General features: G+C 55.2%; 5 protein-coding genes and 1 long non-coding RNA gene across 13 annotated transcripts in view; 4 read left to right on the forward strand and 2 right to left on the reverse strand.

The window, feature by feature from the left end:
• Positions 1–14,181: 14,181 nt before the first annotated feature.
• LOC133340296 (uncharacterized) lies at positions 14,182–23,814 on the reverse strand. The gene is made up of 5 exons (XR_009754866.1): positions 23,648–23,814; positions 17,559–17,728; positions 16,650–17,314; positions 15,594–15,682; positions 14,182–14,250 (listed from the first exon to the last, which is right to left on the reverse strand). It is a non-coding gene; the product is annotated as an uncharacterized LOC133340296 (long non-coding RNA).
• Positions 23,284–29,268, forward strand: LOC133340271 (uncharacterized). 3 transcript variants are annotated; one of them, XM_061548363.1, is made up of 3 exons: positions 23,284–24,139; positions 24,173–24,449; positions 26,774–29,268. In XM_061548363.1, exons 2-3 carry the CDS (start codon positions 24,264–24,266, stop codon positions 27,893–27,895), a joined length of 1,308 nt encoding a protein of 435 aa, XP_061404347.1. In that variant the 5' UTR covers positions 23,284–24,139; positions 24,173–24,263; the 3' UTR covers positions 27,896–29,268. The 3 variants fall into 3 exon arrangements, with proteins under 3 accessions (XP_061404347.1, XP_061404348.1, XP_061404346.1); XM_061548364.1 differs by having other exon boundaries at positions 24,185–24,449; XM_061548362.1 differs by having other exon boundaries at positions 23,284–24,449.
• Positions 29,269–30,883: 1,615 nt separating this feature from the next.
• Positions 30,884–45,078, reverse strand: LOC133340248 (ATM interactor-like). 2 transcript variants are annotated; one of them, XM_061548294.1, is made up of 5 exons: positions 44,619–45,078; positions 44,046–44,243; positions 42,540–42,668; positions 41,097–41,296; positions 30,884–33,566 (listed from the first exon to the last, which is right to left on the reverse strand). In XM_061548294.1, exons 2-5 carry the CDS (start codon positions 44,232–44,234, stop codon positions 31,235–31,237), a joined length of 2,850 nt encoding a protein of 949 aa, XP_061404278.1. In that variant the 5' UTR covers positions 44,235–44,243; positions 44,619–45,078; the 3' UTR covers positions 30,884–31,234. The 2 variants fall into 2 exon arrangements, with proteins under 2 accessions (XP_061404278.1, XP_061404277.1); XM_061548293.1 differs by having other exon boundaries at positions 44,046–44,262.
• A 1,867-nt stretch (positions 45,079–46,945) lies between these two features.
• LOC133340258 (uncharacterized aarF domain-containing protein kinase 5-like) lies at positions 46,946–67,007 on the forward strand. Of its 4 annotated transcripts, none has more exons than XM_061548316.1 (16): positions 46,946–47,292; positions 48,558–48,664; positions 49,211–49,360; positions 51,347–51,422; positions 51,786–51,986; positions 53,377–53,517; positions 53,949–54,062; positions 55,415–55,546; positions 56,305–56,388; positions 57,471–57,552; positions 58,239–58,317; positions 59,891–59,982; positions 61,611–61,753; positions 63,172–63,287; positions 64,003–64,119; positions 64,452–67,007. In XM_061548316.1, exons 1-16 carry the CDS (start codon positions 47,278–47,280, stop codon positions 64,555–64,557), a joined length of 1,755 nt encoding a protein of 584 aa, XP_061404300.1. In that variant the 5' UTR covers positions 46,946–47,277; the 3' UTR covers positions 64,558–67,007. The 4 variants fall into 4 exon arrangements, with proteins under 4 accessions (XP_061404300.1, XP_061404299.1, XP_061404302.1 ...); XM_061548315.1 differs by having other exon boundaries at positions 46,950–47,298; XM_061548318.1 differs by lacking the exon at positions 46,946–47,292 and adding an exon at positions 47,951–47,999.
• Positions 67,008–69,375: 2,368 nt separating this feature from the next.
• LOC133340284 (tubulin polymerization-promoting protein family member 3-like) lies at positions 69,376–78,100 on the forward strand. Of its 2 annotated transcripts, none has more exons than XM_061548387.1 (4): positions 69,376–69,507; positions 74,406–74,608; positions 77,197–77,350; positions 77,584–78,100. In XM_061548387.1, exons 2-4 carry the CDS (start codon positions 74,421–74,423, stop codon positions 77,770–77,772), a joined length of 531 nt encoding a protein of 176 aa, XP_061404371.1. In that variant the 5' UTR covers positions 69,376–69,507; positions 74,406–74,420; the 3' UTR covers positions 77,773–78,100. The 2 variants fall into 2 exon arrangements, with proteins under 2 accessions (XP_061404371.1, XP_061404370.1); XM_061548386.1 differs by lacking the exon at positions 69,376–69,507 and adding an exon at positions 72,539–72,700 and having other exon boundaries at positions 77,584–78,096.
• Positions 78,101–101,325: 23,225 nt separating this feature from the next.
• Positions 101,326–141,490, forward strand: part of CDH15 (cadherin 15) — a 44,769-nt gene continuing 4,604 nt past the window's right edge. Inside the window, exons 1-12 of the mRNA XM_061548296.1 lie at positions 101,326–101,598; positions 125,087–125,287; positions 126,174–126,329; positions 129,492–129,636; positions 131,324–131,496; positions 132,254–132,388; positions 133,976–134,158; positions 135,550–135,833; positions 137,376–137,518; positions 138,220–138,456; positions 140,324–140,566; positions 141,102–141,244. Coding sequence (XP_061404280.1) covers positions 101,554–101,598; positions 125,087–125,287; positions 126,174–126,329; positions 129,492–129,636; positions 131,324–131,496; positions 132,254–132,388; positions 133,976–134,158; positions 135,550–135,833; positions 137,376–137,518; positions 138,220–138,456; positions 140,324–140,566; positions 141,102–141,244 — 2,088 coding nt within the window. The 5' untranslated portion in view covers positions 101,326–101,553. The remainder of the gene's footprint in view (positions 101,599–125,086; positions 125,288–126,173; positions 126,330–129,491; positions 129,637–131,323; positions 131,497–132,253; positions 132,389–133,975; positions 134,159–135,549; positions 135,834–137,375; positions 137,519–138,219; positions 138,457–140,323; positions 140,567–141,101; positions 141,245–141,490) is intronic.

The raw sequence follows: 141,490 nt of genomic DNA on the forward strand, positions 1-141,490 counted from the left end.
GCGCGGATGGGTTCGCAAAACTCGGGAGCCGTTCAGGCACTTGATAGACAGCCGTGGGGATCAGGCGGAAATGTCATAATTCACGCATACACACACAATCACACACACACGCACGTTTATACACGTGTACACACACGCTCACACACGCTCACACTAATTAACACACACCACCTCTCACACATTCACTACCGCTCTAACACACACACACTCACACACACTCTCACACACTCGCTCACACTCTCTCACACTCACACACTCTCTCACACACACACACTCTCTCACCCTCTCACACGCTCGCTCACACTCTCTCACCCTCTCACACGCTCGCTCACACTCTCTCACCCTCTCACACGCTCGCTCACACTCTCTCATAAACCCGATCGTGTCCCGGCCTCGCATCACAACGCACACGGCAGGGACGCCTTGATCCGAACCTCTTCAGGTTACTCTAAGGTCCCCTGTAAGGTTCCTCGGAGGTTCGGAACCAGTGCGCGAGGCCACGCCCCCGCTCCCCGCTGGAGACGTGACCCCACGCAGCCTCACGTGACCCCGCCGAGATCTCACCGTGACCTCGCGACCTCGAGGCCGGGAGAGAGCCCCCTGCCCTATCCCCCCAGCCCCCACAACCCCTCCCCCGTGGCCTGCCCCCCCTCCCACCCTTCCCCCAGGTCTCTGTATGTCGGCAGCGGCCACGGGGTTCGGCCAAAGGAAGGCCCGAGTCCTTCACCTCCTCATCTTCCTGACCTCCTGCCGCCGCCTCGGGCGCACGACCTCTCGCCCGCGAGCAGCATCGGCCGCCGCCACCTCCTCCTCCTCCTCCTCGCCCTCCTTGTCGCTTTAAAGAATAAAAACCAACTCCAGGCACTTCTCAGATGAAACCAGTTGGCTTTAACAGATGTATACACGGTAGACACACACACACACACAAAAATGAACAAACAAACGAAAGAATAACGTCGGCGACAATTTTGACGCCGTCGATGACAGATGATCAAAGTGAGAAGAGAAGAAGCGTGTACAGTGTTTATGTCGCGAGTTCGCGCGCGACTCAAGCTTGTCGACTCTCTCCCAAAGACACTCGAAGACTCCTCATAAGACGCCCAAAGGTTCTCTCGCCGCCGCGTCTCGCGCCGCCGCGTTCTCCTCGGAGCGGTGCACAGAGCGTGGCACGCGGGTGGTGGTTGTGTTTGGTGGTGGTGGTTGTGTTTGGTGGTGGTGGTCGTGGTGGCGGTGGTCGTGGTGGAGCGCACACACAGCACAAAGATGGCAACTCACGCTGCCAAACAGCCACCCACCCCACCGACCGACCACTGAAATACAAAAAAAAACCTAAAAAATATATATATGTGTGTGAGTATATAACTTCAAAGAAACAAAAAAAAACATGAGAAATCAAAGCCACGTGCCCCGGGCTCCCGCGCCGCGGCTGGGAAGCTGGAGGGGCGTGTGCATCGTGACTCTAGAATCTGGCTTCACGGGGTAAATAGATACATAATACAAGGATGACCTCAACAGCTGCTGCGTGAGCGACGAGCATTGTGTGATGGAGACGGGGAACAAGGGCAGAGGCGGGGCTCCTCTGACGCCTCTTCTACTCAAAGCTACATTCAGGGAAACGGAAGAAGCGACCGGCAGCTCATTCTGACGACCCGCGGAGGTCGTGAGCTCGAACCCCACCAGCGACCTCTTAGGAGCCCCTCAAGACCGAACTTGACTCTTCCCCCACTACGCCCCCCCCCCTCCAGGACCCCTATGCGGCGGTCCCGGAGAAGAAGACCGCGTGGTAGCGACTCGGCTGGGCACGGGGGGGGGGGGGGACAGGGGGCACGACGACTTCGTAAGGGGCGCGAGGCGGGAGATGCGTCCTCCCGCCGGATCTTCTTGCTACTCTTCACATTCCTCCCCCCCCCTCCTCCTCCTCCTCGCGTCTTCTGCGATGTCGTCTTCTCCTCGTCGGCGATGGAAGCAGCAGCCGCGGCACAATGCGGGGCGCGTGCGCGCGTGGCTCCACGCGGTGACGCTGACCTCGTGACCCCACGGTGACCTCTGCGAGATGTTGACCTCACGTGTACAGCCTCGCGGGGAGAGGGGGGGGGGCAGGAGGAGGGAGGATAAAGAGGTAGGTGGTGGGGTTGGGTGCTTCGGGTTACTTTTGCAACTTTTGGGATAAGGTGTTCCTCCCTCTTCAAACGCTCACCTCCGTTAGGCGACCCTGCGCCAGAGGTGGAAATTCCACATTACTTAGTCGGTGGCCAGTCCGGTTTGCATATGAAACGACCGCTATTGACTTCCCAAAAAGTGGTCCACGACTTATCGACCCAGGAGGGAGGGAGGGGTGGTCGGTCGGCGGAATCTAACTCTGGTGAGGCAGAGTGGGAGTTGTGATCTCCAATATTCCCATTGTTAAGTCGAACGCTTTAGCCACCGCGCGGCCCGCCGGAGTGGTGGCGTAGGTGGCTGACGCCTCGCACGGAGCGTGACACAGAATCGTCACGAACTTCGGCGGCCACGTGGGCCCAGGGGTCGGCGGACCGAACCAGCATCGCTGGCAGCCTGGGCTCGAATCCAGGAAAGTGGAACATCGCTGAATGTGCGCAATAGCAGAGCTCGCTTCAAGGGATGTCACGGACGCAGTTCTGTGACATCCCCTTCCGCGGACCGTTCAGTAATAGGTGGTGGAGCGCTGCTCGATGACAGTTCCGAATGAGAACCGCGTCTCGTGGCAACGCGACACCGATAGCACAATCGGTGAGAAATGAGCAGAATCGGTTCAGTTGATTTCGGCTGAACACCACCTTGATATTACGCCTCCTCCTGCACCCCTCTTCCTGCTTCTGCTCCCCTCCTCCTGCACCCCTCCTGCTCCCCTCCTCCTGCACCCCTCTTCCTGCTTCTGCTCCCCTCCTCCTGCACCCCTGCCCCCTTCCTGCACGCCTCCCCCTGCTCCCCTCCCGCACTGCTCACCCACTGCGGGGCGCCGTGCCCTGCCCCGCCGCCTCCCCACGTCCTCTCCCGGACCCTGGGAACCAACTGCGACCGCGGGGGGTTCGGAGAGGAGTCGCGCAAGCTCGGACCTCCGCAGGGTCCTGCTGCAGGGGGTCGGGGTGGAGGCTGCGGGACACCTGATTGAGAGCCCTCCCTTGCCACACGCGTTCACTCAGGGGCTCGCAGGATCGGTCCGCGCGATTGCTTCTTCCTCGCAGCAGCAGCAGCACCCGAGTTTGGGTTCCGCGTTTCCGCCGCCAAAACCTCGTGGACTCGACGCGCGCGCCGCTCGCGCAGTGACTCGAGACCCCCGCGGGGAGACCCCCGTGGGGAGTCGGGGGGGGGGGGGGGGACCCCGTGTGGGGCACCGCGCTCCTCCCAGGCCCCGCGGAGAGACACTGGCGGGAAGAGCGCCCGCGGGAGAGTGCGACTCAAGAGGAACGGCTTTCAAAGTCTCGAGAACGGAGCTCTGAGCGCAGCGACCGGGTGACGTGCAAGCGGCGAAACTTTTTGGTGAACTCGTCCGGAGCGGTCGTAATTGACACGGTTATTTATTTATTTATTTCGCGCATTTGTGTCTTTATTTATTTATGTATTTGCTCGGTGCGGAGTGTTGGGGGCGGGGAGGCGGGGTCTGGACTCGCCCCCTTCACCACTTCCTCTGATTGTCGTCCCCTTTGCTGGAGGCGACCACCGTGCGCCAAAGTGAGCGTCGCTCGCAGACCTTCAACAACAACAACACAACAACAACACAACAACAACAACAACAAAAACACAAAACTCAACGCGTTCCCCTTCCTCTTCGGGAACAAATTCCAAATGTCTGAAGAACCTCCAAATCAAAGCGTGGGGTTGTGGGTGGGGGGGTTCAAGGGGTCACCGCGTGCGCGTGTTGTGACGGACGCGCGCGCTGAGCACGCCGCAATGCATGCCGGGCCCCGTGGCCGTGTCCGTCCCTAGCAGAGGTCCTTGCCGTAGAGTCAGTAGCCGCCGTCGTCGCTGTTCGCAGCCCGTCGTGTCGTCGTCGTCGATGTTAGTCGATGTTTGTGGTCGATGTGGTCGCGTCTACTGCCGCGTCCGGTGCTCACGACGGAGAGGGGGGGGGGTTATATGGGGGGGGGGGGTTACTCATCCCCCTACCCCGCCGTGTCCTCCCCACCCCCCCCTCTAAAATCCCTTGACGCTTCCCCCACAGCCCCTCCCCCACAGCCCCTCCCCTCAAGTAGGGATAAACAAACCTCAATGTAGTCGCGAAGGGCGATGGGGGGGGGGCTAGAAACCCCCCCCCTCCTTCAACCCCTCCCCTCGTTTGGAGTCGCGAGGGCGATGGAGCGTTCGGGCCTCTGCCGAGCTCCGAGACACGGGGGGGGGGGCAGCTCGGCTGCGTCAACCCGCGTCACTCGAGTGGTGATGGTGGTGGTGATGGTGGTGATGATGGTGGTGATGGTGGTGATGGTGGTTATCGTTCTTGTTTCTGTTGTTCTCTCGTGTGAGCGTCCCGCCCGGGCTGTCCCACACCGCGAGCTTCGAGCTCAGCCAACAAGAAACGATCGTCACGTGACCGCAATTTGGATGCCGCCGGTACCTATACACGTAATTATAATTTGCGTACGCGTGTTTAACTTCTTTCGCACCGTACGTAGCCGACCGTGATAATCTAATGTCCGGGGGAAGACAACAAACTTAACGCAAAAAGCAGATCAGAAGAAATTAGTGTGTCAATCTAGATTATTTCAAAGTGGATATCTCCAGTGGCTTCCTAATATTGGAAGAGCGTTCCAGACGGCCGCAGAAGCGCATCTGAAAGCGCGCGATGCAGTCACGCGGTCCCCTTGCCAATCCATGAGGCGGGGGTGGGGGGGGGGCGGTGTTCACCCAAACTTCACTGCGCTGGTCAGTGCGACATTTGTGAAGGGTTGGTGGAGGGTCGGTGGGCAATGGCTGAGGACCAGTTCAGCTATCGCCATTCGCTGCTGCTGCTGATGATGATGATGTTAACCGTGGTCGGGAATCGAACTCAGGTGGTCCGCTAACCACAGCCCCCCCCCCCCCCCCGTGACTTGGTGTAACACTTCACTGCAATGGCATCGCTAGCGGGTGCGGCGCCCTACTGCTGAGAAGCCACTTTAAAGCAGTCGCCGTTTTGTTTTTAATCCAATTAGCAAACGTTCAGGCTCGCGTGGAACAGACAGCCCCGGGGGCACACGGCTTAGCTCGGTATATCGGTGTGTAGCTACAAGATAAGAGCTGTCTGTGTTACCTACTGGGGTCGCGTGCCCGTCGGAGCGTTGGAAGTCGCCACGTGGTGATGGCGGCGGCCGCGCGCGTGCTCGTGTGCGTGCGTGGTCGAGTCTTCGTCGCCGTAAGCGGTCGTGTCGCGTCGGGAATTATCGTAGTGCGTCTCATGTCTGTGTGGACTACCTCCGGAGGCTAACCAATTAACCAATTAACAAGTTTAAAATAAAATAAAAATATCTCTAATTAAAGAAAAAAAACCGGAACCGCTTCACCTTGGACCTCGGAGCTTTAATAACCAAAACCTCTCACAGAAAGCAAAGAAACCAAATCTTCGCCTCTGCTATAGCTGCTGCGCGTGTCTGAGTTTCAATGGGACCTCCTCTTCCTCCTACTCCCCCCCCCCCCTTAATTCGTTTTGTAAAATCTTCGTCGACCGATAAAGAAACCTCGATAAAATAATATAATAATAGGGAACTCGGGTCATTGAAGTCTCATCTGTGGTCCGCTGCTTTCGTGGACACACCTCAAGCGCGCTCATCACTTGTATCGTGATGACGACCAGCTCTGCTACGTAGACTTACATGCGTACAACAATAGCGGTGTTCGCTATCGAATAGGATGACGCAAGGTCAAATACCGAGAGCTTTATGATTTAGAGATTTGGTCAAATCGGCGAGCTGTGTGGTCGGATGTTGATGGTTGTCTCGTCACGTTTCGCCGTGGAATCTTCCTCCTCACCCTCTCCCGCCTCGCTTCCTCCCCCCTTCTCTCCCCTCGCCAAAAATACCCCCCAACAAACCACAAAGTTACGGGGGGTGGGGGGGGGGTAAAGGTTTGAGTCCGGTAACCGGTCTTATTATTCTTCGTGTCGCCGTGATTCTCGCTAAATCAGAAAAACGTCACCAGTGAGTAGTCCATGACCTGAGACCAAGATGCTTGCTTGTCTCCTGCCCGTACCGCACAAGGTGCCCATCTCCTCCCATCTCCTCCTGGCGTGGCCAATAACGGTGCATTTTGTGTGGCAGCCGCGTTCGCGACGAGCGGAGTCGTCATCGGATCATTCACCCAATTCCGCTTGGCCATAGACAAGCAACGGATACCACTCAAGAGTGTTAGGACGCTCCACTTAGTGCCCTGGCCCAAGGGACTATTGCTGCGCTACGAGAGAGGCCCCCCTCTCGCCCTCTGCAGAATGCATCAAGGCACTGCACAGAGACGCAGAGCGTTCCCGACGGTGGAGGAGAGATTCGTGCCGTGTCCTGCGAGACGGCGGCAGCAGCAGCAGCAGGAGTTGGCGCCGTGTGGTCGAAATTCCGTCGAAAGTCCCAACAAATATTTGTTTTAAGAGCAACTGAAACTTACGAATGATCGGCTGATGTTACTACAGATGCCTTCTGGCAGTGGTGCAAAGGCACAGCCGACGACAACCACGACAAGTGGAACACGCTCATCAGTGGCATCGCCTTAGAAGGGCGACATTAAAAGAGGCGACATTCGTGGCAATGACCTTCCTTCGTCATCCCAAACGTGATAGGCACGTCAAGATCATGGCCATGATCTTGAGTGAGCATCAATAGTATTACTGTCAGCATTCATACACTGCTGCACGAGGCCTCCCGAAGCCGCCGCCGCCGCCTCTCTCGCGATTTCTGCGATGTCAGAATCAAAATCAGAATCTGTATTCATCCTAGAGGAATCCGATAAGCTGTAAAGCTTTTTTCACAGATGTCCACTAGGGGGCGGGTAAGAACGTTACAACAACAAACGATTTAAAAACACGATACTTGTGCAAAGTACAAGAAAGGTAAACAAATCACCCGAAAACAGAGGAACTAAACTATCCCCATCCCACCAGGCAAAGCCCACTGAGGTATTCATTCATTGTTCAGAAGCGACCTGGCCACAAATGAACAAGGTGGCTCGTCATGTCACGAGCCCGCCCTGCACACGAGGAGCTCATCCTGTGGCTCCGCGTGGAGCACCTTGACAGACGGTCATGGAGTTCTGCTGCTCCTGCTGCTGCTGCAACTCCTGCTGTGTTGGCAGTGGTGCACGAACGCAAACAACAACAAACTCAACGCACGCTCGTCACCATCAACACTGTGTGTGGCCTGAAAAGACACGGGTACAATTGGCGACGTTTCGGGGCAATGCCTCTTCCTCAGAGCACCGACAGAGGCGTTACCTACGTCACCACGCAATATAAGAGAGAACCGCAGAGCTTGCGGGCGAATTTAGCGGCGGCTTCTCACCACCGCGTGGCTGCAGCTGCCTTCCCGCTCCTCGTCCCCTCTCTTTCTCTCGTTCTCTGAGTCGTCCTCTCTATTTTGAGTCGTCCCCTCTCTCTGAGTCTCTCTCTCTACGAGACCAAATGAACCCCGTGCAGGGGCGGTGCTGAGTTACAAAGTTGAATTTATTGCAATCATTATTGCGCAATGAAGGGGCATTGCCCGAAACGTCGCCTATTATATTGTTTTCCTACTCAATGCCCCACAGTGTTATTTACGAATGGTGTTGAGTTGTTTTATAGGCAAGTTTAATTCACTTTATCGATTATTTTGGACTGAAGGCACATGCTTAATGACTGGCTGTCACACGGAAACCAAGATACGTTCTAAAGGTGATGCGAACGAGGCGTCTGACTTGAGGATCATCTTGAAGCGAGCCTCTCTGTTGCTGTATAACTGATCTTAACATGACGTGAATTATCGTATTTAAGAGAAAAGAGCAATTCCGTACTGTGAGTGTGCGTACGTTTAATTTAATAAGCAATTCGTCTGTAAATATTCACACCGGCTCGTCTCATCAAAGTCAAAACCCACCCCCCCCCAAAAAAATAATGAAAAATATCAATAAAAAAAATCGATTGTCTCATTTCGCGATCGCGTTGCGTCGTCAGCGGCGTCTGACCCGTGAGGAAGCGCGCGCGACATCACGCGCCCACTGCCACAATTATCTTAGATCACCGACATTGGAAGGAAGAAAAAGAAAACGCTTCAAAGGCCCTTCAAACTGTGCGTGTGGTTTCATTTTTTTGTCAACGGTCAAATCTGCATAATGTTGGTGGTGGCGGGAGGTGGCGGGGGGTTGGGTGGCGGGGGACCACGTGGACCCGGGTGGTCGTAGCAACACGATGAGAGCTGCCGGCGTCTTACATTCCAATCGTCACAAACACTCGCCACGACCCGTTCATCCACTGCTGGATGGATAAGATCCCGGGTTGCGAGTTTTGAAGTTGGGGGGAGCAAAGAAGGCATGGGGGTGCACGTCGAATAAGCCAATTGGGGGGGGGGGGGGCACAGCGCACGGTGCCACAGTAGCGAATTTATATCGGGTGGTACTAAGGGGGGTCCATGCCCCCCCTAATAAACAACAATAGTCACCTGGACCCCCCCCCTTCCCTCCACCAACCCGCTCGGGTTGGTAGAGAGACGCTCCAAGCTGCATCGCGGCCAAGGCGCTTGACGACACCGCCATGACCACCGCACCTCGCCATCGCGTCCTTCCCCCTGCCAGGTCTCTCGCTGGTCGCGCAGTCGCGACGCTTCGTGCCCCAGCACGATTCCGCTCAAAGTCTCGACTGCCGTGTTTACTTGGGGCCTAGAGTCAGACGCCTCACCCCTCCCCCCCCACCCCCCGAAAGAAACGAACAACTCTCATCGTGTAGCTCCACACGAGTTTGACTCGAGGCTTTCCTGCTGAGCGAGGAAGACGAATGTTTGAATCGGAATCAGAAAATGTATTTAGACTGGAGGAGGAATCCGATGAGCTGTAAAGCTCTTTTCCCAGACGTCCAGTAAATTGGACTTCTCCCCAACGAGTGCTCCAGTCACGTGGCTGCCGCGTTGTCTTAAAGTGCACGGGGAATCGTAAGGCTACGGCTTTAGTGACATCAACAACTCTTGTTGTTGTTGTTAAATCGGTTTCTAATTCTATGAGGAAGCCGCTAAGGGTATCGAAGTGACGGCGCTTCGCTGCCCCGTCGACCCGGTTCAACGGGACGTCGGTGCGGTGACGTCACTGGAGTGCAATAGGGTTGCGGATTTAAACAGTCTCGTTCAATATCCCATGGACCTGTTATGTTTGCCACTATCAAAATTTATTTTTAAAAAGAATAGGCTTTATACTTTGGGGCAATAAACCAGGAAGTGTGAAGATGTCCCAAACACCAAATCGATACATTTGGCAAGGCATCAAGTCTGCGTTCACCACACACGCGACTTGTGGCAAAAGTGTTTCAGTTTCCGACCTTTAGTTGGACAGCCCAGGGACTCGAGCGTGGTCGGCATGGACCCTCGTGAAGGGAATTAAATGCCCCCCGCCCCCTCCAACCCCTCACGCCCCCACCAGGCTCCCTCCTCTCCTATACCCCTGTCCCCCCCCCGCGGACGCCTAGGTCCCCCCACTTTGGCACGTGGGCTCCCAGTGCAGTTGCACCGCCTGCGCACTCGATCGTAGAGCTGCCACTCCACTTCGCGGCGACAAGATACGAGCCGATGTTGCCGGTTTAGGATCGCGTCGGGAATGATTTAACGAACCAGACCGCTGTGTTCTCTCTAGCCCAGCCAGCTGGGTTACCCTGCCCCTAACAGTAATGCGACTTGAATCATGATCGTTGAGTTCAATTGCCCAGGGTGAGTGCTGCGTAATACGCCAAGCAACAGCATCAGCCACACGCGCGTCTTCATCGTCAACTTTGCGGGGGTTGCGCTCGTGTGCTGCTGATGATGTGCAACTCTCCCGCTTGGTGTCGGGTTCAGCCGCAGAGGCTTGTCCAGCGCGATGTCCGACGTTTCGCTCCACGTTGGCAGGAGCTTCTTCGGTTGCTGGTTGAAGAGCGAACGCCAGGCGATGAACACCGTGGAGGTGTGTGGGGGTGAGGGGTGTTCGTGTTCGGGACGGACGTGTTCGTGTTAGGATCGGGGTTAGGGACTGGTTACTGGCAGATTCTTCGGGTTCGTACGTGCACGAAGGAGCTGCCCGTACCTGGAGCGAAACGTCGGACATCGTGGCGAACAACCCGAATCCAAGTCGGAAAGCTCGGACGACAACAGCAACCACCCGCGGAGTTCGGAAGCGCTGCGTTAAAACTGGAGTGAGACTTTGTTGTTGTTATTTATTTTCTAAATGACGATTGTTGTTGTCAACAACGACGATGGGCGTCTTGCGGGGTGTCTCGAGCCCCGTGCAAGGTGCGGCTACTCGCGGGCACCCAAGTCCACTCCACGTCAACGTCCGCAGGGCCCCCTAGGCGTGGCGTCACTGTCTGTGTTGAAAGCCGAATAAATGAACCATCAGCCGTGCGCGTGAGTCTGTTTCCACGATCACCACCACAACCAAAGATAAAGATGCCTCCTATAGCCTTAACAGCAAGTGCTGTTATCGAGCACGTATGAAGGCCAGAACGGCACACGAGGGGGTGGGTGGCCAGCACCACGCCAAGCTGCCTTTGTCTCTCTAGTGGCGACGTTTTCACGCACCGCACCAGGTGCCCATTTAAGGCTGAGTCGACCTAGGGGTGGCCCAGAACGAAAACAAACTCCACCTTCATCACGACCACCGCAACCTCCACCTTCATCACGACCACCACCACAACCAACACAAATACCCGCCATTCGCCACCAAGTGACAGTGACATCACCACGGCGCCTGTGCCAGGCTAGGTGCACTTTGAGGCCACGTGAAGTGTCGAAGGCTCGCTGACAGGTCCCGGGACAGACCCGGGTGCCATGAGCTGGCTGACTGAGATGACTGGGAACCAGCTGTACCCACCACTGTGCCAACTTGCTGAATGTTATCCGCCCGGCGCTCCGCTCGTTGTTGTGAGCGTCGCTCCTCTGCCCTCAGTTGTTGTTGGAGGGCGACTGCCTCCGACTGCCCAGTAGCATCCTTCACAAGCCTCCTCCACCTTCACCGCCAATACCACCACCACATCCACCATCATCACCACCCTCCGCTCCCATGCACCACTCCATCCAATCCCCCCCCTCCCAAACCCCCGACCCCCACCACCTCCACCTCTCCACCCCGGGCCCCCGGTCCCTAATCTTCTGCGCGCAGGTGCGCTCTGGGTAATGGAACGGGGCGCTTGGTCCGGGCCGTGATAATCGGGCCTCGGCAGAAGCTTCGAACCGGGGTGGGGGGGGAGCTGTGGGGGCGGGGTGCCGAGGGGGGAGCTGGAGGGCCTTTCTGAGGCTGCAAGATAAAGTCACGGGGACTTAGCGCAGCCGAACGAGACGGCCCAACCCGCGTGTTTATTTGCGATGCGGAGTGCCTGTGTGTCTGTGTGTGTGTCTGTGTGTGTGTCTGTGTGTGCATGCCTGTGTGTGTGTCGGTGTGTGAGTGTCTGTGTCTGTATCTGTGTGTGTGTCTGTGTGTGTGTGTGTCGGTGTGTGTGTCTGTCTGTGTGTCGGTGTGTGTCTGTGTGTGTGTGTCTGTATCTGTGTGTGTGCCGGTGTGTGTGTATTTCTGGGGAGCGGTGGTGCAGCGGTTAGCGCGCTGCTGCGCTACGAATCTGGAGACCAGAGTTCGATTCCCGCTCACGGCCAACACCAGTGACGAATATCTGAACCGGTTTTGGGCCTCACCTAGGTCGACTCAGCCTCAAATGAGTACCTGGTGCGATGTGTAAAGATCACCACTGTGGAGACAAAGCCGGTCGGACGTGCGCCGTGGCAGCCTTCATAGGTGCTGCTCGCTAACAGCACTTGGCAAAACAATATATGAAACCTATACGGGGGACCTTTATATTTGTCTTGTGTGTTTCTGTGTGTGTGTGTCTTCGTGCGTGTGTGTGTCTGTCTAAGGATACAAAGGCGACATGGTACTGGCCACACCACCTGTCCCCCCTGTCCCGTACCGGCCTTAATAGGTGCTCGCTAAAAGCATTTGCCCCAACAGTCACTTAATACAACACGGGGGATTTTCCTCCTTGTATATGTGGGGAGCGGTGGTGCAGCGTTTAGCGCGCTGCGAATCGAACCCGGCCACCAGAGTTTGATCAGCGAATACGGCTAACATCGGTGGCGAATTTCTGAATCGGTCCCGGTCTTCGTCCTAAAGGGAGCAATCGAGCGTGCGGTGTGTTAAAACATCATCGCTGGGAAGACAAAGACGGCCAGGCGTGGTGCTGGCCACCCACCCCCTCGTGTGCCGTGCCGCCTGACATAGGCGCTCGCGAACAGCACTTGTCAGAACAGTCTATTAAGGCTATACGGGTGATCATTATCTTTGTGAATGCGTGTGCGCGCGATGTGTGTGTGTGTATTGTCGCGTTTGGGTGAGCCTGTGCGTGTAGTGTGTGTACCTGTGTGTGTATGCGTGTGGGTCTACGAGTATGTGCGTGAGTGCGTGTGTGTGTGTATCTGGTTCTGGGCCTCCCCTAGGTCGACTCAGCCTAAGGTGAGCATCCAGCGTACGGTGTATTTAGACATCAGCACTGGGAGAGACAAAGGCGGCCGGGCGTGGTGCTGGCCACCCAATCCTTCGTGCGCCGTGCCGGCCTTCATAGGTGCTACTCGCTAACAACACTTGCCCCAACAGTCTGGCGAAGGCTATACGGGGAATCTTTGTTTCTGTGTGTGTGAGATTGAGAATGTGTGTGTGAGTGACTGTGTGTGTGAGAGTGTGTGAGATTGAGAATGTGTGTGTGTGAGAGTGTGTGAGTGTGTGTGTGAGAGTGTGTGAGTGTGTGTGTGAGAGTGTGTGAGAGTGTGTGAGTGTGTGTGTGTGAGAGTGTGTGAGTGTGTGTGTGAGAGTGTGTGAGAGTGTGTGTGAGTGTGTGTGAGTGTGTGTGACTGTGAGAGTGTGTGAGAGTGTGTGTGTGAGAGTGTGTGAGTGTGTGTGAGAGTTTGTGTGTGTGAGAGTGTGTGTGAGTGTGTGTGAGAGTGTGTGTGAGAGTGTGTGAGTGTGTGTGTGAGAGTTTGTGTGTGTGAGAGTGTGTGTGTGTGTGAGAGTGTGTGTGAGAGTGTGTGTGAGAGTGCGTGTGTGAGAGAGTGTGTTTGAGAGTGTGTGTGCGTGAGTGTGCGTGTGTGTGTGTAAGTGTGTGAGAGTGTGTGTGAGTGAGAATGTGTGAGAGTGTTTGTGTGAGTGTGTGTGTGAGAGTGTGTTTGAGAGTGTGTGTGTGTGAGAGTGTGTGAGAGTGTGTGTGTGAGTGTGTGTGTGAGAGTGTGTGTGAGAGTGCGTGTGTGTGTGAGAGAGTGTGTGAGAGAGTGTGTGTGTGAGAGTGCGTGTGTGTGAGAGATTGTGTGTGTGTGTGTGTGAGGGTGTGTGTGTGTGTGAGAGTGTGTGAGAGTGTTCGTGTGTGAGAGTGTGTGAGAGAGTGTGAGAGTGTGTGTGAGAGTGCGTGTGTGTGTGAGAGAGTGTGTTTGAGAGTGTGTGTGTGTGAGAGTGTGAGAGAGTGAGTGTGAGAGTGTGCGTGTGTGTGAGTGTGTGTGTGTGAGTGTGTGTGAGAGTGCGTGTGTGTGTGTGAGAGAGTGTGTTTGAGAGTGTGTGTTTGAGAGAGTGTGTTTGAGAGTGTGCGTGTGTGTGTGAGAGAGTGTGTGAGAGAGTGCGTGTGTGTGCGTGTGTGTGAGTGCGTGTGTCTCTGCGTGTTATTAATTGTTCTCTTTGATCGCCATTGAGGCGCGTGACAGTGAGTGGTGTGCGGGAAGGCGGGGATAGTGGAGGCGAAGCTGCGTGCAGCTGATAAACTCTGGAGACGGGGGGCGGCGGGGGGGGGTCTGGTGGGTTGTGGGGGGGGGCTCGGAGGGGGCGACTGGGGGAGTGGGGGAGGCAGGGAGAAGTCGCCGGTGCGGACATTCACGCGGCGTAGCGCACGCAGATACACGGCGCGTACAGACGCGGTGTGCGGTGGTCGGTGTCCACACGACGCAACAACGACTGTCGCTCGACACTCGGTGGTGGTGACGTCACCACGACGCTTGTGCCAGGCTGGGTGCACGTGCCTGACTGAGATGATTGGCAGATGCGCCGCCGGTGCCACCTCGCTGCGTCTTCGCCCGCCCGGCGTTTTCGAGCGTCGCTCCTCTGCATATAAACAAAAGATCCCCCCGGATAACCTCAACGGACTGTTGGGTCAAGAGCTGTTTAGGAACACTTATGAAGGCCGGCACTGCACACGAGGGGGTGGGTGGCCAACACCACGCCCGGCCGCCTTTGTCTCCGCAGTGCTCATGATTAAGGCTGGATTAAGGCAATGCGAACATACATATACAATTTAACACGGGCACACACTCACACAATACACCAGCATAACAACACGCGCACACTCTACGCACGTACATACACACACGCTCTAACACACGCACACACGTACACAGGCACACGCGAACACACGCACACACGTGCATACACACACGCACAGTCTAACCCACGCACACTCCAACACACGCATACTGCAACACACACACGCTAACACACGCACACACTAAGACACGCACACACTAACACACGCACACACTAACACACGCACACGCGTAGCACCAAGGGGGCTCAAGAGCTCACACCGCTAATGAATTTGGAGGAGACGATAACGAGGAATCTCACCCCATTATTCGCCTCCAGCCCTCACCCCCACATTGTCAACCACCAGCCCAGCCTCCACAGCCCCCGCTACCACCACCACCACCACCGCCCCTCCAGACTCACACACTCTCACATTCTCTCACACACTCACACATACTCACGCAGGCTCACACAACACAACGATACCACGAAAAGCATTAGCAGGGGCAAGCGCTGTTAGCACCCATGAAGGCCGGCACGGCACACGCGGGCATGGGGTGACCAGAACCACGCCCGGCCGCCTTTGTCTCCCAAAGTGCTGACGTTTACACGCCGAGCCAGAAACACATTTTTAAGGCTGAGTCGAACTAGGGCAGGACCAGCACCGGCTCAAATAAATACATATTCGCCACTTGCAATTGGTTGTGGGAATCTAATTCGGCTCGCTGCGTTCGTAGCGCAGTGCGCTAACCACTGCACGACTGCTCTCCACTATAAACCACATCTATAAACAGTATACGGTGCAGTATAAACAGTATACAGTATACACACTAACACACATACATCAAATGCCATTTGCCACAAAGTGGCGGTGACATCGCCACGGCGCCTGTGCCAGGCAAGGTGCACTTTGAGGACACGTGAAGTGTCGAAGGCGCCCCGACAGGTCGCGGGACAGACCCAAAGTGCCATGGGGTTGACTGACCTAACTGGCAGATGCACCACCTGTGCCCCCTACTGTGTCAACTTGCTGCGTTTTAAAGGCGCACACATACCGTCATATATGGTCACACGTTGTTACGCATACTCATTCACCCACACAAGATCTCCCATGCACGCAACAAAGATCCACCGTATAGCCTTACCAGACTGTTGGGGCAAGTTCTGTTTGCAAGCACCTATGAAGGTCGGCACGGCACACGAGGGAGCACCACGCCCGGACGCATTTGTCTCCCTAGTGGCGATACAGTATTTACACATCGCATCAGATACTAATTTAGGCTGAGTCGACCTAGGGGAGGCCCAGCGTGCGATGTTTACACAACGCTTCCCCACACACACAAAACCCCCCGTATAGCCTTAATAGACTGCTTGGGCAATTGCTGATAGCGAGTAGCACCTATTCAGGCCGGAACGGCACACGAGGGGGTGGGTGGCCGGCACCACGCCCGACCGCCTTTGTCTCCCCAGTGGCGATGTTTACACACCGCAGCATTTGAGGCTGAGTCGACCTAGGGGAGTACTAGGACCGGTTCAGATCATCGTCACTGGTGTTGGCCGTGAGCGAGATTCGAACTCGGGACCCAGGTTCGTAGCGCAGCGCGCTAACCGCTACACTACCGCTCCCCACACACTCACCCATAAATAGACACAACATCTCTCACATGCACCTACTCACACTCTCAACAATCACCAACAGAGCCACCACCGCGTCGATCGTCACCACCAGGGCTGGACTGTACATGTACAAATTGCGCTGCTAATATTGAGTCTTCTCTTCCAAGAGGTTTGGGCAGCGTGAAAGAATAGGCCAAAGTATACTTTAGAGGGAGTCTCTATCGTGCAGGATATTCCGGCAGCAATGGCATGAGCGAGCAATTGCAGCGCTGCGTCTTTACCTTGGATTGTCGGTATGACAATTGGCGGCTTGGGAGTTAAAAACTAAACTAAACTAGAGCTGTTATAATTATTATTATACCAGATAAGATTCACTGTGCTGTATAGATTTTTTTCAGAAAAAACCTGGCCACAAATGACAGCTGGGCTTATCGCGCAAGTTGTTTCTAAATGTGGCGAGAAAACCCGGAGGTCCACACGACCACGGGACGAGTAGCATGCACACTCCAAATATACAGAAGGGGTCAGGGATCGGATCGAACCCACGACCTCTTGGATAGCAGGCGAGAGAGTTCACATCTCACCAGCGTGGCGCCTCTGTCACCCGTGTCATGGATCCAGCAATCCCTCTGGATGTGGCCGTCACGGATGCAATCCCTCAAATTTGGCACGGGACTCCTCTGAGTTCGCGGTTCGACTCGTGTTGCGGGTGAATATTTCATGAGAGCTGAATAATGGATGGGATGGATGTTGCTTGCTTGTCAGTTTCGTGGCCACGGCCACTCGGGCGAGCGTCTTGGCACAATTCACCGTGGGGCGATGCCGCCACCTGGCGGGGGCATTTCATATGAGGCCGATGATCGTGATCGGAATATTTACTTATTCTGCCAATTAAAACGGATGAAAAAAATACCCCGTTAAAAACTGAGTCATAAAATCATACAAAAATCCGTTCAAAACGAACTTTTTAAAATACAAAAACTAAAAAAAAATTAGGATCTTTAAAAAAATAAAAAAATCGTAAAAAAGGTAGGATCTTAACACATACAACCGTTAAGTGTTAGACTAAAGACAATACGTTAAATAACAAACATGTTTACACAAACCCACGCAAACAGTAACATTTTAACTTAAGAAGGGAGTATATGTTGTAAAATTATAGCAAATGTATAACAAATACGAACTAAAGAACTTAGCTTGGAGGCCGATCTTGACACTGCTGGTACCGGTCTTCAGCAAGTCCACTCAGCTGTGTTTGTTGTTGTTGTTGATGATGAGTCGCACCATGAAACGAAAGGATCATAGAAAGGAGACTGAGGAAGCTGATGGATATTGGCGAGAGTCAGTTTGGATTCAGACGGGGAAGGGAAACAATGGATTCGATCTTTGCACTGAGAGTATTGATGGAGAAGTTCAGAGAGAAGACACGGGGCCTGCGTGTGGTGTTCATTGATCTCGAGAAAGCGTAACCACAGGGTGTCTAGCGAGCTCACCTGGTGGTGCATGAGAAGAAGAGGAATCCCTGAGGTGTACGTCCGGCTGATCCAGGATCAGCGTGAACGAGGGAGAGTGCACGTGTGAAGCGGCTATGGGGTGTCGGGGGGCTTTCAAGTGAAATCCGGAGCGAGGTTCCGTCCTGAGCCCCTTCCTGTTCATCCTGGTGCTGGACACATTCACGAGAGAGACATGCAGAGGGAGCCCCACTGGTGGATGCTGTTTGCAGACGACATTGTGGCGATGCCGGTGGAAGCAGAGGGGGTAGTGGAAGAGGATTTGAAGATCTGGGTGCAAAAGATTGAAGGGAATGGGTTGAGGAGCAGTCGAGCGAAGACGGAGTACACGGTGGCAAGTTTCAGTGGAAATAATGCAGGAGATTGCTAATTGGAATTGACCAGTTCATGAAGACAAACGAGTTTAAGTTTACCGGGGTGCCACAACGTGTTGCTGTTGGGTCACTATGATGGATGAGAACAATAACAAGGGCTGGATGGCTGAAATGGAAAGAGATGACTGGTGTGGTGTGCGATAAGAGGGTCCCAGTTTGGTTGAAGGGAAAAGTGTATAGTGTATAGTGTAGTGTACAATGTAGTGTATAGTGTAGTGTATAGTGTAGTGTATAGTGTAGTGTACAATGTAGTGTGTAGTGTAGTGTATAGTGTAGTGTACAGTGTAGTGTATAGTGTAGTGTATAGTGTAGTGTACAATGTAGTGTATAGTGTAGTGTATAGTACAAGACGGTGGTGAAGCCGGTGCTGTTGTATGGGGCCGAGTGATGGGGTACAAGAAAGAGGGAAGGCAATCTACGTCAGTCACAGAGATGAGGATGTTGGGTTTAACAAGGAAGAACAGGGTGAGAAATGAAGACGTGACAGGAAGGCTCAAGGTGGTAAAATTCACGGAGAAAATGAGCGAGAAAAGGCTGGTGTCGTGCGGTCACGTGGAGAGACAACAGGAAAATTACGTGGGTCAGAAGGTGCAAGTGACGCAAGTGGAAAGTGATGAAGAGGAAGGCAGAAGAAGAGGTGGAGGGGGGCGATGTGGTGCGATCGGACACGGTGGCCCGAGGAGCGGAAAGAGAGATGGCGCAGGACGTGGCAGCGTGGAGAATGTTGGCAAGGGCAGCGGACACCCCCACGTGAGTGGGACAAACGCGTGGAAGAAGAAGTTGTTGCTGGTGGTCATAGTGTTGTTGGTATTGGTGTGGTGTTGTTTTGAAGGCGCTGCCACGGTCTTTGTAGAGTCATCAGCAGTCATATTTGCTTCAACCAATACTATTGCCCTGCCAGGTGTTCAAAGGCAAGGGCCCTCTCGATTGCTGAAATTGTGCACTCCCAGAAAGCAGGCCGGTGTGGCTGACGAGATGTGTAAAATCATTGTATTTTCAAATTGGCGGGACAGATTGCCTCGTTGTTTCCTCGACTATTGTTGTATTTTCTCCATCAGTCTCCATGGTTTATACCCGTATGTCAAAGAAGAAGAAGAAGCTGTTACAGCACCACCGCGAAAGCCGTCCGCTCAGTGCGGTCGATGCATCTCGTTGTTTTCACGGGTTTCTTTTCCGAATCCCAGTTTTGGCCAGAAACACCGCGAAAACAATTGTGGCAAATTTACGAACCCAGTGTTTTTTGTCCCGAATCACCGAGTGATACCGGTGATACTGCTGCTGCGTTGGCAAGTAGTGCACAAGAAACAACACCAACACTCTCAACACAATGGGCTTAAAGTGAAAAAATATATATTAAATAGGCGACGTTTCGGGAAATGGCCTTTCTTCATAGCACACGTGCTATTACGGCCACACAGTGGTATTGGCTCATGTGTTAGACTTCTATACAGAATGGATCCCCGTGTTGTCCTAAATCTAAACTAATAACAAGGATCCGTATTGTCCTTGATTGGGTTTCCAAATCTCTCGTTTTTTTGTATAGTTTGTTGTGGTAACGATCTGACGCGGCCCTACTGGACATCTGTTAAAATAGCTTAATAGCTCATCGGATTCCTCCAGTGTAAGTAAACAGTCTGATTCTGATAATTGCTAGAATACGCGCTGTGCTAATTCGAGTGAAAAGCTTGGAGATTCGTATGATGGATGGAGGAATAAAGAACATGCTTTAATATTGTGAACGTCCGTAATATTTTGTTCACATTGAATGGATTTCGGACGCAGTGATTGGGAATACGTTATAGTATTGTATTACACTTTGTGGCCAGCAGACGGCAGTCCCGCACATATACTGGACTATAATTGTTGTACGGCACTGCTGTGCTTCCCACCTTCACGAACCCCAGTGTGGTGTCAAATAACCCCCACGACTCAGCACGGCGTGGCAGGGGGAGGGCGTGCATCCAGCAGTGGATTTACAAATCACTGTTTTGTCTCACCCATCACAACTGTGTTCAACAACCACACGTGTGCAGATCACAACAAGCACACTAACAAACTCACTCACCCACCCACTCACCACACTGCAGATCACAACACACTAACAAACTCACTCACCCACCCACTCACCACACTACAAGTCACAACAAGCACACTCACCCACTCACTCACCCACCCACTCACCACACTGCAGGTCACAACAAGCACACTAACAAACTCACCCACCCACTCACCACACTGCAGGTCACAACAAGCACACTAACAAACTCACCCACCCACCCACTCACCACACTGCAGGTCACAACAAGCACACTAACAAACTCACTCACCCACCCACTCACCACACTACAGATCACAACACACTAACAAACTCACTCACCCACCCACTCACCACACTACAGGTCACAACAAGCACACTAACAAACTCACTCACCCACCCACTCACCACACTACAGGTCACAACAAGCACACTAACAAACTCACTCACCCACCCACTCACCACACTACAGGTCACAACAAGCACACTAACAAACTCACTCACCCACCCACTCACCACACTGCAGGTCACAACAAGCACACTAACAAACTCACTCACCCACCCACTCACCACACTACAGGTCACAACAAGCACACTAACAAACTCACTCACCCACCCACTCACCACACTGCAGGTCACAACAAGCACACTAACAAACTCACTCACCCACCCACTCACCACACTGCAGATCACAACACACTAACAAACTCAATCACCCACCCACTCACCACACTGCAAGTCACAACAAGCACACTCACCCACTCACTCACCCACCCACTCACCACACTACAGATCACAACACACTAACAAACTCAATCACCCACCCACTCACCACACTGCAAGTCACAACAAGCACACTCACCCACTCACTCACCCACCCACTCACCACACTACAGATCAACTGTCTTCTCTTGTTGCTTCCTCCCTACGTCTCTCGTCTACACAAGCTCTTGTGATAAATAACCTTGCTGAATCCAGGAAGTGCGTGCCACTCTTATCTATTGCAACTTCGTTAGTGCCGCATGTTGCTGGCTGCTAGATGTTTTTGGTATTTTGCTCAGCAACTGTGTACAAAAAAACCGTTCCACCCCAGGTACTACTGCTTTCTGCAGTGACCCATGGCTCCTACCATCTGGGAATTGCCCAGTGAGATTGGAACGTTGGGAAAAGGTTGGGCCAACATCGGTCCAACCAAAATGCCAACGTTGACCCAACATTGCATGTTCACCGAGAGAGGACTTGTGTTTAGTGTTTGCCCCAGGGTCTGTTGTATATATAAGAGCCTTCTGATCTCAATGTCTCTCACCTCAGGAGGATTCAGGTTAATGATGCGGAGCTCTCGGGCATACAGGCGGTGCAACTCTGCGAGGACTTCAACAGCCAGATGAGGCCCGGGCTCGGGGCGACTAAAGAATCGGGTACATTGGAGATAGGAATCCCAATTAAAATGCCTTGCACCAGGGCCCGTGCCAAAACTTTCTCGCTGCAGAATAGATAATATAAAAACACCTAAAGTATTTCTTGCACATTCCATCAGCTCCACAGCCTTCTGGGAGCGCACACTCTCAGCAGCATGGGCTCAGTCCAAGCAAACCTCTCGACCAGTTTCGGTATTCAGTATCTCGCCAGCACGGTCAGCCTCGCTTGAATCGATGCTGGCGAATTGGGGAAACGTTATAGGGACCGTCTCCTGAAGACATGGGTCCCAGTTCGATGCAACATTGTAAAATAATCAACTCAACATATCACGCTGCCGAGGTCTCCATCGACACACAAATCAGCCCTCGGAGACAGGGTTGACGGGGGGACACGTGGGGAATGGAGGAGTGAGGATGGAGTGGATTATCGGGAAATTGTGGATAAGACGTGATTTGGAGGATGGGAGAGAGATGGTGGAGGAGGAGGGTGATGACAGAGAGCCGTGGTGAATGGGAATGACGGAGTGGGTGACGATGGAAGATAAAACATAAATACAACGTCAGGCCCACTGATCAAGGTAGTGCTTTTTTAGAAGCGACCTGGCCACAAATGATATCTCAGCGAAGCAAGTTATCGTGTGGCAATTTATAGCAGCCAGACACTCTAAACGCGTGATGTTGATTCTAAATGTGGTAGGAAAACCCGGAGGACCCGGAAAAAATCCCATGCGACCACGGGGAGAGATACAATCAAATTCCAAACATACAAACAGGCGTCAGGGTCGGGATGGAGCCCACGACCTCCTGCGCACCAGGCGAGGTAGTTAACGTCTCGCCACCGCGGCACCGCAGGCAAGCGATGGAGGCGGTGTGATCATGCTGCCGATGAGGGCATCTGACAGAGGGAGACTGTGGAGGGGAACTTGAAGGACAACAGCGAGAGAGAGCTGGCAAGTGTTTAATATCTCCCCTGGTATACAGGAGGTCGTAGGTTTGATCCTGATCCTGACCCTGACGCCTGTGTGGTTTGGAGTTTGCGTGTCTCTCTCCCCTTGGTCGCGTGGATTTGTCTCCGAGTCCACATTGAGAATCAACATCACGAGTTCAGAGTGTCTGGCCGCTATAAATGTCCACGTGATAAGTCCCCAACTTCGTTGAGCTCTCATTTGTGATGGCCAAGTCACTTCACCAAAAAACGATCTCTTAAGTTCAGTGGGGCCTCACGTGGTCAAACTAAAACAAAGTTGACGTCGTGAGTTTGTCCTGTCATGCCGCGTGGGTCGTGAGCGTTGTTTGACCACTCGTCGAGTTGATACACCAGTGGGGCTTTGCCTGGTAGGATGGGAATGGTTCAGTTGTATTTGTTTGTGTTTGTGAGATTTGTTTACCTTTCTTGTAACTTTGCACTACTCTCGTGTTTGTGTAATGTTTGCTGTTGTGACGTTCTTACCCCCGTATAAATATTGTGATTCTGAGGAGTGCGGGTTGTTGAACGTGTGGAGCACAGACGCGGCAGCGTAGAAGTGCATTACAACAACGGGGTTTTGTGGGCCAGTTGTTCAGGAGTATTTGGCTGCTGTACATGTCCACACGATAAGCAGTTGTTGAGCTTTCATTCGCGATGCCCAGGTCGCTTCTGATAAAGAGCTGCGTAGCTCAGTTGGGGCCTTACCTGGTAAGCTTTAAAGCTATATCTATAGTTCATAGTTTATTATTTATAGTTCACAGGATGTTGCAGGATGATGATGGAGGAGGAGGAGGAGGATGGAGGAGGGGGACGTAGCGAGGTCGTTGGGGCGGAGGAGTCTCCCCCCCCGCGCCCGTCGCCATGGAGATTCGCGTGACGCGCCCCGCAGATCCGGGCTCGGGGCTCCCAGCCCCGGGAGGTTGGGGGAGACACGGAGACATCGCGGGGAGACACGGGGACACCTCAGGGAGACACCGCGGGGAGACATCAGGGAGACACCGCGGGGAGACACGGGGAGACAGGGAGACACCGCGGGGAGACACGGGGAGACACGGAGACACGGGGAGAGACCGCAGGGAGACACGGGGAGACACGGAGACACCGCAGGGAGACACGGAGACACGGGGAGACACAAGGAGACACGGGGAGACACGGAGACACCGCAGGGAGACACAGGGGGACACCGCAGGGAGACGCGGGGTTTGTGGGCTGGGCGTGTTACGGAGCGAGACGGGGAGACGGGTAATCGTCCACGCCGGAGACGCGGGTTCACTCACGGGACACGGGGTGGAGCAGGAGGTGACTTGGCGCTCCTGGCATCACCCTAAACTCCTCCTCCTCATCCTCCTCCACCACCACCTCCACCTGCACCTGCAGGGATCTCCCACTCGTGAGGAGCTCGCGGGTGGGAGAAGGCAGCCCGCTGAGACGAGGCTGAGGAGGGCTGAGGTTGAGCAAGCTGCAGGAGCCGTGCGACAGGGAGGTGGAGGAGGTGGAGGAGGAGTTGGAGTGAGTTGAGGAGGAGGAGGTAGCGAGGAGGGGGTGCTTGAGGAGGTTGCGAACGCGAAACGTTGAGCGAGCTCAGGAGGAGGTCGCGGGAGAAGGAGGGAGATTGACGAGGGGAGTGGGGGGGGGGATTGAGGAGCAGCCCCGGGGGGGTTGTTGAGGAGGGTTGAGACGACGGCAAGAGGCTGATGTAGCCGAGAAGCTGGAGTCAACGTCTTGAGGCGTTGGAGGTTGAGGAAGCTGGGGGAGGAGAGGCCGACGAGGTTGAGGAGGAGGTTGAGGAGGAGGCTGACGAGGTTGAGGAGGAGGTTGAGGAGGAGGCTGACGAGGCCGACGAGGTTGAGGAGGAGGCCGACGAGGTTGAGGAGGAGGAGGAGGCCGCCGGGCATGGAGGGCCGTGCGGGCTGGTGTGGCCGTGCCCGTGGCTGCTGCTCCGCGAGCCCCGAGGCGGCCGAGAGGCGCATCGTGGAGGCCCTCCTCGCCTGCAGCGGGGGGGCCGCGGGCGACGAGGAGCAGGAGGAGGACGAGGAGGAGGAGGCGGCGGCGAGGGCGAGGGGAGCCTGGGCTGAAGAGGTGGGAGAGCTGCTTGTGCCGTCAACGCACCGCGCGCCGACTGAGCGTGAGCCAAGATGACGGCGTGGAGCGGTGCCGGATTATCCTCGTAGCAAAAGTAGCTACACGTGTAGTAGTAGTAGCTGCTACACGTGTAGTAGCTGCTACACGTGTAGCAGCTACTACACAAGTTGCTACTACACGTGTCGCTACTACATGTTGCTACTACACAAGTAGCTGCTACACGTGTAGCAGCTACTACACAAGTTGCTACTACACGTGTAGCTACTACATGTTTCTACTACACAAGTAGCTGCTACACGTGTAGTAGCTACTACACGTGTAGTAGTAGCTGCTGCTACACATGTTGCTACTACACAAGTAGCTGCTACATATGTAGTATCTACTACACACGTAGCTACTACACATGTAGCTACTACACAAGTATCTACTACATATGTAGTAGATACTTGTGTAGCTACTACACAAGTAGCTACTACATGTGTAGTTGCTACGGGCCCCGCGCTAAATGCTTTCAAGCTATCAATTCCGGTTCAGTGATTCTGCACTTGCTCTATTACTATAGTACTATAATGCCTTCGACTACGAACGACTGGGTGTTTAAGGTTAGCGATTTGTCGTATTATCTGGCTGTGTAGCAAATGAAAACATACAATTACTTTACTGTGCAAGTAAAAAAATGCGTGTTTTAATATTCGTGTTTTTAGGGCCCCTTTATGACACATGCGACCAGCACCGCGTAGGGGTTGGCCACCCATCCAGCCAGATCGTGGACTGGCTGCCGGTATGGAGTGCGCGACCGTGTGCACGAGTTTATTGAGCGGTAACTGTGGAGAGATTCGGGGGTTGTTGGATGTGGGTGCCCCTAGTGATTTGTAACCGGAGATCTGGGTCATCGTGCATGGGCACCCAGAAGGGATGGAATTTGAATGATGGTGCCATCACTGTCATTGCTGTTCCGTGTGTGTGTTGATCGAGGCGGGGGAGCATAGACGTGGGGGCATAGTGTAGTACAATGGAGTTCGCTGCACTGCCCACAAGTTATGCCGCACAAGGCAATTAGCCAGCCAGATTTTCGTGCCTTAGAAGCAGCGCACTCAGAGCAATTGTTTGAGTCCATCATCCATGCGTCCTGTGATATTTGCGGCCGTTCGTCAGCATTGATTTAACCAAGCCTGACTGCTCCGTCGAAACCGCTCCAGTGTCGCTTGTCTTGAGATCAGTGCTGCTGAAATGACGCACTTTCAGCAGAACGCGTGCCGTGCCTGATGGGTTGTATAAGAAATTATTTTACAGCAAGTCGTCATGCAGAGAGGTGGACCGGTGAAGGAAACGTTTGTGGTGCTTATTTAAATCATCATCAAACGTGGGTCGACAGAATAGGTATCACTTTGTGGGAGGCCAAACAGCGATTAAAACTAATCAAATGTTTGTTATTTTACTAATACATTTTTTAAAAGAGCTATATAACTCAATGGACCTTACTTGGTATAATAAAAAGAAATAGTTTAAATAGTTTAATTTTCCCTCTTCCATGCCGTGTGGGTCGTGGGTGTTGTTTGACCAATCGTCGAGTTGATCATTGCGAGTTGTTGATCGTGTGGGAGCACAGACGCAGTCTGCGTCACACGACGTAGCCCTGCAACCTATAACACCTGTTGTGCATGGAGTATACTGTATTTGGGAGAAAATACAACGTAAATATTTCTACCAATCGCAGAACAATTGCGTAGGATGTCCCCGGTTGCGCTGCGTGACTCTCCGATGCGTTACCAGGTCGTGCCGCGCGCGTTGTTCGCCGTCATTGGCTACGTACGGTGCGAAAGAAGGTCAACATACGCACATTATGTCCGACGTTTTGCTCCACACGCTGGGAGTTTCTTCAGGAAGTGAAAACACAATGCACGCAGTCCAACCCGAAAACAAAACACATCCGAGAAGCAGACTCGGACTTTATTATTTTAGCTGCCCAAGGCCCCATTGAGCCACGCAGCTCCATTTACTCCACCGACAGCCACAGCCCAAGACCCATCGGCTGTGGCCGCAGCTACAGCACCTTGCAGGGTGGACGGAATGTGTAACCAAGAGCAAAAACAACAAGTTATTATTGACACAAAACCCATGCCAAAACTTACTGCAAACCAGATAAACAACACAAAGTGCTTACATTAAAGCAAGCCTAGGACTCGTGCGTCATTGTTTTTGTTGTGATTGTCGTGGTTGTTCCTGTGATTGTTGTGGTTATGATTGTTGTGGTGGTTGTTGTTGCTGTGATTGTTGTGGTTGTCGTTTCTGTGATTGTTATTATTGTCATCATACTGCAGGTTCACGGCTGGCGCCGCTCCGCTCCCTACTCCCTGCCGACTCCGAACTCCGCGCGTCGCCGCGGCGCCACCGGCCCGTCCACTGCGCCCGCCCGTGGGTCCGCCGCGACCTTCCGACATGGCACTCCGGGCCGGCCAGCGGCCGCTCGGCGAGCGGCCCGGGAGAGTGGCGGCCCGGGAGCGGCGCGGGAGACCTGGGACTTGGCCGCAGAGCCGGGGGCCCGGCTCGCGACGCTTCAGCAGACCGCGTGGGGCAGATGGACGGGGGATAAGTGGACAACACGGATGGTCCACAGCGAGGGTTCGTCTCCACGGGGCTGCTACCCTGATCCCAATGAGCAGGATGAGGAGGAGAAGGATGGTGAGCAGGATGAGGAGGAGGAGCATGAGGAGGTGGAGGCACGAGGGGAGGTGGAGGAGCTCTGCTCGGCCGCGTCTCGGCTGCACGTGGCCCCGCGCGCTCTCGTCAGGGACGAGGACTGCGCCACGTCGACCGATGAGCGGAATGAGGATGGGCGAGGTGCGCACCACGGCCCCGTGCCGGAATCCGGCTCCAAAGCTGGCACAGCCCATGACAGCGACCAGGGGCCCGACTTGCCACCGTCGTTCAGCCTCTACTCCGTCTTGCCGCCGGTGAGGAGCGAGGCTCGCGGCTCTCTGGCCAATCCGGCGTCGGGGCTCTCCGACCCATGGCGGCACCTGGACGCGGACGTGCTCAAGATTGACAATTGCCGGCGTGTCGAGTCGGCACCGGCCGGGAGGGGGAGCGGCGGATTGAACTACGAGCCGCGCGGCCGCCGACGCTGGTGGAGCTCCAGGCAGCCCGCGGCAGGGAGGGCGGCCAGGAGGGCGACGGGATCGCGCGCTCACGAGCGAGCGGCCAGGGTGCGATGCGGGGTCGGGACTGCCGGCAGGAGGGGCGGACGAACGGGAAAGGATGTGGCGCAAAGGTCGGGTTCCGGCGGCGGGAGCGGTGGCGACGGTGGCGACGCGGAGAGCGTGGGGAACGTGCGGCGAGAGGGTTTTGAAACTCGGGATGAGCACAGGGCCGGGGGGCGCCTGCCGCTAGTGCAGGGATGCAAGGTCCGTATCCCCATGGTACCACACACACTGCTCTTGTGACTAAGACCAACAGAGTGAAAAAACAGCCGCTGTATCATCATCGTCACCGCCACCATCGTCATCATCTCATCATAAAATGCTCCCTGGGACCTGGATGCGTCTGAGCCATGGTATGGATCCCCACGTGGGACTTTCAACTAAAACCACGGTTGAGAGATGTTTATCGGACGGTGTTAAAGTGCACCGAGTGCAATCGAGGGACACGTGTTTACAGCGAGCCACTGCTCGACGCTTACCGAAAAAAATACCCGCGGGCACACTCAGCTTACACGCGGGCGGGTGCGACGACCTCACTGCCACGCCGACTCGCCTTTCATCGCTCCGGACTCATTAGCGCGTGCGGCTCCATTGACTGGGGTCATTAATCACGGCGGCGAGAGATCACGGGTCGCGGGATGTGGGTGTTGGCTTACGGTGGGCGTCGAGGTGAAGGGAGGGGGGGGGGGCATTACGATGTTCGCAGCTTGTAAGACGCAAAACACACCGCTGAGATGCGTAACGCTACGTGAGGTTCACCCAACTGACCACCGCGGGCCCCCTCCCACTCTCACGCAAAGTTTGTGGTATTCGTACCACAGCACCATTGTGTAACCCCCCCCCCCCTACCAAGGAATATTGGAATATTCGCTCCCGCCAGCGGACGTTTGTTGCCTTCAAAGAGGGCCGAGTGTTAAGGTCAGCTTAAGCGATATAAGCTGAGAAAAAAAACCCAGCTACATTGGCGAGGGCACAGTTAGGGCCAGATCGTATGAAAATGTTAAATGCTACTGAAAAAGTGCTAACTTTATAGAAATGCTGTAAAAAACGTGGCCTTAAAAAACAAGGTTTTACTTTGAAATACACGCGATTCCTTGTCTACAAAACCAAATAAGGGGGATAAAAATATTGGGAAGCGGAAATAATACTTTGTCCGCAACTTGTAATGCTGGATGGTCCTGGAGTGTCGATGCGGCGGTTCACGCATTGCACTGAACCCCGCGACCTCGAGTCAATTCCCAGCCACGGTGGCGAGTGACATCTGAACAGGTCCTGGGTTTCCTCCTCCTTCACCAACCTGCTCTTTCCATCGTGGTGAAGTATGGTCAAATTACCGCCATTACCGAGAAGGCGTGGGAAGGCATTCAGCAATGGATTGAATAGGGCTGTGCAATGACCTACTCCTTTCTACAGAACACAGAGCGGCAGAGCGATGGTGCAGTGGTCACACTTGTGTCAAAGCAATAAGGGCCTGGGTTCGATTCCCGCCTCGACAGCCTTTCATTGCGAAGTTCAATTTATTTTCCTCCTGTTCTGCGTGGATTTCCTCCAGGTTCCCCAGTTTCCTCCCATAGTTTAAAAACAAAACATCAAAACCCCATACAATGCAATCTTAATTTTAGAACTTTCGTGACTGCAGTAAATGATTATTTGGTTCTTTCGGTTAAGTCACGTCTAAAGATAAAATAATAAATTAAATTAAATAATAGCATACGACGTTTCGATTGCAACACAAGCAATCATCATCAGGTATAATGAAATAGCGACATAAAATCTAACCAGAAAACTATACAGACATATTAGCAGACAGATATCACCAAGATACATAGAGGGAGCAACACAGGAACCAGAGAGGGGTGATCATCTCTGTGGGGTGGCCTTACAATATACAATGCAACCGGTGTTGATGAAAACTTAAATGCTGCAAAATTACCAGACAATGATTCAATCGAGATGACACGCACACATCTGGTCGGCGTTGGGTGCTTGCAAGTCGTTGGCGCTAAAGCACCCGGCAGGGGCCGCTTGTCATTATTCATGGCCACGGGCGATTAATCTCAACTGCCGGCACTCGGCGACGATGTGTAATGTCCCCCCCCCCCCCCCACCTGTAAGGTGACATGCGTCTTTAAAATATACAGACGCCACGGGAGTGGTCGCGCTGGGGTCGAGCAGAGGAACGGGGGATGGGTTAAAGATTACGTACCAGGCCAGTATGTATGTTGAACTTCTTTCACACTGTACGTAGCTAACCGTGCTAACCGGAGGTGCAGGGGAAGGACAGGAAACTAGTGTTCTTATTCGTAATGTTTTCCTCTTAGTGCAAAGCGATTTACGTGATTTTTTTCGTAGGATTGTTAAGCGTTAATTGGAGGTAAATATGCGCTTGTGTCAAGGTGGCTATTCGGGTCTCGCCATCACAAACCACCAGTCCCGTTAAACGGATGTTGAAATCGTGTGCGAGATGTATTCATCCACAATAGGCCGGATAAACTACAGTTAATCCCCATCTGCAGATTCAGGCCAAATTAATTGGCCAAGATCACCTTGGCCACTTTTATTCGAAAGGGCGCCGCGGTGGCGAGATGTTAACTACCTCACCTGGTATACAGGAGTTCAATCCCGACCCCGACGCCTGTATATTTGGAGTTTGCGTGTTCTCCCCGTGGTCGCATGGATTCTTCTCCGGGTTATCTGGTTTTCCCTCCACATTTCGATTCAACATGCGTTTATAGTATTTGGCTGTGATAAATTTCCACATAAGCCACTTCATTGAGCTGTCATTTGTGGACCGGTCGCTTCTGAAAAAAAGCTAAATAGCTGAGTTGGCCTTACCTGGTAAAAGAAAAAGTTTAGTTTTAGTTTAGAAAATACGGCTTTCAAGCCATGTTCCTGTTGCTGCCCCTCCACTGTCAGGCCATTTGACGCGTCGTGAATAATTAAAATGGAGAGGTTATTATTCGTTAGAGCGGACTTGTTTTATTCACACTCAACTCTCGCGAACAGCAGTTTTTGTTGACGAAAATGAATAGGGTTCACCCTTCCCGGCAAGACATCAAGGCTGCACTAACCACACGCATGCTTGTGGTAACACAGTGCAGTTTCGCTGCAAAATTGTAGTTATCTGCGAACGACGGTCAAAAACTAAATTTTAAATAAAGGATTCGGCAACACGTTGCTGGCACAATCGCTTGCGTCAACAGTTTTATTGTGCATTCCGTAGAAAACTTTCCCAAAGTGCAAATAAATTAACTTCACATGGAACACCGATTCGACTTTATCGGGGATCCGCAACATCCCTGCAGCAGCAGCATCGTCGTCGTCTGGGAATCCGAGGATCAGGCGGAGGTGTCGTAGCGTGGCGCCACTGTAACACAAACCAGGTCCCCACTGCCCTGAGGGTGGCATTCACTATTAATGATTTCACCACGGCATCTCAGACACGGATCGTTTACATTGCTCGACAGCTGCCATGGTGGGAGGAGGGGGGAGGGGGGCTGGAGTGGGCACCATTGACCAGACACGAGTAACGCACTAGTGACGTTGCGCGCGGGGTGGCTGAACCAGCGCCATCGGCCGGCATTAAAAGTGGAAGTGCTGGAAAATGGAGGGCACATCGGCCTTGGCGCCTGCCCTGGACCCCGCGTGCGACTCCTCGCTCTCGGCCGAGGAGCCGTATCCTGGCGAGGTCTGTGCGTCGATGGACCCGAAGGGCGTCTCCATGCCTCCGAAGTCCAGATCCGAGAGCAGGAAGTCGTCCTCCATGGTCTGCGTCTCGATGCTGGTGAAAAAGAAATCGTCGAGGTCGTTGCGGGGCGTCTGGGTCTCGGCCGAGCTCAGAGGAGCGCGGGAGCTGCCTCCCGCCCGTGTCTCTCCGGAAAGCGAGCCGGACTCGGCCGAGAAGTTCATCACGGGAGTGTCGAGCTCGGGAATTGACGCGACTTGTTCCTGCGGCGCACCGGGCTCCGTCTGGGTTTGAATGTGCAGAGGCACACAGCTCGACGTGAAGTCCAGCCTCAGTGCGTTGTCTCCTGCCGAGTCGTCGGTGGAGAACGAGGAATCTCTGCGCACATCCGCCCGCATCATGGAGGGGTGTGCAAGCATCTCGCCCTTGAGGTCGATAGAATCAGGGCACGCCATGGAGGACCCTCGCTGCAAAAACAAGTCGGTCTGTGTCTCCGTGTTGAGGGCACTGTTGCACGCAAAAGTCATTTGGCTCTCAGGCAGCCTAGAGGCGTACTCTAGAAAGTTTCCAAGGTCAGTTTGGGTCTGAGTATCCAGCAGTTCAGCACAGTTTCCAGAAAACCCAGCTCGGACTGCAGGGAATTCCAGGGAGGAGTCCTGTAAGAGAACCTCCAGGTCGGTCTGGGTGTAACTGTCAAACATTTCCATGTTGAAGTCGTCTACGAGCATCATCGACGTCTGGGTAGCCCCGTCCACCCTCGTGCTATCGGGGGCTACGGAGTTCGGCGCCACCAGCGACGTGTCTGTCTGGGCGGACGTGTCCAGCGTGCCGGGCGCGATGCAGTGGTCACCCCGGTCTCGCGAGTGGGATGGGAGCGCCGCCCCCGACAGCAGCTGCTCCAGGTACAACTCAAAGTCGTGGGTGTGCGTCTCCGTGTCCACGCCGCTGGCACAGCCAGCGCGCATCTGGCTCGGATCTGTGTTCGTATTTTCAGGCGCAGTCGCCCTGTCGCAAACAACCGATTCGAGGGTGCTCAACTGATTCAGCTTGAGACCCTGGCCGAGCATAGCCATGGCGTGTAAAGTGTTGTACATGGAAGGATCCTTGAGTAGGCCGAGCACCGTTGAGTTATTGTCACCAACAAATATGCCAGCGTTACACGGTGTTGAAATGTCATACGTACCACCACTAAGCTTTGGACCCAAGGAAATATTTCTGCTATTCGGATCCCACGATGCAACGTTGGGAATTAATTGCTTCTCTGTCACCTTAGTGATTTGTATTTGGTCTTGCCCTGAATCCGTCTGTACCGCAAAGCTGGACGTCGTTCTTTGAGGATTGTGCTGAGTTTGCGTGCAAACGCTATTCGACGCGGAACCCACGGCGGTGAAGCTAACATCGGTTTGCGCATTTGCACTGACCAAGAAATTCAGCGGATGTGAGTACGTGTTCGTGGCTGAAGAATATGGGTTAGAGGCACCATAGATATCATTGATGCACACCTCGGTCTGAGCTTCGCACGTAATCGCTTTCGGTGACGCATTAGATACGGTGGAGACTGGCTGCAAACAATGCTTGCCATCGAGGTCCAAAACAGCGCCAACTCCCTTGGAGCCCTTGGCGTTGGCGCCGCCGAACGCGCCAGGGACGAGCGCCAGCGTGCTCACGATAGTGCCCGCCTCATCCACGGCGACCACCACGGGCTTGATGGAGCTGCCCTCTCTGTGGCCGAGCAGGGCCGCCGCCCCCCGCTGAGTCACCGAGAGCTTCAGCAGCACCGCACTCGGCTTGGGCAGTAGCAACCGTTTGGACGGTGTTCTCAACGGAGCAGACGGCGCTAGTGGCGGTGGCGGCGTGGGCAGCGGGTCGCTCTCGCACTTCGGTTTCGAGGAGGCGACCTTTGCACGCACAGCATGCTGCTCCACGCACCTCCCTCTCGCCCTCGGCGCGACCGCCGCCCGCACCTGATCTGCGGCGATGGACGGGCCTTGCTGAGCGGCGCGCGCAGGAGAGGGGATCGGCGCCGGCGGACAGGCGTCCGGCGTCTTCGGGGAAGATTTGTCGATCGCCGGGGCGGGCTTCTGCTGTGGTAGTACCGCCGCCATGTCTTGCGCCGTGGGGGTGGAGTCACCGGCGTAAACATCGGGCTGCTGCGTGACCGACACCACCCTCATGGGGGTTTGCACGCTGGACTGGCTCTCCAGCTTTCGTTTGCGCCCGGGCGGCACTCTTGAAACAAACAAAAAAAGAAATGTAGATGAATTGTTAAAAGTCAATAATGGTTTGTCATTACAGTAAGAGCTGTTATAGATACAAATCTCTGGACTGTGTTCCAGGCTATCTTGATATGCTTTTCAAGTAAAAACAAAACGACTTTGAAGTTATGGTCAGGCTGTAGTACTCTCGTGCCATAGTGATGGGCGCTGCACGTTTGTACCAAAAGGTATGGAAATGATGTTACAGTAATGGCTTTGCAGAGTTATTATGGAAATAAATGCAGAAGCCATGAAATATTCAAATAGTCCATATCGGGCAGCCTGGTAGAGCTCCAGCATGTATCTACACGATTAAAATATGTATGTTTCAATTACAGCTTCCTTTAAAACAATAAGGTGCTGGCACCGGTGATCTCAGCTCCCTCATGTTGGCACCAGCAAGCCCTGCTCCTCCATACCGGTGTAATAAAGGACTCGACCACGATGTCTGGCTTGGTGTCCTTTATTCGGTTCTTCTCTCTTAACCCGCACGGCTGTCCTTCTATAAGACTCTATACTGACACTGATACTGCTCTCCTGCAGTTTCTCCCCTCGTCGTTCTCTCAGCCTCTCTCTCCTCTCGTCGCTCTCGTAGCCTCTCCCTCACACACAGCCTCGCCGGCTGTGTTCCCCGCAGCTCCTCGTCCGCCTTCTCTCCAGCCGCCCCACCGCTGTCTTCTCTCGCAGCTCCGCTGGCTGCTCCCTTAGCTGGCCACCGCTGGCCGCCGCTGCCACCCCTTGGCTTTGCCCACGTGGCCTTACTCTGGTCCAGTCCCACTCGTTCTGCCTTCCTCTTCCGGTCTCCTCCCTTAAGAACCTTAACCTTTCCTCCCACGTCACCTAACTCCACCTCTCCGTGACGTCACATCCGGGAGGTCGCCCGCGCCCGCATTACACCACCCTCCCCCGTGGAGAAAAACCCAGCCGACCTCGGCTGAACAACACCAACAGTAATGCGGGCGAACCCGAGCGTAACACACCAAAGGACACCAAGCATGCAATATAACAGTAAGAACAATCAACACAACTCAACAATCAATAACGTAGCAGAAGCAGGCAATAAATACACAGTAAGAACAATACAACATAACAATCAACGAAACACAAGGGATTTAGAGCGTGTGCGGGTCGCCGGCCCGTCCCGGACGGTCGGCGGCCCATCCGCGGAACGGGAACGTGATTGAGTTTGAGGAGCGACAGGGTGAAATCCCCCTGTCGCTGTTGGAAGTCCACCAACGTCCCGTGTCCTTGAAGGATCAGTCTTGGGCTTGTCCCGCGGATGCGTCTGCAGCGGGGTCGGAAGGGCTGCAGGGCTCGAAGGACCCGCAGATCTGGCAGGCACCCTCCGAGCAGAGCGCCTCGTCCCCTCCGGTGTCAAGGCCGGCCTGCCTGGAACAGGTACGACAGGCGCTCTAGCAAGATCAATGGACGCAGGCGGGGGAGAGTCGGCAGCAACAGACCCCGGCAAGGCAACATTGGGAGATGATGCATCATGTAGGGGAGCAACATACGGTTTCAAGCGCGACGTGTGAACAAACCAGCGGCGAGAACCAATTTGAACACGCGCCGACTGAGGATTAGGAACCTCAATGAGGCGGACAGGCCCTCGCCAAGGTTTGTGAAATTTGGGAGAGGTACCCGGCCGCACCTGCGGGCAATGGAGCCAGGCCAGGTCCCCAACCTTCCAGGGGCACTCCCCTTTGGAACGCCGTGCGTACCTCTCATTTCGGGCCTGAGCTTTGGCCGTAGCCACACGGGCACTCTCCCGCGCCTCCGAGACCCGGCGAACAGTGTCCCGAATGTAGTCAGGAAGCGGTTTACAAGGTCCCCTCACACCGGTTCCCATCTGCACATCCATTGGCGGCACGTTTTCCCGACCATACATAAGGTAAAATGGCGAATAACCCGTAGCCGCATGAGGAGTCATCCTGTACGCCGAAAGCACCCCCGGGATGTGCAGGTCCCAATCCGATTGTTGCTCACTCACCGTGTGGCACAGCATGGCAGACAATGTCCGGTTTAGCCGCTCAACCATACCATCCGTTTGCGGATGGTATGGGGATGTCCGGACCTTCTTAGTCCCTAGGCCCGCGCATACTTCCGCCAATAATTTCGAAGAAAAATTTCGGCCCTGATCCGTAAGGAGTCTCTCCGGCGCACCCTTGTCCATAACATATCCGAACAAAAAGGCGTCGGTAATGGCCGCGGCCGATTGATCGGGCAACGGCCAGGCCATCGGCCAACGGGAGAGGTACTCAACCCCGACCAGCAAATATTTATTACCCCTCGCCGAAGGTGGGAAAGGTCCCAAAATGTCCAGTGCCACCAATTCATTGACCCGAGACACCCGAATTGACTGTAAGGGTGGCACATAAGGATGTTTAGGAGGCTTACGCCGGGCGCAGTCAGGGCACGCGCGGACGTGCCCCACGACATCCGTCGACATGCCGTGCCAAAAATAATGACGTTGCAACGTCAACAAGGTCTTCTGCACACCCAGATGTAATAGCGTGTCACAATGGAGAGTTCTAATCAACTCGTATCGGAGGGACGCAGGCACCACTAGACGCCAGTGTTCCTGGAGACTTTCCCTCCACATAAGCAGACCATCTCGGACCGCGGTTTCCGGCGCACCCTCCGTAACCGGACCCCCAACCTCCACTTTGGATCGCTTCCGCAAGGACACTAACGACTCATCCATCATTTGCTCCCTTATCCAAACAGACCGTGGCAGATTCAAAACCCCATCAGTCGGCCCCGGTTCCACAGTAGCATCCGACTTCTCCACAGCCAATACCACCGGCTGAGGGGGGGGTAGGCTGGGCGCACATCTCTGCGTCCCCGACGCACATTTGCAAGGGGAGCGCTGCGGCAACCTAGAAAGTGCGTCTGCGTTCGCATGGCGCACCCCTTTACGATGGTGAATTTGAAATGAAAATTCTTGCAGCGTGTCCAACCAACGCGACAGCTGGCCGGAAGGTTGATCCATTTTAAGGGCATATTGCAAGGCCGCATGATCCGTACGTACGATAAAGGAACGGCCGTACAGGTACGGTCGAAACTGACGTAGGAAAAAAACAACGGCTAAGAGTTCCCTGCGAGTGACACAGTAGCGTGTTTCCGCGGGCGACAGGACCCGGCTACCATACGCAACGACGCGCTCTACGCCCCCTTTAGACTGAGACAACACCGCGCCAATACCTGTGTCGCTCGCATCCGTATCAAGAATGAACGGTTGATTGAAATCCGGATAATCCAATGTTGGGGCGGTAGCCAACAGATTACGCAGACTCTGAAAGGCCGCCTCTTCCGGCGGTCCCCACGCAAACTTACGTCCCTTACCCGTAAGGAGGTGCAAGGGCCTCGCGATGGTCGCAAAATTCGGTACAAATCTTCGATAATACGAGGCAAATCCCAGAAAGCGACGTACATCCCCCACGGTGACCGGAGTCGGCCAATCTCGGACGCACGCCGTTTTTTCCGGGTCCGTAGACACCCCCTCAGCACTCACGATGTGCCCCAAATAACGGACGGACCGTTGCAGTAGGTGACATTTCTTTGGTTTAAATTTCAAGTTCGCGGAGCGCATCCTCGCGAACACCGTCTCCAGCCGCCTTAAATGTTCATCAAATGTGCGGCTGAAGACGATGATATCGTCCAAATATATGAGACATGTCTCCCACTGCAACCCCGTCAAAACGAGTTCCATGAGCCTTTGAAATGTGGCAGGGGCCGCATTCAGCCCCATCGGAAGGCAGTTAAATTGAAACAACCCCTGCGGCGTACGGAATGCGGTCTTCTCCCGTGAGGGCTCGTCAAGGGGAAGCTGCCAAAATCCCGAAGAGAGGTCCAGTGTAGAGAAATACTTAGCCCCCGACAATGCGTCGAGGGAGTCGTCCATACGCGGCAGGGGATACGCATCTGCCACCGATATCTTATTCAATTTTCGAAAGTCAACACAGAATCGCAATTTGCCATCCTTTTTCTTAACCAAAACCACAGGCGCGCCCCATGGGCTGTTCGACGGCGATATAATATCCGCAGCCAACATATCCTCCACTGCCCCCCGAACGTGTTCCCGCTCGGCCGGACTCATTCGGTGCGAATTCAACCGAATAGGGGCAGCGTCGCCTGTAGCAATGTGATGGTGAAGCAATGAGGTGCGTCCCAAATCCAAATCATTGGAGCTAAACACATCGGAATACGTCAATAACAATTTATGAAGCGCACCCCGTTGATCCACAGACAGGGAAGAATTTCCGTCACATAAGCTAGCAATCCAGCGGTCATCCGAAGCCACAGGCTCGGAAACACCAGCAACCACTCCCTGGCTATGCGAACAATCGTGAGCCGTAAATGCCGTGGTGGCATGTGCCACAACCGTGCCGGCTGGGACACAGACATTTTCCGTACCCGCATTGAGCACCTGCAAAAACGGTAATTGGTCTGGCCGGACGATGGTCTGCGCTCCGACCAGCGCCGATCCGGCCGTTATCGAGGCTGAAGGTGACAACAAGATCCCAACCGCTCCCAGCCGACCAGGCAGGGGCTTCCGATACCGCAGGGGAATAAGCATCTGTGAACCAGGTGGAATATCAACAGATGCCACGGATAGCGCCTGCACTTGTACGGCCGAAGCAGGTCGCCCCCAGGGCGACGGCAGAACGAAATTTGACGGCCACCCGGCAGTTCAATACAATTCTCATTAATTTTGATCAAAATAGGCATCTTAGCCAGAAAATCAGTGCCCAATAAACAGGGAACTGCCAAGGATCTTGAAATCAACACAACGCCCGAGGCCGACACATCCCCAATAGATATTTTAGCGTCCACCTGGCCCACGATGCCCATACTACCCCCGTTCGCAGCGACGCACGACCCGTAAACCGGACGCACGGCCCCGGGTGGGATGCCTAACAGATGAAAAATGACATCCGAAATAATAGTCGCGGACGCCCCGGAATCGACCAAAATGCGCACGTCCACCCCTTGTATAGACCCCGGCACGGTGGACGAACCCGTAGCGGCCGCAACAACCCTCCGTGCCAATTTGCGCCACTGCGTCACAGAGCGACAAGGCCCCGTCGAAGGTCCCTCTTTAACAACAACACTATGACCGCACAACGAAGGTGATGGGTGAGGTGTAAAGCCTTGCCGGGTGTCTGGTGCGTGCCGACTTGCCTGTTTCGGTGGATCCTTGGGCGGCTTGGCCGGTAATGAGGCCTCCTGTTGTGGCGGACCCGGGATGCGGGCCCAGCAGTCCTTCGCGTAGTGGCCCTTCCGTCCGCAGCGGAAGCAATCGGCGTCGTTGCGCCGAAGCGCAGGCCTTGCATCGCGCCGCCCGCGTATCGGCGGTGCAGCACGAGAGGCCGGTCCACCGCGGCCTGACCATGGCACCGAGGCGGCCGTCAGCTCCTGAGGGCCCCGCTCATCCGGCACGTATACCGACTTCGTAGGGTCCCAACCCAGAGCGCCACCCTCCGCGACGGGCCCCCCTGTCCACGCCGTGACCTGTTTCCATCGTCGTAGGTTGAATTGTGCATCCAGACATTTCGCCGCCGCCCGGGAGGTGAGCTTCTCATGCCCGCACACCGGCATGGGAATCCCAAGATCCCGCGACAGCTCGAGCATCTTGCCCAAGATGAGAGGCTCGAGCAGGTCAGGTGTTGTATCTGGATACGCGGCCATAGCCAAATCAAGCACTGCACCCCTGTACGCCACAGGCGACTCCTCGGGCGCTCGTTGTCGTTGAGCGAATCGCCGATGCGCGTCGTCAGGTGGCTCGTAGGCGTCGGCCATTTCTTGAAAAACTCCATATAATGTCCTCTTCTTCTCGGCCTTAATGGAGCGAAAAAAACGAACAGATTCGTCGTCCAGAAGAGTCGGCAACACTTCCAAGGCCTCAGCATCGGTCCATCTCGCAGAACGGACCGCCGCTAAAAATCTGCAGGCGAAAGCGCTCCAGTCGCCCCCAATGGCGAATTCCTTGACCGTGGTGAGATGGCGACTCCGACTTCGCTTCACTCCGCCCTCCGCCGATGGTTCCTCCGGAGGCAAATTCAAAATGGCGTCGAATCGCGGCGTGGTCAAGATGGCGGATTCCCGCCGCGGCACGCGCAAGATGGCGGCCTCCTGCCGCGTGGCCCATGGCGCCGGGAGTGAAGAACCCGTGGCGGCCTGTGGAGCACTCTCCGCTCTCTCCGTCGCCGTGCTTGGGGTGACGAGATGACACAATTGGCCCAGGGCGTCCTTGAGAGTCTCCAGTTGCTCAGCCACCTGCAGCCATCGCCGATCAGCGTCTGATGGTGTCGGCGGCCCTGACACTGTGGCTACATCTTCCACTCCCGTCCCCGCACTCGTTTCAGCAGGGCTCTCCTCCACCACCCTGGCAGGATCCATGTTTGGAGGGAAGTCTTCGTCTTCGGACGAAGAAGCCGATGCCGGCGCTGGAACATTTTTCTTTCTCACTTGTTTCGACATGCCGTTGCACTTCCGACACCAATGTAATAAAGGACTCGACCACGATGTCTGGCTTGGTGTCCTTTATTCGGTTCTTCTCTCTTAACCCGCACGGCTGTCCTTCTATAAGACTCTATACTGACACTGATACTGCTCTCCTGCAGTTTCTCCCCTCGTCGTTCTCTCAGCCTCTCTCTCCTCTCGTCGCTCTCGTAGCCTCTCCCTCACACACAGCCTCGCCGGCTGTGTTCCCCGCAGCTCCTCGTCCGCCTTCTCTCCAGCCGCCCCACCGCTGTCTTCTCTCGCAGCTCCGCTGGCTGCTCCCTTAGCTGGCCACCGCTGGCCGCCGCTGCCACCCCTTGGCTTTGCCCACGTGGCCTTACTCTGGTCCAGTCCCACTCGTTCTGCCTTCCTCTTCCGGTCTCCTCCCTTAAGAACCTTAACCTTTCCTCCCACGTCACCTAACTCCACCTCTCCGTGACGTCACATCCGGGAGGTCGCCCGCGCCCGCATTACACCGGTACCAGCAATCCCCTCTCCCTGTGCTGCCACTAGCATTCACATCTCCCCATGCTGGCACCACCATAGCTCAGCTCCCTTATGCTGGGACCAGCAATCCCAGCTCTATAAAAAATAACTTTATTTCACCAGGCAATGCCTACTGAGCTATATAGCACTTTTTCAGAAGTGACCTGGCCACAAATGATAGCTCAACGAAGTGGTTTATAATGTATACTTTAAGTGCATGTTTCTAAATGTGGAGGGAAAACCGGAGGACCCAGGGAGAAATTCATGCGACCACGGGAAGAACATGCAAACTCCAAATATACAGGCATCAGGGTCGGAATCGGATCCACGACATCTTGTATACCAGGTGAGGTAGTTAACATCTTGCCACCGCGGCACCCCTCTCTCCCATACTGGCACCAGCAATTCCAATTCCCCACGTGGCACCAGTATTCCCATGTCCCTTATGCTAGCACCAGCGATCCCAGCTGCGGCCCTGCGCTTGCACCACAATTCCCGTCTCCCCACGCTGGCGTGCCTGTGCTCCTCCGGCAACACGTGGCCGGTGCGGTAGGCGTGGGAGAGCAGTGCGGTGCGGCTGGCGTAGGGGCAGCCACAGGAGCAGCTGAACACTCGGCCACAGTCGCCCTGGTGCCGCCGCAGGTCGGCGCGCGTGCTGTACCGGCGCTCGCACACCCCGCACTCGTGCGTCCGCTCCGCGTGCATCTTCAGGTAGTGCTGTGGGGAGCGAGCGTTGGCAGTGTGGATCACTGATGTTATATACAAACTTTGAACCCGTGGCACCACACCACGAGAAGGCAAATAGAGTCGGTTATGTAATAGGGGTAGACGGGGTAAGATGACGTGGAAAGGGAAGGGATGCCGGGATGGAAGTCCCCAAAGATGGACAGAGTGCACAGATCAAGATAAGTAGCAGGAAGATATCAGCGCTGGGCAGGAAACGGAGGGGGAGAAGGAATGAAAAGGTGATGACAGCGGAGGGAAGAGAGGCAGATAAAACGAAGGAGCGAGCAGGAGTGAGCTGCACGGAGCAGCGTCTGTTTTCGAAGGGGGCGGAGAGAGAGAGGGGGGTATTCGGAGTGAGATGGCCACGCACCAGTCACGTGATTTACGGGAGGTTTGAGCTGATTTATTTTTTATAGATATCGCGTCTGACTGGCATCGTGCATAACCTAATGTAGGGCTGTGAACCTTTTCATCACAAAGGGCCGAATGGGGACACCTCGGCCATTTCTGTCACTGATCGGTTCTTGCTTTCAGTTGATCAAGTGTGAAAATGTGAGAAGACACTGCTTATTTAGCTTTTGCGTAGGATTAGGGGTTAGGAAACCTAGGGTTCAGGTTTAGGGATTAAGCGTATGGTTAGCAGTTAGGGTTTATGGTTAGTGTTTATGGTTGGCTTTAGGTGTTAGGGTTTATATTATGGTTAGTTACAATGGTACCCAAGACCTCTATCTCCTTACTCAGCATCTGCAGAAACAATAGTCTCAGCTATAGCTTAAATTCTCACTGAATATATTCTTAGCCGATGGTAGACCGGAGTAGGTGGCACGTGACCAGAAACGACAGTCCACAGAGAGAGGAACACTGGATGTTGTGTGCTGGGTGCAGAATTATTGTCCGGTTCGCCAACCCAAACAGTCCCCGCAAACTCCGGTCATCCTCACAGCATCGGTTTTAGGCAAACCATCGAACGAAGACGGTCACCGCATCGCACGCTTTCAGATGCGCTTCTGCGGCAGTCTGGAACACTCTTCCTTCCGATATCGGGAAGCCACCAGAGCTATACACTTTTAAATCTATATTGAAAACTAATTTCTTTAGAACTGCTTTTTGTGTTTATTTTGTTGTCGTCCCCCCGCACCTCCGATTAGCACGGTTGGCCACGTACGGTGCGAAACAAGTTCAACATACGTACAATGATTTCTTGGCCTCGCCCCTGCCTGAAACGGCGACTCACCTGCCGCACGAGGGAGAACTGGGGGAATGGCCTCCCTGGCCCTCTGGGACAGCCTTGCACAGGGCAGCAGTATAGCTTGGGTCGGCCATCTGACGAGCGGGACGGTCTGTCGGACGGCTGTGGGCCCTCCTAAACGACGCGGAGTAGTCCCAGGTGAGTATCCGAGCTCGCGTGAAGCACACAAGAGGGGGTTTGGTATCTTGTAGTGGATTGGTAACTACAGGACAGTACTCGATTGAGATTACGCTGGGCAATTATCGCCCGCCCCTCCTGCGACAACTTGGCAGGACACTCCTGCATGAGGGTCATGAGACTCGGCGAGACTTTCCGGGGTAAAACAAACCTTAGAAAGGACTCAAAATAATTAGCTTCGTTGCGGAGAATGTGAACAACAACGCCGCACCTCCAATTAGCTACGTACGGCGCAAAAGAAGTTCTACATACATAAGCAGCCGTGTCATCCTCACACATCCGTCTCGGCACGCAAAAATAAAGTTATTTTACAATCCTTCAGTCGCACGGTCCTCCTCGGAGAGCGCACAACTTCAGCAGCATTACCTGTGGACCAGCGTTGACACACATTCATGCCGTACATAATATACATTGATATAGTTGTTGGTGTCAGGTCTCTGGTGTGGAGATAATGAGGAGCGTGCGTGCGTGTTGATAACGCTTGCGCTGTCGGGATCTCTTGTACATCATTGCTGGCGGCAGGAATGGACCTGTCGTGTTCCCTCGTGCAGGTAATGTGTCACTGCTCTAGTCGACACTGTTCTGAGGGCCGTGTAGTGTCATTCTGCGGCTAAGCTGTGTCCCGTGTGGGTTTTCTATCCGTGACAACTGTGTACTCTGCGGTTATGCTGATGTCACGTGTGCAGTGGGTGGTGTGTCCCATGTGGTGTGATGTGTGCAGTGTGGCGTGTCCCATGTGATATGGTCTTGTGTGGTGAGTGCAGTGTGGTGAGTGCAGTGTGATGTGTGCAGTGTGATGTGTGCAGTGTGATGTGTGCAGTGTGATGTGTGCAGTGTGGTGAGTGCAGTGTGATGTGTGCAGTGTGATGTGTGCAGTGTGGTGAGTGCAGTGTGATGTGTGCAGTGTGGTGAGTGCAGTGTGATGTGTGCAGTGTGATGTGTGCAGTGTGATGTGTGCAGTGTGGTGTGTGCAGTGTGATGTGTGCAGTGTGATGTGTGCAGTGTGATGTGTGCAGTGTGATGTGTGCAGTGTGGCGTGTCCCGTGTGATATGGTCTTGTGTGGTGAGTGCAGTGTCATGTGTGCAGTGTGGTGTGTGCAGTGTGATGTGTGCAGTGCAGTGTGGTTTGACCCCGTGTGGCGTGTCCCGTGTGATGTGGTCTTGTGTGGTGTGTGCAGTGTCATGTGTGCAGTGTGGTTTGACCCCGTGTGGCGTGCCCCGTGTGGGGTGGTGTGGTGTACCCCGTGTGGTCTACCCCTGGCGGTGTGCCCTGCCTTGGCGTGGCTCCACGTTGTGATGGAGCGCGACCCTCACCCTCACGCCGTGCGCCTTGTCCAGGTGCATGCGAAGCGCGGGTTCGTTGGGCAGGGCGCGGCCGCACCGCGGCACGGGGCACGCGATGTCGGTGCGGACCGCGCGGCCCAACTCCTGCGCCGAGGGCACCACCAGCACCGAGACCTGCCCCGCGGCCTCACCAGGCACAGGGCCCCTTGCGGCCGTCATGCCAGCGGCCTCCAGCACACACACGATCCTATGGGCCCACACACACGATCCTATGGGCCCACACATATGATCCTATATGGGCCCACACCCGATCCTATGTGGCCCAACCCCGACCGGATTATCGTCGCCACCCTTGGCACCGCGGACCAAGCCCGCGCATGTTTCTCAGTCTGCCGAGGTCGATTACCAAAACAATATACACCACCCTCATCAACCTGTGCACGAGATCGATACAATCAACACAAGACGCCAATTCCCGTAACGGTGGCAACCCCAGCCGAGACCAGCTCCCGTGGTGCCCCGACTCGGCCTAGTTGCCCCGCCAGGCTTAACCCGCCCGAGTCGACAAGGCCCGAGGGCTTGGTGCCGACTCGCGGTGCTCACCTCGGGACGATCTTCAACCCGGGGCCGAACCGAACCGGCCGACCCCGAAGACTGATTCCGATGTTCTGACCCCGAAGACTGATTCCGATGTTCTGACCCCGAAGACTGAATCCGATGTTCTGACCCCGAAGACTGAATCCGATGTTCTGACCCCGAAGACTGATTCCGATGTTCTGACCCCGAAGACTGATTCCGATGTTCTGACCCCGAAGACTGATTCCGATGTTCTGACCCCGAAGACTGAATCCGGGCCCACTGGAGTCCGTGTAGCGGTGTGTCTCGCTCCCTGACGTGTCTGTGTGTCTCTCTCAGTGAAGTGTCTGCCAGTGTCTCTACGTGTCTGTAGGTTGTATCTCTCCCACGTGTTGTCTCCGTGCGCCTGTCTCTCGGTGTCGAACTCGTCGTGTCGATGGACAATGTCGGGTTGTCCGCGCCGTCGTTGCTGTGCTACGCGCGCGCGAGAGCGCGAGGTGACGTCACACACACACAGAGCAAAGACAAAGATCCCCCGTGTAGCCTACACACGCTGTTGGGGCAAGTGCTGTTATGTTCGCGAGTTGCTCGCCTCTTTAAGGACTGTACTGCGGCTCTTAAATTGTTGAGGATTACCATGGGAGTCCAGTTTATCGTGGAAGTTTAGTTTACCATGGAAGTCCAGTTTACAACAGGAGCCCAGTCCACCCCGTGGAAGTCCAGTTTACCATGGGAGTCTAGTTTACCATGGGCAGGAGTCGGCAACCTGCTGCTGATAGGAACCGCCAGGTTACACCAGCCCACAGGGGATTATTGTGTCCCTCCGTCGTGCAGGGAGGGGCTGGGTGGGGAGGGAGGGGCTGGGTGGGGAGTGGCTGGGTGGGGGGGCTGGGAGGGGAGGGGCTGGGTGGGGAGGGGCTGGGTGGGGGGCTGAGATGGGAGGGGTGGGGCTGGGTGGGGAGGGGCTGGTCACCTCGTGGTGCCCTTATAAAACTCAACGTTTAACCTACTCACGCCGGCTTGTGCCCGCCCTCACAGTCGGGCATATTTGCGGAATACACCACGCCGCCGTTGACCCTGCAGGCCATTGAGCGAGCAACCCAACGTTCCTACCAGCTCCCTCCGCAGGAATTTGTTATTATGTGATACGTTGTATATCCTAATTATGTTATCAAAGAAAAGGAAGGTCGATAAGAAGTGCAGAGTCGTCCAAGAAAAGTGGAGGAATTCATCATTTCTTTGCGGAGGTCAATGGAAATCCAACAACGCAAATCAAGGTAGCAAACAGCCTCGTCGTCCACGTGTTTACGAACGTCGACGCCAGTGGCCCAAACAGGCTTCAGGAAGCCAGCAGCAGCAGCAGCACTGAGCGAGACGCTGCACAGCACACATCGCCGTACTCATTCGTGTGCGTCTTGACATTATGTGGGTTGTTGACGTGAATTTACCTCCCGTTTTTATATTGTGCTTTTCATAGGCCCGATTGTGTGGCCCGCGGGAGATGCATTTGAATCCAAACCGGTCCGCTGTCCAATAAAGTTTGACAACCCTGATTTAAACCACCTTCTAGTCAAATCGTCTGTGTCAATGTCCATGTTACAGATACATGCGCGTACCGTGCAAGGCCTTCATAGGTGCTCGCTAACAGCACTCCTCCCCCCCCCCAACAGTCTGGTAAAGGTAATAAGGGGGTGATTGCTAAAGACAATAATGCCTGTGTGCTGTCCATGCGAGCCTGCACGGCGTCTCTTCACCAACCACGAAGCGGCGAGGCCGAAGGGCGCGACGCCTGCCTCCGGCTCTGCGACAGCCGGAATCTTCAACAGCGTGCGGTACAAACGTGGACGTACGTCTGGAAGGAAATCTCTTACAATTCCACTCAGTTCGCGTTGAAGCAACGCTCGAAAATCAACATGCCGCTGTCGGGCTCACGCAAGCACGCGTATTGGTTGCTTGCTCCCAGACGTTGGGTGGCATATTACGCTGCACAGACGTGGTACGAATATTGCGGCGGATGTCATCCAGCGGCAGATCGACCACAAGCACCGCGATTGAATTGACCGAATTCTAGATTTGAAGCTTTCGTGACTGCAAGGATTCATATTCTTAGTTTTTTTCGGTAAAGTCACGTAGGTAAAACATCAAAATTAATGAAAATAAAATAAAACAAAATTAGCTGATCAGCTAATTCGGCTGTGACGGTCCCACCTGATGACGGAGACTTCTGTTGCCTCCGAAACGTCGTGATTTTTGTTTTATTTTATTTTCATTAATTTTGATGTTTTACCTACGTGACTTTACCGAAAAAACCTAAGAATATGAATTGACCGATTTCGATGCGAGCGTCGCTCACGGCTTTTAAAGCCGGCGCGTGGCCGTGACGTCCTGGGCCATACCACTGCGCGACGGGGGCTGGGGGGGAGGGGGTTGCAGGGCCATCGCGATGCGCGCGGGGATGCAGTCCCGACCTCCCCCAACCCCCCTCCCCGGAATGAGTGAGTTGGTATGCGCCACGAGAGACACGCTGGGTCGTACAGTGCGCGAGGTGGCCTTGAGTTCGCGTTGTGTTCGTGCAGCCATTGTTGCTGCTGCTGCTGTTGCTGCTGCTGTTGTTGTGAGAGGGGAGAAGCCTGGACCACCCTGCGAGGAGCCGTGACACGACGGGACGAGGCGGCGCGGCGCAACGATGCTACCCGCGCGGGTGCGGGTAAGCCGCTGTCACCGTCTGAGAGCAACAATGCTGCTCATGGTCTCTTGTCGATGCCGTGTCAGCGTGGTCTCGAGAGAGCGAGGCAAGGCACAGCCACTGTTCTAGGGGAAAAGTCAGGGGGTTGTTTCCCTGCCCTGTGGTTTCAAATGTCCGAGTTGGAAAGGACATCGATGATCTTGACGTCATCCTGGCCAACGCGCTCTTCCTTCCGCCATGTCCCCGCCGCTGCTGCTACTGCTACTGCCGCTGCTGCAGTCTACACACAGCGACGGGCTCGTCAGTCCTCCTGACAGCCTCCCACCAGATGAGCTCTGAGGTCTTAGTCTCCCCCCCCCCTCACCGTCCTCTACACACGTCCCACCGACCGAGGCCGTTCTCCCCTCGTCGCTACATGTGCCGTGTTCTGCCGCGGAGCTTCGGCGTTGCTGTGCTCCCCTCCTCGCCTCGACGGTTCTAGAGGCCGTCCCCGACACGTGTTCGTGTTGAGACGCCGAGAACATCGCTGGTACAGTCACTCGGTCACTCCCCAATGAGACGGCGTTGAGGCAAGCAGCGAGGCACCGCCGCTTGCCATCTCCGCTTGCCATCTCCGCTTGGCCACCCACTGCGCTCTTACACGCGCAAGCCATCATCATCATCCTCACCACCACCTCGGGTAGAGCCGTCAATGGCCACGCTGCACGGAGACCCCTGAGTAGGTAATCCACGTGGGTGGCGATGTGACCGCTTGGAATCGGACGATTGTTTTGAAGTCGGTTTTGTTTACTGCCGTATGTATGCACTGTATGTCGAACTTCTTTCGCACCGTACGTAGCCGATCGTGCTCATCGGAGGTGTTGCCATCGCATTGATTCTAGGCCAGAATGCATGGTGTGATTTGACGGCGTTCCTTGGCTCTGGCGTTTTAAGACACGTGCCTTTGTGTGCATGCCTGTATATCCATAATCAACGTTTTTGGTTTAGATCGCGTTATTTATAAATGTGTCAACACTCCACCACCCGACACGGCCAATCAGCAAAAAAGTGTCACGTTGACAAAAATACAAATAGTTCACTGCTTTAGCCCACCGGTGTGTTGAAGCGTGAAACCACAACATGTACAATTTTTGAGTATAAATAACCCAAAAACGTTTATTATGAATAATATTGGTCGCGAAAGCCTACGTGTTAAAATGCCTGTATATCTTCCACTCTCTCAGACTGCGTGTGTGTTAATAAGCAACTGCGTTAAAATGAGAGCACGATATCGTCCCCAGGTGTGCGTGTTGCGTGCCGCCTGTCTCCGCCTCTACTCTGGCACTCGCGCAACCACCGCCACCGCCACGCGCGTCAACAGGCACCTGCTGACAGATCGGGCCGGCCGGTGAGCAAAGGAACGAACCGCGTTGTTCATGTCCTCGTTGACAGACGGCGAGAGGTGGGGGAAATTGACACTTCTTAAAGCTCTCGCCGACTTGGATTATTCACGGTTGGACATCCACACGAACTACATTTTGACTTTTGAAACATCCTGAGTTATTGAGAGCAGTTCACGAACTTCATGAGAGGTGCACTGGGAGACTGGCTGTTAATGCACGTGAACGAGACCCCCTCGTCACTGCTGCGCATGTGTTCAGTCCGAAAATCTGTATTTGAGAGGTAAAACTTCAATTTGTAGGATTACCATATTACGTGGGGTGTTCCTTGCTTAAATTTGTAATATCGTATAAATACATACTATATAAGTTAATATATTAAACCTGTTTTTTTTCCGCACTTTTTGCATAATTGTTATGCACGTGCCAATACACGCCCAGGACACCCTTGGAATGGAGAGACGTTCCATCCCCCGAGGGTGAAATGTGTTAATTTTGTAAGAAAATACAAGCAATCTAATGTCACAGCTGCGTATGAATGTGTGCTTCTCAAGCGTTGTGAAGGAGCGTTCTCTGATGAGGAAGCTCGCGCTGGGCTCGCTGGTGGGGCTGCCCTTGCTTGGAGGCACGTGCTACGCCCTGTTAGACGCACAGACCAAACGCAAGACAAGAATACTCGTCCAAGGAATCCAGCGCTTCTGCAGGTTAGCCACGCGCCGTCACTTGCTCAATGAATGCGATCTAAAATCATGGTCGAGGGTTGCCAAGAAGTATCTGACATTTTTTTAAACGTCGCACACGTTGTCGAAGCCTTTCATGAGAAAAGGTGCCTTGCTCAGCCGTAGAGAGTGGGCGGCTCGCAATCGGAAAGTTGCACATTCACAATCCCTCGTTGGGGGTTGACTTGGCCCATCATCCATCCGCAGTCAATAAATTTGGTACCACTTTGTATGTATGTGTAGTGGTGTTTATTCACGCGAACAACTTCTTTTTCTCCTGTGTCACTTTATTCGAAGCATCCCACACGGGATGCTCCTCACGTACTCCTCTCTCGAGCTCACTCTCTCTAGCTCCGCTAGCCTGCTACTCCGAGCTCACTCTCTCTGGTTCCGCTCGCCTGCTACTCCGAGCTCTCTCTCTCTAGCTCCGCTAGCCTGCTACTCCGAGCTCTCTCTCTCTCTAGCTCCGCTAGCCTGCTACTCCGAGCTCTCTCTAGCTCCGCTAGCCTGCTACTCCGAGCTCACTCTCTCTTGCTCCGCTAGCCTGCTACTCCGAGCTCACTCTCTCTAGCTCCGCTAGCCTGCTACTCCGAGCTCACTCTCTCTAGCTCCACTAGCCTGCTACTCCGAGCTCGCTCTCTCTTGCTCCGCTAGCCTGCTACTCCGAGCTCACTCTCTCTAGCTCCGCTAGCCTGCTACTCCGAGCTCTCTCTCTCTAGCTCCGCTAGCCTGCTACTCCGAGCTCACTCTCTCTAGCTCCGCTAGCCTGCTACTCCGAGCTCACTCTCTCTAGCTCCGCTAGCCTGCTACTCCGAGCTCACTCTCTCTAGCTCCGCTAGCCTGCTACTCCGAGCTCACTCTCTCTTGCTCCGCTTGCCTGCTACTCCACACTCTGCTCGCCTGTCACGGACGCTGTCTCTCTCTCTGGTTCCGCTAGCCTGTTCTCCGCTAGCCTCTTACTGTATACTCCGCTAGCTTCTCACCTCGCTAACCTCTCACTGAATCTGCTGCTAGCCTATTCTCCGCTAGGCTAACACACTCACACTTAAGGATTCCGCTAGCCTCTCCCCCGCTAGCCTGTTACTACTATACCCACACCTCAACGTCGCCCGTGGCCCCAGCAAGGGTTAAGCCAACACTGCTGGGGAGGACGAGGTGTGGAGGGCGAGGTCCTGGACTTCTCTTGCTTTGACTTCTTCACTTCTTCATCTCCAACCAACTCAACTCCGTTGCGTCACATGTTCCCCTTCTACCCCCCTCCTCATTAAGTGTCCTCAGGTGGCCCTCGGGCGTCCTTCCGGCATCTCTTGCACGTTCCCCCCCCCCATCGCCTCTAACTCTAGTCTTCTTGGTGCCTACTCCGTGTTTGCAATTGCAGTCAGTTGATCACTGCCTCTTTCCCTAATTGCTGGCGTCTCTCTGTTTGCTGTCTCCCAGGCCACACGCTTGCACCAGCTCGACTTGACCTCACTTTTTGCAACCCCGTAAATGAATGCAACTGTTGTTTGCAAACCCTGCGCGCGTTACGCCACTACAAATGTATATTGAATATCCATCCCACCGTACATAGCCAACTGTGCGAATCGGAGGAGCGGGGAAAGGACAACAACATAAACACAAAAAGCATTTCTAAAAAAAAGAGTTTTCAATCTAGATTCCACACTGGTTGCTCTGCTATAGGAATGTGAGATTTCCACCACTGGCTCAGAGCTGTAAACAGGAGAGAGAGCACTGCCCCCATGCTCGTTTGAGCAACAAATCACTGTCTATTATTTTGACCTTGCAACAAACTTCTATTTTTAACTTGGTACATCCTCAAACATGAGCGCGTGTAATAATAAAAAATAAAAACATCAATTGCCTGAATTATTTTTTTGTTAAATGTACCGGATTAAATTCCCATTGTTTCATGGAACTTCGTTGATGCAACTTCGTGAAACAGTGCGAAGTTATTGATGTGTCTCTTTCTAGGTCTGTGCATGTGGGAATGCGCATATCCGGCGATTACTGGTGGACCATGAACATTGGTCTCAAAGGACTAGAGGAGGTAAGTTTATGGACAAGCAATGTGCATGATGTGACAAGGTAGGATGTGATCTCATATTGTGCACTAACCTCGACATTTAAACTCTGATTTTCACACTCACTCCTGCCGTACGCCAAAATAAACACTTGCAGCTCATGACCACGTGGCGTTGGAGATTTTGTGATTTGCAATCTTATACAATGTGGTTTACATAGTGACTACATGTGACCACATTTCAAGATGCTGGATATAAACAGTGGGCATATTTATAATTACAGTATCGATATGTTTAGTTTTAACATTTATCAATGAAGGGCTTGTTTTTAAAAGTATACGATGAATAGTTAGAACCAACACGTGAAAACACATGTCTCTTGTGTTAAGAGCAGTACAGAATACAAGCAGGTGTTGTCGGATTGCCACCAGCGGGCAGCCGACAGCATCGTGAACGCGGCCATACTCAACGGAGGTGTTTACATTAAGCTGGGCCAGGGCCTGTGTGCCTTCAACCACCTGCTACCTCGCGAGTTCACCAAGACGCTGCGTGTGTTGGAGGACCAAGCGCTCGACCGCAGATACCAGGAGGTGACCAGCGGAAGAGAACACTGCGCTGCACGCAGCTTGCAACTGACTGCAATCAACGTCCTGCGTATTGCCTATATACACACCACTGCACGTTATATGTGAACATAAGCTAAACAATTTTTTTTTATATTACTGATCAAGGTTCACTGAGCGATGTAGCTCTTTTTCAGAAGCGACCTGGCTCAACGAAGGGACTTATCGCGTGGAAATTTATTGCAGCCAAATACTTTAAACGCACGTTTCTAAATGTGGAGGGAAAAACTGGAGGACTCGGAGAAAAATTTACGCGACCACAGGGAGAACATTCCAACTCCAAATATGCAGGCATCAGGGCCAGGATCGAAACTACGACCTTCTGCATACCAGGCGAGGGAGTAAACATCTCGCCACCATGGCAGTGGTGGCTATGCTGGACGTGGCTTGCATTCCAGCACTGTGGAGGCAGCGAGTGTTGGTGGATGACAGTGTTGTGAAACTACCTTCCCGTGGGCGTCGATGAGGTGTCATAACCCTGGCTCGCCAGGAGAAGGCAGTACAGTAAGAGGAATAATCACCATCTGTTTCCATCTGTACGGGGATAGTGTTGCCTTCTTGCGTGCATGGGTTTTCTCTGAGTGCCCTGGTTTTCTCCCACATGTATAAACACTCATCACTAATTGGCTGCAAACATCTTAAAATAAAAACCCTGTTTAACAGGACTCTTCTGAAAAAGAGTCCGACCACTCACTAGTGTGGCTCGCCTGAATAAATTGGTATTCAAATACATATTGTAATAATTGTTTACACCTGCTATAGTTAATCAAAGTCGGACGCAATTCTGTCCTGCAGGTTTTTTATTGTGCATGTGAATGGGTGTGGGAGGGTGACATTATTAATCACTGGGTGATTGAGACACCTCCAGTTGTCGTTCACGTTCTGAGGATGGCGCCACGATCCTCAGGGCCGGCAGCGATGGTCCTGCATCGAAGAATGATCGCCCTTAATCCAAGTTTACATTTTTATAGCTTAATTTTGCTACTCAAGCCAACTTTTGTTTCAGGATTTTTGTTGTTGAATTTCGATTTTTTCACTGTTTTTTTACGTCTTCTAGAATGTGGTTGTTTTTGCTCCGATTTCTATTTGCTTCTTAGATATGCTTGTTTTTTTACGTTTTATTCAATTAAATTGTGGTAATCCGGGTCACTTGCAAAAAATCTCCACCCCTATTCCTTTTGACTTCTCACTCAACAAAACAAGCGCAACGCTTCGTGCCGAGAAGGACCCCGCTTGAGTTGGCACGCGCGGAGGAACGACGCCGTACCGAATGCGACGCGGGGGTCGGACATGCCAGCCTCGTTCGGTGACGTTGCCAAACCAAAGTTGTTGTTGTTGCCGCGTACGCTGTATGCAGGTGGACGCGCTGTTCCAGGAGGATTTTGGCACAACGCCCTTGCAGCTGTTCTCCGAGTTCGACTACGAGCCGGTGGCAGCTGCCAGCCTGGCTCAGGTGCACAAAGCACGGCTGCATGACGGAACGCCTGTCGCCATCAAGGTTCGTGGCGGGACACTCGCTGACAAGCACACTGCGTTCAGCCACAATACTGCTCCCTCTCTCCGATTCTTCTCTCGCACAGCTTCACTTTGGAATTCCCTCCCCCCATTGACTCTTTTTTTTTTCGCCCAACTCTGGTAACCTCGTTCACTTCGACAAATGCGCTAACTCTCACCGATAGCATCTGCGATGGTGCTGTTCATTGCTGCTCGCCTAATATTTTTGGGCCTGTGCCAGGCAACTGTGATAAAAGTACAAAAGCTGTGGGATGCACTCGTGACGGATGGTTTGTTATATTGCGTCGCGAGTGTTACATTTGCAGAGACGAGGGATGTCAAACTATACTCTTAATGATGGAACCGGAATACGTGTGTGTCTTGTGTGCTGTGGGCTCCCGTTGAGTCCTGGTTTGACTCTCTTGTCTGGGCTAGGTGCAGTACATCGACCTGCGCGACCGCTTTGATGGAGACGTGCGCACGCTGGAGATACTTCTCGACCTCGTGGCGCTCATGCACCCCACCTTTGGCTTTCGCTGGGTACTCAAGGTAACGTTTACGTACCCAACGGGTACACTTGGAAACGGGCAGCAATGTATCGCATCGCTCGGCGGCATTTCCCTTCAAGATCTCGTCATGGCCAAAGCCGTTGTTGCCACCGCCCCTCACTGCCAATGCGTGCCACCCTCTGGCAGATCCTACAGCTGCTGCACTGCAGAGACACGCAGCAACCTCCAACATCTGGCCTGACAGTCTCCTCCTACCTTCTGTTTTTAGATAGACTCACACAGAGAATCACAGACTCACATAGAGAGCCACAGACCCGCAAAGAGAACCACAGACTCACACAGAGAACCAGACTCACACAGAGAACCAGAGACTTACACAGAGAACCAGATACTCACACAGAGAATCACAGACTCACATAGAGAGCCACATACTCACAAAGAGAGCCACAGACTCACACAGAGAACCACAGACTCGCACAGAGAACCACAGACCCGCAAAGAGAGCCACAGACTCACACAGAGAACCACAGACTCACACAGAGAACCACAGACTCGCACAGAGAACCACAGACCCGCAAAGAGAACCACAGACTCACACAGAGAACCAGAGACTCACACAGAGAACCACAGACTCACACAGAGAACCAGAGACTCACACAGAGAACCAGAGACTCACACAGAGAACCAGAGACTCACACAGAGAACCACAGACTCACAGAGAACCACAGACCCACAAAGAGAACCAGAGACTCACACAGAGAACCAGAGACTCGCACAGAGAACCAGAGACTCACACAGATAACCACAGACTCACACAGAGAACCACAAATCCGCAAAGAGAACCAGAGACTCACACAGAGAACCAGAGACTCACAAAGAGAACCAGAGACTCACACAGAGAACCACAGACTCACACAGAGAACCAGAGACTCACACAGAGAACCACAGACTCACACAGAGAACCAGAGACTCACACAGAGAACCACAGACTCACACAGAGAACCACAGACTCACACAGAGAGCCACAGACTCACAGAGAGAGCCACAGACTCGCATAGAGAGCCACAGACTCACACAGAGATACCCATAGATCTGCCCTGACGGTATTGGTCGTCCCCGTGGTAGCTGGACTCGTGAAGACCACTCCAATGGCCGTCTCTGCAATGAAGGGGTGGGGGTATCCCGAGTCTCCTCCTATCCTGCGCCAGCTTCTTGTACTTACACCTTGTGACCTGTTAGCAGCGGGCTTTCCTCGCGCGCTCGTTTGTGTTTGCCCACTGAATGAGAACGATGGCTGCGAGATGAAATCGTTGCTCACAATACTCGCTGCGTTGTTACGGAGCCCGAGGGCGTTCGTGCGATGAGTACGACTGCACGTTCGTTTCCGTTCAGGACCTCAAGAGCACGCTCGCGCAGGAGCTGGACTTTGAGAACGAGGGACGCAACTCGGAGCGCTGTGCCCGCGAGCTGGCGCACCTGGAGTACGTCACAGTGCCCAAGGTCTACTGGGCCTTCACCAGCAAGGTGAAGGCGCGCTCTTGCGCTCAGCTTGGAAGGGTGTGTGTGTGTGTGCGTGCGTGCGTGCGGTGTGTGTGTGTGTTGTGTGTGTGTGTGTCTGTGTGGTGGCCTTCATCGGTGCTTGCCGCAAGTCTGTTGAGGCTTAAACGGGGATCTTTGTCTTGGTAGCGATTAGCGCGCTGCACTACAAACCTGGCGGGCCAAGTTCGATTCCAGCTCGTGGCCAACACCCGTGATGATTATCTGAACGGGTCTTGGGCCTCCCCGAGGTCGACTGAGCCTGAAATGATTACCTGGTGCGGTATGGAAACATCGCAGCGGCGGAAACAAAGGCAGCCTGGCAAGGTGTTGGCCACCCACCCCCTCGTATGCCGTGCCGGCCTTCATAGGTGGTCGCTAACAGCACTTGCCCCAACAGTCCCGTAAGGCTATATGGGGGATCTTTATCTTTGTACCTTTGGTCGTGTAGCGGTTAGCGCACTGCGCTATAAATCCGACGACTTGAGTTTGATGCACGCTCACGGCCAACACCTGTGACAATTATCTGAACCGGTCCTGGACCTTCCCTAGGTCGACTCAGCCTTAAATGAGTACCTGGTGCGGTGTGTAAACATTGCCGCTGGGGAGACAAAGGCGGTCGGGCGTGGTGCTGACCACCCACCCCCTTGTGTGCCGTGCTAGCCTTCACAGGTGCTACTTATTAACAGCACTTGCCCCAACAGTCTGTTAAGGCTACACTGTGTATCTTTATCTTCGTGAAACAGCGTGTCCTGACAGCCGACTTCTGCTTGGGCTGCAAAGTAAATGACGTGGATTCCATCCTGCAGCAAGGCCTCAGCTTACAAGATGTGAGTGGCGGCGATCTGCCGGGGGGACTTGAGGGCCAGAGTTTACTGCGGTCTCACCGTCCTGTCCCGTCCCCACCCCCCCTCCTATCTGTCGCGCTGAGCTGGTTGCGTTGTTACTCCACTCCATGCCGTTATCCGCAGGTGGTGGCGCACGTGTCACATCGTGTTTTCACCATTCCGTTTGGGTCAAGGTATAGGACTGAAACATCGTCGAGGACCGGTTTGTGAGAGAGTTTACATCTTGCGGTGGCTAGGAGATGTTAACTTCCTTGCCTGGTTTACAGGAGGTCGTGGGTTCGATCCCGACCCTGACGCCTGCTGCTGTATATTAGGAGTTTGCATGTCTCTTTCCCCTGTGGTGTCTGGATTTTTCCCTAGTTTAGTTTTATCTTTGAATGTTGATCTTGATAAGTATTGCATCCCAAATATGGAGCATGCCTACCCGGGCATTTGTCGATGTTGCTTAAAAAAATTATTGCAGATGTTCATATTTAATCAGGAGATCAGATAAACCCATGGAGACAAGTGCTACAGCGTTGAGTCCTTCGTGAGGATAACCTGGGGTTCATCATGACAATGGAAGTAGCTATGTATGGATGTATGTTGAACTTCTTTTACACCGTGCGTAGCCAACCATGCTTATCGGAGGCGCTGGTGCAAGGACAGCAAACCGCACACAAAAAGCACTTTTACAGAAATTAGTTTTAAATCTCGATTTACGCAAGATTTTCAATGCACGTAAACATTTGCAAGCCTAGACCAGTAATGTAGCCAACACGTGAATAAGCCTAAGTAAGAAGTTGAATTTCACTTCAATCAAATAAATGTGCGAGAAGGATGTTGACGAGACTAGGCAAGTAGAGGCATTGGAGAAACATTGACATTAGTATGGTTGGCTACGTACGGTGTGAAAAAGTTCATCATGCGTGCATACATACAATACATTGCAAAACGAGAAAAATGTGCAAATCAACGCGATTAACCCAAATATACGCTCACGGATGTCTCCCTGCGTTCCACGAAGTCTCTCATTGGTGACGGTGTTAATGTTCGTCCCGTCGTGTGGCTCGCTTTTTCCCCAGGTGGCAGGAAAGCTGATCGCAGTGTTCGCAGAACAGATCTTTTCCACTGGCTTCATCCATGCCGACCCACACCCGGGCAACGGTGAGAATGGCAGCGCAGGGGCGCGGCGCCCACCACAGTTTGGGGTTAGTTCACGACAACCAAGTCAACTTAAGGGTCTCGGGGGACTTGCGCAAGCCAGTCGAATCGCCGTGTGCCCTCTTGTAATGGAAAACTGGCTCCCTTGTTTTTCCTGACGGACGGCACGTGAATCCTGGCGCGATTCTTCGGCCGGTCGATCCACGATTTGTAACGGGGGCGGCCAGGTGCACGGAGAGACACGGAGAAAAATGTAATGTCACGCACGCAATGTCGGTGATCATTTTGGAATTGCATTCACGCAAAGAGTGCGAGCTCAGCCACGTGCCGTCGACACCTTAACGTTCTACCTCGATGCCGTTGTGTAAACGGGACCGTGCCGACACAAACAAAAAATGCGCAAGGCATATATCGCACGTGTTGTGGGCCCCACAACTCTATCTGTCGCTCGGCTGGGCCAAAGTGGTTTTGCTGACCCCGTCCGTCGGAATACTTTGAAAATCACAAAGCCATCAGAGCTCCGTCCGCACATCCAAGGTAGAGAACCACTGCTTCGGCAAAGCAGTGTTTACCCATGTTTACCGCCTTGAGTGCGGTGGTGGTGGTTGCCCGCAGTGCGGTGACGGTGTTGGCTGGCGGGGCCTGCGTTGCCTCGCTGACTGCGGTGGTTGTGGCCGTGTTGCCCGCAGTGCTGGTGAGAAAAGAGAAGAACGGCAAGGCAGGCCTGGTTCTTCTTGATCACGGCCTCTACGAGCATCTCAGTGAGCGGTAAAAAAAGCACTTTGGTGGTGTCCGAATAACATCAGATAAATGAAAAATATTTTTTTTATGCAGCGTCATTTATTCATATTGCATCACAACACTCTTTAGACTTTGTAACGTCCACAGTTTTGTGAGATGCGGGAAAACCAAAGAGACGGGAGCCAAAATTGTTGTCCCCCATCACTGCGGCCCTCGTCACCATGACTCTCCATCACCACGGCCCCATCTTCACAGCCCCCGTCACCAGGGCCCCCGTCACCACGGCCCCTCCGTCACCACGGCCCCCCGTTACCACGACTCCCGTCACCATGACTCCCCATCACCACGGCCCCATCATCACAGCCCTCGTCACCACGGACCCCCGTTACCACGGCCCCCCGTTACCACGACTCCCGTCACCCTGACTCCCCATCACCACGGCCCCATCATCACAGCCCTCGTCACCACGGACCCCCGTTACCACGGCCCCCCGTTACCACGACTCCCGTCACCATGACTCCCCATCACCACGGCCCCATCATCACAGCCCTCGTCACCACGGACCCCCGTTACCACGGCCCCCCCGTCACCAAGGCCGTTGCGATGAAGGGGGGGGGAGGGTATCCCGCCCACCGTCGTGGGATCCTTGGACAGTGAGAACTAAATTCCGGATCCCTTCTCCCTGCAGACCACAGGAGTTTGAGAGAAGCCTCGGACTCTGGAGCAGAGCTCATGTGTGGGGGGGGTAGAGCGAGATGAGAGGGGAGAAGGTATGTGGGTGGAGAGACCAAGGAGGGGAAGGGACTGTGAAGATGGTGTCATACCTGAGACGCTCATTAAATGAAATCTACATATTCATCCAAGAGAGCCATGCTGAGTCATATGACTCTTTTTCAAGCAGGTCCTGATTTGATCTCATCCCGGAACTCAATATTTAATTACATATTGTTTAAAAATGTATTATGGTTCAACAATAAAAGGAAGCCACCACTGTCGTCATGCATCACACAGGATTCTGGGACTCGGTAGATCTCCCGGAGGATCGCTCCGCCGAATAGAATAGTTCCGCGGTTCGGAAGTTGGATGGTTAAAAAATAATAACGTCTTCTCGTGCTTCCTTCGTATGTGTGGATGTTTGCAAGTCGGGCGTTCGTGTCTCGGGCACTGCCTGTAATATATTAGGGTACCGGGATGGCGAGATGTTAACTCACATGCCTGGTATGCAAGAGGTCATGGGTTAGATCCTGACCCCGACGCCGATATATTTGGAGTTTGCGTGTCTCTCTCCCTGTGGTCGCTTAGATTTTTTTACGGGTCCTCCGGTTTTTCCCTCCACATTTATAATCAACATGCTTTTTAGAGTATTTGGCTGCTATACATTTCCAGATGATAAGTCACTTCGTTGAGCTGTCATTTGTGGCAAAGCCGCTTCTGAAAAAGAGCTACACATCTCAGTGGGTCTTACCTGGTTAAGGAAACATTGTTTGGCTTAATTGCTATTTTACTTAAACTGACGTGTATACGTGGCTTCACGATAAATTAAACAAACAAATAAACAAAAGTGTCGCCCCTCCCGTGTGCGTGTTTGTGTTGAGCTCAGGGACCGGCTGGCGCTGTGCCAGCTGTGGCGAGCGATCGTGCTGCGGAGGGACGCCGACATGAGGCGCTTCTCGGCAGACCTCGGCGTGGGAGGTACGAGGCACCGCCGCAAGGCCACGCTCGGGCACACGGCGCGGCCCTGAGCGCCACGCTGATCTACGGCGGGAGCGCTTGATTTATCGCCCCGGTCGGAGCTCGTGATTTATCGCCCCAGTTATGAATCTTCCCAGCGTCACAAGGGCGTGCCGCGCACGCCACGGTAGCCGGGTTGAGACCTCGCAGTCGCCACCCACGTGGGGAGGCTGCAGTTCGATCCCCGCCTCCTAGCAGGCCCGTATATTTTGGGGTTTGCAAGTTCTCCCCGCGGTCACGTGGGGTTTTTCTCCGGGCACTCCGGTTCACCCCCCCACCGCGCCGCGCCCCTCCCCACCGCGCTGTGCCCCTCCCCACACTGAGAAACGTGCACTCTGATTGGCTACTCTTAAGTCCACACGAGATGAGCGGTGACCCGCTGCGTTCACTCCTGATCAGCGGGGAGTGTGGCCATGTCGCCTCTGAATTAGAACTAAACAGTTCCGTAGACATCACCCGGTAAAACAAGTTTAGTTTAGATCAGTGTTCTTCACCGCAAGGCCCGCGGGCCACTGGCGTCCCGTGGTGGCCCTTTAGTGTGGCCCCTGACGTGCGGCCCACCAACAATACACAAACCGTGAAAACACCCCATTGTCATTGTGCTGTCAAACCCAACAATAGCTGCAAATGTGTGGCAGCCCTCACACTGATTGTATTAACGGCAAAAGTGAAAAAGAACACTGGTTTAGCATATCGAGAATCACTTTAGACCAGATTTCCTCAACGAGAAATAATTCATGCATTACACATGCGTGTGTGCGTGTGTATGTGTGTGCGCGCGTGTGTGTGTGTGCGCGTGTGTGTGTGTGTGCGCGTGCGCGCGTGTGTGTGCGCGCGTGCGTGTGTGTGCGCGCGTGTGTGTGCGCGTGTGCGTGTGCGTGCGTGTGTGCGTGTGCGTGCGTGTGTGCGTGTGCGTGTGCGCGCGTGTGTGTGTACGCGTGTGCGTGTGTGTGCGCGTGTGTGTGCGCGTGTGTGTGCGTGTGTGTGCGCGTGTGCGTGCGCGTGTGTGTGCGTGTGTGTGCGCGTGTGCGTGCGTGTGTGTGCGTGCGTGTGTGTGCATGTGTGTGCGCGTGTGTGCACGTGTGTGTGTGTGCGCGTGTGCGCGCGTGTGTGTGTGTGTGCGCGTGCGCGCGTGTGTGTGTGTGCGCGCGTGTGTGTGCGTGTGTGTGTGCGTGTGTGTGCGTGTGTGTGTGTACGCACGTGCGTGTGTGTGCGCGTGTGTGTGCGCGTGTGTGTGCGCGTGTGTGCGTGCGCGTGTGTGCGTGCGTGTGTGTGCGTGCGTGTGTGTGTGCGCATGTGTGTGCGCGTGTGTGCACGTGTGTGTGTGTGCGCGTGCGCGCGTGTGTGTGTGTGCGCGCGTGTGTGTGCGTGTGTGTGTGCGTGTGTGTGCGTGTGTGTGTGTACGCACGTGCGTGTGTGTGCGCGTGTGTGTGCGCGTGTGTGTGCGCGTGTGTGCGTGCGCGTGTGTGCGTGCGTGTGTGTGCGTGCGTGTGTGTGTGCGCATGTGTGTGCGCGTGTGTGCACGTGTGTGTGTGTGTGTGTGCGCGCGTGTGTGCGCAAGTGTGCGTGCGTGTGTGCGTGCGGCACAGACCACTTCCTGTTCTGTGAGATCCTGATGCAGCGACCGATCGACATGAGCTCGCGGAGTTTCCGGCTGGCGCATGCCCTGACGGCACCGGAGCAGCGCTACATGCAGGAGATGGCGAGGGAGCGCTTCGACCGCATCATGGAGGTGAGCAGCGGCCTCCGTTTAGTTGCTGGTCCTCCAGCATTCGAGACCCTAAAGCATCGTCGCACGCCCTTCTGGCTTTGACGTTCCTCCTCTCTGAAGACGACGGTGGTGGAACCATCACCAGCATCAGAACATCAGTTAGCACGGTTGCCTACGAACGGTGTGAAAGAAGTTCCACATTAGTACATGCAGCACTAAACAAAATCTACGTACAACAGCAGGCCGATGCGCACTACATCTCCTTGCACGGACAGAAAATTAGAGACACGGGCCACGGTAGTGCAGTTGTGGCCATGCAACCCAAACTATGGACCACGGAGTAAATGCAGCCTTGAACATATACTTAGAGATACACAGGAGACCGGGAGAGAAAGGTAAACATATAATTAAAAACACGAGCAAAATTAGTGTGATATTGTTGCCATGCAACCCAAACTATGGACTGTATAATGAACCAATCGAGACCCATAGAGATACACAGACACATAGAAATACGTAAAAAACAAGCCATGCACAGAAGTGTGACTCTAGTCACGTAAACCGAACTGTGAGCTACATCGTACACCACTGCGGTCTGTGCGCCTTCAACGGAGGAGGAGGAACAGCGACACGACACAAACTCTCTCTGCTAAGGCCCTCTCAGCGTGGCCAGAAGCAGCAGCAGCAGCAGACCTCGACATTGGCATCGAGCTCATGAACTTACTGCTGCTGCCATCAACATGATGCGCAAGAATGGCATTTGTTAACTTTTTGGACTGAATGGAATGTTTGTTTCGGAAGAAAAACTGAAGGTGCCTCGAGTATCGGAGTGCTGGAAGTCTTAGTATCGGGAACAGTGCCATGGAGTCTTTACTGCTGCTCAGGGTTGCAGTACGAAAGAAGTTCACATACATGCACAGCAAAAACTCTCTTATCCGGCACTTTAGCACCCGAAATGCTTGTTACGTGAGTATTATACCCGGGACGGTGGAGACACTCGCCAGGTGGCTCTGCGGGAGGGTGAGCGGCTCGCAGTCGGAAGGTCGCGGGGTTCAAATCCTGGTTGGGGGTTGACTCGGCCCACCATCCCTTCCGGGGTCGACAAAATAAAGCACCACTTTGTGTGGAAGTTAAACAAGTGGTTGTCCAATGGATAGACCCATCGCTTGCCATAGACACGAGGAGATTGCACCGCTGGCTCTTGCAGGGCTATAACAGAGGTCGCAATCGGGTACCCGATACCCGTAGCCTACCCGATACCCGGCCGGGTACGGGTAGCGGGGTATCGGGTAGGTTACGGGTACCCGATTGCGACCCTGGTGCGGCCGGGTCCGGGTAAGGAATCAAAACCCGTTTGCGACCTCTGGGCTATAATCACGACATGAGCACCAATGGCGCGGTTGAACGAGCGTCGCTCGGGACGTGTTGGCTCTGCGCAGGTGCTGAAGCAGTTGCCGCGGCCGATGCTGCTCGTGTTCCGAAACATAAACACGATCCGCTCCATCAACATCACGCTCGGCTCTCCCGTCGACCGCTACACCCTCATGGCTCGCAGGTGAGGCCGCGGGCGACCGTGGATCCCCCGTGACGAGCGCGGTTTGGCTACGTACGGTGCGAATGAAATTGGGCGCACACACACACATACAGTGGACGCCGCGTCTCCCGTCGCCGTTCTCCGCTTCGCTCGTCCCCCCGCCGCTCGGCCCGCGCGTCGTCTCCCGCTGTCTCCCGCTGCTCTCCCCGCGGGAGGAGTACAGAGTGAGCCAGACGGGAGATGCCGTAGCAGGGAGATGCATGGAGCGAGGGAAACGGACTCAGCAGCAGCAGCAGCACGATAGAGGCGTCAAGTTAAGAGACACGGTATCGGAGAGGGGGAGGGAGAGAGGAGGAGGATGGAAGATATGGATGACAGGAAGCACGTGTTTTTTTTATTGGCATGAAATGTGTTCCTTGATGCAACATTTTCCGAGCTCAGATTTTCCAACGAGATCTATTAGCTCTCTCTCTTTTGCCACGCAAGGTGCCACCGTACCCTACAGCAGTGAATCATTACTCGTCCGATCGTGCACACTACTCGCATGGCATATCCGCAGTGGGCTTCAATATCGGCGTGGCCTAGCAAGTTGAGGCAAATGAAAAACTGAGAATGGTGACTGCCACTTTTACCGGACATCTGTGAAAAAGAGCTGTGTAGCCCATCGGATTCCTCCAGTCTAAATGAGAGATTCTGATTTCGACGCTGAAAACACGTGCACGCGTTTGTGTCGCAGTGCGGTGCGCGGAGAGGTGGCGCTACAGAACCGGCACAAGGGGGGCCACAGAAGGGTGCCGATGGTGGCCTGCGCCCTGAGCCTCTGGGAGAAGATCAAGTTTGAATTCGCCCTCAGGTAAGGGCTCGGTCAACGTTAGACGTTGCACTCTCTTGCGGCGCATACTCAGCCCCCACTGGGTTGTGGCCGAAACGTCGTGAGAATTGTATTTTATTATGTTTTATTATTTCCCTTCTACGTGACTTTACCGAAAGAACCAAGAAGATTGGAGCCCTTGTTTTCTCAGTGGTGCCAGCAACTTGAGCTCGATGCCAAGTTTCCTCCCACTTTCAAATGAAGAGACACCCCCCCCGCGACGCCAATATGCAGCGACGTTTCCCCTGAGCACGTGGCTGCAGTTTTTTTTTCTGCAGCGGAATTGCGACCGTCGCCGTGTGCGTTGTGCGCAGGTCACAGACGTGGCGGATGAAGGCCGCCGCACGGATGCTCCGGCTGTTCGCCTGGCTGGGCCTCATGAGCTACGAGGGAGAAATCGTGGAGTACCTCGAAGCCTGATGCTGCAGCTGCGGAGAAAAGAACATCTTGGGCAGAGGCCAGGGCCTGTTCCAAGAGATGATGTGCTATAAAGGTGTGCCATGAAGAAGGACCCTTACCTGAAACGTTGCTGAATTTATATATCTTTATTTTCACTTTGAGGCCATACGATGTTGTTGACGAATGTGTTTAGTTTTTCACTTGTGGTTGTACACCGCAGCCAACGCAGCCACTATCACAGCTGCAGCAGATGATTCGTTTAATTCTCCCGGACGTGAAGGCCAAGGAGAAGCAACTTGGGTCACTCACGAGAACAAAGAAGCCTACTGTTTTGTGAGGAGCACGGGCAACTTGGGCAACTTTTGTGCGTGCGTGCGTACTTGTGTGTGCGTGGGTGCGTGCGTGTGCGTGCGTGTGTGGGTGCGTGCGTGGCTGGGTCATGTAGCCCGCATGCCCAGCCTCCGCATGCCTAAACAGCTTTTGTTCGGCCGGATCGAGGGGGCTAAACGGGCGCGGCAGGGGCTAGAGAAGAGATGGAGTGATGTGGTACAGGAGGACGTGGAGCTGAGTGGACTTGCCGATGACTGGTACCAGCGGTGTCAAGATCGGCCTCAGTGGAGGAGGCTCGTGAAGGACGCTACTGGGCAGTTGGAGGCAGTCGCCCTCCAACAACAACGGAGGGCGGAGGAGCGATGCTCACAACAACGAACGGAGCGCCGGGTGGCTAAAGCACAGCAAGTTGGTACAGTAGGGGGCACAGGTGGTGCATCAGCCAGTCATCTCAGTCATCTCAGTCAGTCGACCCGTGGCACCTGGGTCTGCCCCGTGACCTCCTGCCAGCGGGCGTTCGACACTTCACGTGGCCTCAAGGTGCACATGGCCTGGCACAAGCGTCGTGGTGACGTCACCGCCACTTAGTGGCGAATGACGGTTGTTGTTGTGTGGGTGCGTGTGGGTGCGTGCGTGTGCGTGCGTGTGTGGGTGCGTGCGTGCGTGTGTGCGTGCGTGCGTGCGTGCGAGCGATGTGGCCACTGCGGGAGGACTGCTTCGTGCTCACAGCGTCTCTCCGTGGCCGCTCTGCGAGTGGCGCGCAACTCGCTCCCCGGTGCGGCGAGCCGAGCACGACTCGTCGCAGCGACGTGCCGTCTGCGGACGCTCGCGAGCGCGCCGCTGCGCCATCGCAACCTTTCCGCGCGGCGTCGGCGAGACAAATAAAACGTCGCTGAAACTAAAATGCAGTCGTCGGGGAAAACTCGACGAGCGTAGCCGGAAAATAAACCTTGACGGCGGCGGCCGGCAGTGCGAGGAGTGAGGATTGTTTTTAACGCACGGGGAAAAAAATCGAGCAAGTGTCCGCACCGGCCTTTGAACATGGCCAAGTGTCGCGAGGCACGGAAGTAAGAGAGGCCTCCCCTCCCTCGGAGTTGACGTACGTACCATAGGTTGAACTTCTTTCGCACTGCACGTAGCCAACCATGCTTATCGGCTACGTGAGGAGGTCGGCACTGGAACGGAGAGGTGGAGGAGGGGTGGTGGACGGGGTCCGTGAGCAGCACTACGTTGATGACTAACTTGCCAACATGAGCACGCCGATCTTACAGTTGGGCTCCTTCCACGGAGCTCGGGGTACAAGTCGCGCGGCGCCGGGTTCTCGTCACAAGTCTGGCGGGGATTCTGAACCAATCCCAAATTTTAGCGGAGCAGTCGGAAGCCCGGAAAAATAGCAGTTTCGTAATCGTCCGACGGGGATGTGTTATGACGCGTAAACTGGGGATCTCGGGCGGCAAGAGGGGCGGCGTCTCGCGGCCGTGCGGAAGACACGCGGCTGGCGCCGGACACGCGGAGCGTGGGAGAATGTCCGGTGGTGTACAGAACGCTCCATGCTGTGCTGCACGGCGGGAGTGTCCGGTGGTTGTCGAGTGACGGCGTGACGGTGACGGTAGCGAGATTTTGAGGACCTTGCCTGGTATGCAGGAACTCGGGGATGTTCTCTCCCTGTGGTTGCGCGGATTTTTCTCGGGGTCCTCCGGTTTCTCGCCTCCACGTGTAGAATCAACGTGCGCTTTAGAGTATTTGGCTGCTATAAATGTCCACGTGCTGATGATAGGCCATCATCGGCACGTCGCCTAAAAAGGAGATCTATCGCACAGTGGGCCTTCTTGCCTGGGTGCCGTGGCGGTAGCGTCGCGGCCGAGTGGACGGGCCTCGTGCTGCCCCCAGTACGCATCGCCACGCGCCGAGTGAACTCCGCTGATATTCAAAACGATTCCTTTGCTCGTCACCGCCGCTTTCGTGTCTAGTTGCAGTTTACGAGATTCCGCTTGTGACCAAGGGTGAACGATTGTCGGTTGTATTGCACAAACGTAACGGTGTTTTCCTCTTATGCTTCGAGAGTATTTTTTTTGCTTCGCGAAAATCGTAAAACAAATCCAATGCGAAATAAAATTGGTGGCTTATGAGCACCGCACACTACACGGGTTGATGCGTCGCATTGCAAAAACGTGTGAACTGATGGAACGCTTTCTAGCAGCGTCCCCCGCTCAAGTGGTTCTCGTTAAACTTTCTCACACACGGGTCGATTCCACCAACGCGGAACACACGGCTATTGAAATGTCCTCTTACGTTACAATAAACTGGTGAGAATGAAACGCGGGGCTCGGTACGGACGATGGAAAGCCACGCGGTGGCGCAGAGCGGAGAGGCATTGCCACAAGCAGATCCGCCTCTGTGAACAAGGCCAACATTGGTGTCTTATTCAGAGGCCGAATTGAATGTTGTGCTACGCTGGGCCACTCCTATCTGATGTCAAGATGTAAAACTTTTTTTATTTGACCACGTAACATAGACATAAAGCACCCTGGACCACAAATGATAGCTCAACAAAGTGGCGTATCGCGTGGAAATGTAAAGCAGGCAAATACTCGTGACGTTCATTCTAAATGTGGAGGGGAAAACCGGAGTGTCCCGGAGACAAATCCACGCGACGACGGGGGAGAGAGAAACATGCCAACTCCAAATACACAGCGGGCGTCAGGGTCTGGCTCGAAGCCTTGACCTCCTGCATACCAGGCGAGGTCTTTAACATCTGACCTTTGGCCACTAATCTCAAAGCGTGCATCTACAGAGGCGCACGGAGCTGGTGGCTCCGCTGCACGTGGCTGCCTGTGGAGCAGCAGCGAGGGTTGGTGGGCGTCGTGGTGGTGCCATGCCGCGTCTCGCCAGCAGACGGCGGTACCGCATTAATGTGGACTCCACGTGTTGGCTGTATGCTGATAAGATCAGTGTTCTTCATTGCCAACCCCGCAGGCCACTGGCGGCTCCTGATGGCCTTTAGTGCGGCTCCCTGACGTGCGGCCCCCGACAATACATAACGTGTGAAAACAACACCCCTCAATCATTGTGCTGCTGTCAAAACCCCAACAATGGTTTCAAATGTGTGCCCCCCCCTCTCACTGATAACGTCTTATCGGCCACTGGGATCGAGTGTTGCCCCCTCCTTGCACGCGTGGGTTTTGTTCCTTCTGAGTGCTTCGGTGTCCGCCAGCATATAAACCGCAGAACACGGAGGTGCCAGGGGGGGGGGGGGGTAATTTGGATCCGGCTCACCGCCTGAATCTGCCTTTCCCGTGGTTCCTCCTCTCTCTCTCTGCACGAGAACGAGTGAACTGTGGCAGCGCGTGACACATTGAACATTGCATCATCGTTGTAGCGGTGGGGGTTGTGTTGGGAGGGACTCCCACTCACTGCGAGTGCCAATGGAATTTGGCCTGGCCGAAAGCGGATTTCATGTCACGGCGAGTGCCAAACTCGGCACTCACTCCAGACTCGTATTCGCAGCCCGTAAATAGCTGGAGCAGTCAGCGGGCAAGATGGCCCTGGGCCACCAATCGAAAACAGAAGGGGGTCCCCTCCTTCCCTCCCTGGGTCCGGTGTCTCGCTCCCGACACGGGCTCCTGTTCGTCGACAAAGCCGCTGCACTGCCACGCTCCGCACGTGACCTCTCTGGCCCCGTTCTGATTGGCTGCGAGGGAGTCGGGGGGGGGGTGATCCCTTGCCCTGGCAATGACCGTGAACACCGCATTCTGATGGACCCGTGCATCATTCACACGCCTCCTTCCACATCATCATCAGCATCCTCGCCATCACCCTTGCTACTGATCGTCTCGATCATCATCTTCCTTTCGACCCCTTTTGCACGCCCTTCGGTTACAACACAGGGGACGTATCGTTTGCCAGAGTGTGCAGGGTGACCCATGGAGAGAGGTTGGTTCGGTGTCAATCGGCTCCTCTTGTACGACGGGAGACGCTTTTGTGTGACAGGGACGTCCGGTTTGGGGGGAGCCGCTCGATAGCGTCGAGTGGAGAAATGACATCCCCGATCCTAGCAGTTGACAACGAAGGGTGACACCTTAGGGATGAAGACGTAGACATCTAAGCTTGGCACGAATCAAGTGAAGATGTCCATACGGCGTCGAGATGTCTGCGAGCGAGTTTGTGGAGAGCGGGCGGCGAGGAGGCTTCCCGTAAAGGCAACGAAGATTGTATCGGGGCAGAGAAGCTCGCCTGGTGGAGTGAGGCTGTCGGAGAAACTGGTTGCGGCTTGACTGCTGCTCGGGACTGGTAGCTGTTGGTCAGTCGCAGCTGGGCGAACAGAGACAGGGGGGGCAGGCGACAGGACGACGGATGGTGGAGGCTCCTGCGGCTGCTGATGCCATCCCAGCTGGGGGCGGGGGGGGGGCCGTGTCAGTCGCCTGGTGGGTGACCTGGTGACGCGTGACGGCACGAGGTTGTCACTTGTTTGCCGCGTGCGAATGTTGTGACCATAAACCTGCTCTCGGCGCCTGTGTTGGTCGCCCCGTTGCTAGGGAAGCGAGAGTTTTAGTGCGGACGGGCACCGCGGGAGGCGGCGGCGGTCTCATCAGAGGGGAAGACGCTTCGCGTTCAAGGGTTCGGGCTGTGCACGGTGCCAGGGTAGGTGCGTCTAGCCGAGGGCAGTGCGCGTGTGTGAACACGGTCGTTGCATGGGGGGCGGTGGCGTTGTGGTTAGCGCACTGCGCCACGAAGCAAACCCGTCGACCACAGTTCGATTTCCCACTCTCAGCCAGCTTTTGTGACTAATATCTAAACCCCATCCTGGGCCTCCCCTAGGTCGACTCAGTCTGAAATGAATACCTGGTGCGGTGTAAGAAAGCTGTCTCTGGTGTGGACCAATCCGTTTCAAAGTCAATGCATATATTATCAGATGATTATTTTTGTTTGCATTCTAACCACAAGCATTGTGGTTATAATGTAGACATGATTCCTTGTAAAAGGTTTCAGTTTCGTTTTTTAACATCTTAACACCTGTTGTGTTGCCAGATGAAAGGGGAAACCCCTATTATCATCGGTGTATAAACATCAGCATTGGGGAGACAAAGGCGGCCGGGCGTGGTGTTGGCCACCCATCCCCTCGTGTGCCCGTGTCGGCCTTGACAGGCGCTAATCGCTAAAAACACTTGCCCCGACAGTCTGTTAGGGCTACCCGGGGGATCTTTGTGTTTACAAAAACGGGCAGAATCAGGGTCTTTATTTATCCTGGACGAATCCGATGAGCTATGAAGCTCTTTATCACAACGAGCGATACGCGAGTGCAGATGATAGGAATTGCGTGCAAGTGACTAAAAATAAAGTGCATGAGTACAAGTTGATAAAGTACACCAAATCCTGCCGATTTTTCCCCCGATTCGCACGGTTGGCTTACGGATGTGCGAAACAAGTTCGACATACAGTGCACACACAAGCTTGGGCAAGGCAGTAATGTCGTCTGAAGGGCAGACTCGGCAGACCTGTGCGATCTCGTCAGCTGGCACCAGAACCGTCCTTAGCGGGGGGTGCGGGGCCCGGGGCAAACCCCCACAGCGTGGGCCCCCCGACGCCTTCATACCTACACCGTGACGTCGAGGCGCGCCACCCCCCCCCCCCCCCCCCCCCCACAAAAAATCGCGGGGCCCGGGGCTGCCGCCCAGATTCACCGTTACTATAAGGACGGTTCTGCCTGTTACCGACATGAACATAAACATGGGCGCGTGGCGCGCATTGAACATGGGGCCTTGTTAATACCTGGACTGCAACTCAACTGAAATATCGTCTGCATTGCCGCGGAAGTCCGCTGCTGCTGCTGCCGCTGCTGCCGCTGCTCCTGCTGCCGCTGCTCCTACTCCTGCTGCTGCTCCTGCTGGTGCTGCTGCTCCTGCTGCTGCTGCTGCTCCTGCTGCTGCTCCTGCTGCTGTTGCTCCTGCTCCTGCTGCTGCTGCTGCTCCTGCTCCTGCTGCTGCTGCTGCTCCTGCTGCTCCTGCTGCTGCTGCTCCTGCTGCTGCTGCTCCTGCTGCTGCTCCTGCTGCTGCTGCTCCTGCTGCTCCTGCTGCTCCTGCTCCTGCTCCTGCTGCTGCTGCTGCTCCTGCTCCTGCTGCTGCTGCTGCTGCTGCTGCTCCTGCTGCTCCTGCTGCTGCTGCTCCTGCTGCTGCTGCTCCTGCTGCTGCTCCTGCTGCTGCTCCTGCTGCTGCTGCGGTGGTGAGGATGGCGGTGTAAATCTCATTGACTCTTGGCGCTGCCGAGCGAGCGCCTTGAGGCCCCTGTGGGCTCTGCGTGGGGGGCACGGCCTGCCAGGGCGACGCGTGCGGCGGCCTGGCCTCAGCAAGCTGCAGAGAGACTCGCGGTCGTGGGGGGGGGGGGGGGGGGCACTTGGCACTGGTGTTGGAGAGCGAGCAAGTCAAAGGTAGTTTTGTTTACCAAGGAGAGACCGAGACGAGTCTCCATGGGGCATTTATTGCCGTAATCAAAATGATGCTAAAACGATGAGAGACTTTCACCCTGCCCTTTCTGGCAATATTGCACAGGAGGTGTTAAGATGTTTACAGCAAGGCCGTAGCCATGGAGTCAACATTGGGGGGGGACCAAATCTTCCAGGGGGTCTGGGGGTCCCAACCCAGAAAAATATCTAAATTTGAAAACTCATTTCCTGCCTTAAATATAAAAAATTCACTTACACATGAGATGGACTTTTCATTTATGTTTTACAATAATGTTTAATAGTGTATTGTATTACATTGCTCTGTTTTTACTTTTTACCATTGTATGCAATGGCAGAGATTAGGTATTAATAAAGTATAACCACAATCATATGAACATAAATCTATGCATTGATTTATATGAAGACACGTCCAGATATTGTGGCCAAGGTTTAGCAACATTTCTTTTTTTACATAGCATAGTAATTATTTTTATAGCAATATATTGGGGGGGACATTTTGATCATATTTGAATATGGGGGGGATGCGTCCCCCCCCCAATATATATTATAATTACGGCCTTGGTTTACACCAAGTAGACACCCCCATCGCAAGGCATCGTCAAGTCTGCATGAACCACACATCATGCTTGTGGGTAGAACCATGCAAACACACAAACATGCTTTCGAATAATGCATGCGTTGTCTTTGTGACTGACCGATCTGCACCGGAGCCAGCCTCCTCCACGGCCTTGTCCCCTGCACCGCACTTGGAGCAGCAACAAAGGCATCGCAAATATCCAAGCGTCGATAGCTCGGGTCGAGGGGCCCGTAGAGATTCGTCTCATTCGCGAGAGTAACCCGGGTCACCAACAAGACACGCGCAGCAGCGGCGACAAACAACAGACGATTCCACAACGCAGCGAATAGAGATGGGAGAAAATTGTTTTTGTACTTTTAAATACTTTGGGAAAATCAAGGAACATATTAATAAATGTCGGTGTGTGGGGGGTGGAGGGGGGGGCTAGGTTCGGGTGATTATAATTGAACGAGCGGCGACCCGCAGGGGCGCGCCTCCGCCCTTGACTTGACGCAGAGCGGCGTCGCTCGGAGCGGGCGGTGATAGGGGGTAGGAATACAACTACATAGGGGAGGCTGAGAGGCACAGCGGTGGGGATGAGTGAGGGGGGGTGCGAGCCTGTGGTTCGCGGGGGGGTAGTTGGTTACCTTGGAGGCGCCCAGCAACAGCGGGAGGGGCCGCGCGCTGCACCTGGGCGCGAGGCGCTGCGCATTTAAAGGCCCGCTCAGGTGTGGGCGCCTGGAGACTGCTGCTACTGCTGCTACTGCTGCTGCGACTGCTGCGAACACGCGGGTACCTCTCCACTGCTGCTGCTGCACGTGAGTTCGTGGATGTATGCGTGCCCGCTCCCCCAGCGAGACGTGCGAATGGAGACGTCCTGTGGTGGATGAGGACGACATTCCCAGTCACGCGCTGCAGGCGACGGGAAACAGACGGAGACGTGTGGATGAAGCCGTGGGCGTGTGTGGTGTGTGCGTGGTGTGTGTGTTGTGTGTATGTTGTGTGTGGGTTGTGTGTGTTGTGTGTGTGTGGTGTGTGTTGTGTGTGTTGGGGAGCGGTGGTGTAGCGGTTAGCGCACTGCGCTATAAACCTGGCAGTTCCGGGTTCGATTCTCGCGCACGGAACCGGTCCTGGGCCTCCTCCCCTATGTCGACTCAGCCTCAAATGAGTACCTGGTGCGGTGTGTAAACATCGCCACTAGGGAGACAAAGGCGGTCGGGCGAGTTGCTGGTCACCCACCCCTCGTGTACCGTTCCGGCCTTCGAAGGTGCTCGCTTACAACACTTGCCCCAACAGTCTGGTTAAGGATATATTGGGGGATCTTTGTCTTTTGAGTGTTTTATGGCGGGGTACTGTAAAAGTTCATTTACAGGACTGTATTTACAAGTGGTGGTGCTGCTGCTGCTGTTGCGTTGACAGTGGTGCACGATTAATAACAATAACGCAAACAACCTCAACATATTCCTCAATGATAGCTCTGTGTGTGGCCTTAAGAGAAAATTGTATATCTGTTCAAAAATAAGGGTTTGATTTTTCAAAGGATGGCGATTCAATAATGAAGGAGATGTCGCTAAGGGGGCGGCGACCGCACACAAAGACAAAGGGGTCCCCTATAGCCTTCCGCGGACTGTGGGAGGCTATAGGGGAGGCCCACGACCGGTTTCGGGAATTGGTCACCGATGTTGGCTGTGCGCGGGAAGTCGAACTCAGGTGGCTGAGGTTCGTGGCGCAGTGCCCTAACCACTACGCCACCGCTCCCCACCACGGCACACACACAAAAATTCCCCGTATAGCCGTGCCCGACTTTTAGGGCAAGTGCTGCTCGCAAGTACCTATGAAGGCCGGCATGGCACGCGAGTGGGTGGGTGGCCAGAACCATGCCCGGCCGCCTTTGTCTCCCTAGTGGCGATGTTTACACACCACACTTGGGAGACAATATCGGTCGATGCTTACACATCGCCACTCCTCATTTGAGGCTGAGTCAACCTAGGGGAGGCCGGTTTAGATAATCGTCACTGGCGTTGTCCGTGAGCGCGAATTGAACTCGGGTCGCCGGGTTCGTATCGCAACGCGCTAACCGCTACGCCACCGCTCCCCCACCGCTCCCCCACCTCCCGCACACACACACACACCCGCGCGTACACACACACAGACAAAGATTTCCCGTATAGCCTTACCAGACTGTTGGGGCAAGTGCTGTTAGCGAGCACCTATGAAGGCCGGCATGGCACGCGAGGTACTCATTTGAGGCTGAGTCGACCTAGGGGAAGCCCAGGACCGGTTTAGATAATCGCCACTGGTGTTGGCCGTGAGCGGGAATCGAACCCAGGTTGCCGGGTTCGTAGCGCAGCGCGCTAACCGCGACACTACCGCTCCCCCACGCACACAGACACGCACCCAGACACACACACACACGGACGTTATTTACGACGGGAGGGGGGGTGGGATGAGGGCGAAAGTCCAGCGAGAAGTCCGCTCGTCGCGAGGGAGACGCGGAGACTCAATGGCGCTCTTCCCTCGCAGATCGCTCGCGCGGAGATGGCCGACGGGGTGGACATGGCGTCCGTCGAGGAGACGTTCAGGAGGTTTGCCGTGCACGGCGACACGAAGGCGAGCGGCAAGGAGATGAACAACAAGAATTGGGCGAAGCTGTGCAAGGACTGCAAGGTGATCGACGGCAAGGGCGTGACGGGCACGGACGTGGACATCGTCTTCTCCAAAGTCAAGTTGTGTGACTCGCGCTCGCATCGTTTCCATCCCACTCGTCCCCCTCGTCCCGGTAGCCGGCAAGTGCCGTCGGCGAGACAGCTACGACACTCGCACGAGAGGGTCGGGGTAGGTGGCCAGCAGCATCAGGTCCGGCCGCCTTTGTCTCCCCAAAATGATTGTGTTTTACACACCGCACCGGGTGCTCGTGAAAGGCCGAGTCAGTTCAGTTCATGTATTAGGTATAGCCATGTGAGCCATGCGGCTCTTGACTCGGGTGCAACCGCAACAAACAACAACATGAACAAGGAACATCTTGAGAAAAATCCAGGAAAAAACAGCAACGTCTTCCAGAAAGAACACCGCATATTAACGCTGTGTGCAAAATTCCCAGTGGGATGCAAGTCAAACAATAACAACCATAAGACAATTTAGATTAAAGTTGTCAGGCTAACTCTGTACTTCAACAAACAAACTTGGCTAAACCTAAACGTTTTCGAAATCACCAAAATAAAGCTCTAAAAACAATGTAACAGTGATCATAGGAACTGTGATTCAAATTTTACAATAAACAATATACATAACATGTTCGACCCATCTTTGCAGCCATAGCTGGCAGCACGAGTCACTCCATAACAGCAGGAGTATCAGCAGGAGTATCAATATTTTTCAATACATCTTTAAAGATCAGCACACTATAATCAAAACTCAAGATCATACTTTGCAGCGGTCATCCGGAGCGATGCATTTGATTTCAGGCCACTCTGCATAGCAGTGGCAGCTCGGGGTGTACAGCTCCTGAAGAGAAGTTTTGAGTGAAGATCTCACAGGTAGTGATCCAATTTGCAGTTTATTGGCGAAGGCATTCCCAGACCCTGGGGGCATCAACAGCAAAGGCCCTTCATCCAGTATTTGTACGGCAATAAGGAATGTGAAGCTGGTAAATGAGCGAAGACCCGAGGAGATCCAGCAAGTAGTCTGCTGATTTTTTTTGTAAGTACATCGTGAATAAATAAGATCTGTTGCACAAGCCGTCGATCATTAAGAGATGTTACGTTTGACCCAATGTAAAGATCGCAGTGGTGGGTTCTATATGGGCAGTTCAATGCAAATCTTAAGGCCGAGTGATTAATTGAGTCAAGCTTCTTCAGTACAGTACTGGGGGCTGATTTATATATGATGTCAAAGTAATCAAGTAGAGGAAGTATGGTAGCTTTTATCAATTCCAAACGGAACATAGGGGGCGAGCAATGCTTGTGTCGAAACATATTTTTTTTGTCTTTTTACCAATATAACCAATGTGATCTTGAAAATTCAGTTTTGAATCAAAAATGACCCCAAGATACTTATAGATCTTGACTTGCTCTATTTGATAATTATTTAAGGAATGTAATTGGGGAAAATAACTTCCTGCTTTAGTCCTGGTGAGAAGCATAGGCAATTGGTTTTGGAGATATTCAGGACTAGTTTAAGAGCAACTAGCTGATGTTGTAGTTTGTTGAAATCACCCTGGAGCTTAGCAATCACGTCATCCGGAGAGCGGCCAGCAGTCATCAATATCGTGTCATCTGAAAACAGATTAACCCTGGAATGATCCAGGTCAGTGCCCAAGTCATTGACATGAAGAGAAACCAAGAGTTGGCCAAAGATTGAACCCTTTGGAACCCCTTTTGTGATCTTAACATTGTTTACCTCCAACCATCTATGAAGACAGTTTGGGTGCGAGAAGAGAGGTACATTTGTTAACCATTCTACTGTGTGTTTGGAAAAACGGAGGCAACTTAGTTTACTAAGCAGGTTGTTGTGTAAATGTGATTGAGAGAGTCTAATGCAGCAGATGTGGTGCTATATTTTTTTCGGAACCCAGATTGGTTTCGATGTAAAAGATTATTGTCGGACAGGAAACTGCTAATTTGGTCGTTCAATAATTAAAAAAACATTTTAATCAACGGGGACAAAATTGAGATAGGTCGGTTGTTATTTGGATCATCTTTAGGGCTCCCTTTGTGAAGTGGACGACTCGATCTCGGGGAGGCCACGACCGGGTTCGGAAATTGGTCACCGATGTTGGCTGTGAGCGGGAAGTCGAACGGCCTCCCTAGGCAGCGGAGTTGACGACGCTGGCAGAGTTGACACTGCCGGTCTAGGGATCGTGTCCTTTGCTTGTCCAACTGCTCGGGTTGAGGTCTCATTTGAGGTTTAAACTTTTTTTGTGCCCAAACGCCACGTCGACCAACTCCAGCGGTCCTTCGCCTCTCGTGAGTTGAATCACCCCGTGCTGCACCGCGTGCTGTACCCCCCCCCCCCGTGCTGCACGAGAGATTCGCACCGCGTTCCCAGTTCCGTCCTGGCATCGTTTGCGGTGACCAAGCGGTCGCTGCGGCCGCTGGCGAGATAACCGCGAGGTCGTTCGGGACACGAGGAGGTCACGAGGGCGAGGAACTCGTCCAGCAGTGGCTGGTGGAGGGGGACGCGGCCGCCGTGCCCGCGGGTCCTGGGACCGCCTCCACGTCGTGCCCATCCACTGCCCCCCGGCACGTGCCGGGTGACGCGACGACTCAACAAAATGTGCCCCACCCCCCCCCCCCCCCCGGGTGCGCGCTCGCAGGGCCAAGTCGGCTCGCACCATCACCATCACCGAGTTCCACGCCGCGATCGCCGAGCTCGCGCCCAAGCGCTTCAAGGGGCGGAGCGCCGAGGAGGCGCTGTCCGCGCTGCACGCGCTCCTGGCGGGGGCTGCTCCGGCCAACACCGGCGTCACGGTAAACCGCACTGCCCCCCCCCCCGCCACCAGCCCCCCCCCCCCCCGCTCACGGTCGGAGCCCACGCCCGCGTGCACTCGTCGCGCACGGCGAGCGGCGTGCGATCATCCCACGCGCTCACCAACGAGAGGGACAGAGGCTCGTGGCCGCGGGTCGATGATTCCCCGTGACCCCCCCCCGCCCTCCCTCCCCCCCCTAAGCGCCACCCTTTGGTCCCCGCGTTGTCCCGGCAGAAAGCGGCGGCGGTGGGCGGCGTGGATCGGCTCACGGACGCCTCCAAGTACACGGGCTCGCACAAGGAGCGCTTCGACGCGGACGGCAAGGGGAAAGGCAAGTCGGGTCGCGCCGACGCCGCGGCGAACTCGGGCTACGTGGGCAACTACAAGGGCGTGGGGACCTACGGCGACAAGGTGGCCAAGTGAGCGGGAGCGCCCCCAGCCCCCGCTCTCCTCCCCCCCCCCCGCCTCTAAATGCCCCTACGCTCCTTCACAGACACCCACCGCTGTGAAGAAAGAGCTTCATAGCTCATCGGATTCCTCCAGTCTAAATAAAGATTCTGATACCGATCCACAGGCGCCAACTATGCACCTCACCGCGCCCCACCTCACCCTCCCAAGGGCCCCCACAGCCACGCGCGTGCACGGGTGACACGCACGCGCACGGGTGACACGCACGCGCACGGGTGACACGCACGCGCATGGGTGCCACGCACGCGCGCGGGTGACACGCACGCGCACGGGTGCCACGCACGCGCACGGGTGACACACACGCGCACGGGTGACACGCACGCGCGCGGGTGACACGCACGCGCACGGGTGCCACGCACGCGCGCGGGTGACACGCACGCGCACGGGTGACACGCACGCGCACGGGTGACACGCACGCGCACGGGTGACACGCACGCGCACGGGTGACACGCACGCGCACGGGTGACACGCACGCGCACGGGTGCCACGCACGCGCGCGGGTGAAACGCACGCGCGCCATTGTTGAGGAGCGGCGGTGTTGCTGGCCACCGTTGCACGAGCGAGCACTTTGAGACGGTGGGGGCCGTGAGCGGCACGGCATCTGCCCCGAACGCAACCTCCGCGTCTCGCTCGGAATGACCCGGATTGGTTCGTTGAGCTTCGAGCATGTTCGCTGAAGTCAAACAATTCAAAGAATCTCACGATGCCCGGCAGAGATAAGGCGTCGTCGAGTTTCCAAATGAGATAGAGACAGAGCAAAGATTAGACGAGCAGTGAGTCCGTGTGCGCGCGCGTGTGTGTGTGTATCAGTGTGTGCGTGCGGTGTGTGTCAGTGTGTGCGTGTCGGTGTGTGTGTGTGCATTGGCGCGTGTGGAAGTAAGAAAGGAGGAGCGATAATCACAGGGTGCGTGTGAGAGTTGACAAGTGTGTGCAGGCGCGTGTGTAAAAGAGAGCACATGCGAGTTTGCATGCGTGCAAGAGAATGTCTGTGTGTGTGTGTGTGATTGATTCTGTGCCATAACGCCGGCGGCATCATTGTCCTTGTGACCCTCTGCCCGCAAGCGAGCCCTTCGATGATGGTGAAGTGGTGGTGGTGGTGAAGGTGGAAGAGGCTTGTGAAGGATGCTCCTGGGCAGTTGGAGGCAGTCGCCCTTCAGCAACAACGGAGGGCAGAGGAGCGATGCTCACAACAACGAGCGGAGCGCCGGGCGATTAAAATTCTGCAAGTTGGCACAGTGGTAGGCACAGCTGGTAAATCTACCAGTCATCTCAGTCAGCCAGCTCATGGCACCTGGGTCTGTCCCGGGACCTGTCAGCGAGCCTTTGACATTTCGCGTGGCCTCAAAGCGCACCTAGCCTGGCACAAAGCGCTGTGGTGACGTCACCGCCACATAAGTGTGCCCTGTGGTCAGTGCATCTGTAGAATGGGACGAGACGAGCAATAAACTATTATTTTTATTTTACCAGGTAAGGGCCCCATTGAGCTAGATCGTAAAAACATTCAGAAGCAACCTGGTAGCTCAACGAAGTGGCTCATCATCATCATCACGTGTACATTTATAGCAGCCAAATACTGTTAGACACGTGACGTTGATTCGAACAGTGCCCTGGAAGCGGGATTGATTTCATGACACTGGATTTGTTCGTGACCCCGACACTTGAATGAGCTCTCACCGCGGTCACGTGACAAAAAAGAAACCCCTTCCACCCCGTGACCGGGATCCTTGGCCGATTCAGACCCCCCCCAATATCCTCTATCCCAACCTTGTCATCTCAAAGTCGTGATCCGCGTGGCCGTGCGCGGCGTGAACAATGCTCAGACAATGCGCCGCGTTCCTTGGATCTCACGTTAACGCGACACCGTTTCAATTACCCGCGGTCGTATCTGGTGACATTGCATTGATATTAAATACACCACTGGAATATTATAATGCGAGGTGTGGTTCTGTGTGTGTTTCTTGCCGAGTCTGTGTGGGTGGTGTGATTCAGTGTGTGTGTCTTGCCAAGTCTGTGTGGGTGGTGTGATTCAGTGTGTGTGTGTGTATCTTTGCCAAGTCCACGTGGCTGGTGTGATTCAGTGTGTGTGTGTATCTTTGCCAAGTCTACATGGGTGGTGTGATTCAGTGTGTGTGTGTTTCTTGCCAAGTCTGCATGGGTGGTGTGATTCAGTGTGTGTGTGTGTGTGTCTTGCCAAGTCTACATGGGTGGTGTGATTCAGTGTGTGTGTGTTTCTTGTCAAGTCTGTATGGATGGTGTGATTCAGTGTGTGTGTGTTTCTTGCCAAGACCACGTGGCTGGTGTGATTCCGTGTGTGTGTGTTTCTTGCCGAGTCTGTGTGGGTGGTGTGATTCAGTGTGTGTGTGTGTTTCTTGTCAAGTCTACATGGGTGGTGTGATTCAGTGTGTGTGTGTTTCTTGCCAAGACCACGTGGCTGGTGTGATTCAGTGTGTGTGTGTTTCTTGCCGAGTCTGTGTGGGTGGTGTGATTCAGTGTGTGTGTGTTTCTTGCCAAGTCTACATTGGTGGTGTGATTCAGTGTGTGTGTGTTTCTTGTCAAGTCCACGTGGCTGGTGTGATTCAGTGTGTGTGTGTTTCTTGTCAAGTCCACGTGGCTGGTGTGATTCAGTGTGTGTGTGTGTTTCTTGCCGAGTCTGTGTGGGTGGTGTGATTCAGTGTATGTGTGTTTTTCTTGCCGAGTCTGTGTAGGTGGTGTGATTCAGTGTGTGTGTTTTTCTTGCCAAGTCTACATGGGTGGTGTGATTCAGTGTGTGTGTTTTTCTTGCCAAGTCTGCATGGCTGGTGTGATTCAATGTATGTGTGTTTCTTGCCAAGTCCACGTGGCTGGTGTAATTCAGTGTGTGTGTGTTTCTTGCCAAGTCTACATGGGTGGTGTGATTCAGTGTGTGTGTGTTTCTTGCCGAGTCTGTGTGAGTGGTGTGATTCAGTGTGTGTGTGTTTTTCTTGCCAAGTCTACATGGGTGGTGTGATTCAGTGTGTGTGTTTTTCTTGCCAAGTCTGCATGGCTGGTGTGATTCAATGTATGTGTGTTTCTTGCCAAGTCCACGTGGCTGGTGTAATTCAGTGTGTGTGTGTTTCTTGCCAAGTCTACATGGGTGGTGTGATTCAGTGTGTGTGTGTTTCTTGCCGAGTCTGTGTGGGTGGTGTGATTCAGTGTGTGTGTGTGTTTCTTGCTGAGTCTGCATGGGTGGTGTGATTCAGTGTGTGTGTGTGTTTCTTGCCAAGTCTGCATGGCTGGTGTGATTCAATGTGTGTGTGTTTCTTGCCAAGTCCACGTGGCTGGTGTGATTCAGTGTGTGTGTGTTTCTTGCCAAGTCTACATGGGTGGTGTGATTCAGTGTGTGTGTGTGTTTCTTGCCGAGTCTGTGTGAGTGGTGTGATTCAGTGTGTGTGTGTTTCTTGCCGAGTCTGTGTGGGTGGTGTGATTCAGTGTGTGTTTCTTGCCGAGTCTGTGTGGGTGGTGTGATTCAGTGTGTGTGTGTGTTTCTTGCCGAGTCTGCATGGGTGGTGTGATTCAGTGTGTGTGTGTGTTTCTTGTCAAGTCCAAGTGGGTGGTGTGATTCAGTGTGTGTGTGTTTCTTGCCAAGTCTACATGGGTGGTCTGTTTCAGTGTGTGTGTGTGTTTCTTGTCAAGTCTACATGGGTGGTGTGTTTCAGTGTGTGTGTGTTTTTCTTGCCAAGTCTACATGGGTGGTGTGATTCAGTGTGTGTGAGTGTTTCTTGCCGAGTCTGTGTGGGTGGTGTGATTCAGTGTGTGTGTGTTTTTCTTGCCAAGTCCACATGGGTGGTGTGATTCAGTGTGTGTGTGTGTTTCTTGCCGAGTCCACGTGGCTGGTGTGATTCAGTGTGTGTGTGTGTTTCTTGCCGAGTCTGTGTGGGTGGTGTGATTCAGTGTGTGTTTCTTGCCGAGTCTGTGTGGGTGGTGTGATTCAGTGTGTGTGTGTGTTTCTTGCTGAGTCTGTGTGGGTGGTGTGATTCAGTGTGTGTGTGTGTTTCTTGCCAAGTCTACATGGGTGGTGTGTTTCAGTGTGTGTGTGTGTGTTTCTTGTCAAGTCTACATGGGTGGTGTGATTCAGTGTGTGTGTGTGTTTCTTGTCAAGTCCATGTGGGTGGTGTGTTTCAGTGTGTGTGTGTGTGTGTTTCTTGCCAAGACCACGTGGCTGGTGTGATTCAGTGTGTGTGTTTCTTGCCGAGTCTGTGTGGGTGGTGTGATTCAGTGTGTGTGTGTTTCTTGCCGAGTCTGTGTGGGTGGTGTGATTCAGTGTGTGTGTGTGTTTCTTGCTGAGTCTGTGTGGGTGGTGTGATTCAGTGTGTGTGTGTGTTTCTTGTCAAGTCTACATGGGTGGTGTGATTCAGTGTGTGTGTGTGTTTCTTGTCAAGTCTGTATGGGTGGTGTGATTCAGTGTGTGTGTGTGTTTCTTTGCCAAGTCTGTATGGGTGGTGTGATTCAGTGTGTGTGTGTTTCTTGCCGAGCCCGCCTGCGTTGGTCAGGTTTGTGTGGGGGGGGGGCTCTGGGACAGCTGCACGGAACGCCGCGATGTCGTGGCAACTTGAGCAAACAACTCAGGGCGCGTTCCTCGTTGCGCGCGGCAAATTGCGGGGGGGGGGGGGGGTCGAGGCGCGAATCCCACACCGTGACCTGGCAGTCGTCTCGCCCGCGACGTCTATGAACGCTTAAACAAACAAAAACACACTTCAAATTTGGTTTTTATTTGAACAGGCAAGGGCTCCCGCTCAGCTGCCGGAGAGCTCTTTTTCGGAAGCGAACTAGCTGCCACAAGTGAGAGCTCAGCCACGTGACATCGTCACATGGTCATGTACAGCAGCCAATGTTTCCCTGAACGCGTGGTGATGGTGATTTTCAACGTTGGAGGGAAAAAAACAAAAACCGGAGGAACCTTTTTTCTCGGCACGAGAGCTCTTTTTTTCAGACGCGACCTGACCACAAACGATAGCCCAACGAAGTGGCTCATCATCGCGGTGACATTGATGGCAGCTAAAGTCTCTAAACGCACGTTTCTAAATGTGGAGGGGGAAAACCCGGAGGACCCCCGGAGAGAAGCCCAGAGAGACACGCGAACTCCATATATACAGCAGCAGGCGTCAGGCTCGGAATGGAACCGACGATCTTCTGCGTACCAAGCGAGGTGGTCAGCGTCTCGCCCCCAGAGTCGTGGGCGCGACACGTGACGGCGGAGGAGACGTCTCGGCGTCACGGCGGAGGAGACGTCTCGGCGTCACCGTCTCCTCTCGCCACTCCCGCAGTCGGCAGACACGCAAGCTACTCGGCCCTCCTCGCAGCGGCTTTGGGGTTAACCGTCGAACAAAGACGGCCACCGCATCTTCCCTATATTCGGAAGCTACCGGGAGCTATGCACCTTTTAAATCGAGATTGAAAACTCATCTGTTTAGAGCTGCCCTTTCTGTTTTGCTTCGTTTAGTTTGCTGTCCTCCAGCCGCACGTGCGATGAGCGCGGTTGGCTTCGTACGGTGCGAAAGAAGTTCAACACGCGTACACTACAATACACACTACACTACAATACACACTACAATACACACTACACTACATTACACACTACACTGCTACACTAAAATACACACTACACTACTACACACTACACTACAATACACACTACACTACTACACACTACACTACTACACACTACACTACAATACACACTACACTACTACACACTACAATACATTACACACTACACTACTACACACTACACTACTACACTACAATACACACTACACTACTACACACTACACTATACACTACTACACACTACACTACAATACACACTACACTACTACACACTACAATACATTACACACTACACTACTACACACTACACTACAATACACACTACACTACAATACACACTACACTACTACACTACAATACACACTACACTACAATACACACTACACTACTACACACTACAATACATTACACACTACACTACTACACACTACACTACTACACTACAATACACACTACACTACAATACACACTACACTACAATACACACTACACTACAATACACACTACACTACTACACACTACACTACTACACACTACACTACTACACTACAATACACACTACACTACTACACACTACACTATACACTACTAACACTACACTACAATACACACTACACTACTACACACTACAATACATTACACACTACACTACTACACACTACACTACAATACACACTACACTACAATACACACTACACTACTACACTACAATACACACTACACTACAATACACACTACACTACTACACACTACAATACATTACACACTACACTACTACACACTACACTACTACACTACAATACACACTACACTACAATACACACTACACTACAATACACACTACACTACAATACACACTACACTACTACACCCTACACTACTACACTACAATACACACTACACTACTACACACTACACTACTACACTACAATACACACTACACTACTACACACTGCACTGCTACACTACAATACACACTACACTGCTACACACTACACGATGACACACTGCTATACACTACACCACTATACTAAATTGAAAATACATTTATTCAGAACTGCTTTTTGTGTTGAGTTGTCCCTGCGCGCACCTCCTTCAACACGCGTACAACAATAACAACAATAACAATAACAACAATAACAACGACAATAACAACAACAATAACAACAACAATAATAACAACAATAACAATCGTTTAGACGAATCCCTTAGAAGTTGGCGTCCTTCGGTGGCCTCGACAGAGGAGTCGGATTGCGTGCGCGAGCCGGGAGCCCGTGTTGGTTTAGGAGAGAGTGGGGGGGGGCGGGGGGTGAGCGGGGGGGTGAGCGGGGGGTGAGCGGGGGGGTGAGCGGGGGGGGGTGAGCGGGGGGGTGAGCGAGGGGTGAGCGGGGGGGGGTGAGCGGGGGGGGGTGAGCGGGGGGTGAGCGGGGGGGTGAGCGGGGGGGTGAGCGGGGGGGGGAGGTGAGCGGGGGGTGAGCGGGGGGGGGGTGAGCGGGGGGGGGGTGAGCGGGGGGGTGAGCGGGGGGGGTGAGCGGGGGGGGTGAGCGGAGGGGGTGAGCGGGGGGGGGGGGTGAGCGGGGGGTGAGTGGGGGGGGCGGGGGAGAGTGGGGGGGGGGGGTGAGCGGGAGGGGGGGTGAGCGGGGGGGGTGAGCGGGGGGGGGGGGGGGGGTGAGCGGGGGGTGAGTGGGGGGGGCGGGGGGAGAGTGGGGGGGGGTGAGCGGGGGGGAGGGTGAGCGAGGGGTGAGCAGGGGGGGGGGGGGATCCCGTCCCCTCCGCCGCGTCCTCGCTGCTGTTGTTGCTGCTGAATGAACGCATCCAAAGGTGCGGCGCCACGCACTGTTGTCATCCTCCACGAGATGATGTGGGGGGTGGGGTGGGGGAGATGGGGGGGTCGAGTGGGGTGGGGGAGATGGGGGGGGGTCGAGTGGGGTGGGGGAGATGGGGGGGTCGAGTGGGGTGGGGGAGATGGGGGGGGGGTCGAGTGGGGTGGGGGAGATGGGGGGGGGGATCGACTGTGGTGGGGGGACGCTGCGATGGGCCGATAGGGCCCCAGATCGCCGATCCGGGCGGGGTTCAGCGACGTCGAAATCCGCGCGTTCGCCATGGCGACGACGACGCCAAACAAACCCCGACGGCGCTTTGTGTGCGTGTGTGTGTCTGCGTGTGTGTGCGTGTGTGTGTCTGCGTGTGTGTGCGTGTGTGCACGTGCGTGTGTGTGCGTGCGCGTGTGTGTGTCTGTGTGTGTGCGTGTGTGTGTATGTGTGTCTGTGCGTGTGTGTGTGCGTGTGTGTGTGCGTGTGTGTGCGCGCTGCTCGCTCTAACGGCCTGGAATGCGTCCCACCGTAGAGCAGCCCGCCGCGGTGTTTGTGATTCGGTAACCATGCGCCCTGGGCCCAGCGACAACAAAGAGTCCACGCGCCCCCCCCGACCCGCGCTGCGGATCTGAGGGTGTGGGCCAGGGGGTGGGGGGTGGGGGTTGTGGGCCAGGGGGTGGGGGGGTGGGGGGGTCTCGTGATGATGAAAACGGCGCTGAGACGAAGCAGCAGCGTCGGTGCGCTCCGAAGCTGCCCCCCCCCGGGTCGCTGCGCGGTGCCGCGGAGCGGTGAATGTGGCCGCGGGGCGGGGTTGGTGGTGGTGTCACGTGACGGGGTTGGTGGTGGTGTCACGTGACGGGGTTGGTGGTGGTGTCACGTGACGGGGTTGGTGGTGGTGCTGTGAGACGGGGTTGGTGGTGGTGTCACGTGACGGGGTTGGTGGTGGTGCTGTGAGACGGGGTTGGTGGTGGTGTCACGTGACGGGGTTGGTGGTGGTGCCGCGGGACGGGGTTGGTGGTGGTGTCACGTGACGGGGTTGGTGGTGGTGTCACGTGACGGGGTTGGAGGTGGTGTCACGTGACGGGGTTGGTGGTGGTGTCACGTGACGGGGTTGGTGGTGGTGTCACGTGACGGGGTTGGTGGTGGTGTCACGTGACGGGGTTGGTGGTGGTGCTGTGAGACGGGGTTGGTGGTGGTGTCACGTGACGGGGTTGGTGGTGGTGTCACGTGACGGGGTTGGTGGTGGTGACGCGGGACGGGGTTGGTGGTGGTGTCACGTGACGGGGTTGGTGGTGGTGTCACGTGACGGGGTTGGAGGTGGTGTCACGTGACGGGGTTGGTGGTGGTGTCACGTGACGGGGTTGGTGGTGGTGTCACGTGACGGGGTTGGTGGTGGTGTCACGTGACGGGGTTGGTGGTGGTGCCACGTGACGGGGTTGGTGGTGGTGTCACGTGACGGGGTTGGTGGTGGTGTCACGTGACGGGGTTGGAGGTGGTGTCACGTGACGGGGTTGGTGGTGGTGTCACGTGACGGGGGTGGTGGTGGTGTCACGTGACGGGGTTGGTGGTGGTGACGCGGGACGGGGTTGGTGGTGGTGTCACGTGACGGGGTTGGTGGTGGTGTCACGTGACGGGGTTGGAGGTGGTGTCACGTGACGGGGTTGGTGGTGGTGTCACGTGACGGGGTTGGTGGTGGTGTCACGTGACGGGGTTGGTGGTGGTGTCACGGGACGGGGTTGGTGGTGGTGTCACGGGACGGGGTTGGTGGTGGTGTCACGTGACGGGGTTGGTGGTGGTGTCACGTGACGGGGTTGGTGGTGGTGCCGCGCTGCCCCGCGGCACGCTGGTCGAGGCGGGTTGGGTGGAAGGCGGAGGGGGGGAGGGATGTGTCGATACATTCACGTGCGCTATGTTGGAACTTCTTTCACGCCGTACGTAGCCAACCGTGCTCATCGGAGGTGCGGGGGAAGGACGACCGCGTAACGCGCGGAGCGGCATCGCTGTTGGAGGTGTCCCTGGCGAGGATTCCAACCCGGGTCGCTGGCTGCACGGCACAGTGGACGAACGGACGCACGACGACTTCAAAGATATCCAGGAAATGTTGTTTTGCGTCAGGTTATTATTTTGAGAATGTTTCTGACAATAAATGAGCTGGTTACACACGTGGAAGGAGCCCGGAGCACCCGGAGAACCCCCCCCCCGCCCCGGGTGCGAGGGGGCAACACTCTATCCCCGTACAGATGGGAACAGGTGGAAATTAGTGTGATTGCTGCACCGCCTTCTCCTGACAGAGCCAGGATGTGGCACTTCCTCCACGCCCACGGGAAGGGAGTCTCCCAGCAGCGTCTCTCTCTCTCTCTGTGTTTTTCTGTGTGTCTCTCTCTGTGTCTCTCTGTGTGTCTCTCTCTGTGTCTCTCTGTGTGTGAACGGTGATCCACCCACCCTCGCTGCTGCCTCCACAGCGCCGGCTCACGAGCAGCCGTGTGCAGCAGCGGAGCACCACCACCACAACCACCACCACCACAACCACCACCACCACAACCACCACAACCACCATCACAACCACCACCACAACCACCACCATAACCACCATCACAACCACAACCGCCACCACAACAACCACCACCACAACCACCACAACCACCACCACAACCACCACAACCACCACCACAACCACCACCGTCCTTTATCCAGGACAGGCTCAATTGACTGTCAAGGCTCCGTCAGCAGGGTCACGCATGAGGTTGTTCGGCAAGGGTGCCAAACGACACACGCCGCACGCAGGTAACGACGACACGTGCCTGGTGATGAACCCACGCGTGAACAACGTGGACAATGAACGCGATAAATCAATGAACGCGTCCAGACACGGCGCGGCGCGCGCACCGCCACGGTTTTCGCGCGGATCATTTTCACCGAAGATTCCCGTGAGGATGCGAGGAGGTCGTCCTCCAGGATCCACTTGCCGTCCCGCCACCTCGTAAGCCCCGGCGGCAGCTTCGCCAATCCAGCGCGAACCACCAACCCTCGGTTGGTCTACGTACGGCGCGAAAGAAGTTCAGCACACAAACATACGGCGCATGCGAACGAGTGGGGGTGGTGTCCCTCGCTGTGTGGCCGCGCGCGCGTGCGTGTGTGTGTGTGCGTGTGTGTGTGTGCGTGCGCGTGTGTGTGCGTGCGTGTGTGTGTATGTGCGTGTGTGTGTGTGTGCGCGTGTGTGTGCGTGCGTGTGTGTGTGTGTGCGCGTGTGTGTGCGTGCGTGTGTGTGCGTGTGTGTGCGCGTGTGTGTGTGTGTGCGCGTGTGTGTGCGTGCGTGTGTGTGTGTGTGCGTGTGTGTGTGTTGTGCGCGTGTGTGTGCGTGCGTGTGTGTGTGTGTGCGCGTGTGTGTGCGTGCGTGTGTGTGCGTGTGTGTGCGCGTGTGTGTGTGTGTGTGCGTGTGTGTGCGTGTGTGTGTGTGCGCGTGTGTATGCGTGTGTGTGTGCGTGTGTGTGCGCGTGTGTGTGTGTGTGGTTACGGTTGGCAGGCAGTAAATAAATTAGACGCTCGTCTGCACCCATCGCCTATTACGCAGGCGGGTTTTTGGCGTGCTCGCCGCGGACAGGTTATTATTAATATTGTGATTGCAGCGTTCGCTTCGTGTACCGTGATGGCGCGATGTGCTGAGGCCGCGCGGCGCCGGGCGTGTCTGGGCGGGACCCGGGGCACGGGGACCCGGGGCACGGGGGCCGGGGGAAGGGGACCGGGAGCACGGGACCAGGGGTACGGGAACCAGGGGCACGGGGACCCGGGGCACGGGGACCCGGGGCACAGGACTTGAGACGCGCGCCTTCACCCGCGCCAACTCAGCGTCGCCTTAGCAGGCACGACACGGCGTATAACCTGTATAGGTACTTTGAATACATTACCTGTTTGGCCAGGAGAGCCACACTGCTGAGTCGTCGTGGGAGTCTTTTGTTTTCAAAAGAGGCTCTGCTGACACGTTGGTGTTTATTGTTGTTGTTATATTATGATGTTTTCAGTTACTTAGTGATGAGTTGTGTTTATCAGGGCCCCGCGGTGGCGAGATGTTTGGTATGGAGGAGGTTGTAGTTTCGATCCCGACCTGTCGCCCGCTGTATATTTGGAGTCTGCGTCTCTCTCTCTCTCCGTGGTGAGATGTTAACTACCTCGCCTGGTATACAGGAGGTCGTGGGCGCGATCCCGACCCTGACGCCTGCTGCTGTATATTTTTCTAGTTTGCGTGTCTCTGTTTCCCCCGTGGTCGCGTGGGTTTCTCTCCGGGTCCTCCGGTGTTTCCCTCCACATTTAGAAACGTGCGTTTAGAGTGTTTGGCTGCCATCAATGTCACCATGATGATGAGCCACTTCGTTGGGCTATCATTTGTGGCCAGGTCGCTTCTGAAAAAAGAGCTCTAGTGCCGAGAAAAGGTTTGCGAACCCATAATGATTATTTCGGACATTACAGAGTTTTACCATGATAGCCTTCTTGAATCAAACCCTTAAATATCCCATGGAGTTTATATTAAAGAATTCCATGTTTTTTTTAAACAAAATGGTGCATGAATTAACAAACAATGAGTCATTAAGGTTCATGGTATGTGAAAAAGTAAGTGAACCCCTGGTTCCATAAGCTCAAATAAGTTAATAATTAGAATGAGGTGTTTACATAATTAGGTAGATCTTCAGGGGTGAGTTTGCGAGGACCCACCTCTATAAAGATCAGAAACGGAGTTTGGTGTTCAACATCGAGGTGCGTGTGAAGACAAGTCATGCTTATGATCAAATACATATCTGAGGACCTCAGAAAAGGAGTTATTGATGCTCATCAGTCCGGAAAGGGTTATAAAACCATTTCTAAGGATGTGGGGCTCCACCAATCCACTGTCAGCCAGATATTCTACAAATGGGGAAATTTAAAGGCCATAGTCACTCGACACAGGAGCGGTCGTCCTACCAAAATCTCTCCAAGAACAAACAGGAAAATCATCAAGGAAGTCACAAAGAACCACAGAGAATCATTCAAGGATCAGCAGGCCACTCTCGCCGTCGCTAATGTCAGTGCTCATGACTCAACCGTCCGAAAAATACTTTGACCAGAATGGTGTTCATGGAAGGATAGCAAGGAGAAAGCCACCGCTCTCCAAAACCAACATTGCTGTCCGTCTGAAGTTCGCAAAAGAGCAGCATCGATGATCCACGAGACTTCTGGAACAATGTTCTCTGGACAGACGAGTCTAAGGAAGAGCTGTTTGGCCTCAATGAGGAACGTTATGTTTGGCGAAAACCAAACACTGCTCTCAAACAGAAGAACCTCATCCCAGCCGCTAAGCGTGGTGGTGGTGGTGGCGGTGGTGGTGGTGGTGGTGGCGGTGGTGGTGGTGGCGGTGGTGGTGGTGGTGGCGGTGGTGGCGGTGGTGGTGGTGGCGGTGGTGGTGGTGGTGGTGGCGGTGGTGGTGGTGGTGGTGGCGGTGGCGGCGGTGGTGACGGTGGTGGTGCTGGTGGTAGTGGTGCTGGTGGTGGTGGTGGGAATGCGATGGTTTGGGCTGCTTTGCTGCCTCAACACCTGGACTGTCTCGCCATCATCGTCACAACCATGAAGTCTGCACTGTGTCAGAAGATTCTAGAGGAGAATGTCAGGCCATCCGTCCGTGAGCTGAAGCCGAGCCGAAAGTTGGGTCTTGCAGCACGACAATGACCCTAAACATACTGCGAACCTCGTGACCCGAGTCGAACCGGTCCTGATGTCGCTCCGGCTGCAAATGAGTACCTGGTGCGGTGTGTAAACATCGCCACTGGGGAGACAAAGGCGACCGGGCGTGGTGCTGGCCACCCACGCCCTCGTGTGCTGTGTCGGCCTTCATAGGTGCTACTCGCTAACAGCACTTGCCCCTACAGTCTGTGAAGGCTATACAGGAGGGTGGTCTTCGTCTTCGTTTGTGTGTGAGTCAATGTGTGTCTTTAACCAGCGGTAGTGCAGCGGTTAGCGCGCTGCGCTACGAACCTGGAGACCCCGGTTCGATTCCCGCTCACAACCAACACCAGTGAGGATTGTCTGAACAGGTCCTGGGCATCCCCTAGGTCGACTCGGCCTAAAATGAGTACCAGGGGCGGTGTGTAAACATCGCCACTGGGGAGACAAAGACGGACGGGCGTGGTGTTGGCCACTCACCCCCTCGTGCGCCGTGCCGACCTTCATAGGTGCTGCTCGCTAACAGCACTTGCCCCAACAGTCTGTCACAGGCTACACGGGGGATCTTTGTCTTTGTGCATCACCCAACGCGCGCTCCTCTCCAGCGCTTGGTCGGCGAGCGCCGCCGCGCGGACACCCACCACGCTGCAGCTCCACCCACCACGATGCAGCTCCACCCACCACGCTGCAGCTCTACCCACCACGATGCAGCTCCACCCACCACCTTGTAGTTCCACCCACCACCTTGTAGTTCCACCCACCACGATGTAGCTCCACCCACCACCTTGTAGTTCCACCCACCACGCGATCACCGCCGCCTGCGCCAGGCGACGTGCACCCCCCGCCCCCCCCCCCCGCCCCGAGGCAACGCGAGGTGTGTGGAGGAGGTCACGAGACGGACTCAGGCGGCATGGGTTGACTGGCCCAGATGTTACGTGTTCCCCCCCCCCCTATCGTGGATGTGACGGATGCGTGCGTCAGAGACAATCAGAATCATGGAGGAATCCGATGAGCTGTAAATCTCTTCTTTGTACAGATGTCCAGTAAGGGCGGGTCAGGACGTTACAACAACAATCAAAATCAAAACACGATGAGAGTGCTAAGTACAGTAAAGGTAAACAAATCACTTGAAACAAAAAACAAATACAACGCAACTATGTTGTATCTTACCAGGTAAGGTCCACTGAGTTAATCGATTGTTTTTCAGAAGCTAAACGAAGTGGCTTATCGCGTGTTAAAGTTATAGCAGCAAAATAATCTAAATAATCCAAATGCATGTTTCTAAATGTGGAGGGAAAACCCGGAGGACCGGGAGAAAGAATCCACGCACACTGCAAATATGCGACAGGCGTCAGGGTCGGGAATGAAGCCCTGACACCGCGAAGGAGTCAACATCTCGCCAAGAGATGGAACCCTGCACGGCCAAGTGGGCCCTGCCCTGGCACGGGCAGCCGGTGTCCAGGAGGGGTAGGGGGGGTAGGGGGGGTAAGGGGGGATGGTAGGGGGCCGCACCAAGAGGAGCTCTTGCAGCGTTGGCGTCGTCCGCACTCAGGGCAACAACAAACACCGAGGGGGGAGATCGGCGACTCGGTGACTGACGGCGCCACGTGTCTCGCCGGCCCGTGCAGCTGCGAGGCGATCGAGAGAGAGAGAGAGAGCGTCTGTGCCCCTGTCCGCCCGTCCGGCGAGAGACAGGCGGTAGGGGGGAGGGCAGAGGATGGCCTCCTCGAGTTAACCAACTGGGCAGCGGATGCCACCGAGATTCAGAACAAGAACCTCTGTGCTCGCTGTCGCTCGAGCCCCAAGCAGCTGCGGCGGGGGGAGGGGCGGGGGGAGGGAGGGTGGGGGCGGAGGGGGACAGGGTGTGGTCCCCCCCTTCCTCGCCCAAGGTCAAACTTCAAGAGCCCTCTCTGTAATTGCCCCATGTACACCACGAGTGGACGGTGCCGAATTGCCGAGTAGCAGTGAGGGTGGCACACGCGGCGCGCCACGCACCCCCGTGCCCCTCCACCCAGCGCGAGGTTCGTCTCGCTCTGCTCTCCTGGGCAGGGTCCGCTCTGTGCGCGGTTGCTTCTGATGCTGCTGCTGCTGCTGCACCCACCGGGGCTGTCGGTGCTTCGTGGCTGAGCGAGAGACGGCGCTGTCACTCCACGTGGCTGAGTGAGAGACGGCGCTGTCACTCCACGTGGCTACGCACGCCGCGGCCGTGACTTCGCGTCAACTTGCTGACAACCCCATCTGGTTATTGCAGCAACAACAGCAACAGCAGCAACAGCAGCAGCGATGTAGAGCAGTCACAGGTTGCCTGGTGGCCAAGCACTCGCCGGTTCACTGCAGTCACTGGCTCATCTTGTGTCGCTACTACTCTGGGTACTGTTCCCGTGAAAGACCCAACGCAGAAGACCTCTGGGTTTGGTCTTCCATGAAGCTCGCGGTCCACCCTGAACCGCATTCGACTGCACAGACGGGACATTAAACACTCTGCAGTGGTCTGGTGGTGCGGCTGTGGTCGTCCAGAACAGAGACCGAAGCACAGCTCGTAACGACGCGATGCCCCGATCCACAAATACGAAAACGAGACGACGACGATGATGACGATGATGACGATGATGATGATGACGATGATGACGATGATGATGATGATGACGATGATGACGATGATGATGATGACGATGATGACGATGATGACGATGATGATGATGCACTCACTACTCCGCTTGGCTCCTGACGCGGTGCCCTGCCGGCTTGACCACGTGAATGTGACATTGTGAGGTGTTTGCTCTGCATCCACATCGGCTGCCTTGCGAAAGAATGAGAAGAAGACCACAGTCCGTGGACGTCTCTCGTGGAGTCCTCCACCCGCGTTGACCAGACACGGACTCCGGTTGTCGACTCGTCCACCACCACCACCACAACAACAAGAACACCACCAACAACAACACCACAACACCACAACAACAACAAGAACACCACCAACAACACCACCACAACAACAACAAGAACACCACCAACAACACCACCACAACAACAACAAGACCACCACAACAACAACAAGAACACCACCAACAACACCACCACCACAACAAGAACACCACCAACAACACCACCACAACAAGAACACCACCAACAACACCACCACCACAACAAGAACACCACCACCAACAACACCACTACAACAACACCACCACCAACAACAACACTAACAACACCAATCACAACAACAACACCACCACCAACAACGCCAGCTTAACACGTAGGAGGCTTTCGCGACCAATATCATTCATAATAGAGTTTTTTTGGGGTTAGATCGCGTAAATATATAAATGTGTCGTTAAACCCGCCACCACCTGACACAGCCAACTAGTAAGGGTTGCCACGTAAACAGAACGTGGCCAATTCGTCACTAGTACAGCACACCGGTGTGATGGAGAGCCAAGCCACAACATTTGCAATCTGAGTACGACGTTTCGCCAGTAATTACAACTAGCTTCATCAGGGGACAGACAGATTTGTGTAGAAGTCCACCTGTTTCGTTCCTTATATCGACGCGTAGATGTGATGACCACGCTTCTACGCTCTTGCGCAAAGTGGGGGGTGGTTAATGAGTCAACGTACATGATGCATGTGCATTGTGCGAGCCCTTTGAACGTGTCCTTCCTGTATTAAAATAGCCCTAATCCCTATTGAATTATGCTGCCCTTTGTAGGCATGCATTTAAACAATGTATTATTTGATGATTCGCTTCCACGCAGCACTAGGGCGGTAGCTATCCAAACTGTTTAAATATTTTTTCTTAATTTCAATTTCGATAGATTCTCTAATTAGTCTTTGCCAGCAGTAGCTAGTTTTGCACGGAACTTAAACATTATCAAAATCAATTGAGTGTCCTTGTTGGCACGCGTGTACTGCTACTGCTGACAGTTGTATTTGGGATAATTTAATATTTCTCTAATGTTCTTTTAGTCTCGTGCTGATCATTCGTCCTGTTTGCCCAACATAACATTTACCACACGTGCAGTTAATCCTGTACACACCTACTATTGATAGCTTCGGTAATACATCTTTTGTACCAGATATTCATTGCTGTATTTTATGTACCGTGCCAAATCTGACTCGGATGTTTTGTTTTTCAAAACATCCGGATAGTTTATTACTTACTCCCGCAATGTACGGCATTTTGCTAAGTTTTAATTACTTGGGCAGTTTCAATCCTCGTGTGTTATTTGATTTGGTTTTGGCATTCAATGCCCTGTTGATTTGTGCATCATTGTAACCGTTAATTTGCAGCGCTTCTTTAACATGTTGAATTTGAATTCACATACTGTCACCATCTGACACTTTCTTAGCTCAATGAATGAGCGTCTTGATAAGAGAAGATTTCTGTGCAGGGTGATGTTGTGACTGTATTCAGATAGGCGTCAGTATGCGTTTTATTTCGGTAAACACTGTGTGTGATTTTACCATTTCGACCCCGTCCGAGCAGAATGTCCAGAAATGGTAGAGTTCTGTCAGCTTCCACTTCCCTGGTGAACTGGATGGATGAGTTTTGCGAGTTGAGATGATTTAGAAATGCGTCCAGTGTATCTTTGCCGTGTGGCCAGACCACCAATGTGTCATCCACATATCTAAACCAATCAGATGGTTTTAGTGTACTTGAAGCTATTGCTTTTGTTTCAAAATTTTTCATGTACAAATTCGCTATCACAGGAGACAAAGGAGAGCCCATTGCTGCTGCTTCCTTTTGTTCGTAGAAGTCACCTTGCCACAAGAAGTAGGTGTTCTTTAGACGGTGTTCAGCTCGTCTTGAGATATCTTTGGCTAAGCCTTTGTTCGTTGCCAGAGTATCGAGTAATTTAATTGACTCGTTGACCGGAACCCTGGTGAACAGAGAAGTCACATTAAGACTTACGAGAATATCATTAGGGTTAAGCTTAATACCTTTAATTATATTTACGAGATGTTCAGAGTCTTTGATGAACGAAGAGGTTCTACCGATGTAGGGCAGTATTTGTTTCGTTACGTATTGTGCCAATTTGTACGTGGTAGAGCCTATTGTACTAACCATGGGTCTTAATGGGACATCAGGTTTGTGGATTTTTTTGTAGCCCATAAAGTCTTGGTGGTTTTGATGCCCTGGGGTTGATAATAGGATTTCCCCCTTTCTGGCAATAAAACAGATGTTAAGATGTTAAAACACCAAACTGAAACCTTTGCAAGGAATCCTGTCTGCATTCACCACATATTCTTGTGGTGAACATGCAAAAAAATACATGCTCTGACAGTATATGGTGCATTGCCTTTGAAACTGATTGGTCCACACCAGAGACGGCTTTCTTTAGAGCCTAGTGCATAATCTTTGAGTTTCAAAGACAATGCACATACTGTCAGAGCATGTGTTTTTTGTTTGCATGTTCACCACAAATATCTGTGGTTAATGCAGACAGGATTCCTTGCAAAGGTTTCAGTTTGGTGTTTTAACATCATAACACAACAGTTTTATTGCCAGAAAGGGGGAAATCCTATTATCTTAATTTAATACTGGCAAAGGAGGTGTCATGATGTAGCCCTTGGTTTGATCAGGTATTGCTCTTCCTTGGGAATTGATGACTTGGCAATGATTGTAGTGGTTTTACGTTCCAATGTGCTGGTTGTGTCTGGTTTAATTTTAAGGTAGGTACCTTCATCGAGTAAATCTTTTATTTTATGATTGGAGTCTTCACGGGGCATCACAACAGTTGATCAGCCCTTGTGAGCAGCAACAACGCCACCACCAACAACGCCACCACCAACAACGCCACCACCAACAACGCCACCACCACCACCACGTGTTTGTCTAGGAACTGCAGGATGTGAATGATACGTCTGTATGTGGGGATTTATAAGGGCGATTCGTTCACACTCTCAGTCTTATTTTTAATTTTATATAAAAAAACACACTCGTGGAACTGGCGCTCACAACGTATTCAAGGAATGTTGTGTTTATTTTCGTTAGACGTCAGGTTAATGACCGGTGCAGATGGAGCTGCTGAAGTCTTCTGACAAAATAACGCGACATGTGCCGTCTCCAAGAGGCATCACGCTCAGCTCCTCACTTGGAAGAGTGCGACGCTAAAGCCAACAAATAAATAAATGAAAGAAGGCTAATCCTGCGCGGCGCTCACGCTCGTGACAGATTATCCATGTTCGAGACACCGTGCTGCTGCTGCTGCTGCTGTTGCTGCTGCTGTTGCTGCTGCTGCTACTGCTGCTGCTGCTGTTGCTGCTGCTGCTACTGCTGCTGCTGTTGCTGCTGCTGCTGCTGCTGCTGCTACTGCTGCTGCTGCTACTGCTGCTGCTACTGCTACTGCAGCTGCTGCTGCTGCTACTGCTGCTGCTACTGCTGCTGCTACTGCAGCTGCTGCAGCTGCTGCTGCTGCTACTGCTGTTGCTGCTGCTCCTGCTGCTACTGCTGCTGCTGCAGCTGCTGCTGCTGTTGTTGTTCGATTCTCTCCTTGCGCGTGATGATGGCAGCAGCAATACCTTCAAGAAGCTCAGATGCTAATGGCGATGTTTGCTGCTGCTGCTGATTGCCACGACGAGAGGGCTTCAGCAGAGAGGGAGGAGAGAGGAGAGTTCGTGTCGCGGCTGTCCCTCCATCTCCTGCTCCTGCTGCTGCTCTGTTGAAGAAGTCCCGAGCCCTGCGCATTCACAGGCAGGAGTTTATCTCCCACCGAGTAAAGCCCGCAGAGCTAAGAAGCTCTTTCTGAAGGGCCACACGGCCTGCAGAACAGCGTCAAAGCATTCCACAATTATAGGTTTAGAACAGCAACTAATGATACTGGCAAGTATGTTGTAAGATTACGTTCACACTTAAACTTTGGTGTTATTCATAATAAGTCAGTTAAAATGAGGGCAGCGATGGCAAGAGACGAAACGAGGTGGTTTCAAACACTTTGAGGCAGCAACATTAAATGCTTTTATTTTTTAATCCAAGTGGTATGTGATATCTGAATACTGTATGTGACCGTGGATTTCCATAGCTTCAAATTCTATCTGAGAAAAAAAAGCACAGCCGAATTACAAAAATGATGAATGAAGCCTCGTAACGATGTGATGTCTATAAAAAATCCACGGCTATCTGAGACGTCAAGGCCGTGAAATGTGTAACGTGAAAGTAGTTGGGTTGGCCAAGACACGATCGAGTCTAATGAGAATACCTCGTTTAGTCGAGGTGGCTGCTGGATCCTGTTGTGATAACAACAACAACAACAAAGTAGTGGCGAAGTTGACCCAAGTTAATAATAACACGAACAATGTCATCTTGTAACGGGCCGCTCTCGCCGGAGAGAGAGAGAGAGGGACGACGACTCAGAGGCGCGAGGAGGAGCCGCAGTCGAGCAGCAAGGCAGCAGCAGTAGCCCACGCGGCGACGAGCCGACTCTCCCAAACCCATTCCCCAAGCTCTGCGCTCCTCGACATATACAATAGTTGACGGCCAATTCATGGGCGTGTCTGCACGTGGAAAGAAACCGGAGCACCCGGAGAAACCCCCACGAGTGCGAGGGGGCAACACCCGATCCCCGTACAGACGGAGCAGGTGAGCTCCACGTCATTGGTGTACCGCCTTCGCCTTGCAGAGCCAGGCTAGGTACGCCTCCTCGACTCGCACAGCCAACAAGGGAGTCTCGCAACGACATCTGTGCGTGCGGTGACCCGCCAACCCTCGCTGCTGCCGGCACAGTGATGGAGTGCAGGCAGCCACGCGCATAGCCACGAGTCACAATTTGCCGTTTTAAATAACTTGATTTGTTGTTGTTATTGCACATCTCATATCGTTAGGAGAATGATCACGCTGCGTCTCGGCAGGACTTGTTTATTTGACGCGTTTCAGCCCCTGAGTATCAGAATCAGCGCCGCCAGTGCCTCTGCGCTCTCCGCTAACGCTCGGGTCGATGAGCGCGATGCACGCAGTCGTAGTGGTGGCTAGGAGATGTTAACTCCCTCGCCTGGTATACGGGAGGTCGTGGGTTCGATCCCGACCTTAACGCCTGCTGCTGTATATGTGGAGTCTGCGTGTCTCTTTCCCCGTGGTCGCGTGGATTTTTCTCCGGGTCCTCCGGGTTGTCCCTCAACATTTAGAATCATCACGGGTTCAGAGAGGACTTGGCTGCTATCAATGTCCACACGATCAGCCGCCACTTCGTTGAGCTGCCAGTTGTGGCCGGGGCGCTTCCGAGAAAGAGCTACAGAGCTCAGTGGGGCCTTACCTGTTAAATTATACACGTCAACAAATAATACGTGAGTTTGTAGAAGGGAAGAGGTCACCATCCCCACGCCACCCCTTTAGAATGAGCTCAGCAAAGACTTCGAAATCAAGCGGCTCGCCCATTCGCGCTGCCTCCATCGCTACGCGTTCACGGCCCAGACGCCGCCGAGTTGGAGCGCGGTTGGGCCCCGGCCCAGCGCTGCACGCGCCCGGGAGAGGCCCCGGGACACCGTGGGGCGAACCGGCACGGGGCGGGCCGGGAGGGGGAGGGGGACACTGTCGCGCGTTACGCCCCCGGAGGAAGCCAAAGGTGCTGTGGGACATCTTCGGCATTCATATTCTTTGGGTCTTTCGGTAAAGCCACGTAGATAGAAATTTAAAAAAATAAAATAAATAACAATTAAATGTATTATTTCTTTATCTGCCTGGCTTTACCGAAAGACCAAAACAATATACGTCTCGCCTGTCGGAGTTAACGAGGTATTTATTTTGTAACTATTTTTTATTTTTTGGGACCAGGTAAGAAGGCCCCACTGAGCTCCATCGCTCTTGTTCAGAAGCGACCTGGGTTACCACAAATGACAGCTCAACGAAGTGGCTCATCAGCATCATCATCACGTGGAAATGTAGAGCAACCAAACACTCGAAGCGCACGTTGATCCTAAATGCGGAGGTTCAAATAAAAAACCCGGAGGACCCATCGGAGTGGCAGGAGGAGAAAGCGCGCGCAAGCACGGAAACGCCGCACACACGGGCGGGCGGGCGGGCAGTCTCGCGCGATCTCTGCGCGATCCACCAGCCCGGCCGCGAAGCGCCGCTCTGCAGGCGCGAGACGCCGGTTCGAGTCCGAGGTCGCGTCACCGCCTGGGCACGGAGTGGGGAGTTGAGTGGTGGGCACGCTCAACGCGGCCCGTGATCATCCTGCAGCGTGCAGGCAGCAGCGATGGTTGGTGGATCACACGCGGATCCGCACCTCCGATTAGCACGGTTGGCTACGTACGGTGCGAAAGAAGTGCAACGTACGTGCATGCATACACGTCGCGAAACTCTTCCTCTCTCCGTGGCTCGCCATGAGAATGTGGTACAGCGCAAGGTGTGGACACCGCCTGTGCGGGGATTGAGTGTTGCCCCCTCGCGCGCGTGCGATTTCTCCGGGGTGCTCGGGTTTCCTCTCGCTTCATTCGTTTGCTGGAAACATTTGTTCTTAAATTAAGTAAAAAAAAACCGCAATGTAGCAGGCCCCTCCTGAACAAGAGCCACACGACTCAGCAGTGTGGCTCCGCTGGGTAAATAAGCGCATTGCCAAGATGAGTGACATTCACTCTCACGTCGGGGCGTGAATTTGAACTGACGCAGACGCTGCACGTGGCACACGTTAGGGGCACCCCCCCCCCCCGCTCTCTCTCTCTCGGCACGGCGGGAATTTCTAACTCGGCGCGGCAAAAGTCGCCCTCGTGTTGGAGTCGGCTCCTGAAGCTGCAGAGAGCACGGGGCCCCCACCACGCCGCGTGCGGGTCGTCCTCCTGCTGGCCACGTTAGCGCGCTCATGTGCGTGGCCGTGACAATGATCGTCATCATCATCGTCGTCGTTGTGACACATTCTGGCTTAGGTGCCCCCCCCCTCCCCTTATGTTCGCAGCGAAGATGTCAGTAACGCCTGTAATACAGTGCGCTATTATCCGCGGTGCGTGTACGCTGCATTCGTCGTTAACTATTAAAGGCCAATTATAAGCGACGCGTGCACGTGCGCGTGTTGTACAATGGTCGGTGGCCGCCCGAGGCACGCCCCCCCCCCTGTCCGTGTTGCTATTGTCTCGCGTGCTGCACTGCCGCTTCCCGCTGCGTCTCCCACGGCGCAGTAAGCCGCCGCTCAGCTCGGGATCGCCGTCCCAGCGCGGCGAGAGGAGCTCTCAGCCGGTGGCGCGGGTTCGCGCCCCGTGGGCGGTGACTACAGGGGGGGGGCAGCTGTGGTGGAGGCGCGGGTGACTCGCGGAGCAGCTGGCACTGTCCGTTTAGCCCGCTGTCGGGAGACTAAAAATACCTCGAATAATACCCTCGTCCGTCCCTCCCCTTCACACGAGCAGAGAGCCGCGCGCTCCGCGAGCAGCGTGCCCCCCCCCGCCCCCCCCCCCCCCCCGCGGGCTCCCGTCCCTCTCACTCCACGCCCAGCGCAGTGCCAGCCCCGGTGCCATCTCGATCACTCGCTCACTCCGCCTGCTCCTCCTGCTCCTCGTCGTCACCGCCGCCGCCGCCTTCCAGCCTCGCTTCGCGTGGAGGCGCGCGGCTTCGAGCGCTTCGCAACTCTGCCGAGTGCGCGGCGCCTGCTGCTGCTGCTGCTGCGTGGCGCAGAAGGCGACCACCGCCACCGTCACCACCTCCACCATCGCCACCATCGCCACCATCGCCACCATCGCCACCATCGCCATGCTGCCCAGCGTCTGTGTCCTTCTCGCCGTCGTGGCGGGGCAGGTAACCCCGGAGCGCGCGGTCGCCTCGGTCATTCGACAGCCGCCTCCCTCGCTCCGCTTAGTTAATGGCGCGTGTTCACGCGCAGTCTACCTTGGATAAAAAGCAACGTCCAAGTTTATGATATTATATATATGTGTGTGTGTATATAAAGAGTTTGCAGAATACACCGCTGAGTTCCGCTGGGCCCCTCTGGATTTTTCCGGGTGACACTGTGTTACGTCGGGTTCCTCTGGGTTCCTCTGGGTTCCTTTGGGTTCCACTGGGATCTTCTGGGTTCGCTGGGTTCCTCTGGGTTCCGCCGGTAATGCCGCTCGTTTCACCCGCAGTGTTCCCCTCCTCTGAGTCGAGCCAGCCCAGCCGTGCCCCAACACCCAATCGGTTCCATGCAGCGGCCGCCGCTCGCGTCGCGCTCCGTGACTCACGCGCTGTGGTTCCCGTGGCGCGTCAGGAATAGCCGCCTGTGATTGGGTGCGATCCGTCACGTGATAGCTGTCGACCCCACACGTCATCGCTGCGTCACAATCGCGGTTAGTCGACGCAGGATGAAGGGCGCGCGCTCACGCGTGCCTCTGGTGTGCGACGAAGCACTCCGTGAGGAGTAAACATCATCATCATCATCATCAGCTACGATCGATCCACTGATGGATGAAACCCTTGTCAAACCGCCGCCAATTCTTCTTATAATCTCTCGATGCAACGATCCGCGCAGCACCTGCACGTGAGCCGATTTCATCGCTCCGTCTCCTCGGTGGGGCTCGTCTCTCGGACGCGTTCCACTCCTCATTGCTCTTGTGATCACACAGCGCCCCTTAGACCGACGCCTCTTCACAAACGCCTCGTCCACCTTCCCTGACAGTCCAGAATGACGTCGCTAACGTGCGAACGTTCTCTCATCCACGTGCTCCTCTTCCTGACTCTCAATGCCGTTCCCAGCGTGCATCGCTCCCCCCCCCCCTCCCGTGCCTCTTTGCGCGCCTGTCACTTTGTGCTCCGTATCTCTCGTCATCGACCGCGTGTTTTCTGCACGGTAAGGTAAAACACGTGGGTGCCGTTCGCTATGAATGAAGAAACGACACATTGTAACAAAAAAACAACAATAGCACAACAAGACGTCGACTTGAACACGAGGCGTTTAGTGTCCCGCAGCGCGCCGTGTTCACACGGACGATGACCCCCCCCCCCCCCGTGTGTCGCGTCACGCGTGGTCACTGCGCCTTCAGGGGTGGGTGGACAGCGAAGTTGCCGGTGTCTCTGAGTCACCCCGCGGGGGCCGCTCCGCGCTGGGTTGAGCGCGGCTCAACTCCCCCCGTCGCTGTGGCCCCGCGAGCAGCCGCGTGGCCCCAAGGCCACGGCCGCCCAGCGGTTCCCGGGGGCCGCGGGCAGAACGAATCCCACGTGGGGGGGGGGGGGGGGTCATTCATGAACGACGACGCTGGAGTCTCGTTGTGAGGCCCCCTGGGAGACCCCCCCCCCCAGCCCTTCAGTGCCAAGGCTCTGGCCAGTCACTTGTGGTTGGTTATCGAAATGCGCCTCTGCTTTTGTGTTTTTACTTCAGGGGCGCTGCGTGGCGATATGTTAACTGCCTCGCCTCGTATGCAGGAGGTCGTGGGTTCGATCCCCACCCTGGCGCCTGCTGCTGTATATTTGGAGCTTGCGTGTCTTTCTCTCTCTCCGTGGTCGCGTGGATTTTTCTCCGGGTCCTCAAATTTTTCCTCCACATTTTAAATGAACATCACGTTATATTAGAGTATTTAGCTGCATTAAATGTCCACGTGATGAGGTCCCACTTCGTTGAGCTCTCATTCGTGATGCCGAGGTCGCTACTGAAAAAGAGCTGCGTAGCTCAGTGGGGCCTCACCCGGTAAAACATTTTCAAAAAGTTGTTTTTGTTAATTCCATTCCGTTTTTTTTTATCTGCGTCGCATCACGCCATGGTTACAGTCCCATGCGGAGTCCACCTTTGTGTCAGATGACGACCCTGGGGCAGATGACCTGGCACCGTTGCGCAGCGCCGTGGGTCAGTTTTCAGACTTGCCCTCCGCGGTGGCTCAACCTGCACGTTCGCAGAGCGAACACTTCGAGCGAGGCCGCGCAGCTGATTATTCGCTACTGACGAAAAACGATTTCGCACGGCAAACATCGCTTAGACGCGGAAATTATTATCGGCGATGGCAGGGTGGGGGGGAGAGACCAGAACGGTGAAGTATCGACGCATCCTTCAGCACCGCAGAGGCTCTGCGTGTGTTCCACCCCTTGTGCGCGATGGTCACAGCAGCAGCAGCAGTAGCAGCAGCAGTAGCAGCAGTAGCAGCAGCAGTAGCAGCAGCAGCAGCATCAGCAGCAGCAGCAATGAGTTCCTCGGGAGCTCGAAGCCAATGTCGAGGTCAGGCTGCTGGCCACGGCGAGCGGGCTGCACGTGAGAGGGAGGGAGGGAGTTGGTGTAGTTTTCCATAATAAAGGGTTTGTTGGGTAAACATCGTGTAAATATAAATGTGCCATCAACCCACCACCACCACCACCACACGACGCAGCCAATTAGTAAGGTTAGTCACGTACAACAAAACGTGTCAATTAGTGTTGGGGAGTAAACCCACAACATTAAACAATGTGAGTAGTTTTGCAATTCCTCCTGCTCTGTCGCAGGAGCACAAAACAACAGCGGTTCACTCCGCGTCCGCGAGTACAGACAGAGTCCCACCGTCGCCACCCCCACCGTGACCCACGTGACCACCGTGACCCACGTGACCACCGTGGCCGCCCCCACCGAGCATCCGTGAACAAGAGCTTCGAAGCTCATCGGATTTGTCCGGATCAGATGAAGGTTCCGCTTCTGGGCGTCGCACTCTCGAGGCGCGCGTGCACGAGCTCGGCGAGCTCGAGTGGTAGCCGAGTGGCACTCCAGCCACGGGGTTACCGCGAGATCTTGTCATTATATCGGTGAGATTTTTAAGCAGTGATATTGTGTGTGTGTGTGTGAGTCGATCCAAAAACAAGCGTTCACATCTGCTTCTGTTGATTTTCTTGTCTTGGGCCATTTGCCAAAACGTTTATATTTAAAAGGGGCATTAAACATTTTAATGAAGCGCCCTGCGGTTTAATGGCCCGTGACAGACGAATGCCTTGGCCGCGAACGATGCCGGCGTGCCGCACGTCGGCCTGCTGCTCACGACGAAGGGCTGTCTCGCCGTGCGAATGCGGCAACGCTCCCGTATCCGAATACGCAGCGCCGATCGACCGTTCCTCGCCGCACAACTGTCCGCTCCGCAAATCACGCCGAGTGAATGCGCCGAAAAAAAAAACCCAAAACCTCACCACTCCCGTCCGCCCCGTTCGTCTCGCCGGTGGCGATGCTTAGACGACCGCACCGACCGCACGGGGTACTCGTCTGAGGTGCGAGGCGACTCACGGGGATGCTCAGCACCGGTTTCAGGTGAATCGTCACCGATGTTCGGTGGCCGTGGGCGGGAATCGAACTCGGGGCCGTCGGGTTCGTAGCGCAGCGCGCTGACCGCTCTCCACGCGCGCGACCGCTGCCAGTCCTCGCACTCGCGCAGCCATCGCCCTGCACCCACTTCGACGTCTCAGATTCATAGTGAGTTTCCTGCGCGTTGGATCGTCATGTGGGTACAATAGGAAATTCAACAACAACAATACGACAATAATAATGCCAATTGTTCTACCGCTCCCCACTTTCTCAATCATCCACCACACGCGCGCGTTCCCGATATTTTGATTCTGATGAAGACAAAATCAGTTGAGGTGCCGCTGTGCCCCGACCTGGCCTGGCGAGGCACGCGACGCGGTGGGATCCGATTCAGTCATTCAATCGCTCCAAAACCGAAGGCCTAATTACAACAACAATAACAACATACGAGTAGCAATAAAAAATAACATTGCCAAACATGGAACGGCGACACAGACACAAGTCGTGACGGAGCCAAACGGAGCGTTCGCCCACGGGGGTGAGTCACGGAGCGGCAGCCGCGCCGTGGGGGGGGGACGCCCGAGCAGGAGACAGAACGACGAATGTCGTTTGCGTCCACAGCTGCCGCGTGATTTATTGTTACATCGCTCCGCCGTGACGGATGGCGACAGCTGAGAGAGGCGCTTCGTCCAGCAGTGGATTGACCATGGCTGCGGCTGATGATGATGACGGGAATGAAAATGATGATTCCAATTTTTTTTTACCGCACCCGCCAAACATTCGTGAATGGGAAAGGCCGAACACCGCCACGCAGCACCTCTCCCCCCCTTTCTGAACCAGAGCCGTGAGACTCAGGAGGCCTTTCGTGAAGGGGTGGATGGAGGGCTGCCTCGTCATGATTGTGCGCAGCACGAAACATTCATGATCGTCCGAGTGTAAAACAAACGCATATCCCTGCACGTAAGTGAAAACAATAATAATTTACCCATCCCATCAGCCACACGACCCCTTCTGGGAGGGATGATTTATTCCAGCAACTTTGGTTGAAGCAGCAGGGGTGCCGGTTTGATGTGGAGAGAACTGCACCCTCCACATCGAACCGGTCAGGCGCCTCGCCGGGACAGCGAGCGGCTCATACTCGGAAGGTTGAAAATAAAATAAAAAATCCTGGTTGGGGGTTCACTCGACCCACCGTTCCTCCTGGGTCTGTAAAAATGAGCACCACTTTGTGGGGAAAGTCATCAGGAGTTGTCCTGCAGAACAGATTGTAATCCTCCCCATATGTCCAGCACAGGCTGAGGTCTGTGGACGAGAGATGAGAACCGCTGCACTGATCATCTTAGCAGCAGGAGACCACTCTGACCACGACGTCCTCGTGTGAGCAGAAGTTCTGAAGAAGTTTACTTCCCAAGAAAAGGCCATTGAGCTTAGAAGCTCGTTCTTAAGTGCCACTCGGCTGCCAGACGCGCCCTGCCCCAAGGGCACAGCCCCCCCCCTCTCCGTCCCCCCCACCCCCCCCCCCCCCCCCGAGGGATGCCACCGCTCCAGAGGTGTGCTCTGCCCTGGGGACGGACGGACGTGGGATCCCGCTCAGGGTCAGACGGGTGCCACGTGTGGGACGCAAAGTTCCACGACGTTCTGTTGCACGCGCGCGCGCACTTTAGCTCGCAGCTGCGCCCCCCCCCCCCCCAAGGTATAATAAATAAATAACTAGCTCGATCCCAGCGGCTCCGGAGCCGCATGCGGCTCTTGAAGGACTGCTTCGTGGCCGTTATTCACGTGGCCCTGCGGCTCTTTAAACATTGAGTTATTTCGCGGAATTAGAACAAAACAAATTCGCTTCTTGTTATTTTGCGTGCCGATCCCCTGGGGGGGGGGGGGGGTGCCTCTCTCGCTCTCCTCCCTCGCTCCGCCTCTCGTCGCCCTGTGGCCACCACCGGGTCCACCGTGTGGACAACCAGAAGCGCCGCCGTTGTTTGACCAGGCCAGGCCGCGTGGTGCCCGGGAAGGTGTCGGTGACGTTGTTGAGCCTTGAGCTGTTGCTTGGTGCTTGGTGGCTGCTGCGAGTGCAGTGAGAGCGAGCGAGAGAGGTGCAGACGACTGCTGCCGATGCAGCTACAGAGAACGCGCCCCGCTCAGCCAGGACGCCGCTCGTCCCGGCTCTGGCGAGCTCAGTCGCCGTGATGCTCTCTGCCCGTCAAACGTCGACGCGTTTCAGCCGCGAGGCTTTTGGTCGACGTCGTCGCGCGTCAAGCGGCGGCTATTGTCGCAGCAGCAGCAGCAGCACGAGACGAGGAGGAGCAGCCGCGGATGACGGAGGCGCGCGGGGGAGCGGGCAGGGGGGTGGCGCGGTTTGGCGGCGCATTCCACCACCGCCTCCCCCTCCTCGGCGCGCGGGTAGCACGCGGGGCACGCGCGGGGCAGCGGCCGAGGGCAGCTGAGTTGCCCCCCCCCCTCCTGTTCCCACATTCAATTCCGAGCGCACAAGTGGCGCAATCAATCCTGGAGCTCCTCGCTCAACGTGCGCCGGTTGCAACTCGCCAGCTGCCCAGAGCCGCTTGCACCGGGATCAGCCTCCCTCGTCGGCGGTTTTATTCGCGAAGAGAAGCAGCGCGCCGTGGTTTCGTTGTGGCCGCCACGGGGGCGACAGGGACTCGAGCGAGCGGCTCGCAGTCGGCAGCGGTGCGGGTTCAAATCCTTGGTCGCGGTGGGGGGGGGGCTCAGCTCATCGTCTCTCTGCGGTCGCTAAAATTGATACCACTTTTTGGGGACGACAACAGTGGGTGTGCCATGAACAGAAATTCGCTACCCCACCTCCCCCCTCCACCCGCCACCTTCTTATTGCGTCAAGACATGCAAAAGCAACGGACGATACCCTCGGCCATAGGAATGTGAAATTCCCACGACTTTTGGCTGAGGGCTGCTAAACACAAAAATTAGATGAGAAAGCAATCGATGAGTATGTGGATTGACGCGAGCGAGAAAGAGGAATGAACGCAATGTCTAAATCCATTGTTGATGCGCAACAGCTGATACCCTGGAGCAGCCGGGCTGGGGGCCGGGGTCGGATTCTCACAGCGCGCGCTGGGAAGAGGAGTGGGGGGGGGCGGAGTGGGGGGGGGGAGCGGAGTGGGGGGGGGAGCGGAGTGGGGGGAGCGGAGTTGGGGGGGGGGCGGAGTGGGGGGGGAGCGGAGTGGGGGGGGGGGGGAGTGGGGGGGGGCGAGCGGAGGAATCCAACCCGTAGCGACCGTCGCCGTAGCCCCGAGTAGTTTCCGCTCGGCACGTGATCTCCCGTGACTGGGGGGGTGGCAGCAGCCTCCGCCGAGATGATGGTCGTGGTGGATTTTGTCTTCGTGCCGTACCCGTGTCGGGAGCGGTGGTGCAGCGGTTAGCGCATCGCACTACGATCCGAGAGAGACTAGTTCGATTCCCGCTCACAGTCAACACCAGCGACGATCATTTGAACCGGTCCCTGTGCCCTCCCCGTAGGCCGACTCAGCCTCAAACGAGCACCTGGTGCGGTGTGTAGTAAACATCGCCACTGGGGAGACAAAGGCGGCCGGGGGTGGTGCTGGCGACCCTACCCCTCGTGTGCCGTGCCGGCCTTCATAGGTGCTCGCTAACAGCACAGTTTGTCGAGGCTGTACGGGGGATCTTTGCCTTTGGATGAGGCGTGATCCAGGCGTCCCGTCCATCTCACGCAAACAAACTCCTCGGCCGCCTTACCCGCGGCTATTCATAGCCGCCATGAGCACGGGAAGAGCGAGAGCCGCAGTGATCTGCCACTCAAGTGAACACTGCAGCATTGGCGCTCACAGACCTGAGTCGGTGGTGGAAATTCCACATTCCTATGGGCGGGACCACCCACCGGTGGTATTTGAATGTGCATTGCTGCTGCTGTTGACTCCGGAGGGTCGCTGGGCTGAGTCAAGCCCGACCAGGATTAGAACTCGCACGACTCCGATCGCGAGCGGCTCGCCCTACCGCCGAGCCACTGGGGCTGCTGCCACTCATTCAGTCGGCCAGATACACCGGCTGGCGTGCCGTGGAACTGGATATCTGTAAACAAAAAAAAGCGAAGAACTTCATAGCTCATCAGATTCCTCCAGGATTAAAAAAGCCCCCCGCCAAAAGATTCAGATCCTGGCTCGGTGCAACTCCCGTACTAATGTAGAGGCCACTTCTCGATGGCTCGCGTGGCCTTCGCCGCTCGCCCCGCTCATCAGCAGCGCAGCCTCCACGCCCGCGACGGTGTCACGAGCGAGCGAAAGAGCGGCAGCTACCGCAGTCGTGCGGACGGAACGAAACGTTGCAAGTTTTTTTTTTGGATGTTACCAGGCAAGGCCCACTAAGCTACGTAGCTCTTTTGAAGAAGCCACCTGGCCACACATCATAGCTCAACGAAGTGGCTTATCACGTGGGAATGTATAACAGCCAAATATACTCTGAACCACCTCCTGCATGTCAGGCGAGATAGTTAACATCTCCTAGCCACCGCAGAAGGAACGGTCCCCGGCTCAGCAGCAGATGACGTGCGGCTCAGTGGCACGAGCAGCAACTTTTCCCTCCGGGCGTAGGGACTCACAGAGCCATTCGTGACGGCGGGGGAGGGGGGGGCACGCCGTGGCTTTATTATTCGAGGCGTCGTTGGGAATAATTGTGAGCGCTCCTAATGAGAATGTGATTGCCTCTCGCTGCTGTGCCCTATTAGCTCACCCATCAGAGGCAATGATTGTTGGCTTCCTTCTTTCACCACTCACACGGTGGTGGATTCCCACACTCGCACCACACACAATACTCACCCACACCCCACAGAACACAATACACACCACACACAGCACCACCACCCCACACAATACACCCACTGCCACCCCACACAATACACACCACCGCCACCCCACACAATACTCACTCACACCCCACAGAACACAATACACACCACACACAGCACCACCACCCCACACAATACACACAGCACCACCACCCCACACAATACACCCACTGCCACCCCACACAATACACACCACCGCCACCCCACACAATACTCACTCACACCCCACAGAACACAATACACACCACACACAGCACCACCACCCCACACAATACACACAGCACCACCACCCCACACAATACACCCACTGCCACCCACACAATACACACCACCGCCACCCCACACAATACTCACTCACACCCCACAGAACACAATACACACCACACACAGCACCACCACCCCACACAATACACCCACTGACACCCACACAATACACACCACCGCCACCCCACACAATACACACCACCGCCACCCCACACAATACTCACTCACACCCCACAGAACACAATACACACCACACACAGCACCACCACCCCACACAATACACCCACTGACACCCACACAATACACACCACCGCCACCCCACACAATACACACCACACAGAGCACGCTGCATTCTTTACACAGCGCCCAATTTAAACTGAAAAGTGTTTTTTTTCAGAGGCGAATAGCACACGCATATCACACAATACACACATGCATCACACAACACACACCCATATCACACAAAACACATGCATCACACAATACACACGCTGCACAGCACACACCACCCAATACACACAGCCTGCACAATACTTCACACAATAGACTCACACACCACACAACACGCTCCACATAGCACGCAACCACCACACAACCCACCCCATACTCACCACACAACCCACACACACCACACTCACCACACACACCACACACACCACACTCACCACACAACCCATACACACCACACTCACCACACATACCACATATACCACACAACCCACGCCACACTCACCACACACCCCACACACACCACACTCACCACACACACCACACTCACCACACACACCACACACACCACACAACCTACACCACACAACCCACACCACACTCACCACACACACCACACACAACCCACACCACACTCGCCATACACACCACACAACCCAAACTACACTCACCTCACACACCACACACACCACACACACCACACTCACCACACACACCACACTCACCACACACACCACACACACCACACAACCTACACCACACAACCCACACCACACTCACCACACACACCACACACAACCCACACCACACTCGCCATACACACCACACAACCCAAACTACACTCACCTCACACACCACACACACCACACACACCACACTCACCACACTCCCTGCTGGGTGCCGGCCGGCCTAGACACGCGCCACGGTTGTGATTTGTGGCAACATTTATAGACGCGTCTGCTGCCGTTTAAAGTTACACTATTTCCCCTTCTCGTCTCAGTATTTACAATGCGATTATAAACATAACGTACGCGATGGGAGCGACAGCGAGATCACTGGGGGAGAGGCCGATCGGTGTTTGAGAGTGAGATCAGTGGGGTGAGCGTCACCGTGTTACTGTGCAGTCAAAGTGGGATATCACGAACAGATGATTTTCTTTTTTAAAAGCAGGCCCAAGGTCGTCCATAGAGGGGGGTGCGGGGCCCGGGGCAAACTACATCGTGTGGGCACCCCCCACCCCGACGCTTTCAAATGTAAACCGAAGTATTACATCTGACGCCGTGACGTCTACGTGCGGGATCCCCCAAAGCGCGGGGCCCGGGACGGTCACCCCGACTCGCCGTACACCCAAGGGACGGCTCTGGCCCAGGAGTCTCATACATCCGGACCCCCAAATTCAATCGTGCTCCCACCACCATCCAACGCCACGAACCCGTCAACTTGCCAGATGTACACAGGTAAACCCTGCCCAGGCTATTCCTCAACAGGAGCAGCGCCCCCGCCCTTCACTCGGCCCGGTGACTAACGCTGCCTGGCACTGCCTCCTGCAGTTCTGGTAAAAACAGACGAAGCAGCGGCGACCCCGATCACCCCTCCAGCTCCCCGTGAAATCGGAGGCATTCGGTTTTAAAATAGTGTCCATCTTGAGTTTCAGCGGCCCGCACGCTCCCTCCAGCACCCAGACGCACCGAGCTGGATGATGACCCCCAAGTCTCCGGGAGGCAGAGAAGGGGGTGGAGAGGACACGGCTCTCGGATACTTCCTCTGCTGATTTACCGAATTACCGACCCCTTTGTTTGCGTCGCATGCACGCGGAAGCGGATATAATCGGGATGAAGATGCCTCGTGAAGATGCCTCGTGAAGAAGAAGAGCCAAGCCTCAAGTCAGCGTGGCCAAGCAGTAGCCCTCCTGGCTTGACCACGCTAGTCGTACCAGGGCGTCAGTGTTGGCGAGTGTTAGCGAGTGACATTGTGTGTGTTAGCGAGGATGGGTCGGTGGTCACCACCCGATGTTAAGAGTCACCCGTTGTGTTAATAATGAACAGTGTTGCCTCCCAGAGTCCCCGTGAGCGCCGGAATTGAACCCACGACACGAGCACGAGACACGTGCCGCCTCCGGGCTCTGGAGACCGCCCGGAGAAGATTCCAGGCGCGCGTTGACGATGATGGCGCACATCATTACATTTGTTATCATGTTACAGTGTATTCTCCGTTCTCTTTCTAATAAAAACGATAGTCACATATGAGTGTTAAACATGTTTTTAAGCACCCTGTATTTTTAAAGATTTTTTTTATTTTACCAGATAAGGCCCCATCGAGCTATATATCACTTTTTCAAAAGCGACCTGGCCACAAATGATAGCCCCACTAAGTGGCTAATCATCACGTGGAAATGTTTAGCCGCAGACAAATATTGCGAACGCGTGGTGAACGTGCAGGGGGAAACCCGGAGGACCCGGAGAAAAATTCACGCGACCACGGGGATAGACACGCAAACTCCAAATATACAGCAGCAGGCGTCAGGGTCGGGATCGAACCCACGACCTCCAGTAGACCAGGCGAGGGAGTTAACATCTCCTAGCCACCGCGGCGTCCGACTGTGACTCCAGACGAGATGTACTCCGCCCTGCATTCACTCCCTTCAGCTCGGTGATTCTCAACATTGTTGGTACCCCCCCCCCCCAGTCAAGAGCACTGTGTCCCGTGCCCCCCCCCCCCCCCCCACACGCAAAATTAAGGTTACTAACGCCACAATACACAGATCGGGACAGGTGAGAGCCTGGACAGGTGAGAGCCGAGACAGGTGAGAGCACGAATAGAAGATAGCCTGGACAGATGAGAACAGGTATAGGTTAAATCCTGGACAGATGAAATCCTGAACAGGTGAGAGCTTGGACAGGTGAGAGCTTGGACAGGTGAGAGCCTTGAGCTGTTGCTTGAAGGTGGATGTTGCTTGAAGGTGGATGTTGCTTGGTCGCTGCTGCGTGTGCAGTGGGAGAGAGAAAGGTGCAGACGACTTCCTATGCAGCTACAGAAACCCCCACTCAGCAAGGACGGTGCTGGTTCTGAGTGCGACGAGCAGGTTGCTAGACGAGCTCCGCAGGACGGTTCTTCTGAGGTCAGTGGAGTGGGAAGGGTGACGTCAGGGGGAACCAGGGCCCTAGCGGAGCCAAGGTACCCAGAGGGAGGACGCCACGGTGGTAAGGAGATGTTAACTACCTCGCCTGGTATGCAGGAGGTCCGTGGTTCGATCCCGACCTTGGCGCCTGCTGTATGTTTGGAGTTTGCGTGTCTCTCTCCCCGAGGTCACGTGGATTTGTCTAAGGTACCTCCAGTTTTTCCTTCCACATTTAGAATCACCGTCACTCGTATAGGCTGTTTGGCTGTTATACATTTCCACGCGGTAAGCCGCCATTTCATTGAGCTATCAATTGTGATCAGGTCACACAGGATATCATAGCTCAGTGGGTTTTGCCTGGTAAAATAAAAAAAATAGTGAATTATTATTTGTATATTTTTGAAGTGATTTGTTTACCTTTCCTATACTTTGCACTCCTATCGTGTTTGTGTATTGTTGGTTGTTTGTTGTTGTAAAGTTCTGACCCCGTGCATCTGTGAAAAATATCGTCAAAGCTCATCGGATGTTTCCAGGATAAAAAAACATATTCACATTCTCAGAATGTGCAGCCCGAGGTGATGCCAATGATTTTCAAACGACATGCAAATGGGTAATTCAAAAATAATTCCCATCATAAGAAGAACAGTCATTGCCTGTCACAACAGCACCTCGTTTAGGGGCACAGCGCGTGCTGCTCACGATAGCGGTAACATTCATCTCTCGCGTTCCGAACGGTCCGTCTGACCGTAATAAATAAAATCTGATAAAACATTTCATCTATAAGGGAGGGAAAGTCGCGCAGATGGACCCGCCACCACCCCCCGACCCCCATCATAGTAAAGTGGAATTGCCACCCACCGGCTCAGGGCGGGGATGGGGGTGGTGGAGGAGGAGGGGCTTGCGGGGTGTGAGGTGGCTCTGGGTTGTTGCCCGCCGCGCGCCTTTACAACCTGGGAAGCGCGCGGGTTCAGCAGAAAAGGAGTTGCCCCGCCTCTCCACGTGGACGTCCCACCTCTCGCGGCGAACAGAGGCCGTTACATTCAGGACGCCCCGTCGCGTCTTGCGGGCGGGCGCGCGTTCCGTGTGTGGAACGCGACGCGCGAATGCGCTCAGCGTGATCACCACTGCCGGCGGGATCGAAGCCCCCGAGCGGCGCTTTAGCCGCGTGCGCTTCCTGCCGGAGTGATGGCACGCGGCGGAATCACGATGCCGACAGCAGCTAATGGCTCGTGAGATGGCCGTTAAGGCGGACGAGTATTGTGCGAGGGAGGGTGGTGGTGGTGGGCGACTGCTGCCACACTCGTGGTTTGTCTCGGAGGTTTGCTGACTGATGGGAAGGGGAGATTCGCCGGAGGGCTGGAGATTGCAGGGACACATAGGGGAGGGCATACATATTCTCCCGAGTGCGTCTGAAACACCAAACATGCAGCGCTTTTCCGACACATTTTTTTTTCTGACGATAAACACACGGAAACACATAGTCGCATTAAAATATTACCCGAGATTATATTTATTATCATGAAACCGAAACTGAACTCGCGAGGAAGGCTGGCCGTGGACGCGCGTGCTCTCGGCCCTCCGAGTTCATGCAAAATGCATCGGCGCGCAGAGCGAGATGCGGCGTGCTGTGCGCAACAGCTGGCGAGGTGTCGCCGGAGGGAATTCGGAGGTGACACAAGGCCAGGTAGTGATGGCTGCGCCATCGCGAATGTAGAAACATTGCAGCGCGTTCACTCGTGCCTTGCGACAGCATCTAAATATAGCAGCACGCGTCCCCTCCAGCGTATGTGCCACAGCAGCAGCAGCAGCAGCATCAGCTCCAAGCGAGGTGCAGAGATCGCGTGGGCGCCACGGGGTTGCGTTCCCACGGCGCAGGGAGGGTCAGGGTGGTGAGAACTCGCGGGCCATGCAAGTGCGGGGCTCTGGGTCTGGGGGCTTTAATCTCTGGCAAGGCAGTGAGTTTTTAAAAATCTTATTGCTCTCAGCAAACTAACAACAAACCTCACCCCTCGTCACTGTCCTTAATCACGTTGGACAAGGTGGGTGCCATGCCACGCACGGACACCCCCACCCCGCACCCCACCGCAGCCATACGCTGCCAAATCGTGCGCCTGTCTCAAATCTGTTCGCTGGGCCCGCGCCGCGACCCCCACCCCGCGCCCCCGTGCCCCCCACCCCTGCCCCCCCCCCCCCCCGCCTGGTGATTCTGCACGCACAGCTGGCCTCCCAGGAAATCGCGACAACAGCTCTCGGCGCAGGGCGTCGCCACGGCTCTTGCACAGAAGGACACTGGGTCACAGCAGCGATAATAGTGTTAATAGTAATCATGTTAACGTGTTAATAACAAGGTGGTGGTGACAACCTCATCCTTAACTTCGTTCACTCAGTAGTGAGGACCCTGCGCGAAATGTCTCTGCTGAAGGAAAACGCAGTCCCTCGCTTGCGCTATCGATCCTTAGAGCATCAGTCGCGGTGCGATTGGTCGTGGCCACTGCAGACAGAACCCAGCGCAGGGCCCCAGTCCAGATGAGGGCGATGCAGAGCGCACTCGTGCCGGCGCCTCGCCTCTCTCCACATCCCCGTGTGTTGAAAACATAACCACATTTCAATTCCCCCAAACAGTGCCGTCGTGGACTGGACCTGTATCTCAAGGGGCGCGTATCTCATAATAACCACGTGGCACGCGCTCTGCAGCGTGCTCGGCGTGTACGGGGGCAGCGTGCGGAACTCTTCTTCGGATTCTGCATCTTTATTTGTACTGGAGAAATCCGATGAGCTGTGAAGCTGATGACGGACGCTTGTGTTGCGCCCGAAACGTCGTGATTTTATTTATTGTATTTTATACCTACGTGACTTTACCGAAAGAACCAAAGAGAATGGATCCCTGCAGTCACGGAAACTTCAAATCGAGACTGTGAAGCCATCGTTCACCGGTCACCATGCGTGGATTCTGAGTGGCCAGAGAGCTCAGCGGTGGGTAGAGCGAGTGGCTCGTAGCGCCGCCTCGCCGCGTGGCCGCTGCCGCCTTCCCGCTCGTCTGTCGTGGTTCCTCCTCCTGGCGTCTCCTCTCTTCGGGAGCGAGCGGGTAGTTTGTGGCGTTACAAGTTCACATTTACATCGCCCTCACTGTTGTGATTTTAAAAACACAATAGCGGCGACGCTGCAGATGACCGCTGCCGGGTCACGTGGTCACAGCCACCGCTCGCACTGAACTTCTATCCCGGGCAGTGGGGGCGGGCGGGGGGGGTCAATGGGGGCAGGCCCAGACTGGCCATAGGGGCAGCAGTCCATAGGGCAGCAGTCAATAGGGCAAATGCCCGGTGGGCCGGTCTGTGTTGGGAAATTGCAAATGTGATCAGAGTAACAAAAAATAGATTAACACATTCCTGCGGAGGGAGCTGGTAGGAACGTTGGGTTGCTCGGTCAATGGCCAGGGTCAACGGCGGCGTGGTGTATTCCGCAAATATGCCCGACTGTGAGGGCGGGCACAAGCCGGCGTGAGTAGGTTAAACGTTGAGTTTTATAAGGGCACCACGGGGTAACCAGCCCCTCCCCACCCAGCCCCACCCCTCCCACCCCACCCAGCCTCTCCCCTCCCCACCCAGCCCCTCCCTCCCCACCCAGCCCCTCCCTGCACGACGGACACAATAATCCCCTGTGGGCTGGTGTAACCAGGAGGTTCCTACCAGTAAAATGTTATATAAAAACATATATTAAAATATCTCATATCATATATCATTTTTTTTTGCATTTATATATTTATTGTATAAATAAGTATAACCCGTAAAACAAAGTTTTTCACTATAAATCCTTTATATGCGTGGCAGCGAACTTAATATAAAGGATTTAAAAATATATTCGCCTGTGGAGGACGCGGGGATCGATCCCGCGACCTTTGGCATGGGAAGCGAGGGCGCTACCAACTGCGCTACTCCGCCACGGCTTGTGGAGGGGTTACGCTCTGGGCTCTTATACTGTGACGTTCAGCCAAATATTTTTTTTTTGCCTAAAAAGTGTAAAATTTTGGGAATTTTTTTTCACGAACATTAATTGTCTGGCACAACGAGTCTGTGTGGAAAATGTCAGCTCGATTGGATCACGGGAAGTGGGTTAAAAAACGACCGAAAGATTTGCACGGTCCTAAGCAAGCAAGCAAGCACGCAAGTGTAGTGGTGGTATTGACGTGCGCCGACAGTGATGGATCACGGGGCGCGGGGTTGGGCACGCGATGTGGGCGTGGCATGGACGCGCGCGCCGGTGGTAAGGCGCGCTCACACAAGCTGGGAAAAGAGGATCGTAGCAAGTGCGCAGTGATTGGTCAGATAAGTGGGTGCTCTCAGCGACGTCCGCAGGAGGGGTATAAAGGGAGACGCGCGAGAGCACTCGTGGTCAGTGTTAACCAGTTGAAGACCGAAGACGGGGTGGAGGAGGTAGTGGCCCGAGACCCCTAGTCCCGCCGTCCTTGTGGGGACCGGGGCCCTGTGTGGCTCGGAGCCGAGACTGGGGGACCGTAGTCCGACGCCCGTGTGGGTCGGGACGGTGGTACCCAGAGCCGAGACGGGCACCCCGGCTGGGTGTGTCCCGGAAGGCTACGGGGCGTAAGAGCCCGTGTCAGTACAGCTGAGTGGGTGTTGGTCACCCGTGTAGCTGAGTGGGTGTTGGTCACCCGGGTAGCTGAGTGGGTGTTGGTCACCCGTGTAGCTGAGTGGGTGTTAGTCACCCGTGTAGCTGAGTGGGTGTCCGTCACCCGTGTAGCTAAGTGGGTGTTAGTCACCCGTGTGACGAAGTAGGGTGTTAGTCATCCGTGTAACTACAAGTTGGTGAAAATAAAGAGTGTGCTACCCGTGAAGTCGTCTCCTGCCGAGTTACTACTTTACAACTGGCGTCAGAAGTAAACCTGTCTTCAAGGAGAATGGACACAAGGAAGACTTCTCGTTCCCACGTGCAAGACCGGGGAGACGACGACGTACCGGTGACACCACCCTCGGGAGGAGAGGACGAGGAGTTGCCGCCGATGCAGCACTTCGCGGAGATGGCCGATGCTCCGCCCGCCTCCGACACCAGCCTGCAGGACGCACACTCCCGCCTGGCGGAGTTGCTGCTCGCCGCCGCTGCGATCTTGGCAGAGATCTCCGTTCCAGCGGCCGGTGGAATGCCTGCGGGGTTGGAAGAGGCGGCGCGGCTGGAGGGTTCCCGCCATAAGGCGTTTCGCGCCAAAAGTTTTGGAGTTGGCGCCATTTTTGAGGGTCCTCCTCCGGTTGGCGGGAAACGCGGACACCACGTGGCCAGAGGTCTCCACACAGCGCAGCCCGCGTCATCGGCGAGCGCCGGAGCTCTCCATTTTGCGCCTGCAGACGGAGCCGACATTTTCTACAACCACAGCGGCGCGCGGGAAAATCGTTCCAACGACGACGACGACGATCGAGTTCTCCAGCAACGATTGCCCGCGCTGTCGGTGTTCAAGGCGGACGGGGGCGACTGGGGAGCCTTCCAGCGACGGTTCATCGCGCATCAAGAAATGTCGGGGTGGTCCGACACCACTGCCCTGCGCGCGCTGCCAGCGATGCTCGACGACGACGCGCTTGCGGCCTTCACGTCTGCCCCGAGGTCGTCCCGCTCAACGCTCCAGGCCGCGCTACACCTGATGGCCAAGGTGTTCGGGCCGCCCTCGACCTGTCGCCACCAGTTCTACGATCGGCGGAAGGTGGTTGGAGAAACAACGCTCGCCTATCGCACGGCGCTGCTCGCCCTGGCGGACTCAGCTTTTCCCCGCATGGACAAGGAGGGGAAGGACGCCATGGTGACGGAGCAGCTGCTGGCGCTGGCTCACGGATTGGGAGTTCCCATTAATACGGCGGACGAAATGGACATCTGCTCCCTGGGGATTGCCACGAGTATCCACGCTTACGAGGTCCTAAAGCGGAAGCCGACGGTCGTCTGCGCATCGGTGGAGAACGGGGCACCGGCCGCCACGATCATCGGACCTCAGCCTGCTGTGCCTCGGGAGGAGGCCTTCGCTGGTTCAAGGCCGGGGGAGTGGAGAACGGGAGGTCGTTCGCCCACACGCTCCTCCCGCAAGCTGGAGCAACCGAAACCTACGACGTCCCTCGTCGTCTGCTACAACTGCGGCCTTCGGGGCCACGTCGCGTCCGGGTGCCGGGCCCCGCGTCAACGCACCGCGGGACCACGTCCGGACGACGACCAGGGCCTCAAGACATCCCAACTGAACCCGGCAAGTCGCGGCACCTCACACGTTCGGTCCACACGCACGGCACGTTCGGGTCACCGCTTAGCGGTGGGGGGACCGTGTATGGGCACCGGGGGTTCGGTTCGGCGAGAGGGGTCCGCGTACGGCCCGAAGGCAGTCGAGTGGTCCGAATTGGCCCACAGGATTGTGGCTGCGTCGGCCGGGTCGTCCGTGGTAACGGGGTACATTGACGGGGTTGAGGTCCGGGTGCTCGTGGACACGGGTGCGTCGGCCACTATTATTTCGGACCTTATTTATAATATTCTTCCCGTCCAATGTCGACCACTCCTGCCGGTGGACGTACCATTTTACGCGGCGAACGGGGGATCTTTGGGAATCATCGGCCAGATTCGGGCGAATATTTGTATTGGCGACATTAAATTGGCGGGTCCTATTTTTGTATCATCATCGTTGGCCGTTCCTTGTTTACTAGGCACGGACTTTCTGTCTAAAATGCCCATCAAAATTCTTATAGACCAGGCCTGCATTGAGCTTCCGTCGGGTCGGCGGGTTGAGTTTTTGAAGAGTCCAAATAAGATACGCACGGCTTGTGCGACGGTGCAGGCGCTGGCAACCCGGACTGTACAGGTGCCCCCGGGATCGCAAATGTTGGTACCCCTTCGGTTGAGAAAACCCCTTGGGGCGGATGCGGGGGCACAGGGGGTTCTATTGGGGCCGTCTAACAGGGCTAAAGGGGACCTCGACTTAGCGGTGGCCCAGACCATGGTGAGGGGGGACAGCGAGCCGTTCGTTGTGGTCCTGAATACGGGGTCGCGGCCGGCCGTGATTACGCAGGGAACGGTGCTCGCTCACGCCGCGCCGCTACCCGTCGAGGAACGGCTCGTTGCTCACGCAGATTCAAATGTCGATACGCATCCCCAAAGTGAGGAGGGGACGGAGTGGTTGGACTCGTTGTGTGCCGGGTCCAGTACCTTGTCCAGTGTGCAGTTGGGTGCATTGAGGGGCTTGCTGCTCGAGTTCGCTGACGTGTTTAGCAGGCACAAGTACGACATTGGCTGCACAGACCTGTTGCGCCACCACATAGAGACTGGGGACACGGCCCCTATTCGACAGAATCCCTTCCGGCTCAGTCCAGCCGAGAAGGAGCATGTGCAGTCGGCAGTAAATGACATGTTGGCGGCCGACATCATTGCGCCCTCTTCCAGTCCGTGGGGTGCTCCTATCGTCTTGGTTAAAAAACAGGATGGATCCCTGCGGTTCTGTGTCGATTTCCGCCGCCTAAACAAAATATCAATGGCCGATGCGTATCCGCTCCCCAGGATGGATGAGTCGCTGGATGCCTTGGCAGGAGCACAGTTTTTTTCGACGCTCGATTTGCTTTCGGGATTTTGGCAATTGCCCCTCGATGACGAATCAAAACCTAAAACCGCTTTCCGGACACCGGGAGGTCTATTTGAGTTCAACCGATTGCCCATGGGTTTACATTCCGCTCCTGCCACGTTCCAGAGGCTCATGGAATTGGTTTTGTCAGGCCTTCAATGGGACACCTGTTTGATTTACCTCGATGATATCATCGTTTTCAGCCGAACTTTTGAGGAGCACCTCCAGCGACTGAGAGCAGTGTTTCTCAGGATGCGTTCCGCGAAGCTAAAATTTAAACCGGCTAAATGTTTTCTGCTTCGGGAATCGGTCAGGTATTTGGGCCATATCGTTAGCCGTTCGGGGATCTCGACGGACCCTGCTAAGACGCAATGCGTCGGCTCATGGCCAACACCGACCTCTGTTACTGAAGTCCGCAGCTTCATAGGATTTGCCTCCTATTACCGTCGTTTTGTCAAGCAGTTTGCCACCATAGCCAGGCCCCTGCACGCTTTGACGGCTTAAGGGGTGCGGTTTCACTGGGGGCCGGAGGAGGAGGCCGCGTTCTGCTCCCTTCGTGACGCCTTGGTGCAGGCTCCCCCCTTGTGTTACCCCGATTTCACGCAACCGTTTGTGCTCGACACGGATGCCAGTAACACGGGTATCGGGGGAGTGCTCTCACAGGTGGTCGGGGGGGTCGAACGGGTGGTCGCCTACGGTAGCAGGGTTCTGTCCCCCGCGGAACAACGCTACTGCGTGACACGGCGTGAATTGCTGGCGATTGTGTTTTTTATACAGCAGTTCAGGCCGTATCTGTATGGCCGTCACTTTACGGTTCGCACGGACCATGCGGCTCTCCAATACGCTATGCGGGTGGCGCAGCCATCCGGCCAATTGTCCCGATGGTTGGAGGTCCTTCAGGACTACCAATTCACGACGATTTACCGCAAGGGGTTGCGCCACTCGAATGCGGATGCATTGTCACGGTTGCCGACGCGTACGGAATGCGCATGTCAGTCAGGATCGGCGCGGTGTAAACCCTCTGTCGCTGTCCCCGCGGAAGTGGTGCTAGCCGCCACGGATACTACGGGGGTCGACGCCCCCACGGGGAGGGACTCGCTGTTGGCATTGCCTCTCATCGAGTGGGGCCGTCTGCAAATGGCCGACAGCTCCCTACTCGCGCTACGTCGTAAGGTTGACGTTCCCGAGGGCGGGGAAACGCGGGTCGGTTCCTGGGTGTGCAAACAGGGCCTCTTGATGAAGTGGGACTCCATGTCCCGGCGTCACATGCTTGTGGTGCCGGTTGCTGTACGGGGTAAGGTCGTCCTGGCTGCCCATGAACGACTCATGCATCTGGGGTTTCACAAAACGCTCGCCCTCATTCAGCGAGACTACTATTGGCCGGGGATGGGAAATGACGTGGCGAACATTCTTAAGGGGTGTGTAGGGTGCGCTAAAAGAAAACCGCCACCAATAGTGGCTAATCCACCGCTGCAATCCATTCAAGTTTCGCGCACGAACGAATTGGTCGCGCTAGACATCTTGGGGCCCTTTCCCACTACACCTCGGGGAAATAAGTTCCTGCTGGTTGGCGTAGAGTACTTCACCCGCTGGCCCATGGCGTGGCCACTCGCCAACCAGTCGGCTGCGGCAGTGGCGGACGCCTTTGTCCAAGGTTACGTTTTGGACAAAGGCGCCCCCGAACGCTTGCTGACGGATCAGGGAAAAAACTTTTCGAGTGTTTTGTTGCGCGAGGTGTGCGACCTGTTGGGTACAAAGAAAGTACGTACCTCCCCGTACCACCCGCAGACTGACGGTATGGTTGAACGTCTGAACAGGACGATTACGTCTATGCTGTGCCAACAGGTATGCGACGACCAGGTGAATTGGGACTTACAGGTACCCGGGGTACTAGCGGCCTATCGGATGGCACCCCATGCGGCGACGGGGTTTTCTCCATTTTTTCTGATGTATGGGCGGGAGGCTGATCCGGCCATGGACGTCCAACTGGGGATTTCACAGCCACGTGCAAAATCTAAATTGGCAGACCATATTAAGTTTAACATCGCCAAATTGGCTGAGGCGCGAGAGGCTGCGAGATTGAATTCACGCTCTCGGCAGATCGCGAACGAGCGAGTGCATGAACGGAAGGTGCATACGCACAATTGGGAACCGGGCGATAAGGCCTGGCTGCATTGTCCACACGCACCGTTGGCTACGTCCCCCAAACTGTTGAGACCATGGAGGGGACCGGTGGAAATTGTGCGGGTTGCACGACCCCAGAGTATACAGATTAAATGGGGAAAACGCCGTTGGTACGTGCACCCCTCCCGACTGAAACCCTACGCGGCGCCGCGTGACCCCGGGTTGTGCCGTGACGACCGAGCGTGTGATGTGACCGTCGACTCGGGGAGGGATGTGTCGCAGGCTGATCCTCACGTGTCTCCACCTGACCCACCCCCAGGTGTCTCGGACCTGACGGCTGTTGACCGTCGGGAACCGGAACCCCGCGGCTCACGCGGAGCCCCGATGCCTGGCCCATGCCTTCCTGAACTGCCGGCGCCGCCGGATGGCCAACTGCGTCCTGTGCCGTACGACGGTCCGGCAAGGCGGACTCGGGCAAGGACGCAACACTTTTCATGAAAAAAAAAAAAAATTTATTCTTTTTTTGTTAAAGCCCGACCTCGTTGCCGGCTTCCCCCTCTGCCGGGGTAATGTCCCGTTCAAGGGACGCTCGGACACATTGGGACGCTGCATGAGTCGGAGAGAAAAGAAGAGGAAATGAATAAAGAAAATTTTTTTATTGTTATTCTTTCCGCATACGCAGTATCGTTGCCACTCGCCGGATTGTGCATGTTGTTCTTGTTGTGGGTGTGGCGGTTGCTGGGTTTTGCGGATTGCGGTGTTCATGTTGTGTTGTTAGGGTTTGTTGTTATGTTACGGGGCACACATGGGGGTGAAGGGGTGTTGTATGTTTTATTAGCAGCCGGGTCGGCTGCGAGCTATGTGGTAGGGGGTGATGTAGTGGTGGTATTGACGTGCGCCGACAGTGATGGATCACGGGGCGCGGGGTTGGGCACGCGATGTGGGCGTGGCATGGACGCGCGCGCCGGTGGTAAGGCGCGCTCACACAAGCTGGGAAAAGAGGATCGTAGCGAGTGCGCAGTGATTGGTCAGATAAGTGGGTGCTCTCAGCGACGTCCGCAGGAGGGGTATAAAGGGAGACGCGCGAGAGCACTCGTGGTCAGTGTTAACCAGTTGAAGACCGAAGACGGGGTGGAGGAGGTAGTGGCCCGAGACCCCTAGTCCCGCCGTCCTTGTGGGGACCGGGGCCCTGTGTGGCTCGGAGCCGAGACTGGGGGACCGTAGTCCGACGCCCGTGTGGGTCGGGACGGTGGTACCCAGAGCCGAGACGGGCACCCCGGCTGGGTGTGTCCCGGAAGGCTACGGGGCGTAAGAGCCCGTGTCAGTACAGCTGAGTGGGTGTTGGTCACCCGTGTAGCTGAGTGGGTGTTGGTCACCCGGGTAGCTGAGTGGGTGTTGGTCACCCGTGTAGCTGAGTGGGTGTTAGTCACCCGTGTAGCTGAGTGGGTGTCCGTCACCCGTGTAGCTAAGTGGGTGTTAGTCACCCGTGTGACGAAGTAGGGTGTTAGTCATCCGTGTAACTACAAGTTGGTGAAAATAAAGAGTGTGCTACCCGTGAAGTCGTCTCCTGCCGAGTTACTACTTTACACAAGCAAGCGAACTTAATATAAAGGATTTAAAAATGTTTGTAATTAAAATGTTATTGCACCTCAAACGTGTACGTTTCATTGCTTATATAAAAGCTCACAGTTGGCGTGAAATCCCAAAGATGATTCCTCACCGGCCCCTTTAATCTCTGTCGGACCCGGCCCCCCAAAATGAGGATAATCGCACTGCAACTTGGGGGCCGCGTGTTTACAAACGCCTCGGCCGCTGTTGTGATTACTCCCAGTCCGTCACTGAATGGGGGGAGGGTTACACAAGCTACCTCTCCATCTCGCGTGTCTTTTCACCTCCCACCCCTCCCGCCAGGGTTTCGCGCTGAAGGCCGGAGCCTCCGATGAGTGGCTGCAGTCCGGCGTAGACGGGTGGTGGCTGCGCTACTCCCAAGATGTCGTGGTGGCGGCCACGTCGGTGAGCGGCGGGGGTCGCGTGAAGAGAGCCTGGGTCATCCCGCCCATCAGCGTCGCCGAGAACCTGCCCCAGCGCAGCCTCCCCAAGTTCCTGGTGCAGGTAAGGGGTGGAGGGGGGAGGGGGCGTTCGCTCACGGTTGGCTACGTACGGTGCGAAAGAAGTTAAATATACACAGACGGACAGGACGCTCACACAGAGACGCCCCTCGCTCAGGGCCCTCCTGTAGCGCTGGGATCGCGGCACTGGGCATCGCCGTGACGCTCCCACGCGGGAGGTGACCTCCCCGTAGTACCACACAGCGCGCCAAAGACAAAGATTCCCCCGAATAGCCTGAACAGACTGTTGGGGCAAGTGCTGTTAGCGAGCACCTGTGAAGACCGGCACGGCACACGAGGTGGTGGATGGCCAGCACCACGCCCTACCGCCTTTGATGATTTTACACACCGCACCAAGTACTCATTTAAGTGCTGAGTCGATCTAGAGGAGGGCCAGTACCGGTTCAAACAATCGTCACCGGTGGTGGCCGTGAGCGAGAATCGAACCCGGGCTCGTAGCGCCCCGACCGCCACACCACCGCTCCCCGACAGCAGCGCACCCAGCACACTGACAGACAGACGCACGCATGCGGCTCGTGAAACGCCGAGGTGTTACAGAGCGCCCACAGACAGGGCCGCAGAACGTGACGCACAGAGGCCGGCCGCGAGAAGTCGGCGAGAAAGCGTTCAGCTCGTGACGCGAGGGCGAGTCCGTAGACTGAGCGCGCGCCAGCTCTCCGATCGCGCTGCTCAACCCCGCCACCACCGTGGCGAACGCAGTCTGCACCCAGAGTCTAAGCAGCGGCTACAGCAGCAGCTGCAGAAGCAGCTACAGCAGCAGCTACAGCTGCAGCAGCAGCTACAGGAGCAGGCTGTGCGCAGAAGCTTCCCGCAGCTCTGGGTGTGCGAGTTCCTTCCTCACCGCGCTCGCGTCCGCGTGGTGCACGCAGATCAAGTCGGACAAGCAGGCGAACACCACCATCATCTACAGCGTCAAGGGCGTGGGCGTCGACCTGCCGCCCACGGGCGTGTTCCGCATCGACAAGGCGTCTGGCAACATCTACCTGGAGAAGCCGCTCGACCGCGAGGAGAGGCCGCAATTCCGCGTAAGTGAAGGCAGCGCCTCTCGTCCGCACCGTCCGTGTTCCAGCGCACGTCGCACCATCGTCAATCACGGTCATCGCATCGTCATCATCAATCGGAGCACGCGGCTCTAAATTAAATGATTAAACTAAACAATGTTTTTTTATTTTACCAGCTAAGGCCCACTGAGCTGTGTAGCTCTTTTTCAGAAGCGACCTGGCCACAAATGATAGCTCAACGAAGTGGCTTATCATCGTGTGGAAATTTAAAGCAGCCAAATACTCTAAACGCACGTTTATAAATGTGGAGGACCCACGGGGAGATAAGACACACAAACTCCAAATAATGCAGGTGTCAGGATCGGGATCCAACCGAGAACCTCCTGCACACCAGGCGAGGTAGATCTCCACACCGTGGCTCAGCAGTAGGGCGAGCGGCCCGCACTGCTACGAGTTCCATCCTGGTTGGCGGGCTGACTCAGCCCATCATCCGTCCGGGTGGTTTAAAATTCGTACCATCGTGTGGGGAAGGCTGACAGTGGTTGTATTTTGCATAGACAGATCACCGCGATGGGAATGTGAAATTTCCACGATTGGCTCTCTGCACATTTGAGCACGAAATCACGTTGACATCATCAGCAACATCATCATCATCATCATCCATGAGAGGGGGTGATGGCGCATGATGCACAGCTAACGTGCTCGGGGCCTTCGGAGTGTTCGGAGGAGTTTGGAGATCGCGCTGCGCGCTCATAGAACAGCAGCAGCAGCAGCTGGGACAGCAGCAGCAGCTGGGACAGCAGAAGCAGCAGCAGCAGCTGGGACAGCAGAAGCAGCAGCAGCAGCTGGGACAGCAGAAGCAGCTGGGACAGCAGAAGCAGCAACAGCAGCTGGGACAGCAGCAGCAGCTGGGACAGCAGAAGCAGCTGGGACAGCAGAAGCAGCAACAGCAGCTGGGACAGCAGCAGCAGCTGGGACAGCAGAAGCAGCAGCAGCTGGGACAGCAGCAACAGCTGGGACAGCAGAGAGCGCCCCTCCGTGCTGAGCGGCTGTGCGTGACGGTGCCGCCCAACGCGACGGCACCGGCCAGTGGCCGTGACTGAATCGATGCGCCAGGCGCTCGCGGTCATCGAGGGCAGGGGGGGTAGATGGGGGGGTAGATGGAGGGGGTAGATGGGGGGGGGTAGATGGAGGGGGTAGATGGAGGGGGTGGGGGCGGTTGGCTTAGAGAGGGTGGAGAGTGTCGCGCCAGACGTGCGGTGATCACCTTCGTGGCACGGGGGGGGGGGGGGGGGAGGTGGCAACCTCCCGTTTTGGTACCTCTATAAACGGGCACCGGCAGAGTCTGTTGCTACGCGGTTCTCCCGAGGGGCCCGAATTAGCCGGCGCGTTGATCTTCGTGACCTTGCGCCAGCCCCCACCAAAACACACGCGGCGCGCACCCTTGCAGGGAGACCACCACAAAACAAGACAAGAGGTCCCCCATGTAGCCTTCATCGACTGTCGGGCCAAGTGCTGTGAGCGAGCAGCGCCTAGGAAGGCCGGCACTGTGGCGCACGAGGGGGTGGGTGGCCAGCACCACGTTCCTGGTGCCGATGTTTACGCATCGCACCGAGTACTCGGTGGGGGAGGAGGCCCAGGACTGGGTGAGATATTCATCACTGGTGTTGGTGGCCGTGAGCGGGAAACGAACTTGGGTCCGCTGGGTTCGTAGCGCAGCGCACTAACCGCTGGGTTCGATCCCGACCTTGACGCTTGCTGTCTAATTGGAGTTTGCGTCTCTCTCTCTCCCCGTGGTCACGTGGATTTTTCTCCGGGTCCTCCGGTTTTACCCCTCCACATTTATAATCAACGTGAGTTTAGAGTACTTGGCTAATATAAATGTCCACATGATAAGCCACTTCGTTGAGCTATCATTTGTGGCAAGGTCGCTTCTGAAAAAGAGTTATCGAGCTCAGCGGGCCTCAGCTGGTATAAAGAAAACAGTTTAAAAATAGTTTTACGGAAGTCTCCAACTCTTTCCATCGACTATCTGGCCTATGAAGAAGGTCCATTGCCCGAAACGTCATCTATAGAGTGGGCCGCGCGCGCGTGCAGTGATTGACCGAAACTACTGCCGCGGTATTAACCAGGGCCGCCTTTCAGCATTCCAACTCGAACTTTTCCAGCGACAGGCAAACCCACCACTTGCCTCTGGGCCGTGCCACCGCCCGCCCTCTGCCAGCTTCACAGACTGCGCATTGAGTGTGAGGCCGGGAGGGCTCCAGGTATCCAGCGCTGTGCAGCTGCACGTGCAGCAGCCGGTGACGATGGTATGAGGACCGGCCCGGTGGAAGCAGTCTTCTCTGACAGCTGCATCTGTGTCTGCTTCTGACACCCCCTCGTCTCCCCCCCCACCTCGTCCCCCCCCCACCTCGTCCTACCCCCCTCGTCTCGCATCGCCTCTCACCTCACCTCCCTCTGATGCTCCCCTCGCCACGATGCTCCATTCCCGCGTAGAGAATGACGAACACAGGCACAGTAACAGTGTGTGTGCAGGGTGTGTGTAGTGCAGTAACAGTATGTGTGTGCAGGGTGTGTGTAGTGCAGTAATAGTGTGTGTGTGCAGGGTGTGTGTAGTGCAGTAACAGTGTGTGTGTGCAGGGTGTGTGTAGTGCAGTAACAGTGTGTGTGTGCAGGGTGTGTGTAGTGCAGTAATAGTGTGTGGGTGCAGGGTGTGTGTAGTGCAGTAACAGTATGTGTGTGCAGGATGTGTGTAGTGCAGTAACAGTGTGTGTGTGTGCAGGGTGTGTGTAGTGCTGTAATAGTGTGTGTGTGCAGGCTGTGTGTAGTGCAGTAATAGTGTGTGTGTGCAGGGTGTGTGTAGTGCAGTAACAGTGTGTGTGTGCAGGGTGTGTGTAGTGCAGTAACAGTGTGTGTGTGCAGGGTGTGTGTAGTGCAGTAATAGTGTGTGGGTGCAGGGTGTGTGTAGTGCAGTAACAGTATGTGTGTGCAGGGTGTGTGTAGTGCAGTAACAGTGTGTGTGTGTGCAGGGTGTGTGTAGTGCTGTAATAGTGTGTGTGTGCAGGCTGTGTGTAGTGCAGTAATAGTGTGTGGGTGCAGGCGGTGTGTAGTGCAGTAATAGTGTGTGTGTGCAGGGTGTGTGTGTGTAGTGCGGTGATGGTGCGCGTGTGTGTCCGTCCCCAGATCAAAGCGTACGCGCTGGACGCGGCGGGCAAGGCCGTGGAGGAAGCCGTGGACCTGGACATCATCGTGGTGGACATGAACGACAACCGTCCCGTCTTCAACAGCAGCGTCTTCGTGGGGCACGTCAAGGAGAACTCGGAACCCGGTGACTCCCTCCTCCCCCCTCGCCCGTTCCAAACTCGCCCTCTCTCAACTCGCCCGCTCACTCCCATTGCACTCACTCCCATCACACAAACTTACGTGACACTTAAATGCAAAAGCAGTGCAGCAACAAGGACGCCAGCGAGGCGTCTTAAAAATAAAAGCCCAGGAGCAAAGCAATGCAGATGACGAGACGGAGATACGAGCGCTTGGCGTGTGACTCGTGGAGGAGGAATATCCACGAAAGACTCAAACATCAATTAATCTGGGACATTTGGGAATGTTTGCAATAGTTCTCTTCCACGCATGGATTTGCGCGCGCGTGGGTATTCATTCGTCGAGGCGAGCTCGGTCTCGCCTGGTACGGTGGCGAGATGTTAACTACCTCGCCTGGTATACAGGAGGGTGGAGTAAGGAGATTGGAGGTTCGACCCCTACTCCCACGCCGGCATGTTTGGAATTTGCATGTCTCTCTCCCCGTAGTCGCGTAGATTTTTCTCCGGGTCCCCCGGGTTTTTCCCTCCACATTTAGAAACGTGCGTTTTAGAGTCTTTGGCTGCTGTAGATTTCCACGTGACGATAAGCCACTTCGTCGTGTTATTGTTTGCGGCCAGGTCACTTAAGAGAAAATGGATGTATAGCTCAGTGGGCTTTACCTGGTAAAATAAAAATAGTCGTTTAGGTGTAATCGTATTTTCGGGACGGAGCGTTACCGCCGCGGCATCTGCGCGATGCGCGCACCCCTCGCCATGTGGCCCAACACGAACCTCCTGGGGTCACGCGATGACGAGTCTCCGGCATGCGCCTGGTTGGCGCGCGAGGCACGTGCGGCGCGCACCCCATTCGCCACGGAGCAGCGGCGGCCCAGCGGCCCACACACGCGCAGACACACACAGGACACACACAGGACACACACAGGACACACACAGGCCCATCACGAGTTAAACATAGCAGGGGAGGCCACTGACAGCGCCGTGGGGGGGCTGGGAGGGTGCACGCATCAAGAACAGCAGCCGCGTGGCCAACTGTTCACGAGGCATTTCAATTATCTGTCCGCCTTTCGATTTGAAGCTTTCGTGACTGCAGGGATTCATCTTCTTGGTTCTTTCGGTAAAGTCACATAGAATGGAAATAATAAAATAATACATAAATAAAAGATTTTATTATGTTTTATTTTTATTATTTTATTATTTCCATTCTACGGGACTTTACCGAAAGAACCAAGAAGATATCTGTCCGCCGTGAAAGCGCGCCGTCTGCCGAGGGCTGCGGGGGTCAAAGTTGTGCTCCCGTTTTTAGTCAACATTTTATTTTTGTTCTTTCAAATTAACACATTTCACCGAGATTATCTCTCGGGCCGTGCCATCTCACAAGGGATTGTCGACGCAGGTGGAAATATGTTCGAGTTGATTGATTCATTAAGTATGGAAACGGGGACATTTTGGTTGCCTACCGAGGTGGAGGTGGCTGGGGTTGGGGCCGGGAGGAGCGGGGGGGGGGCACGTTGGGTCTGCCCACTGGGGACTAGCACCTCCAATTAGCACGGTTAGCTACGTATGGTACGAAAGAAATTCAACATGCATACAGTACATAGTGGGGAGACAAAAGCGGCCGGACGCAGCAACGGATGCGTCGCTGCGCCCGTGACGGTGCCCCCCCCCCCTCCGCTGTCCGGCTCGCCGCGCCCGCAGGGGCTCTCGTGATGCGCGTCGGCGCGTTCGACGCGGACGACCCCAACACGGACAACGGCGACCTGCGCTTCTCCATCTCGGACCAGTCCCCGGAGCAGCCCGAAGCCTCCATGTTCAGCATCGACCCCCACACGGGAGACATTCGCACCGTGACCGTCGGCCTCGACCGAGAGGTGAGAGGCCACCGCTCGCGCGAGTCCGCGTGGCGATGCGTCAACATCAGCGCCGGCACGTGGCGCTGGCCGCCCCACAGCCTTCGTGTGGCGTGTCGGCCTTCACTGGCGCTGCTGCGCGAACAGCGCTTGCCCCCAAGCAGGCTGCGTGTGTGTGGGGAGTGGCAGTGCAGCGGTTAGCGCGCTGCGCTCACGGCCACCAACACCAGTGACCATTATCTTAACCAGTGGGCCTCCTCCACTAGGTCAACTCAGCCTCAAATTAATACTTGGTGCGATGCGTAAATATCAGCACCGGGGCGTGGTGCTGGCCACCCACCCAGTCGTGTGCCGTGCCGGCCTTCATAGGCGCTGCTCGCTAGCAGCCCTTGCCCCAACAATCTGTTAAGGCTACACGGGTGATCTTTGTCTATGTGTGCTTCCGTAACATTCATGCTGTGTGCAGGATGCCGCTGAGAACATCATCTCATCGTCCCCACGTATGTCTGTGCGCGCGTTTACTTACACTCATTCACACGCATGTGCACACAAACACGCTCACTCGCGCACAAACACGCCGACACACACACGCTCAAACACACACACGCGCACACACGCTCACACACACGCTCACACACACGCACACACACGCTCACACACACGCGCACACACGCTCACACACACGCTCACACACACGCACACACACGCTCACACACACGCGCACACACGCTCACACACACGCTCACACACACACGCGCACACACACGCTCACCCCCAGGCGGTGGCGAGCTACAACCTGACCCTCCAGGTGTCGGACATGGCTGGGGGCCCCGCGGGCCTGGTCACCACGGCGACGGCCATCGTTCACGTGGACGACGTCAACGACAACGGCCCTCGGTTCACGCAGAGCTCGGTACCACCACGTGGCCTCAGCCTCCTCCTCCTCATCCTCCTCATCCCGCTGCTCACTGCACGCACACACAAAGACAAAGATCCTCCGCCCCGTATAGCCTTAGCAGACAGTTGGGGCAAGTGCTGTTAGCGAGCGCCTAATAGAAAATATTATTTAAAGGTATCTCGTTGGTGTTTGAACATCTTAATACCTGTTGTATTACCAGAAAGGGTACAAGCTCTACTTATTTTTTTTTCATGTTGATACCGGCAAAACGATCCCATAGAGATTCATTATTATTTTTTCATCCAAGGAAATCCACACTGAGTAAAATTACTTTTTTGTCAGGAGGGTCCTGCTGCTGCTGCTAGGACGTTGCGTTTTTATTTTCAGATGTTGTCAGCCGATGAGGCATGACTTGTGTTTATTATTATACACGTGGGTGGAGGAAACCAGAGCACCCTGAGAAAGCCCACTCCATGCGCGAGGTGGCAACGCCGCGCCCCCGTACAGATGGACTCAGGTGGCGATTAGTCCACTTGCAGTACTCGCCATACCGTATCAGCCAATTAATGGGCGAGTTTACGCGTGGGAGGAAACCGGAGGATCTAGAGAAAACCCCACGCTTGCGAGGGGGCAACACTATATCCCCGTACAGACGAAGCAGGTGAGTTCCACTTCATTGCTGTACCGCCTTCTCCTGGCAGAGCGAGTGTAGAGACACCTTCTCGATGCCCACGTGGGAGGGAGTTTCGCAACCTGTGTGAGTGGTGATCCACCAACCATCGCTGCTGCCTCCACAGCGCCGGCTCACAGACGGCCACGTGCAGCAGCGGAGCCACCACCTTCTCAGCACGGCTCCCATGCCGACGCCGCTGTGTGCTTCTGCAGAGGGGAAGCGGCAGTGAGCGTGGGGCTGCGGGACCAATGGCTTTCGTAGCGGGACTCCAACTCATTCTCAGAGCGAGCAGCGATTGCCGTGCATGGCAGTGAGGAGCTCGCATTTGGCTCCAATTCCAAATGGCTCACATGGCGGAGCCTACACAGGCTCAGATTGGGTTGCGGCAGACGCAACTCACTCGTGAAATCAACCGAACAATGGTCCTTGTCAGGAGAAACAAACCACGTGGGTCATCTCCTGAGATGCCCCGCAGCGCCATAATGCACCACTCCTCAATATGTGGCAATGCCAACACCAGAAGCGGTGGCCTGTGCAAACATGTTGAGAAAAGACCCGTGGAGGTTGGACAGGGAACACGACGAAGAAGATCGCGTGTGTGTGTATGGGAGGAGCGGTGGAGCATCAGTTGGCGCGCTGAGCTTCGAACCCGGTCACCCGAGTTCGATTCCCGCTCACGGCCAACACCGGTGGCGATAATTTGAACCGATCTTGGGCCTCCCCTAGGTCGACTCAGCCTCAAATGAGTACCTGGTGCGGTGTGTAAACATCGCCACTCGGGAGACAAAGGCGGCCGGGCGTGGCGCCGACCACCCACCCCTCTCGCATGTGACGTGCCAACTTTCATAGGCGCTGCTACTTTCCAACGGCCCTTGCCCCAACAGTCTGTTGAGGCTACACGGTGGGGGGGGGGATCTTTGTCTGTGTAGTTCATGGCGGTGGTGGGCGAGGGGGACGTGGGCCGCGCCGCGGTGCTCGCCGTGCGCGACGCGGACGTGCCCGGCACGCCGGCGTGGCGCGCCCGCTACCGCATCGCGGCCGGGGACTCGGGCGGCCTCTTCACCGTGGACACCGACCCCGAGACCAACGCCGGCATCCTCACCATCACTCAGGTGACGCCACCGCCACCACCACCACCACTACCGCCACCACCGCCACTACCACCACCACTACCATCACTCAGGTGCCGCCACCACCACCACCACCACTACCGCCACTTCCACCACCACAACCACCACCACCACCACCGCCACTTCCACCACCACCACTCCCACCACTACCACCACTACCACCACCACCACCACTACCACCACCACTACCATCACTCAGGTGCCGCCACCGCCACAACCACCACCACCACTACCACCACTACCGCCGCTACCACCACCGCCGTCACCACCACTACCACCACTACCACCACTACCGCCACCACTGCCGCCACTACCACCACCACTACCACCACGACTACCACGACTACCACCACTACCACCACTACCACCACCACCACAACCGCCACTACTACCATCACTACCACCACTACCGCCACCACCACCGCCACTACCACCGCCACCACCACCACCGCCACTATGAGCTTTGATTACAGCACGGTTGGCTATGTACTGTGCGAAAGAAGTTTAATATACTGTACATACAAAGACAATCATCGATGTGATGATAATTATAAGTTTATGTATTTCTCCAGGAGAGCCACGCTCTTCATGAGGCTCCTGCATTGGGTTCTCATTTTAAGGAAACTGGAGCACTGGAGAAAATCCACGCAAGCGAGGGGTCAACGCTCTAGCCCTGCACAGATTGAGATTTATTTATTCTTATTTGGATTTGATTTACTTCAGCAGCTGGGCTTTGTTCCATGGACACTCTGCGACGGCGCAGATGTTATAGAGAGCTTAGTTACAATCAGATGGAAACAGGTGGGAGCAGGCGATTAGTTTGCACTTATCTGTGCCGCCTTCTCCTGGCGAGCATCTCCTTGACGCCCACGGGAAGGAGTTTCACAGCCCATCCGTGTGTGAGCCAGCAACCCTCGCTGCTGCTGCTGCTGCTTCCACAGCGCTGGGCTAGCACAGGCAGTCGCGTGCTGCAGCGTAGCCACCACCGCCCGGCCAGCGACGTATCACTATCTCAGGCTGAAACGTATTAAATCATTATTCCTGTAGAGTGTGTAGTGTTGTGTGTCTGCGTGTCGTCTTTGTGGTTGGCCAGGACTTCAATACAGCACAGGGGAGACGAGGGAATAGCCTAACGGGGCTTTGGTTCACTCGTGAGACGCAAGTTTATCCAGACGTTTGGAAAGTTTGAAATGCACTAGAGGAAGGATGTGGGGCAGCGTGTGTGAAATATAAAGTAGCAGTCAAATATACCACGAGTCCATCATCGCCAGCATCATCAACAACTCAGCGTTCGTTCATCCGTCCGTCACCGCGACACCGTTCACGTGCGTGCGGTGGACACCCCCCCCCCCCCCCCCCGTCTGCGCCGACAGCCGCTGGACTACGAGACGAGCACGCGCTACGTGCTCACGGTGGTCGCCGAGAACGAAGCGCCGCTGGAGACGGCCGCTGCCGTCGGGGACCAGGAGGAGGGGGCGGCCGGGGGGGCGTCGGCGTCGGCGGCGACGGTCACCGTCTACGTGCAGGACCGCAACGAGGCGCCCGCCTTCCCCGAGAGCCCGCGCCGCGTGGCGCTCGGGGAGCACACGCGGCGCGGCGACGCCGTCGCGCGCTACGCGGTCACCGACCCCGACCACATCGCCAACCAGAAGATCACGTGAGCGCCCGCACGCACGCAGATGATAGGTTCCCCGCCCGCCCTTGCCCCATCCACCCCGGCGTAGCCTGTGACAGGCTGTCGGGGCTAAGTGCTGGCGGCGGGCAGCGCCTACGAAGGCCGGCACTGAGTGGCGTACGAAGGGGGTGGGTGGTCAGCACCACGTCCCCGGTGCCGATGCTTTCTACACACCGCAACCGCGTACTCATTTGAGGCTGAGTCGACCTAGGGAAGGAGGTCCAGGGCCGGTTGAGATAGTCGTCACTGGTGTTTTTTGGCCGTGAGCGGGAATCGAACTCGGGTCGCTGGGTTCGTAGTGCAACGCGCGAACCGCTGCACCAAATACAACGATCCACAGTTTATCCTGAACAGACTGTAGGGGCAAGTGCTGTTAGCGAGCACCTATGAAGGCCGGCACGGCACACACGAGGGAGTGGGTGGCCAGCACCACGACCGACCGCCTTTGTCTCCCCAGTGGCGATGTTTACACACAGCAATAGGTATTATTTTGAGGCTGAGTCGACCTAGGGGAGGCCCAGGACCGGATCGAATAATCGTCACTGGTGTTGGCCGTGAGTGGGAATCATTTAAGGTTGAGTCGACCTAGGGGAGGACCTATTTTTTCATGGGTTTTATATGCCGCTTTTCATTGGTCGCGAGCGAGAATCGAATTCGGATCGCCGGTTTCGTGGCACAGTGCGCTAATCAATGCTCCACCGCTCCCCACGCACACACATGCTCTACATATGCACAAAGTGTGTTATATATGGTACACGTAAGCACACATACTTTACGCACACACGTACATAAGCTTCCTGTGACAAAACGTTGGCGGAGAACACATTTCTTAAAATACTCTTCACATACAAATTTTGTTATGGAAACGCTACATTTTAAACGTAGGCTTCCACAACCAAAATTATGATTCATAATTAAATGTGGGTTCAATCATCGCGTAGCTACAGTGCCAATGTTCAGCTGTATCCTGGAGGGATGTTGAAAAGCAAGCAACATTGCCCACTTGACCACGTGATTTGATTGGATCTGTCGCTGGGTGGCGGCGATTATAACTGAACATTGGCATTATTATTGTAGTATTATTATTGTACCCACATGACGATCCAACCCACAGGAAACTAACTATGAATCTGAAACAGTAAATTCGGTTCACGGCAATGACTGCGCAAGCGTGTGGACAGACGGGGATGTGCGTGTCGCGGGTAGCGCTACGCTGCGCTACGAACCCGGCGACCCGAGTTTGATTCCCGCTCACGGCCAACACCGGTGACGATTATCTGAACCGGTCCCTGAGCTTCCCCTAGGTCGACTCAGCCTCAAATGAGTCCCTTGTTATGGTGTATACAAAATATCGCCACTGGGGAGATGAATGTGGTCGGTCGTGGTGTTGGCCACCCACCCCTTCACGCGTGACGTGTCGGCCTTCATAGGCGCTCCTCGCAAACGGCACTTGCCCCAACAGTCTGCTAAGGCTACACGGGGGATCTTTGTGTTTGTGGCCCGCACCACCCGACGGCGCTGCAGCTACACGGTGACGTGGGACCCGGCGGGCTGGCTGGACGTGGACGTGGACACGGGCGACATCACCGCCAAGCGGGACTTCGACAAGATGTCGGGATTCCTGGAGGGAGGCGTGTACTCCGCTGTGATCATGGCAGAGGACGATGGTGAGTGGCACACACAAAGACAAAGATGCCCCCCCCCTGTATAGCCTTAACAGACTTTTGGGTCAAGTGTTGTTAGCAAGCAGCAGCGCCTATGCAGGCCAGACCGGCACACAAAGGGGTGGGTGGCCAGCACCACGCCCGGCCGCCTTTGTCTCCCCAGTGGCGATATTTTCACACCACACAAGATACTAATTTTGAGGCTGAGATCGACCATAAATGGTTCAGATAATCGTCACTGGTTTTGGTGGCCGCGAGCGGGAATCGAGGTTCGTTGCGCAGTGCGTCAACCGCTGCACTCCAGCTCCGCATGCAAAGATACCCCGTATAGCCTTCACAGACTGTTGGGGCAAGTGCTGTTCGCGAGCGCCTCCGCATACATACATACAAAAACAAAGATCCCCCGTATCGCCTTAACAGACTGTTGGGGCAAGTGCTGATCGCGAGCGCCTCCGCATACATATATAGAAAGACAACGATCGCGTGCTTGTTCTGGTGCTCGCTAACAGCACTTGACCAACAGTCTGCTAAGGCTGTTCGGGGGCATCTTTGTATTTGCACACACACACATGGAGAGACACGCGCACGCACGATCTTGTTGGACGTGAGAACATCTCCGCCTGCGCCACGCCGTGCGCTATCACCCCCCCTCCCCCTGGTGACGCCGCCGCTGCCCGGCGCGCTCTGTCCCCGCGGCGGCGCAGGCATCCCGCCGCACACGGCCACGGGCACGCTGCACGTGACGCTGCTGGAGCAGAACGACTTCGCGCCCGCGCTGTCCCCGCGCGCCGGCGTGCTGTGCCACGAGCGGGCCAAGGGCGAGGGGCTGCTGCTGCAGGGCTGGGACGCAGACCTGGCGCCACAGGCCGCACCCTTCCACTTCGCCTTTCACCCGGACTTCCCCGAGTTCGCCGACAACTTCACCATCACGCCCGTCAACGGTGGGGTGCCGACGCCGGGCTCGCGCCACCGCGATCCGAAACCGCGAAAGGCAGCGGGGTTGTGGGAGATGGCACAAATACAACTGAAATAATATTTGTTTTTCTCTCCGCCTGATGACGGCCGCTTGTGTTGCGATCAAAATGTCATCAGTTTTTTAAATTTTATTTTATTTTCTATCTACGCGATTTTACCGAAAAAAAGAATATGAATTCCTGCAGTCACGAAAGTTTAAAGTCTAAATTTTACAACTGAAAAAGCTAAACAACTTTATTTTTATTTTACCAGGTAAGGCCCACTACTCAGCCACGTAGCTCTGTTTTTTAAGAAGCGACCTGGCGCTGGCAAATGATAGCCCAACTTAGTAATGAGCTTACCTCGTGGGAAATTACAGCTGCCAAATACACTAAACGCACGTTGATTCTCAACTTGAAAAGGAAAAACCGGAGGACTAGGAGAAAAATCCACACGACCACGGGGTAAAGACATGCAAACTCCAAATATACAGCAGCAGGCGTCAGGGTCGGGATCGAACCCTCGACGTCCTGTATACCAGGCGAGGTCGTTAACATCTCCCAGCCACCGTGAGGATGATGAGAGAGACACGCAAACTCCAAATATACAGCAGCAGGCGTCAGCGTCGGGATCGAACCCGCGACGTCCTGTATACCAGGCGAGGTCGTTAACATCGCCCAGCCACCGTGAGGATGATGAGAGAGACACGCAAACTCCAAATATACAGCAGCAGGCGTCAGCGTCGGGATCGAACCCGCGACGTCCTGTATACCAGGCGAGGTCGTTAACATCTCTACATCACGATGCTCCCTCCCTGCTCGATGTCTGTCACCGTTTCCTGGCTCGTGCATGGCTCAGACTGCAAGTGGATTCATTTCCATCTGTACGGGGGATTGAGTGTAATTTCACCTGCCTCGAACACGTGCTGTTTAATCCCGCTATTCCGGCTTCCTGTCCCCACGTGCAGCTGTAAGCACTCACGAACAGAGATGGCCAAACGTCCCAAAATAGGGAGACCCGGCGGTAGCGCCACGCCCTGTTGCAGAGGTTCACGGTTCGGATCCAGCGGCCGCCCTGGTTAATACTGCGGCTGAGAGTATTAACTATTTTAATAATAATACTAATAATACTACGCGCTGTCTGAGTATTATTATTATTCGCAAGAGTTGTCCGTTTTGTTTCGGCGTCACAGACCAGTCAATTAAACAACAACAACAAAAACGATCCGCAGACACTGTGCATGTTGATTCTCAATGTGGAGGGAAAAACCGGAGGACCCGGAGCAAAATCCACGCGACCAAAAGGGAGACCATGGAGACTCCACACACACAGCAGGCGTCAGGGTCGGGAATGAACCCACAACCCCCTGTATACTAGGCGATGGAGTTAACATCTCGCCACCGCGGCTCCCCTTGTATACATGCAGGACAACTCGCGAAAAAGAGTCATGAGACTGGGCGAGGCTTTCCTGGGTAAACGAGCGGAACGGTGACGATGATCGCGATGATGGCGATGATTCGAAGACCGCCTTGTGACACCGGTGCTGGATCCCTTCGTACATCCGTGCGAAAACATTTGCTCATTTTGGCGCTGTAATTGTCATGAATGACACCGCATAAAATAATAACATTGTTATTATTACGTAGGAGATGGAGAGGTGGCAGAGTGGTCAGTGTACTGCAGTGTGAACACGGGGTCCTGTGGGTGATTGTGTCTGCGTGTTGCGTCTGTGGGTGGCTGTGCTGCCCGTGGGTGGTTATGTCTGTGGGTGGCTGCGTCGTCTCCCCTGACAAGTGGTTGCGTCTGGGTGGCTGCGCCCGTGGGTGGCCGCGCCACCGCGTCGTGTCCGCACAGGCACCCACGCGCTGCTGCAGCTGCGGGTGGAGCAGGTGAGGGAGGGCGACTACGAGCTGCCGCTCGTCCTCTCCGACTCGGGCTCGCCCGCCCTGGCCGACTCGCCGACACTCAACCTCACCGTGTGCACCTGCGACGCGTTCGGCGACTGCGTGGTCAAGGCCTTCATCGTGGGGGGGCCGGCCATGGGCCTCAGCACCCCCGCCATCCTCGCCATCATTTTCTCCATCATCGCCCTGCTGCGTGAGTTTGCAGCCTCGATTGTTGACGAACAACCTCCACTCAGACCGCCCTGGGGGCTGGGGGGCTGGGGGGGGGGCGGCCGGGGTGGAGGTGAGACACGGTGGCCCACAGGTAGCCGCAGTCACCCCGCTTGTTGTTGCAGAGGTTCGAATCCGGCAGGCGGCCCTGGTTAACACTGCACTGTGTGTGTTAACCGTGCAATACGTCACCCTCCACGGTGGTGGGTGTCCAAAGATAGTGTGACGTCATTCGACGAGGACGAGGCCCCTGTGTGCCGCCTCCACCGTCCAGATGTACTGAGTCGGGAAGCGACAGCAGAGCGTCGTCTCCCCGCTTGCCGTGGACATTCAGCAGCACCCTGCTGACGAGGAAGCTCGAATCGTCGCGTAGGCTGCCCTGGGCAACAGTAAAACAGTGAGGCATTTACGAGCCGCGCTTGTGATTCTGTTGTTTCGTTCCGATGATCTCGCCGCATCTGCGCGTGCCGCGTGCCGCGCGCCCACTTCGTGTCACCGCCCCGCTCGCCCCTGCGCAGTGCTCGTGCTCTGCATATTCATTGTGGACGGCCTCCGGGACCGGCTGCCCCTGGGCAAGAGCCGTCTCTTCGGAGCGTCGGACGATGACATCCGCGACAACATCCTCAATTACAACGAGCAGGGCGGAGGCGAGGAGGACCAGGTGAGCGCGGGGAGGGGTTGGTGACGCACGAGAGGAAGGGAGGCAGCGGAACAGAGGGATGGGATGAGGGGGGGGGCATTGCAAGGTTCACAGGGGGCATTGTCTCTCTTTAGTCGCGCCCTCTGCACGCGTCATCCCTGAGGGTGAAGGAGCCGTGAAACGCCCATCGCGTGTCTACGAGCCTCGACCGGCAGACCGCTGCACTTGTGCGAAACTCGGAAGCGCTGACCCCGACCCTGACCCCGA

This window comes from Lethenteron reissneri, chromosome 9, assembly GCF_015708825.2.
Source record: "Lethenteron reissneri isolate LAM-NWPU_2019-01 chromosome 9, ASM1570882v1, whole genome shotgun sequence".
Taxonomy (NCBI): Eukaryota; Metazoa; Chordata; class Hyperoartia; order Petromyzontiformes; family Petromyzontidae; genus Lethenteron; species Lethenteron reissneri.

Coding starts and splice junctions, on each gene's coding strand:
- LOC133340258 (XM_061548315.1), top strand. CDS start 47,278: ATGCTACCCGCGCGGGTGCGG. Junction 47,299..48,557: donor TGCTACCCGCGCGGGTGCGG/GTAAGCCGCTGT, acceptor TATCGTCCCCAG/GTGTGCGTGTTGCGTGCCGC. Junction 49,361..51,346: donor GGAATCCAGCGCTTCTGCAG/GTTAGCCACGCG, acceptor GTCTCTTTCTAG/GTCTGTGCATGTGGGAATGC.
- LOC133340284 (XM_061548387.1), top strand. CDS start 74,421: ATGGCCGACGGGGTGGACATGGCGTCCGTCGAGGAGACGTTCAGGAGG. Junction 74,609..77,196: donor ATCGTCTTCTCCAAAGTCAA/GTTGTGTGACTC, acceptor GCGCGCTCGCAG/GGCCAAGTCGGCTCGCACCA. Junction 77,351..77,583: donor CGGCCAACACCGGCGTCACG/GTAAACCGCACT, acceptor TTGTCCCGGCAG/AAAGCGGCGGCGGTGGGCGG.
- LOC133340271 (XM_061548362.1), top strand. CDS start 24,264: ATGGAGGGCCGTGCGGGCTGGTGTGGCCGTGCCCGTGGCTGCTGCTCC. Junction 24,450..26,773: donor GGGGAGCCTGGGCTGAAGAG/GTGGGAGAGCTG, acceptor ATCATACTGCAG/GTTCACGGCTGGCGCCGCTC.
- LOC133340248 (XM_061548294.1), bottom strand. CDS start 44,234: ATGACGGCCGCAAGGGGCCCTGTGCCTGGTGAGGCCGCGGGGCAGGTC. Junction 42,669..44,045: donor ACAAGGCGCACGGCGTGAGG/GTGAGGGTCGCG, acceptor CGCGTCGTTTAG/GAGGGCCCACAGCCGTCCGA. Junction 41,297..42,539: donor AGTTCTCCCTCGTGCGGCAG/GTGAGTCGCCGT, acceptor CGCTCCCCACAG/CACTACCTGAAGATGCACGC.